Source organism: Polypterus senegalus, chromosome 16, assembly GCF_016835505.1.
Source record: "Polypterus senegalus isolate Bchr_013 chromosome 16, ASM1683550v1, whole genome shotgun sequence".
Classification (NCBI taxonomy): domain Eukaryota; kingdom Metazoa; phylum Chordata; class Cladistia; order Polypteriformes; family Polypteridae; genus Polypterus; species Polypterus senegalus.
Window position 1 is genome coordinate 18454577 of NC_053169.1, and position 136661 is coordinate 18591237.

The window sequence follows — 136661 nt, forward strand, 5'->3', positions numbered from 1 at the left end:
TCATATATGTCATCTTGCAAGCTGAGGTTTTTTACTTTTTTAATAATCTAGGGGGCTCTGCCCCCTGCTCGCTTCGCTTGCCAACCCCTAGGTTTGGTTAACCAGATATACAATTTAAAGAGATTCTTATATTCATGGAAATTGTTACATATGCATTATTTTTATTTTTACTTTAAAACTTCAGTTAAAAGAATATTTGGAATGAACTTTTCTTCAAGATCGCATTGAATTTTGATTCCGTGTTTGGATTTATATTGTGACAACGCAAAGTACAAGTAACTGCCTGTGACTGAATATCGTTTCTTTCTCTCTAATAAATAAACTGACTTTTTCGAATGTTTGCCCTTGTTATTTGTTAATTGTCATAACAAAAGCTATTCTAACAGGAAACTGTAAACGTTTTAATACGAATGGCATATCAAGATCTCCTTTTGTGTCTCATGTTATTTGTGGAATATGTACTACATTACCTTTCTTGTCGCCTGTTAAAATTTTACATGTTAGAATTGTTCGACCAATTTTTAATACAACTAATCTTGTTCCATTACATAGTCCATCACTCATACATTAATTATGAAATAACATTACGATACATCCTTCTTTCAACAGTAAATTGGCTAGTAGAAGACCAGGCGGTGTTAACAGGTATAGATGTTCTTCGTGATATTGTAAGTTGATGTTTTCATCTTCCACACAAATCACCACCAACTGCTTCAGCGTAGTCTATTGATACACATTTAATCAATTTGCCATGTAACGATGGACAATTTTCACGTTAATTCGTTTGACTGCATCGTTTCTCGCTGCCATATTTAGATGAATGGGTGATTCTAAACTGGATCTTCGTAAGTGTGTGTGTGTTCATAAGTAAGCCCTTTAATGGACTGGTGTCTGTCCAGGTTAAATGCCAGAATGTACCTGATGACCGTGGTCTTGTTTGAAAATAGTTGTAAGTAGTGCGTGACTTGAAAGAATCTCATGGCAAAAGTCTCCAACTCGTGTGACTTGCTTCCAAAAGTTGTAAGTATGGTGTAACTTGAAAGAATCTCATAGTAAAAGTCCCCGTCTTGTGGGACTTCCTTCCAAAAAGTCTCTTCCAGAAGTCACGTCTTGTCCAAAGATTTTTTTATTATAGTGGAGAGATGTAGAAGACATCTGTCATGTGCCTCTAAGTCAATGATTTAAATTGATACCCTTCTGTTAATCTTCTAGAGCATTCCATTTGTAATTCTAATTCTGAAATCTTATCTCAAGAATTACTAATTAGTTACACTTCATGCAAAAAGGCATCATATACTGTAAATAAACACTGAGGATATACAGTATTGTGCACATACAACTGGAAAAACTGAAATATCTAACCTGTAAGTCTATAACCCCCCATACTGACTACAGCACAGCGAAATAATTTATTACTACATAAAAATTAAAATATAAAGAAAATAATGAAGAACTTTGGCAAAAACATAGATTATTACAATGTACATACTTCTTCTTCTTACTGCTGAAAAGTGACGCAATTAACAATGGATAGCATGACACCTGTTAACATACCGAATCCTCTGCTATCAGATTTGTAATATTACATGATGAGGCATGTAGTACATAATTGAAAGATTTTCAGTACAAGAACATCCAGCTTTAACATTTTTAAAACACTGGTTGGTTTGCTATGAATATTCAGCATTTCAGTGCCAACATCTAGCTCTCTTGAACTCCGTGGCTTGATCTTACCCTGTCTTACTGTGAACAAGTTTATAAAAAAAGGAAGTCTCTTCTTGGCATAGGGCTGCTGGAGAATCAAATTCCACCACTTTCCCCAAATGCATCACTAGAACTTTATCATAATCCATAATAGTGTTAAGCCTAGAAAGCAAAAACAAAGAAAACACAGAAATTAAGACTTGTGCTTTAACTCTGTGATATGCCACCTATTAATGCCTGAACTTAATCCAAAGCTTAATTGTTTTCAGCTTGCCATTCATGTCAACAGTACAAACTTTCAAAGAAGGCACATGTCTATAAAGTAATGACTTAATGTCAAATTTCTGTGTGTGTGTGGCATTTTGTGTTGGATTTAGGTCTAAGTAAATTAACACAATAAAGAATAAACAAATATAAAACTAGTATTAAATATTAAGGAATACTGCACATAATACTGGGTGATGCAATACTGCAGTGATTAGCACTGCTGCCTCATAGCTACCGAGACCTGCGTTAATTCTCTAACACCATTATCTTTTTGAGGAGTCTGCACTTTTTATCTTCACTGACGGAGGGCCGGGGCACCATTGGGAGGGAAAGACCAGGGGAGCAGATGTGCACAAGGCACTACCTCCTCCAGAGCATTAGATGGCAGCCCCCCTGAATTACTGCAGTTTCTCAGATTCCCACAGGGCTCCATGAGAGTTGGACTTTGGCACAGCTATGTTGGGTTCTGTGGGGGCTGCCAGGGAGAGCAGCAGAGCCCTACTTAAGGCTTCCACCACACTGGGGAGTATTTCAAGATAATGTGGATGGGACAGCTGAAGTGCTCCCGGGTGCAGCAAAAGGGACTACCTCACTTCATTTGAGGAGCCAGAGTTGGGAGGGAGAGGACAACGCTCGTCAGAGGAGTTTTAAAGGCAGAAGAAAGGAAGAGAAGAAAAGTGCTTATTATTGTACTTGTTGTGACTGTACTTATTGCTGTGGGAAACTCTTGCTTGAAGAGTGTCCCAAATAAAAAGCCTTTGTGTGTGCTGGAATTATGCCTTGTGCCTGTTTGTGTTGGGTTTGGGGAGCTGGTTGTCCTCCGCCCCCGGCAGGGATCGGCTTTAAAAAATTTCTTGTGGAACTTGTTACACTGGATTGCTCAGTCATTCTAAATATATGCATTTTAGGTTGACTTGTGACTGATTGATGCACAACCCAGTTTTATTTTTATAAATTCTACTAACCATTCTTTGCTAGAAATTAAGGCAATATCATAGTTGCAAAAAAAAAACAAAAAACAAGTGCAAGTCTTCACTGCACTTCTGTCTGACAAACATCATAGAAACGTTGTAATGAACATTTATGGAGTTCAAAGTAAACTTATCTATTGCATGTAGCCCTGAACAGATGTTCTGTGCAAGCTACTGGGAAGGGGCAGTAAGTACTCATGAATGACGTAAACTACGCTAACCATCCATCCATCCATCCATTATCCAACCCGCTATATCCTAACTATACTATACGGGGTACTCTAGCATTGCAATATCCATTTGAACTAAAGTCAGCTTGTCCTGCAAAGAATGGATACTAGGTAGGAGCCAACCCAACACTGCAAGGCAGGGCACATCCACGCTCAATATCACCTGAACAATTTAAGTTAACCTAAGCCACCTTCCTCTGGGAGAATATGCAAACAACATAGACAATAACAAGGCCCAGATTAATTTTACGTCCTCTCTCCTGAAGCTGTGAGGCAGCAGTTCAAACCATCGCAGCGCCATACTGCCCAATGCAGCAGCGAGATACAAAAAGGCAAACATTCATTGCCAGCTGTAAACATACAAATCTCTTCTTTACCTCTTAATGTAAAGCAAAGCTTTATTATCATCTGTTTCTAAGTAACTGTATACTGTTCCTCTCAACTAATATATACAGTATATGAAAATTAGCTTTAACACAAAAGGACCATTTTCTGCATTTGTGGCTCCCTCTTCACACTTGCAAACGATGTAAGGAACTGAAGACTGCTCTACAGATTAATACTCTAGATGTGTTTTCATTGCTAAGCCAGGTAAGACTCTTGTTTCACACCAAGTTTAAAAAGAAGGTGGGCTCCTGTTTCACATCAAAAGAAAGACACTGCAAAGGCTCAAAAATTAACCCATTTGCTGTGCCAAATACTTGCTTTAATTTTACACTGTCCTGTATAATACAAACTTAGTGTGCTAGACTTTAAAGAGATAGATAGATAGACAGACAGTAAAGGCACTATATTGTAGATGGACAGATAAAATCTGCCTTGTCGTTAGACATGTAAGAAAAGTGAGCATAAACAAAACTCAAGATATACATTAAAATAGTTATGGTATACAATTGCATAAATGCTGAGGAACTGTTTACAAAAGAATTAACTAAGTGAGTTGCTTAGTCTGCATAATGAATGGAGGGGACCTAACTAATATATTTGTGGTTTATAGTACAGCACCTCAGCCAGTAGGTGGCACTGCCTACCACACATTAACATCAAGAGTAGAATCTCTAATTTCATACAAAAAGAAATATTCATTGATGGTTTGTTGACAAGATTTTTCCTTTAAATCACGCATGGCAGTGGATAAAATGTAGGGTACAATCCAAAATCTGAGTTTGGTAATTTCTATGAATAAAACTCTTTGCTTACTTTAGATCCCTTGTTAATAAGAACACAAATAATTTATTTTGATCTTATTTCTAAAAAAAAACAAGGTATGTGATTAAAGACTAAATAAAGCACAATAAAAAGATGAATGCTATGTTTTAATATCCATTTTTTCCTTGTCTACATACAGAAATTGGAAATCACTACAAAAAGAACCATGCATTCAGGTTCATGTTTACTGTTGCAAAACAAGCTCTAGTTGCAGAATTGCTGGGTCTAAATAAAGATTTAAGTAAATAGAAATTAAGAATGACATTACTGAAGTGTTTAGAAATCTGAAAGAAAATAGTGGAGTGGCCCCAGACTGTTATTTAAAAAAATCTTTACCAAGAACTTGGAGACACAGTTGGAAAATTAAGGGCACACAAATATTATGTTTTTCTTCACACAAAGAACCGTAGACACATGGGATAAATGATAAAGTAGTGTGGTAAAGTGTCGGACTTCATAGATATATAAATCTGAACTTGATGGTATTTTCAAAGATGGACAAGCTTGTCGGGCTGAATGGCTTGTTGTCATCACAAGTTTTCTAATGTTCTATGTTATTTTATGGTGCAAATGTTTCATAATGTAGTTTTTTTTAACTCAATAAGACACTTCATTCAAAAATGTCTTTGTTAGCCCTGTGCAGAACTTCCAATAACGTATCACAAGGAAATGCTGCATGACATGACATACATCTGCCCTGCCTTGTACAGTACAGTAAAGCTTCTGTGAAAATGAGCTACATCAGCAGTCAGCTATTGCAGGTAATCTAAAGGAATTGAAGAAACAGATTGGTAATGCTGCTGTGGGCTGGCACCCTGCCCGGGGTTTGTTTCCTGCCTTGTGCCCTGTGTTGGCTGGGATTGGCTCCAGCAGACCCCTGTGACCCTGTAGTTAGGATATAGCGGGTTGGATAACGGATGGATGGATGGATTGGTAATGACTTTCAGTAATGTCGCACATAAGAATTTTCATGAGGCACACATGAAACAAATATTACTTCCTGTTCTGTTTTGAGGCAGTTTTTTTATAAATTGTTCACACTAATGTACAAAAATGATAATCAATGTATGTCTAGTAGCACTATACGCTATACATAAAATGTGAACATTAGAATAAGGCTTTATTTTCTAATGTGAAGCAAAACAGAGTAAACTAACAATTTCTATTACAAAATTATAAAACTTGTATAAACACATGTAATTTCAATTGTCAATCTTTTCCATGGCTTTTTCTGGAATTGTGTTATTTTTACATGTTTATGTATTATCCATCCATCCATTATCCAACCCGCTATATCCTAACTACAGGGTCACGGGGGTCTGCTGGAGCCAATCCCAGCTAACACAGGGCGCAAGGCAGGAAACAAACCCCGGGCATGTTCATGTATTATTTGAACATAAATACATTGCTCTGGTTTCAGATCAAAGCTGTAACATTAAAACAAATGTCAGATTCTGGCATTGTCCATTTTACCTGTGAGCAATTGTAAGAACTGTTTTCTCTTTGAATTTCTCCCGTATGGTATTCTGAAGAATTTTGTCTGTTTTCTGGTCCACACTGGCTGTGGCTTCATCAATGCATAAAATCTAAGATAAAAAAAAGGTTTATATAATTTCAGTTCTCCTACAATATCTATATGACATATAGCTTGGTTATCAAAACTTGTTATAGGTATGTCAAAAAAATAACTACATAGCGAGAAACGGAACACTTAGCCCACCTCACATTGAAAAACTGCTTTTTCCATTACTATCTATAATGTGACAAGTTAAGTAAGGTTTTCTAATGGCAGACCTGGTTGGATGGAAAGGCTAGCTGAAACTAAATTCATATCCATCAAAACGTACATGATCTTGTATTAAGAAGTAAAGTTCTGAAACTAATGCACAAGATAAACTGGATGCAATTCTTTCCCAAGTATATATAAGTAAAATACTTGGAAAGCAGCTTGTTATAACATGAATAGCTGTATCTGCACCATATTCTGTACCTCGGGGCATCCCTTTGCTGGGTGTAGCCATTGGCAGTGCTGCACACAAGGTAGAGGCTGATTGGAAATTCAGCTGACGTCACCAGGAGGTGCTGATAAATTCATCCTTATAACCCAAAAATTGTGGGTTCACAGGTGGTGACTGGTGATTTTCACAGACAAATATCAGACTGGAAAACCAGGCAATAAGTCAACAATTTACCAAACGGACTTTGGATTCAACAAACAAAATCTTCACAATTCTAGTTTTGCTCTAAAGTCAATTAATAATACACTTAAGTTCAAATGGCAGACTCTGAATTAAGTTGTAAATCAATATGAAAAAAATGTTTATTTTTCCTTCTCCTCTAATATCCAAAAATCTCATAAGAAGAGATGCATCCACGACTATTTTTTTAATGTACAAGTAGCATGGCAGTGCTTAATAAATTTATTTGCCTTTTTTTATTGCACTATCAAAGAAGGTAGCTTTTTTGGTATTTAAATTCTGATCTTAGACAGCATCAATATTTAGATTACTCTTAAATAATACAAGGATAATTTTATTTACGTATAAAATGTAATATTTTATAACATACATTATAACCACAAATCACAAAAATGTGATCATTTTGGAATAGTACAGAAACAAAAAAGTAAACTGAAGGGGAAAAAGATTTTCAGTAAATGTCAAACGTTTGATTTTTTTGCCAAATTTAGAATATATTGTTTTGGTGGATTAATTTTTAAAAGGCAGGGGAAGAACTAAACTAAATAACATAAAAGCATGACTAAAGCAAAACCACCATTCTAAAATGGAACAATTTTCTTTCTTTGGCTGGCATTCTCACCTTAGCTTGTGTCAGCAATGCTCGAGCCAAGCATACCAACTGGCGTTGCCCAACAGACAGAGTCTTTCCCCTCTCTCCCACTTCTGCACCAAGCCCACCTACAAGTATGAGAGTAGTTACAAACAAAAAGACGCTCGTGTAAGTAAACACTGTGCAGCATCACAAAGAATTGCACATTCTACATAAACAAGTCAAGCAGCATAATATTACTTTAATAATGTCAAATAAATGCTGAAGCAAAAAGCAATACAATAGTTAAAATCCCCATTATCAACAACCCTAACCGGGTGAGAAAAATCTAAGAAAAAAACAAATGAAAGGTCATAAAATATGAAAAACCATTATAACAAATGAAAGAGGGCAAAGATCTTAAATGAATTTTAGATTTTAGCTCAAGGAATCTAAGCTTTTTACTTTACTAACCCATTCTTGTAACAACATTTATTAGATGGCATTGTTCAAGTACGCTGAATAGCTCGGCATCAGAATGATGACCCCATGGGTCCAGATTTTCCCGAATGGTTCCACTAAACAGGAAAGGATCTTGTGGAATGATTGCAAGCTTTGACCTAAAAAACCAAGGGACTAAATTTCATCTATCAGTAATAAACGCTTACAGTACAAATATGGTGCACAAAAAGGAAATAACAAAATAAGTAAAAACAACACATGGAGAAAAGACAGAATGTGTTAAAATACTGCACTGTTATGGCAGCATATTGCAAGATGCAAAATGCTACATAGATATAAAATCAGAATATCCTGTTCAAGACATAGTGTTATGGTAATTGAAATATGCTCACAAATAAAAATATGCAGAAGAGAAATACACAAATGCAATTTTTTTCTGAAACATTCATTTATTACAGTCTTTTGTCATTGCTTAACTTTGTTGTGTATTTGTAATATTTAACATAGTGATAACTGAATGACATAATTGATAACTGTATTGATAATGTCATTTAAGGAATGACTTGGTGATTTAAAAAGCAGCTTTTTAAAAATAGGCCATTGCTACTCTCCAACATTTTAGCAATGTGACCGTTGATATTTTTCTGTTAAATGCTCTGGTCATCTCTGACGGAAGGGGGGAGAATTGACGAGAGTAGGTGTGAAACTCTGTGAACATGTCAGAGGCATTGTTTTAGTCTGTATGAGCTACAAATATCATTAAATTATATGAGCCCCTCCCTCCAGCAAGAAAACCTGGACTGGAAGGTAGTTTTATAAAGGTAGTTTACGACTTAATCACCTGTTTATCATTTCTTTCTTGTTTGTTTAAAATAGGAAGAAATACTTAGATGCAGGAATGAAGCATGGGCTGGAATGGGAGTTGATCAGAGCTAAACTGAGGGAAATTCGGTCGGTACAACCTTGAACTACTAAATCCCATTATTCAGGGATATACATCAAGGAAGACAGACTAGTTTAAATTTAGAGCAGCACACTTTTTGCCATTTTCTATCCTGAAGAGAGGCCATCACTCTCTGTCTCTATTTCTATCTCTACTCCTCAGCTGCTCCATTCATGGAGAAGGCCATTTCATTCAATGGTCATGCTGGAAAATATTGTACCTGAGACCATTCAACATATTAAGACACAAACCCACCTGATAGTAGGCAAATTTGATACAAGATGATTATTCAAGTTGTATTATTTTACCAACACTCAGTTTACCCTATTTTGAGCAAAACTGGAAACTTAAGTTAATCTAAGCATGAATAAAAAGTAACTTTCTCTCCTGCCTGTCCTGGTACTCTAATTGCCTGGCGCTACACATGTAAAAGAAAGGGGGGAGTGTTGAACTACAATAGCAGTCAACCCTGGTAGTGAGGTAAGAGTATGGGATTTGGGCCATTCTGTTATGGTGTACCTAATAAATTATGGGAGAAGCTTAACACCCTACCACAACAAAACACATAGCCTTAGTAAGTCAAAACCTGTGGGATGAAAATTCCTTACCGCAGAACTTCCAGGCTGATGAGGCCAATGTTAATGTCATCAATAAAAATTTCTCCTCCGCTCAGCTCTACCATGCGAAACAGTGCTAGGAACATTGAAGATTTTCCAGAACCAGTTCTACCCACAATTCCAACCTTTGTCCCAGAATGAATGACCAGATCCACTCCGTCTAAGGCATTAGGTAAGCCAGGTCGATATACTAAAACTGCTCCATGGAACTCAATTTGTCCCTGGCTAGGCCACATGGGAACTGCCTAAATAAGAAAACAAATTTAGAAACAAATCACACAACATTTATTATATGAGATGTAAAAAACCACATTATCACTTCTTCCATTTTTAAATGATTTCCAAATTTCCCCGTGGGGGGAAAAAAGAGTTAGTTAGTTAGCTAGTTAGTTGCAGAGAGCAAAATACTAATCCAGCAATAAAAACCTTAAGACATGAACCAGACCTGCATTGAACTCCATTCCTTTGTACATCACAAAAGTAACACAAACATATCTGGTACATTTAAGATACATTCAAACTGATGAAATGCTTTTACAAAGTGCAAAAAAACCAGAGTCCCAGTATAAAAGCCGTATGTACATACACAGTGAGAACCTGTATTAAAATCTTTGATTCAAACTTGATATGTCATTATCACAGACTCAAGAATGTAACCTCAAACAAACCATATAACCTGCTCATCTTCTAAAAGCAGAATTGTGTCTAACTTAAGACACAAGATCCATAAGACTTCAGCATTACCCTCTTTGCTGTTCTACTTTAAGTTAATCTTGATGACAAGTATATAAAACAATTTTATATTCCTATCTGTCATGCAATCTAATATAATCTTTTGAGCAACTATTATACATGATGATTCATTTGCATTCAAATTTGATTATTTTTTTACTAGCTAATTGTAACTTTTGAGTAGTAAAATAGTAAGAGGTCACTGACTGTCATTGTGTATAACTAATCGCTCATTCATTTTCCTAGCTTGAAATGTTCTGTTGTTTAGCAGTGTGGAGGGAGGCAGTTGTGTGGACAGTAACTAGCAACAAAGAGACAAAGAAACACATTCATATGTCCTCACCGGTCATACTAGAGCAGTTTAGTGTCCCAACAAGCTTGCATCATTAGACTAGACACCACACTTAGTTATCTACAAGTTTTCTTAATTTGTTATTCAATCAAAATTAGGACTCAAGCATTGCTTTATGAAAAACTGGTGAATAAATCATTGTGTTGTATGATGACAAACATTCACTGTATCACTTGATGGTGCTATGCCAACTTAACTTAACTGATAAAAATAAAGAAGGTCAATCCCACATCAAATGGAAAAGTGAAACAACGTAGTCACTTCCTCACGTTCCTGCCATTACTGCAATCTTGTATTTACCTTTAGGGTGGCTTCTTGTGGTTCAGTGGGAATATCAGTAGAATACTCTTCTGTCCGCTCCACACTCACCATCTGAGTCTCTGTCTGAGTGAAGCTGGATATAAGCCCAGAGAGAAGGTTTGTGACAGATAAGGCATATGACAGAGCCAGGCCTACCAAAGCTGTCAAAAATACAAGAGGGGACTGTCAAGACTGGCTGAGTAGAAGACAACCATTAAACAAAAAAGATCAATGCACTTTATTGTTAAGAGCAATACCAAAGAGAAATGTCCCCTAGTGCAAGTTTTCATATCTTGGTGTTTCTTTGTCAGTTTATAAGGAGTAGGGTTGCACAGTATACCGGTACTGGAAAAATACAAAAATCACAAATTTTAATACTGTACCGTACCAACATTTTGGAAATTTTGGTACCAAAAATAAACATCAGCTTTTCTCTTAGTCCCCTACAAATCCCCACCAACACTCCAGCTATACTCGCTATTCAAAGCCTTGATGAAACAAAACAAAACTACATGCTTCGACATGACTAGAACTTCATTGGGGTCCCCCGCCTTGCTTCGAATGAAATAGACTGGATAAAGATGGAGGGTTTTGGAGTTGTCTTTTATTTTGTGTTGATTCTAAGCTCCAAAAGCTGGTATTGATAGCAGTCAAAATTTTACTACTGATCCAACTCCTGCTATTGACTGAAATTATTGGATTTACGGGAAAATTTGTATTCTACATTTATGCTATAGCATACAAAATGAAATGCCTGTTACTGTTCTGAAAGTCCAAAAAAATTTTTAATAACATCAAACATTGTCACTTGACTAAATTAACTGGGCACGGAGCTACATAAATCTAGTTGTAGTTTCACTCACCAATTATTCAAACAATCTTTTAGGACTTACAGAAATCTAAAGCATTAGCAAATGTTTCTGATCCCAAGATATAGCTTAGAAAATAAGAAGCTAAGGATGAAAATGATAAAATAAGGATCTGTCTCAACTAACTTCTGATCATATACTAAGTCTCACACTTAAGATAACATTAAAACATGAAGAGATATTTCTAACTATTAGAACTTGTACTTTATGTACTTCATTGCATAGCAACGCACGTCAAGCACAAACTTAAAGACACCCTGATAGATAGATAGATAGATAGATAGATAGATAGATAGATAGATAGATAGATAGATAGATAGATAGATAGATAGATAGATAGATAGATAGATAGATAGATAGAACGAACTGTATTTGTCCAGAGGCGGGGTATTTAGCTTTTTACAGAAGCTCTTTAACTAAATAAATATATAAACAGATAGATAAGTAGATAAATATACGCAGCCAATTAGGACTGAAACACATACCAGAATGACTATAAAGCAACAAAATTAAAAACAGAGAAAAAAAATGTTCTGACATGGCTGTCACAGTCTCAGTGAAGCGTTATGTAGACTTATTGCTGTTGGTATTAAGGGGATGTTTATTCAGTACAGAATTGCTGGATGCATTTTTTCACAAAATATAGTGTAATAACACAATAAAAATTATGCCATATAGTCATTATGAATACTATCGCTACTTTTGAAAACCATCTGAATGAGACATTGGGACAACCTAGCTCATTAAGAAAAGGAGCTTTATGGGATGAAATGTTCACACACATTTTGCAGTATGTTTAATATGTTCATGTCAGTTTTAGTGTTTAATGGCATAGTAAGTACATGTTAATGGTACAAATAAATAAATGTGGTAAATGTAAGTGTTGTAGGAAAAAAAATTTAAGCATGTGATCGATTTGGGATATGAGCAATGTAATCGCAAGTTTTACCTAATAAATGAGACTTCTTAGTACAGGGTTTTGAAGAAACCAAAAGAAAAACTAAAATAGTCTGTAGTCTTTCTTTTAAAAATTAAATGTTTCACAAAAGTAGTTTTAATACTGAGGTTTTAAACAGTAACATGAGCATGCCAATATACCTTGGAAAATGTCAAAAAAATAAAAGTCACAAATTAGTGGGTGACAAAATATTAACATAAAATTTAAAACTACACCTGAAAGCAGTCTCAATTCTGATGAGTATATGATGTCAGTTATGTTTTAGTAAGTACTACAATAGAAATCCATTAATTTTCAGCCACAAATATGATATACGGTTGCTTCTGCTCACCTGGATCTACGGATTTCTTCTGATGTTGTATAACTGCAATCACAGAAATTGCAGTAACTACAGCAACACCCAACATCTGCAACCGAATATCCAACCACTGCATGGCTGCATTACTTGCAAACAGACAGCGCTGGTTGGCTTCCAAACGATTCTCATTTTCCTGCTCAAACCTGGAAGAACATGCAAATCACTATTATAGCATTTCATAAACAGATGTCAGATTCATTTTGGTAAGGATCAAGCTCTGGTTTTGATTGCATTGCCCCCAATTAAAATTGTACTTTTCAGTCCTCTAACAGGTCAGACAATATGTCTTTAAAACAAGACCAGTTGACATAAAAATACTAAACTTCCTTAAGAATACCAACAAAAGACAAAGCATAACACTTTATAGTATAACAGCTTTCATTAATAAATCTATAACAATTGCTGAATAGTTTCAACTTCATATTAGGTACTGCAAAATTAAAAATCTGCCACTAATGAATAAATGGTCTGTAAAGATGTTGCATAATGAAAATTGTAAATATCATTAAGATAATCCATATATTGGTAAAACTGTATAATTTCGATTGATGACTATTTAAATGTACATTAACTAATAACCTGTTAAGCATTAAATAATATTTGTTAATGACTTATAAAAGGGAAGACATTATACAGTGTAATCAGGCACAAATATATCAATATCCCATCCTCCTACTGCATACAGCACTTTTTAGGCCACATCCTGTTGGCAAACCTCTCTAACTCCAATGTTACCCTAAAAGGACTAAACATAATATTACCTCCTGACAGCTCCATATGTCATTTTTACATTCACACAACCCACTCCACTTGCTCTTCCTCTTCACCAGCTAAGCCTATAAATTCTATTTCCATTCAGCTCTCTAAAAGGGAAAATAAGCGAGAGCTTTTCAATCCACAGTGCAGGCACTTTCCATGTTCTCTCCAATCAGGCAAAAATGCCTTGGAAAAGCCTTGGAAAAAATACCAGTAGCACTGGCGGAAAGGCAGGAACTAACCCTGAACATGGTGCTAGTCCATGGCAAGGCACACTCACACACATGCCAGCCCTCAGTCATGTCAAGCCCAAATTTGAGCTGCCAATTAATCTAACATGCATGTCATTCAGGTCCATTCACATATCAGACTACCAGAGAACAATCAGAGGCTTCCTTGAGCAAAACTCTCCAAATAATTTTAGTCAACCAAGCCACAAGAAGAGTAATGTACTTGGAATCATATCAGAAGACCAGATGTCATTAAAATCCTGATATTCGAGAAAGTAAATGAGTCTCTGGCCATTAAGTTTTGGTAGCAACTGGGTGACAGTCAACTCAGCGAAAAGACAAGTCGGCGAAAGACATCTCCGTGAAAGACAACTCGGCGAAGAAACAACTTGGCGAAATACAACTCGGCGACATCCTTTACCAGTTAGGTAATAGTTAGATTCAAAGAGATTTTTTAATTATATTTAAATGACAACATGATTTAAAATGTTGAAAATAAATTTATATAACTGACGAACAAACTTTATTCTGCAGAAGGAACAAACTCTATCTTACATTATCTTCTGCAACCAAAATTGCTAATCCTTTATATAAATTGTATTGATTGTAATCATATGATAACATTACTTAGACTATAAAAGGTGACCTACGAGTACGGCTTAAGGAATATCTTTACTCTCAATGTATTGGGACTCTCATAAAACAGGCGATTCTGTGGATTTTCCTGGCGCCCAACGTTGTTATTTAAATATCATTAAAAAATCTCTTTGAACCTAACTATTACCTAACTGGTAAAGGATGTCGCCAAGTTGTCTTTTCGCCAAATTGTTTCGCCGAGTTGTCTGTCATTCAATTGTCTTTTCACTGAGTTGTCTGTCACCCAGTTGTCTTTTCGCCCAGTTGCCCCTGAACGGGCCATTAGCATTATTGTAATTACATAATTACATTTAATCTCCTCCATCGCGGATTCTGACCTGGGTGCTGCACGGCTTGCTCGAATTGTAGTAAGCCCAGTAAGAGTTTCAGAAAACTGTGTGTAAATTGGTGACAGGGTGAGGCTATACAACCGCTTCAGTTCCCTGGAGGTTTGCCGGTAGTATCTCTGGATGTAGTAGTAAAGGATGCCAAGAGGAAACAGCACTAGCAGAATCCAGGGCAGCCCATAGCTTATTACTATCAGCATTCCCAGTAGCCCAAAGACATTCGCCAGAAGGATGTTCAGTATGAATGGCAGGGAGTCATCTACACAATACAGGTCAGATGAAAAACGATTGACAATGCGGCCCAAGGGGGTGGTGTCAAAGAAAGTCATGGTGGCCTGGACAGGACAGAAAATAGAAAGAAGACAGTATATATGAAACGGTTTTCAATTTGCCATCTTTACAACAGTAAATTAGTCTGACAACGTGAAATGAATGTAAAACTCAAACTAAAGAACTTCAAATCAGACGTAAAACAAATTTGCCACATTTCATGTTTCTTTTGATTACATCCAATGTAAACCCATCAAGAAGGAATATATGCATTATGGCCAGATCACTAAATGTATTCAGGGTAGCCTACCGTGCCGCCCTCCATAATGTCTGGGACAAAGACAGATTTTTCCTTGATTTTTCCCTCTGCTCCACAGTTCAATATTACAAATCAAACAATTCAGTAGTGATTAGTGCACATTGCAGACTTCATTTAAGAGGACTTGCATACATTTTGGTCATACTGCATAGAAATTACAACACTTTTTATATTTTGGAAGGCACTGTATGTCCAAGAGGAAATATGTATCATCACAGCGTGCTATTGGGATTAATAAAGTATCTATCTATCTATCTATCTATCTATCTATCTAATGTATCTATCTATCTACTACACTGTTTTAAACAGAGCAGAAGACTGAATGTAAATTATGGTTTGATTCCACCAAAAACAAATACATATCGAACATTAGAAATTTCAGCATAAAAACCTAACATCTTCTGAACTTTTTAAACCACAAGCTTTCTAAGTCTAAGTGCTTAAAAATGATACTAAAATGCTATACATTAAATAAAGTAGTGCAGTGACGCCACAGAGCTTGGTGATATTCTTCCATTTGGAAAGATGGTATTGGAAGAGTACACATTAAGGAAGAAGTCGACTTTTCATTTTAAAGTAATGTAAATATAGAACAACTGATCAGAAAATAAAAGATCTTGTAAGGAATTCTGCTGACATACCTAAAATTCCTGTGTTATCACATTAAATTTTAAAAACATATTAGGCTGGAAAAAGTAAATTTTGTGGACTAAAAAAGATCACAAAGGTCTAAGTCTACTAATGTACTTTAGCAGAAGGAGGATTATTATTTGTCTATTATAAAAAAAAAAAATCTTGGGGAAGGAGGAGACGAGACATGATCTTCTCGGAAGACAATTTGAAGTCCCGCAAGAGACACTTTAACTTGCTCCCAGCTCTTAAAACAACGACAAGTGACAAGCAAAACACGCAGCTCGCCAGCAACAGAAAGCCAGCAGTTGATCCGCCTGATTCTCCTTAGCGTGTGATCAGCTCCCCCCGACCACACTTCATGATACGAGCGGCAGAGACACAAAGTGGCAAAAGGACAGCTGCTGTACAGGCTTTAAAATAATCGACAGGCAGAGCGACAGCAGAGATCCAATGGCATCTCTTTAGCATGGGTTCAGTCACCTCCTACCTCTCCTTCACAACGCGAGCAGCGTTATACGTCCTGCGAGAAAGTGATTTAACCACGCCCGGCACCAGAAATAAAGGACAAGTATTGTTTAAATAACGTGGATTGCTTTTGGCAGACACGCTTGAAGTGCTCCCAGCTCTTAAACCAATGACAAGCAACAAGCAAAACATGCAGCTCGCCAGCAGCAAAAAGCCAGCAGATGATCCGAATGCTTCTCCTTAGCGTGCGTTCAGCCACCCTAACCCCTGCCCCCCCAACCCCCTTTGCAACACAAGCGGCAGAGACACGAAGTGGCAAAAGGACAGCTGCTGTACAGGCTTTGAAATGATCGGGCAGCGAAACAAGCAGAACAGGCAACTTCCAAGCAGCAGAAAGACAGCAGATAATCCGATGGCATCTCCTTAGTGTGCGTTCAGCCGCACCCCCTTTTCAACGCGAGCAGCATTATACGTCCTGCGAGAAAGAGATGTAACCACACCCGGGGTCAGAAATAAAGGACAAGTATTCATCCAACCATCCACTATCCAACCCGCTATATCCTAACTACAGGGTCACGGGGGTCTGCTGGAGCCAATCCCAGCCAACATAGGGTGCAAGGCAGGAAATATACCCCAGGCAGGGCGCCAGCCCACCGCAGGGACAACTATTGTATTTTTCACAAAAGTGTTAAAGTAAAAGTGAAAATAATGCATATGTAACAATTCCCATGAAAATAACAATCTCTTTAAATTGTATATCCAGTAAACAAAACCCGGGGGTGAGCGAGCAAAGTGGGTTTTAGATATAAAAATCACATAAGAACTTCAATTACATTAAATCTTGTGTATATATTGTCTTCAGGTAAGAACAGACAACATACAGTACATGTAACAAAAATAAAGTTTTTAGCTGAAATCTATTTTAAAAAGTACCTTCAACACCCTGCTCAGTAGTCTGTCATGAATGATGGTTGCAGCACAAATGGCTCCATAGGCAAAGGAGAATGCTCGAATAACTGTGAAGACAGAATTGGCTGCAGCAATAGAACCATAGACAATTAGGTAGAATTTTACATCTGAAGTGTTAGTGTGCAATGTAGTGTTCTCCTCAGGAATTGTAACAGGGTACCTTTAAAAAAAATAAATAAATAACAATTATACACTTCAATTATAAAAACTGTTTAGAACCAATGCACAGACAGCTTTACAGGATAAAGGGTAAGATTTAAAACAAAAAAGATTCTACAAGAATTTCTAAAGAAGGAAGTATGAATAGAAAAAACATGTGTCAAGTTCTAGACTTAGCTTTTATCAAAAATAAAATTGATTTCTTTACAAAGAATGCTATTTTAATTTTACAAAATATCAACAAAATAAAATGCTTTCCATCCACAATTTAGTGAACTTGCAGAATCTAAATTCAGGATTGTATAGAGTTGGATCTTCCATAGTCTCAGGCACAAGAAAGGCATCTACATAGAACACTGACTGGGCCACCATTCAAACCAGTTTCCTGACGATGTGTGGTAGCAACACTCATTACTGCATTACTGATAACAAAATAAACTGTTTTAAAGAACTTAGACATTCAAAAAATGTCAGTATTTTGATAGGCCCTTATAATTATTGATTGTTAAATAATAGAATTTGATTTTGGCTTCTGGTTTTGAAATTATTAACTAATTCTATAAACTGGGTTCTACTGATCAATTGTCAAAGTCTGATATGCTCCCATTTTAAAATTCACATTCCATTTTCATTATCTGAACCTGTTTTTTTATTACAGGATCATAAGTATCCTGGCTGATTTAAGTGAAACATAGAAATTAAGCCAGTTACCAAATTTCAGTCCATTACTCAATGTGCTTTCATGTGCACTCAACATTTATTTACAAATTTGCAAATTATTCAAAAAGGCTTACGAAAAAACTACAATATCAAGAGTAGACATACTGGACATGAACACAGAGATAACATGAAAACTCCAGACAGACAGCACCTTCTAAATGATAATAATCTCTGTTTGCCATGAGCCTCCAGGTGCCTTCTGTGTGGAATTTGCACATTCTCCACACTGGATTTCTATTTCTTATCACAACCCCATGTTATGCACATTTGTTTAAATGGTGACTGTAAACTGATCCTGTGTTAGTGTATATATTATATTAAATACATTATGCAGGGATGCACTCATTTATCCATCCCTGAAATCCTAATTTGATTTATGGGTGACTGTATTAAAATATATGAAGTAAAGAATTATATGTACTCCTATAATTCTGCTTAAACTAGATTAAATAGGTATTTGTACTTTGTGGTGTTCTTGTTATACACTCACCTAAAGGATTATTAGGAACACCATACTAATACGGTGTTTGACCCCCTTTCGCCTTCAGAACTGCCTTAATTCTACGTGGCATTGATTCAACAAGGTGCTGAAAGCATTCTTTAGAAATGTTGGCCCATATTGATAGGATAGCATCTTGCAGTTGATGGAGATTTGTGGGATGCACATCCAGGGCACGAAGCTCCTGTTCCACCACATCCCAAAGATGCTCTATTGGGGTAAGATCTGGTGACTGTGGGGGCCATTTTAGTACAGTGAACTCATTGTCATGTTCAAGAAACCAATTTGAAATGATTCGAGCTTTGTGACATGGTGCATTATCCTGCTGGAAGTAGCCATCAGAGGATGGGTACATGGTGGTCATGAAGGGATGGACATGGTCAGAAACAATGCTCAGGTAGCCCGTGGCATTTAAACGATGCCCAATTGGCACTAAGGGGCCTAAAGTGTGCCAAGAAAACATCCCCACACCATTACACCACCACCACCACCAGCCTGCACAGTGGTAACAAGGCATGATGGATCCATGTTCTCATTCTGTTTACGCCAAATTCTGACTCTACCATTTGAATGTCTCTACAGAAATCGAGACTCATCAGACCAGGCAACATTTTTCCAGTCTTCAACTGTCCAATTTTGGTGAGCTTGTGCAAATTGTAGCCTCTTTTTCCTATTTGTAGTGGAGATGAGTGGTACCCGGTGGGGTCTTCTGCTGTTGTAGCCCATCCGCCTCATGGTTGTGCGTGTTGTGGCTTCACAAATGCTTTTCTGCATACTCGGTTGTAACGAGTGGTTATTTCAGTCAAAGTTGCTCTTCTATCAGCTTGAATCAGTCGGCCCATTCTCCTCTGACCTCTAGCATCAACAAGGCATTTTCGCCCACAGGACTGCCGCATACTGGATGTTTTTCCCTTTTCACACCATTCTTTGTAAACCCTAGAAATGGTTGTGCGTGAAAATCCCAGTAACTGAGCAGATTGTGAAATACTCAGCCCGTCTGGCACCAACTCGGCCCATCTGGCACCAACAACCATGCCACGCTCAAAATTGGTTAAATCACCTTTCTTTCCCATTCTGACATTCAGTTTGGAGTTCAGGAGATTGTCTTGACCAGGACCACACCCCTAAACGCATTGAGGCAACTGCCATGTGATTGGTTGATTAGATAATTGGATTAATGAGAAATTGAACAGGTAATCCTAATAATCCTTTAGGTGAGTGTATGTACATGTTTTAGTCTTAGATTTTTACAGGACACAGTGTTACAGATTACAATTGATTTGATTGTCAGCATCAAACCAACAAGTACACAAGTTGGATGGATTACAACAAAGCTTGCAAAAAATGTAGGAACCAAGCAGGCTTGAGAATTGCCATGTATCACAGAAATGTATTTTGCATTTTAAAGATGGTGCATTTCTGTTTAAAACTTGAGAAGATACATACACAATTTGAATTTTCTTATAACTTGCAGAATACTTAGAATTATGAATGCAGTTGATTGAAAATTTATAATCTGCTGGTCTTGTAAAATACTGGCACATCGTAACAACAGTAACACTTTGATTGTCTAGCAGCTTCAAAACTAAACTGCTAAAATAAAACAAAATCCCATATTTCAATACATATTATTACACTCAAGACAGATCACTGTGTTTACATATACATAATTTCTAACAGTTTACACACTGTACTGTTCAATGCAGTTTTCTGAATATGTGGTTTACATAAATTAATTTTTATCATTCCTGTATACTGAGGATCCTAGTGAAAGCTCCTCATGAGCCTTCAGGTAGGAAGTAAAAATGTAGATTTGAATACACAATGGGAGGTCTGAAACCTGAAAGTACCCCTTATGAGAAGGATTTTGGTTCATAGTGGACAAGTCACTATTAACTTCCAGCCAGTGTTCAGAAGCTATTAAGGCTAACAGAATGTTAGGTTATATAGCGCCTTGATGTGTAGAGTACATGTCCAAGGAGGTTACACTGAAGCTTTATAACGCACTGGTGAGGCCTCATCTGGAGTCCTGTGCACAGTTTTGGTCTCCAGGGTACAAAAAGGACATAACAGCAGTAGAAAAAGTCCAGAGAAGATCGACTATACTGATTTCAGGGCTACAGGGGATGAATTATGAAGACACAGTAAAAGAGCTGAGCCTTTTCAGTTTAAGTAAACAGAAATTAAGAGGTAACATGATTAAAGTGGGGGCTGCCTTGCAGTAAGGAGACCTGGGTTCGCTTCCCGGGTCCTCCCTGCGTGGAGTTAGCATATTCTTCCTGTGTCTGCGTGGGTTTCCTCCGGGTGCTCCGGTTTCCTCCCACAGTCCAAAGACATGCAGGTTAGGTGCACTAACAATGCTAAATTGTCCCTAGTGCGTGCTTGGTGTGTATGTGTGTGTATGTATGTGTGTGTGCCCTGCGGTGGGTTGGCATCCTGCCCGGTGTTTGTTCCTGCCTTGTGCCCTGTGTTGGGACACCTAACCTAACCTTGTGTTAGGATATAAATGGTTGGATAAAGGATGCATGGATGTGTTTAAAATTATGAAGGGAATTAGTGCAGTGAATCAAGACTGTTGCTTTAAAATGAGTTAAGCAAGAACATGGGGACACAGTTCGAAACTTTTTTCTTCACACAGAGAACTACAGACACATGGAATAAATGACCAAGTAGTGTGGTAGACAGTAGGATAGTAGTAAACTACACTTGATGTTATTTTGGAAAAACTAAGTGAAAAGGACTGGCAACCCTTATTAGGCTGAATGGCCTGTTCTTGTCTCGACTGTTCTAATGTTCTTTTCTAGTGTGTCCTACACCAGTGAAGCTTGTGTATAAACAGTGAGCATCTAAACAGCGATACTGAATGGCAAACACATGCCCAGATACAGTATACACAGTTGAGTGTGTTCTATAATCCTCCTCATGAAGCTGAAGCTGGTGACTGACTGCCTTCTACAGCCCTGAGCTGCAACATCCTCTGATAAATACTTGCAGATATATATGGTATATTTTGTAAATACAGTATATACAGTATATATGAATGTTGTGTGTGTGTGTGTGTGTGTTTGTCTTTTTTGTGTATTGTACTATTGAGTCAATATCTTTTTGTTTAATTTGATTTGATATACTTTATTAATCCCCAAGGAGAAATCTTTTTTCATGACCTCTGGAGGTCAGAGAGCAGGATATGCCACTGAATCGTGCCCCTGGAGCAATTTGCAAGTAAGAATGTTATTCTACTATCTACACATGGTAATAAATTGCATTTTATCAGCTGGATCCTCTGAAAAGTATATCCCCGGTGGAGCCCAGGTTTACAAAACTAAAACGTGATCAGCTGGAGTACATTGAATCCTGACCCCCAGTCAGTAGTCTTTACATTTAAATGTTAAATTGCATTAGGCATTTACATGCTTCCCATTTGGGAAAGTAAATTGAGTTATTGCTGAGTAAGGCAATATTAATAAGAATAATCCTGAAAACCCTGACCTATAAAAACTTTAAACTGAATCCTATCACAGCCCACTGAAGTGCACTATTTAAAAGTTTAGGTTTAGTATATAAGTTTTTAGTTAATAAGCTAGAACAGGTGTGGGCAATGTCGGTCCTGGACAGCTGCAGTGGCTGCAGGTTTTTATTCCAGCCCAGTTTCTTAATAAGAAGTCAGTTATTACTGATGAAGAAGCACTTACTGCTCAAGTAACATTTTGATGCTTCATTTTAGTGGTCTCGCTTGTTAAGGTCCTCCACCCTTAATAGCTTATTTAAATCTAAACTGCTGCATTCACTGTTTTAATGGCTCCTTATTAGCAATAAGATGTAAATGACAAAGCAGCCAGCAGTTCTCCATTCTTTTTTTTCCATTTACATCTGTGTGTGTTCATCATGCACTGTTTGATTTAATAAAACACTTAAGAGAAAAATGTCACAGACTGAAGATTATCCGTTTTAGGCTTCAAATCATTTGGAGGATATCCTTGGAAAGGAAACAATCTACAATATAAGAACCTAACATTGCAGACTAACAAGCCATAAAATTAAATAAGGTCTGAGATTGGCAAGGATTGGTTTCTAATTAAGCAACTGGGTTAGAATGAAAACCTGTAGCCACTGCGGCTCTCTAGGACCGACATTGCCCACCCCAAGCTAGAAAAGCCATAAATAATTTTTTATTAACAATGTAAACACTTGGAAATAAATCCTAAATTATCCAAAGTGATAATCACTACTAAACATTTATAAATGTAAAATAGAAAGATAACCATTTGAAATTTTTATTTTCCAATTTTTTAATCAACTTACAGTAGGCCACCAGGACAGAATAGGAGTAAACGGGGTGAAAGTTTGACTTGCAGGACTTCTGATGAGATGTTGCTTTTATGGTTTAAACTGGCAATCCAATTGGAGAGCCACCAGTCTGAGATATTTCTTGAGGCTGGGTGAAAGTAAAATAAATAAATATATGAAATTAAGAAAGAAGCACAAGGAAGAAATGCAAGTAAGACATAAATAATGAAAGGGGCCTAACAGACTGTATCAATTACATTATGTCATTTGTTTTTTTATTATTGGATATTTTCAGTATTAGAATTATTGTAATGTGTTGTCTTAACTCTGTGGGAACAAACTCAAGAGGATGTTGTTTTACTAAACCCTTTTCTATGAAGTTTGAAACCAACATGAGAAGTAGCCACAGCTAAACAACCAAGGGCACACGACAAACCAAATCTGACAGGTTACAAATTTCACACACCTTGCATAAGAAGAAGTGAAAGGAGGATGAACAATGCCAGACAACTGCCTACAGCCAGCCAGTAAGCCTTATAAACCCTCAGTGCCACAGCACCCATCTGCTTCTGTTCGTCCCCAATACAGGTAGACACAGTGACATCTTGGTCTAGGGAATTATCTTTCTCTTGGTCATTCTCAGTATTGTCTAGTAAATAAGAAAACAAAACAAATGGCAGTTTAATATCAAGAAAGGTCAATAGCATCCCCAGTCATAATGGAGTGCTATACTACATATCGACAAATTGTGTGCTTGTAGGCTACCTTTGCAGAATGAAACATTGTCAGGTTTGCTGTAACATTTACAGCCAGTCCATACCTTTCTCCTTCATGTTCTCATCATTTTTTCTTGTTTTTGGAAGGGCCTCTATTATTGGAAGAATCTCAGAAGGTGTCCCTGAAATAAATCACATGAAACACATACAATTAATACAAAATAAGCTTTTTGAATTACTAGCAAATACAATTTTGACAAACCTGCTTCACAAGCCTTGTGTTTACTTTTAGTTTAGCTTTTATGTTTGTTTTTACCCAAGTCCGGTAAAATGAAAGTTGCTCAGCTTCACCCAGGAATTTGGGAGAGGGGTTTTGTATGGGGATGGGGGTCCTGTAACACCCCCTACTGTTAACATTGCATAATAAATAATCTTTTTATGATTTTTGATAATACTCTCATCTTCTGAACACTGCCTAGATCAAAAATCTAATACAATTTTAAATAATAAACAACAAAATCGATCCCTCTCCCACCTGGACAGAGGCAGTGGTGCTGTAAGAATTATGTTTTTGGACTTCTCTAGCGCCTTCAACACCATCCAACCTCTGCTCCTTAGGGATAAGCTGACTGAGATGGGAGTAGATTCACACCTTGTGGCATGGATTGTGGACTATCTTACAGACAGACCTCAATATGTGCGTCTTGGGAACTGCAGGTCTGACATTGTGTGCAGCAATACAGGGGCACCGCAGGGGACTGTACTTTCTCCGGTCCTGTTCAATCTATACACATCAGACTTCCAATATGACTCGGAGCCCTGCCACGTGCAAAAGTTCGCTGATGACACTGTTATTGTGGGCTGCATCAGGAGTGGGCAGGAGGAGGAGTATAGGAAACTAATCAAGGACTTTGTTAAATGGTGCGACTCAAACCACTTACACCTTAACACCAGCAAGACCAAGGAGCTGGTGGTAGATTTTAGGAGGCCCAGGCCCCTCATGGACCCTGTGATCATCAGAGGTGACTGTGTGCAGAGGGTGCAGACCTATAAATATCTGGGAGTGCAGCTGGATGACAAATTGGACTGGACTGCCAATACTGATGCTCTATGTAAGAAAGCTCAGAGCAGACTATACTTTCTGAGAAGGTTGGCATCCTTCAACATCTGCAGTAAGATGCTGCAGATGTTCTACCAGACGGTTGTGGCGAGTGCCCTCTTCTACGCGGTGGTGTGCTGGGGTGGCAGCATAAAGATGAAAGACGCCTCACGCCTGGACAAACTTGTTAAGAAGGCAGGCTCTATTGTAGGATTAAAGTTGGACAGTTTAACATCTGTGGCAGAGCGACAGGCACTAAGCAAACTCCTGTCAATCATGAATAATCCACTGCATCCACTGAACAGTGTCATCTCCAGGCAGAGGAGTAGCTTCAGTGACAGACTTTTGTCACTGTCCTGCTCCACTGACAGACTGAGGAGATCGTTCCTCCCCCACACTATGCGACTCTTCAATTCCACCCGGGGGAGTAAATGCGAACATTAATTTTATTTTAATTCTTTTCATTTTTATTACTATTTAATTTAATATTGTTTCTTTGTATCAGTATACTGCTGCTGGATTATGTGAATTTCCCCTTGGGATTAATAAAGTATCTATCTATCTATCTATCTATCTATCTATCTATCAAAATTTGATTAATCTATACTATGTACTAAACAGATTTACAGTATTATGTGCAATTGTGGTCAACACAATACTAACAACACACTGAAGTACTAGAAAAAGTGCAGAAAAGAACATTCAGGTACAGCCCTGACCCTAAAGAGCACTTCCTACTTTGGCAGGGTAAGAGTTGTCAATCACTTAAGTCTTGAATAGAAAGGGCTACAATTTCAGCAAAGGTGTCATTAAGCGTTGATTAGAATTCATCCTGGTAAACTGTTAATCACATACTCACGTTTCTTTAACACAATTTAAAGATAATACCTATTTGAGCAATCTTTCCATCGTCCATCAGAACAATAACATCAGCCTTGTCTAAGAACTCTAGTCGATGTGTGCACAGAATTCGTGTCTTGTGTTTTAGGATTCCCAAAATGCACTTCTCCAGGAGGAAATTAGCTACATCACAGTCAACAGCAGCTAATGGATCATCTAGGAGGTAAATTTCCTTTTCCTTAAAAAGAGACAGTATATAAATACAATTTTACTAATATATTTTTACTAACAATAAATAAGTACATGTTCTGAAAAGACTCCAGAAAATTGCCAGTAACTCCGGGATGAGACTTGTGGTTTGCATGCTCTGCATGTATCTGTATGATTTTTCCTACAGACTCTTAACTTTTTCCCACAGCCAAAAGACAGGGGATCAGTAAAGCTGGTAGTAACTGTGTGTTTGTATGGTTTTCTTTGTGAGCACAATTTCAAGTTTAGTTCTTTCCTGTCTTCCTGTATTTATGGGAATGTGTTTTTCTGTTTATAATGTACATGGATTTTTCCACAAGTAGACATTTAGTAAAACTTTTGCTAAAAGTCTTGAGCAAGTAATGTGAAGTTTTCTTCTGTCCCCCGCATGTACAAAACAATGTCATATTGTTTGCCATTGGACAGCATTGGACACCACTGGGGTTCTATTATATCATAACCTTTTTTTCTCTCTGTTCTGCATGAAAAGATGAGACTAACGTTTTGTTCTCAGCCTTCGCTGCAAACTACTTGGGGTAAGTAATATAACAAAAATATCATTTCTGAGTGGAGTATTCCTTTAATGTGGAAGAAGTGGATATTTCATGACTACACCAGGAAAGGCTGGTTAAATTTGTTGAGTTATTGGTAGCGCTGCTGCCTCGCAGTTAGGAGACCCGGGTTCGCTTCCCGTGTCCTCCCTGCGTGGAGTTTGCATGTTCTCCCCGTGTCTGCGTGGGTTTCCTCCCACAGTCCAAAGACATGCCGGTTAGGTGGATTGCCGATTCTAAATTGGTCCTAGTGTGTGCTTGGTGTGTGGGTGTGTTTGTGTGTGTCCTGCGGTGAGTTGGCACCCTGCCCAGGATTGGTTCCTGCCTTGTGCCCTGTGTTGGCTGGGATTGGCTCCAGCGGACCCCCGTGACCCTGTGTTCGGATTCAGCGGGTTGGAAAATGGATGGATGGATACTCAGTTAGGTAAGCAGATCAGTACCAATGCAAAAACTTCTCCCAAGTACATCCTGATCAGGAAGTATAGTCAGTCATTTTCCAACCCGCTATATCCTAACACAGGGTCATGGGGGTTTGCTGGAGCCAATCCCAGCTAGCACTGGGCGCAAGGAACAAGTCCCGGGCAGGGCGCCAGCCCACCGCAGGGCACACATACACACACCACGCACACACTAGGGCCAATTTAGGACCTAACCTGCATGTCTTTGGACTTTGGGCTGTGGGAGAAAACCAGAGCACCCGGAGAAAACCCACGCAGACACAGGGAGAACATGCAAACTCCACGCAATGAGGACCCGGGAAGCAAACCCAGGTCTCCTTACTGAGAGGCAGCAGCTATAACACTGCGCCACTCCTCAGGAAGTATAGCTAAATTGTAATAGTAAACACTAGTTACTTAAAAGAATGATACATAAACAAGTGAAGGTATTCTTTGAATAATCAATTTAGTTGAGGTGTAAGGAAAAAATCACAAGAAAAACATCTGAAACCTATGATAAGGCCAGAGAAACCCAGAGAATAGAAACAGCAGAAATCTTACAAGTGGTCTCCTAATAGCTTCTTGGTATTTAATTTTTGAATTGCTTAGTGCAATTAAAAATGTTATTTATGTGGTTATACATTGCATCACCTAATTCTATATTTGCACATGAAACATCTTTTTCTATAAAGAAACACAAACTAATTTGGAATAAAAACTTACCATGTACACTGCTCTGGCAAGGGCCAGTCGAGCTTTCTGCCCTCCACTGAGGGTGACTCCATTTTCTCCCACTTCTGTTTGGTCCCTGTGAGGCAGTATCTACAGACAACACAACAGCAGATCTTAGCTTATAATATTAGCCTGTAATGTATCACATTTGCACAAGTGGCCTTTAAAGTGAATTCATTCAAAATGCATACATCCTTGAAAAATACGTTAACATACAACACATTAAATATGTGTGCCCCAGACTGCAGCATATGAGGTCTGAGATACAATCAGATAAAACTTTGTGGATGTTTGACATATAAGATACACTATTATATTATTAAATAATTAGATATACCTGACCTTCATACATAATTGACCACTCAGTCATTACAGCATCTTAATTACAATCAAATGGATTTAAAGAAGAAGTTGGATACCAGATGTTTTGTGTTTACATCTGCTTGTAATTCAGACAGAGAAAGAGCAAGACTAAAAATTTAAGTGGCCCTGTGCCCCAAAGTGTCAGCATCACATACCTCAATGTACTAAGGCAGTTCTGACGGCCAATAAACGACCAACTTAACAAATAGCTGATTCACCCAAAAAATGGCCACTCCATGTATATTGTGCTTAAATTATTTAAAACCCTGAACTTGTTTAAAATATACTGTTAATTTTTTATCACAAAAACACTATAAACAGTTTTCTGATCTGTATCTAAATGAAATATATTCACCTATTTCAAATAACAGAAAATAGTCTTTATGACTTTGAATTCTTTTAAAAAAAAAATCCCAGAATTACAGTAAATTACACAGAGTAAACAAAGTATTAGCCATATAAAATAAAAGTCAGGATGGAAATTCACATTATTCATATTGAGAAAATATCACCAGCTATTTTTCTCATTTTGCCGAATTTTTTTTTCTCTGTTCATTATTTTTGAGTGCAACTTATTCCTCTCATAAAGTTTGGTGTCAAAGTGGGGCTTGGCTGCAATATCCCAACTCTATAGGCCTGGAAATCAATTACTAGCCTGACTTGACTGTCTGTGTGGAGTTTGCTCCCTATCACCATGTCCATGTCGGCTTCTTTGATTACTGAAGTTTCCTTCTCTGTTCCATAGATGTGTATTGCAGGTGATTTCTAAATAAAATTTCTAAATAGGTCTTTTGTGCAAGTCATTGTATGTAACATAACCCGTTTAGGGCTGGTTTTCTTTCATGGTTCTGTCTGGCTCCCTAAAAAGCTGAAATAGGAAAAGAGGTATAATAAAATGAATAGACGGACAATTTCCCTTTCAAAATTTTGACATTGCTGCTATTTAATAGCTATCAGAAATATATGTTTCATGCATATTTAAGTAATAAGCAAAGCATTAAAATTCATATCTGCATTATAGAGATACAAGTGCTTTTATTTAAAAAGTCTAAAAAGCATGCATCTGATGTAAATGATTCATTCAGTCATTCAGTTTCCTCAGCCCCTCAGGGCTGCATGCTCAGTCTATTGCTCTTTAACTCTTCTAACACATGACTGTACTGCCAAATCTAGCACAAATCAACTCATTAAAGTTTGCTGATGATACAACAATATTAGGTAATGAAAATGAAACATCTTATAGAGCAGAGGTGGAACAGTTAGTGAGCTGATGTGGGGACAACAATCTGTCCCTTAATGTCAACAAGACAAAAGAGTTGAATGTGGACTTGAGAGCAAAGGCTCAACATCCCCCACTGTATATCACTAGCTCTCCTGTGGAGAGGATCAGTAGCAAAAAATTCTTGGGTGTCTACATCACTGAGGATCTCTCCTGGACTCTCAATACCACACACCAGGTCAAGAAAGCTCAGCAGAGGTTGCACTTCCTTAGGAGGCTAAAGTGAGTGAGAATCCCTCCTCCCATCCTTACTACTTTCTACCGGGGCACTATTGAAAGTGTCCTGACAAACTACATCACATCTTGGTACGGAAACTGCAGTGTGTCTGACAGAAGACTCTGTAAGGTGTGATGAGGATGACTGAGAGGGTTATCAGGGTCTCTCTCCCTTCCATTGAGGACATGTTTAAGGACAGATGCATGAAGAAAGCCCCCTGCATTATGAGAGGCTTCTCACATCCAGCTCATGAACTGTTCGATCGCTTGCCATGTGGTAGAAGATAGCGTTCCATAAAATAAAGAACAAACAGAATGTGCACTAGCTTCTTTCCATAAGGCAATAAGACTGCTAAACTCTCTGTAACATGCACATAACAAGCCAGTTTTTATACACATAATTATTTATTTTTAGCCATAGTATTTAATTAACTATTTTACACAAGTATTGGTTGGACTTTGTGAATTTAAATCTGTCTTAGTTTACTTTTTTTGTGTTTTTTCCCTTTCTGCACATTTTCTGGTCTTGAGTAATGTAATTTCATCCCACTGTATTTTAGATATGGCAGGAATGACAAATAAACTTGAACTTTTCCAAACCTGCTATATTCTAAATAGAGTCATAGGGAAGTTGAAGCCCGACCCAGCAAGCATAAGGCTCAAGGGCAGGAACAATCCCTGGACAGGGTGCCAGTCCATCGCAGGGCATGTTATTAATTATTTATAAGTAAAAGGATACTAGAAAATTACATGTTAAATTGAACAAAATTACAGAAAAATATAAAAATGTATATTTACAAATAATGTAAAAAACACAAAATCAGAATCAATTAAATTAATAAAATGCACTGCTTAAAAAATGTGACTTTTTATGCCATTTCTAAATCCTATCAGTGGGCTTTTCACAAATTAATTTCAACAATTGGCCGTACACATTTATATATCATTATTGACTTTTTTAAAAGATGTCACACTCTAATTTCATCGATCCAGTTTTTTCAGAAAATTATTTTAAATTAGAGGAAAAAAGGAGAACACTTACATTGAGGTCATCTGTCAGTGCACAGGCCTCAATGACTGCTTGATAAAATCGGCTGTTGTATTCTTTACCAAATAGGATGTTTTCACGGACAGTAGCATGTTGAATCCACGGCTCCTGAACAGCAAGTCCAAAACCCTGATCTCTGCCCTGTACATATACCACACCCTCACACCTGCAGTAAAGAAACATTTTGATACGTTACATAAGACAAAATCTCCTCCTCCTCAATGACTAGGACATTGATGAACTAAGGTTAATTATTTTTTTGTGAAGTTTGCCACCAATAATTATGTTTAAATTTATTTAGCTAAGACCTTTACTCAACGCATCTTACATATTACTGTAGAATTGTTTAAGGTTAGGTAACTTGCCCAGACATACTGAGCCAACAGTATAACGTACAGTATACTGGCAACTTTGTACTTTTTATTCCAACACTTCACCTATTAGGCTGTGCTGCATAACAATAATGATGGCAAGCGTTAGTATAATTCGACTTAAATGCTAAGAATAAATGCTTTATTTCTGACCAATCACCGTGATTAACATCACCTGTGAAAGGTTTCGGAACACCAGTTGTTTTTCAAATAAAATCAGTTAAAGTTTCTGAGGATCACCAGCTTTTGGGAAAAGTGTCTAACAGCACAACAGCTTCAAGCACAACTTGGCAGTTGGCAAAAAAAGTGTCAGTTTCTACTGTGAGAGTAGATTTTGCACTGCAGATTTGACAGGGCGGGTGGCGTAAGAAAGCCATTCCTTAAGCCATTCCTGAATCAAAACTTTGAATAAAACTTTGTACACTTTTTTTTATTAAAATCAAATAACATTCCATACAAATAACTCAAGTTTTACAAAAAAGGTTTGAAACAAATCAACCCCCACCCCTGAGAAAGAGAGCTAGGCCAGCAGAGTAAAACTTTAAGCTAGTAAAAATAAGTAAATAGATAAATTAATAAATGAATAAAGATAAACGGAGCAAAAGAGTGGAGAGAACCTGCTTCCTCGGTTTAAATGGTAATTCTAAAATGTTATTGATTAGATCCTGCCAGGTTTTGAAAAAGTTTTGAAAAAAAAAAAAAGTCAAGGAATTATGTTCATTTTGTAAACTTAATAATTCCTTTTTTTATTTGCCGTTTAGTTGTTCTATATCTTGATTTCATGAAAAATTAAGTCATTAAACTTCATGCATTTCCATAAAAACTGAAAAAAGTGATGTGTTCGAAAACTTTTGACTGGTAGTGTATTTAAGTTAAAATATTATGAGTTAGTTGATGGAATGTATTCCTCCCATGCCTGCCTCTGAGATAAGCGTACCTGTTTAGTTCTCCAGTGATAGCAGAAAGCAACGAGCTCTTTCCACAGCCTACCTTGCCAATAATAGCAACAAATGTTCCCTAGCAGGCAAAAAATGAAAACACATACAATAAGGGTACATAATATAAACACAACTTAAAAGAAAGAAAAATCTCCCACTGTGCTACTACTGTGCTTTCTTCCAAGTTTACTGGCTAATAACAGACAGATATAAAATACTTACTATGATTTTATAATGAAGCAATCAAGCCAGTAATGCTCTTTGAAAAAGGTTTTCTTTAAAGCCATATTGAGAGTACTGGGTCAAACAAACCTTTTTTACAGTGAGGTTCAAATTGCACAGCTGAAGACTGCCCTGGTGGTTTTCATCCTCTGCAATGGTCTCCTGTAGGTCTCTATTTCTTGGTACAAACCATGTAAAAGTTGACTGTTTTAACTCAATCACTGCATGAGGGTCATCGGGAATTGCTGTTGGAACATTTTGCCAAAAAAAAGGTAAAACATAGTAACAAGCACATAAATACAAACTGTCTCAAAGAGAAGACGAGTACGTACTGAGGCTGTAGTAAGCATTTAAGTTTTGATCTGAAAGTTGGAGGAAACGTTGGATTCGGTCAAGGGATACTTTAGCCTCTAAGGTTCCATTCAAAACCCATGGGAAGTTATTCAGAGGCAATATCAACATGCCAACTAGCGCCAATGCAGTAAAAACCTGAAAAATTAAATAGGTTACTTCTGTCTTAAAACTGGGTTATGTATGTTGTACTTGCATTGCCCATCCATCCATTCAGAGCTCACTTAAAATTTTTAGATACCATACTTTTAAAACTGAAAATAAAAATACTTGCAATGAACTTGAAACTAAAGGTTTTACTAAAAGCAACACCAAACTAAAGCTAACCTCTCACCTTACAAGTAATGTTTCTTAAGTGAGACTGTTCTATTAAGAAAAAAGCACAAAAAATTAATGATATAATAATATGTGGGTATGTTCTGTACCTGCTTATCAAATTCAGGTTAGAAGGGGTCCAAAACATATCTCAGACTCTGAAGGGCTTAGCCATACACACACACACCCCTACCAAGGCAGTTTGAACCCACAAGTTAACATAAAAGATAAGTTTGGTATTTTTCAAGTCAAAGTTATTTCTTCACAATCATGGCATATATTAATTTTCCAAATAAAAATGTGTTCTAAAGTGAACTGTTTATTATAAATTTAAAACATTCCTTGTCTGTTCAGGCAGTCTACAATGGTGCTAATCAATTCACAGGTCCATAGGTCAATGAAAAAGCCTTAAAACGTAACAAAAATGTTTTCATGCCAAAAATATTATTGAGTAATGATCCATGTCTTGAGATTTTATACATACTACATAAGAGCATATCCATGTTAAAAAGTACAAACTAAAACACAATTGTGGAATTCAGCCATGTTAAAACTAGTCTGTGCCCTTTATTCCACCGTTCATTTTCTTCAGTGGCGTTTTTCAGGGCTCTTGTGGCTCCCAGGTTGTCATAACTCCATCCATGATAAAGGTTGTGCACTGATAAGCAGAATCTTACCTCCAGAAAAACAGTTCCACGAATCTATGATAAAATACTTATTTCAAGTTTCCAGTTCTTATTACAAGGATGCCTCATAAACGTGAAAGAAGTATTTTCTTAAATTGAAACCTTTACTGCTTCAAAGTGGACATACTTGGTAGGTTTATAGATGTGTTCATTCATCTATGGACCCTTGTACCCTTCACCCCCATTGTTAGGTACAACAACAGATAAAATGTTAATTTTTTTAAATTAATAAAAAATAATTCACTTCAGAACAGAATTTTAATATATACCATGATTGTGAAGAAATAAAATTTACTTAAAAAATACCAAACTTATATTGTTTAACCTACACAGATTTGTCATTTTTAAGGAATGCTATAATACTCAGAGTGAGAAGTATAGAGAAACAGGAAAAATGTGTTACCTCCACACACTGTCCAGGACAGTATACAAATCTACAATTCTGAAGCTATGAGGCAGCAACAGTGTCCCTAACAATAATGTCACCATATTATCTGTAAATGTAACTTGATCTATAAACCCTGTCATTGTGTACACATTCACTATTTTTTTTTATTAGAGGGTGTAAGAAACCACTGCAGCAATGGGAGAAAGACAGGAACTAATTGAAAAATTCATACTTAACTGTTACAGTTGCAATGCTTAGGTTATAGTCAACATGGAAAGCAAGATTTTAGGATACATAAAGAAAATGAAATACCCATAGAAAACCCACGAAGACTTGGGAATGAAACAGTAAGCTGCTCTGAACAGATCATGACTGTCAGATCATGAGGGATTGAACCGAAGTTCCTGTGCCTTTAACAAATGTGTTGCTCTCAGAAAGTGCCCTGCTGATCATTCACATGCAATGATATTGCTTGGAAACATTTATCATATGGAAGCCATATGATAGAAGGGGTGGGATGATAAAAAAAAACCCATCCTTCAATGAACACTATAGTATTGTGCCTTATGTAAAAGTTTGCTTCTCTTTTACTTGAGTGTTTTGTGATTCTGTCTCCGCCTAATGTTTTTTATTTACTGAACTGTGCCTGTCATTTTTCACTCTCTACCTGCACCTGGCATCTGTAATATCTTGCTGGCAATGAAGTGTTTTACTCTTTCATTCAATTAGTGCTTTTTCATTTCAGTTAATTTCATAGCTAAAGTTGCTGTTTTTGTCTTGAATTTGTATTTGAATCTACCAACACCACATGTTAGGAGTAGCCAGTACTGTGTTTTGCTCTCCCAATAAGCTCTAGTGAGCCACTCTGAGCAGTTACAAAACAATCTGAGGATTCAGCTGGCACCACCTCAGAAACAACAACTACCATCAATCTTCTTCTTTCTTCGGCTGCTCCCGTTAGGGGTCGCCACAAAAGATCATCTTCTTCCATATCTTCCTGTCCTCTGCATCTTGTTCTGTCACCCCCATCACCTGCATGTCCTCTGTCACTACATCCATAAACCTTCTCTTACCTCAGAAACAACAACTACCATCAATCTTCTCCTTCCTTTGGCTGCTCCCGTTAGGGGTCGCCACAGAAGATCATCTTCTTCCATATCTTCCTGTCCTTTGCATCTTGTTCTGTCACCCCCATCACCTGCATGTCCTCTCTCACCACATCCATAACCCTTCTCTTAGGCCTTCCTCTTTTTCTCTTGCCTGGCAGCTCTATCCTTAGTATCCTTCTCCCAATATACCCAGCATCTCTCCTCTGCACATGTCCAAACCAACGCAATCTCGCCTCTCTGACTTTATCTCCCAACCGTCCAACTTGAGCTGTCCCTCTAATGTACTCATTTCTAATCCTATCCATCTTCGTCACACCCAATGCAAATCTTAGCATCTTTAACTGTGCCAAACAACTACCATCAATCAATGTATTAAAATCTACAGAGGCTCAGTCAACCTTGCTAAAACTTCTCATTCCCTGGCACAGCTCATTTAACAATGTTCTCTACAGAAAGCAGATGGCAATGACATGCTTGACCTCAGTTGTTTAGTACCTCAGAAAACTCTGTAAAGAAACCTACTTTGCACATTATACAGATTCTCTCTCTGTCAGGTAAAAAGAACAACAAGGAACTCAAAGGCTTTAATGGCTTACCTTGGCAGCTGTCAGTTCATGGCCCAGTAGGACGTAGGTAATGAAAGTGAGGATTGAAACGACTACAGGAAGAGCAGCCCAGGTGTACACACAAACAGCATCCAGGTATTTGATGGTTTTCAGACGGGCCAATTCTAGTTTTCTGCAGGCAGAGATTTTCTCAGAAAACAGCTTTTCCCAGGTATAAAATTTCACCACACGTATGCCAAATAAGACCTCTGTTACCAGCTGCAATGAACATTAGGATTAAAGACATAGAGATATAAAAATGGAAAAGAACACTGGAAATTTCTGGAGGACACGCATACTTTACTTATCATAAGCACTGCTAAGGTCTCAGCCTGTCATGATTTTTTCAAAAAACGAGCAGGTACCAATCGATTACTGTATACATAAGACAGATACAGAATAAAAAACAAACTTCACATAGCCAGAATACGATTCAGGATTCAAATCGAAAACTGAAAATGTAATGTGGCAGTGATAAACAAAGTTACATTGTGCCACCCAGAAGAAAACAAATCTAATGAATATTATATAATGTGTGCCACCTAGAGAGAAGCATTTACTTTGATTGCAGCAGAATATGTGTAGTTTGTAATCTATTAGTTCTTCCTTGAGGAAGGCCCATTTGTAATATTCTGACATTTCCTTTTTTCAGTTTTTGCTAACCTAAACTTTAAATGAAACCTCTGGCAGTTTATTGCTTCCCTTTTCACCATTTTAGCTTGTTCATTGCATTTCAACTGATTATATTTAAAGAAAAACTGAGCTTTTCTAAAATTTTTCACTGGTCATGTATAAGTATAATATGAGAGGAAATCGCATAAATAGGCAATTGCAAATAAGTGGTGTGTGACAGGAAAATATAAAGGCCAAAATTCGTAAGATACACCCAACACCAAACAATATTTTCTTTGTCTAGTGCTATCAATTATATTTACTGCATAGTACAGATTTAGCATGGATTTTTGATTTGTTAGTTCATTTGAATAAAAGCATTAACCTAATAAATACATTGTGTTGTTCCATATTCTTGTTGTGGTTCACATATTGTACTCCTAGAAGAGGTTCAGAATTATTTATGAGCACAAAATGTAACCCTCTTATGACATAACTTAGCACTTATATCTCCAGAGTTAGGCTGGTATGTATGACTTGCAAGTTGAAGCAAACAATTTGCAACGGTGCCCCAACTTCTGTTGATTACTTAAAACCCTCAGTGTGTCTTAAAGCAGACTTGGACAGACTGTTACTACACACTCTGAAGTCCTACTTGGGCAATATTCTAGTGATAATGGCAAGAAATTGGCAATTAACAAATTAAATGAGACAGAGAATTATTTCCCTTTGATGTGTTAGCCTTTCATTTAAAGTGCAAAAAAAATGAAAGTGTCAGTGAGTCCAGTGGTCCCCTACTCAATCCAAAAGCAATTGGAAACTGGAAGAAGCTCTGATAGGACGAGATTTGGTAGACCCAAAGTCACAACCCAATCAAAAGACAAGTTTCTGAGGGTCACCACCTTGTGTGGTCATAGGCACCTCACAGCACAATAGCTTCACGCACAGCTTAACAGTACAGGTCAAAAAAGCCAAGTGTCAGTCTGTACTGTGGAGAGGAGACTTTGTGCTGCAGGTTTGACAGGGTGAGTGTCAGCAAGAAGGCCATTCCATAAAGGACAAAATAGAGCCTTGAAATATCCACTGTGGAGTCCTGCAAGAATGGTTTCTCAGTGTGTGACACCAACTGCCAAACACGGAGGAGTAAGTGTGATGGTTTGGGCTTCTTTTGCTGGAGGCAGAGGTGTGGCCATGTAAACCCTTAACCAGGTTACTGTTAAGGATTCTGCAGTCTATGTATGTATGTTGCACCCTGTATGCCTGTGTATATGTTTGTTTTGCACATACTTTCAGTAACCATGGGAGGAAGTGCCCACAAAATAAATTTCTAGACATAAATGTTCAGGCAATTGCATTATTTCCCATTCATGGTTGAAATAATCTGTCTCAATATTTCAGAAAATCACTAAATGTATGCTGATGAGTTACATGTACAGTGCTAAACTCAGCAACACCATCTCGACAGCAGTAGAGTAACATGTTAAAGTAGCACGCGTTACATAGTCCAATCACCTTTTAAAGTAACGAGTAACCCAGCATAACACTTTATCTTACTAAAGTACAAATACCTGTGTTATTATTATTCAAGCAGCACTGGCTATAAGGCAAGAAGTACACTTACTAGGTCTTTTGCAGGGCTTAATTGCACATCCAAGCAGGAAAGAGTGTGCTTGTGTGAAATCTGGTAACAGAAACCTATAAATAATGTGCCAATTTGACTAAACATATTTATAAAACACAAGAAATTATCACAGGCATCATGCTTACTTTCAGATTCATGGTGGCCAATGATGAGGTTAATGATGTTGAAGCGATTTGACAAGGGAAAACTCCAGAAGATTACTTGCCCATGAAAACGCGGATTTTTAAGAAAACAGGTTTCTGCCTTTACTGGGTTATTCACCTCAGTCCGATTTTGTGTGTGGATAAGGAATGTTAATATAGTGGAAAGTGGCAGCATATTCAAAGAAAAAAGAACCAGTTCAAGAATAGTTCCTTGGGGTATCCCACAGATAACAGGGTCTGTAGAATATGATGAGCTACCAAAGTTGACACCAAATGTCCTGCCTCTAGGGTAGTCTCCAAACCACTCAAGAGCAGTGTTCCAAATGCCAGGCCAATGTTTAAGTCCATTAATAAGCATATCACGATTGACTGTTCTGAAGGTGGCATTCAGATCCAGCAGAACTAACAGAGCACAGCTCCCAGAATGAATTGCTAGCAGAAGATCACTTGTCACTCTCAGCAGGGCAGATTCAATGCTATGAAATCATGTGGATCCAGACTTTAGAGCTAGAAAGTTCTGGAACTGAGACAAAACAATTAAATTACCTATTGATGTAAGTTTTCTTTACAATTGAGGGACCAAAGTTTGTGGGCTGGTTTATTGCATGGATTAGATTAGAAACAAAAAGTTATTTTAGACCTAAAGATGTTTTAAGTTATGATGAAAGTAAGAGGAGGTAAGAATTCACAATGTGGTTGGAAGTAGCTGATTTGGAAACAGTGTGGCTTAATCAGCTAACAGTAGCAGATATTTGTAATAGGAACAATAAATTAATAAATAATACAGAACATCAAGAGTCTTCAGCATTTTGCATACCATAGTAAGCAGAGAGGAATAGCTAAAAGCAGCATGAGTAGCTAGTCCAATGGATTTGTACTTCCTCCAATGACCCACCTAATGCAATTAACTTTTGTTTGGACCCAAAACAACATTCATATACGGACTTCCTACATTTTAACAAAATGAAAATGATGTACATCTTAAAAAAAAAAAAAAAACTCATCAATGAATATGAAAAGATGATCCTACCTTCACACGTGTGTCCTTGTGCCTTAACATGTGTTTGTTGTTCTCCATGATTTTGTTGGCAATCACCTTGTTCATTGGGACTAACAGTAGTGCCAAGGCAAGCCCACCAAGGAAGGCAACGCCCACCTGGAGGTACAGCAGATAGAGTGTGATTCCAAACTGGAACGGCAGACTCCACACCTCATGAAAACTTTGGAAAAAGTTCACTAAGCGGTCCGTATCCGTACTCATAAAGTTAACAACTTCACCCAAAGTGAAACGTGCCAGAGTAGTACTACTGACACGCAATGCCTTGCGATATATGGCAGAAATTACAGCAGATCGGGCACAAAGAGCCACCTTGGACACCTCAAATACAAAATAGTTTCGAAGTAAGGCACCAAAGAAAGAACTGGCAAAGAGACCAATGGCACACCACACTCCATGACTAACAGGAGCAGTTCCTGATTCCATGAAAGTGACCAAGTCATTTAACAACAGTGGGCCTGCAAATCCAAGCATGCTTCCAAGCAATTTGATGACCCCCAGCATATAGTACTTCAAGCCAAATGCTTTGTGCAAAACAGATAGCAGTTTGATTTCTGGTTCATCAATCACTTTGTGACCCTGTTTTTCGTCTTGATATTCATCAGTGTACTCTCGAGCCCTGTCCCTTGGGCCATTCTGAAGTCTACCGCCTAGGACATCTGTCCTGTTGTTCACAAGGGATTCCTCCAGAGCTGCTTTTTCCTGTCTGCATTTCTCCCAACAATTGTCAAAGTGACTTCTGACAGTTTTGACACGAAGTCTTCTTGGGAGCAGGTAAACATCAGAAGATCTGTTCAGTTCCTGGAGCTCACCTTGTTTCATCAGAGGATTCAGCCACAAGTAGAAAAGCTTTGAAACCCAGCTACTGCCATCCTCTGCAACAATTTGCCCATCTGGTCCTCTTAAACAAGCATCCAGTAATAACGGGGCATAATCTGAATCATTAACCGAATGGGAGTGATGTTGTCTGGCAGATGGTACCAGAAATGCAACTAAATAGATCAGAAGTAAAAGCAGCTGTACTGAGACGAGTACCAGGCGAAGCAAAAGAAGTGGATGAGCAATGTCTGTATAGTTGCTGTCTAAGCAAAAAGATATTAAAGTGATGACCAAAGTGATGACAGGTAGGAGAGCCAGAACCAGCAATGTTGCTGGGCCTTTTGTCATTCCATAAGCAGATTTCCGAAGAGACAGCAAGGCTATGCTGTGAATTAACCAAGCAAGTGTACCGATACCATTGACCAGAATGTCCAAATAGAGCGTAGAGTTGTGAAGGAAGGCAACTACACCAATATCAGTGATGAACAGGAGTGCCAGAAGGAAAGACACACAAATTCTACAGCTCCATCCACAAGATGGGGTGACTCGAAAACCATCTCTCCTTTAAAGAAAAAATTAACATAGGTTAAATAAAGAAAATCTGCCATTGCAGTTTTAAATTACTTCTAAAAATTAAGCTACAGAGGAAACTGCTGTGATTGTTAACAGCTTTAATAATTTTCATTAAGGAAAACTCACATGCATCCCTCATAAAAGACAGCCAATCACACGCAAGCAGTCACGTACATATTTACATTGAACCTTATAAGCAAATCCTGGTGAACATGGTAAGAAAGCAAACACCACACAAATTCACTAAACCCCAGAATGGAGCCAGAGTGCAACAGGGTGGCAACACTTCAGGCTGATCTAGTCCAACAATCAGTTGGCAGTCCTTATTGGTACAGATCACTTCATAGAATTTATTTCAAACTGTTTGATAAAGCAAATTCTGTTTTAATGCAATGCAAAACAAAAAGATATGGACCTTTCAGAATTTCTCCATTAATTTGACCAAAAATGGATGTGATCTTAGCACAAGTCTTAAAAATATAGACAACCTGATGAAATAAATAACATACAGTATAGAAATGATAATGAACCTTACCGCTATTGATAGGTGAACCTCTGGGAAAATCTGCTCTTTCATATAGATGACTTGTGTCTAATTTTCTGATCAATTAAATTAGAATAAGGTATCCTTTGAGTCTTGTTTCTTTAAAAACAAATTCCAAAACTTTAACTACCACCATCAGAATATCTTATCTGTTACAAGGGTGGAGATTCACACCCTATTTGCGATTTCTGAGGATAATCATTAAACAAGTTGTTGATGCTCATGAAAGTGAATTATAAAACATTTTTTCAACACTTTGGATGGCATCAGTTGAGACTTGAGCAGATTGTGTACAGATACAGGAAATTTCACACCATTCCTATTCCTCTGGAGTGGCCATCCAATAAAATCCGTACAAAGAAGCAAGGGTTATAGTACTCCAGCAGGTCCCACAGAACCGAAAAGACTAAGGATCTACAGACCAAAGTGTTAATGAAAAAATAAAGCAGTGTACGTGGAAGGATACAAAGGAGGAAACCCTCCATCCATTCTGAAACCCATTTAATCAACGCCACAGATACAGAGAGGAGCAGAGCCAATTCTAGCAACACTGGGGACAAGGCAGGAGGTAACCCCAGATAGCACGTTAGCCCACTTTAGGGAACAATCATGCTCAAATTCACAAGGGGGCGTTTTATAGTCACCACTCAACCTAAATGTTCTTCAAAAAGAATACAGCTGGCCATGTTATGTATGCCATACAATAAATATGTGCTCTAGAAAGATATGTGTGGGCAAAGTAAGCAAAAGTTTAACGTTTTGGTATAAATGAGAAACATTGTACTGTATTTGGCAAAATGGAACATTGCTTTCCAGTAAATTACAATATCTTAACTATGAAACAAAAGTGTGGCTGGAACATAATGGTTTGGAACATCTTATCAGTTGTAGCAACCAGTTTGGGGTCATGGAAGAAATAACAAATCTGGGACTGTATTAGAAAATTCAGATGAAAATTATTAAAGTGACCTTCTACAGACTGAAGTGTCACAGAATCTGGGTCATGCAGCATGACAAAGATCATATAAATACAAGCTGAACTACAATGAATGGATGAAGCACATGACATTTCTCACTTAAATAATAATACATTTTATTTATATAGCGCCTTTCCCATGTTCAAGGTGCATGTGAAATGTAAAATGGAAACTTTGAAATGGCCCAGTTAATGGGCAGAACTTATACTGTTTGTAATGCTGTGGCATGGCTTGAACTAAGAAGGACTGATCAATAAGTAAGCACAGAGATAGTGCTGTTACTCGCAGTAAGGAGACCAGGGTTTGAGTCCTGCTTCCTCCCTACATGGAGTTTGCATGTTCTCCCCATGTCAGTGTGGGTTTCCTCCGGGTGCTCTGGTTTCCTTCCACTGCTCAAAGACATGCAGGTTAGGTAAACTGTCAATGCAAAATTGTCTCTAGTATGTGGACTGGCAGGGATTTGTTTCTGCCTTGTGCCCTATGCTAGCTGGGGTGGGCTCCAGTCCCCAGACCCTGGTCTGGATTAACTGGGTGGCATGACAAGATCAATAAATACAGGAAGAGGTTCTTGAAAGTCATGTTTGCAATATGAAGTGTACTGGGGATATTTTCAACTTTTCACATAAAAGGCCTTTTTGCTTCTTAATCTAAAGTTTTCTTAATGAACAGAGGTGCAATGCATATTAGGGAAGATGGAACACTAAGCAAGACTTTACAGGTTTTTTTTCTAAAATTCCTAGATAAGTTATACATTCACTTACTTAGCTAGGAATTTTATAAAGCGGACAGTGAGCCTCCTGATAATATGAATGTAAGGGGCATTTTCATGCAAAATTTAATGTCATTATGCTCTGCTACCAGGGTGTTTGTGGGTGGGTGTATAATGTTTGGGTACTAGAGTGGCCCTCAACCCCAAAATTTGCTATTTTAAAGCTACAAAATCCTTGAAAACACATAACCTGAAAGAAAAGAAGACACCAGGAAGTGAAATAATAATCAACACCTTACAACTTCTGCTTAGACTGAATGGCGATGTAAAGTACCCATGATGTTGTGTATCACCTTATATACACAGTTTTTGGCTTTAGTGCAAATAAATATAATTTATAAGTAAAAGCTTAAAAGTCAATACCTTTGTATAATTACTATAACCAGAGAGACGAGGGGCTGGATTATCCATTCTTTGATTAGCTGTGGTTCCTAAATATGGGCTCAAGGTGAGGCCATTGAGAATTCACAAAGAGTGAAACTGGCAAGAGGTTAAAGTTATCAGGTATATAACTGATGTTGACATGTCTTCCTAACCCCATTAAGAAAAGGACCTAAGAGGATTGTGTTAGGTGATGTATACTTTCAGGGTGCAAATATTTTTCAAAATAAAAGCAATGAATGCTGGATCAATGTGTACAATAAAAACATGTATATGTACAGTTGCATAGTGTATGTTATTACCTTATAACTAGTTTCCCATTACCTCTTACTGAGACATAGATAAAGATCATTTTATATTTAAACTTAAAGTAATTCAGGAATATAGATAATCCTAAAAGGTTTGAGAACCTTCAGTGCTTTATTCAGAATGACAGATCATAGAAATGAGAGAACACAACAATTTAGACCTAAATACCTAAATTGAGACAGTTTACTTATTAGATAAATAAATGGGCTTGATGGACTGAATGGTCTCCTCTTGTTTGCCAAATTTCTTATGTAAATGCAAAACTTAAAGAAAACTCACACAAAGGTATAGTGGGAGAATTCTGGGGAAAAGGCATCAAGGAGACACAGAAGAAATAAACACTAGGTAATTTGGGTTTACTTGGGCCGCCATCTCTACGTCAAAAGCCATACCGCATGCACTTGCCAGTATGTGGATGGGACACCATCTAAGAAAACCTTGGGTTGCTGCTGGAAGAGGTGTTAGTGGGCCCAACTGTAGGCACTTACCCTGTGGTCTGTGTGTAGATCTCAATGGCCCAGTGCAGTCACGGGGACACAGTGATGTAAAAATGGTGCCATCCTGCAGATGAAATGTAAAACCGAGGTCTTGACTCTCAGTGGTCGTTAAAGATATTTTCAAAAAGAGCAGGGTGTATCCTGATATCCAGGCTAAATTACCCACCATGGCCTAGTCATTGTGGCCCCCTAATCTTCAACTGTCTCTAATTGTCTCTCTCTCTCTCTATCTCTCTGGGCCCTTAACCATTTAATAGTTAATGTATGGAGAACATACTGGTGCAAAATGGCTGTTGTCGCATCATCCAAGTGGGTGCTGCACATTAGTGGTGGTTGAAGTGTCTTCCCACTCACTATATAAAGTGCTCTGAGTAATGACAAAAGTTCTATATAAATGTAAATGTAAAAGAATTATTATAGGTTGCAGTGTGTTACTGCTGATGTCTGACAATAGTTAGAAAGAAATACATTTATATTTCTTTATCAGGAAAGGTACAAATATGATCCTGCAGCACAATATAATGCAGGTCAGGATCATGTCAACTGCCTTCCTCAACAAAATAGGGAAAACAAGATAACAAAGAAATAGATATTATTAAAAATTTTAAGTTCTGGGCTCAGATATCCACAAGTATAGAGAGTATAGTCACAACATAAAAATGTATCAAAGAAAAAAACAATAAATAAACCTGGAAACACCAGTGAAACCGACAATAACGGTTTGTAAAGTTAGGAGACATTTTCCAGGCAGCGATATAGCCAGTGCCTGTGATGGAAGTGCCATCAAGAAAACACAGTGAAGGAAAATCAATGTTTCAGAATGGTGAACAAGTGAAAATGAAATTATGTAATATGGGTTCAATTCCCAGGTCTTCCCTGCGTGGAATTTGCATGTTCTCCCCGTGTCTGTGTGGGTTTCCTCTGGGAACTCTGGTTTCCTCCCACAGTCCAAAGACATGCAGGTTAGGTGCACTGGCGATTCTAAATTGTCCCTAGTGTGTGCTTGGTGTGTGGGTGTGTGTGTGTGCACGTGTGCCCTGTGGTGGCCCGGCGCCCTGGCCGGGGTTTGAATCCTGCCTTGTGCCCTGTGTTGGCTGGGATTGGCTCCAGCAGACCCCCGTGACCCTATAGTTAGGATATAGCGGGTTGGATAATGGATGGATGGATGGATTACAATATAGGGTTGTAATTATAATAGTTAAAACATATATTTTATTTGATAAACCATTCATTTGTCTAGCCTAATACCTAACAGTATTTCACTGCTTTTCAGTTTCCAGTTGTACAATTGATACTGTGGTATTAAAGATCCAGCAAAAGTGAGCTGGAAAGTTATAAAACTGCACAGCTGGCAAATGTGACTGCACTTGTAATATAATGAAATAGTTTTAGATAGATAGATAGATAGATAGATAGATAGATAGCCATAGGGAAATTTGGCTTTTTATATAAATAAATAAACATACACACATACACTATAGTCTGAACCCACACCAGAATGACTAAAAAGGAAGACAATTAAAAAAACAAAGAAAACTTCTGACTTGACAGTCCCAGTGAGGCACGATGCGTGTGAATTGCTGTTGGTATAAAGGAACTCCAGTCACATTTCTTGACACACCTTTGCAGAATAATTCATTGGCTGTAATTCCTCAAAGTTAGTGTGTCAGAGAGATGATGTGCAGAATTGTTTTTAATGGCAGTCAGGTTTGTTTTCATTCTCTCCTTTGCCAAAACCTCCAGGGGGTCCAAAGTGCATCCCTGCCTATTTAATCAGCTTGTTCTTTCGGTGGGCTTCTATTAAAGTGATGTTTCCTCCCAGCCCACAACCACGTAGAAAATCACTGGCTGTCACAGAATTGTAGAAGATGTGAAGGATGTCATTACTCTAACATTAAAGGACTGCAGTCTCCTAAGGAAGAAGAGTCTGCCCTGCCCTTTCTTATCTAGCTTCTCTTTGTTATGAGACCAGTCCAACCTGTCACTGATGTGGACTGCCAAGTACTTGTAGGTATACAATGCATACAACAGTGTATAAATTATAATATACATTATATTATATGTATAATACAATATTATAATAAACAATTAAAATATACATTGTATATAATAGTGTACATTATTCAGTCCTCGTGAATTCTATCCATAATTTCCATATTTTGCATTATGGAGAGAAGAACCTAATCACCAATCAAAAAAAATCATATTTGTAAGTATAAGAAATGATACAATGTAAAAAAGCTACAATCACTCTTTTCCCAAACCCAATAATTATAATTAATGGTAGTAAAGTGATAGTACCTACAACATCTCATACCTGGGCAAGGCAGTAGTCCATCATAGGCCACACTCACACACACCTAACCTATATTCATTCATAGTTACCAATCAAACTAAGTAACATTTGAAATGTGGAGGAAAAATTAAATATACATATAAAACCTAGAGGGGCGGCATGGTGGCGCAGTGGTAGCGCTGCTGCCTCGCAGTTAGGAGACCCGGGTTCGCTTGTTTCCGAGTTTGCATGTTCTCCCCGTGTCTGCGTGGGTTTCCTCCGGGCGCTCCGGTTTCCTCCCACAATCCAAAGACATGCAGGTTAGGTGGACTGGCGATTCTAAATTGGCCCTAGTGTGTGCTTGGTGTGTGGGTGTGTTTGTGTGTGTCCTGCGGTGGGTTGGCACCCTGCCCAGGATTGGTTCCTGCCTTGTGCCCTGTGTTGGCTGGGATTGGCTCCAGCAGACCCCCATGACCCTGTATTCGGATTCAGTGGGTTAGAAAATGGATGGATGGATGGATGGATAAAACCTAGATAAACAGCTGAGAAAGTGCAGACTTCATATAGGGTAGGAGATTTGAATCCAGAATGCTTGAGATATGACGTAGCGTCGTCCATACCAAAACTTGTTTCACTACAGCATAAAGTGGAGATAAAATTATAAAAGGTTTAAAATGACATGAAAACAGCTTTACATTTGTTTATAATGATCGGTCCAACCAATTACTGCAACCAGTTAAGTAACGTTCTAAGAAGTAACACAGATCAAAACATGGACTCTATCTAAACAGAACACCAGTTTATTTTTGCAAAACAATGAAAAGCCATTTGACTTCAAGTGGAAGCCAGCATTCCAGGTGCAAATTCACACAGTCAAGAAGAGATGATCCAGACATCACACAAAAAAAGCATACTAGTCCTGGCTGAAAGCTAGCAGAGATGCCAGAGTGCAGAATTACTGGTTCAGTAAACTGTAATCTAGATCAGTTTACTTCAGATAGAATTCTGAGGGTGTGTAAAATTGAATCACTATAAAAATGGATTTTGTTTTGAAAGCCATGAACTTTGATTTACTACCACTCGTCTAGCATGTCCTGGCCAATTTCCATTTACTTACCTTGAGGTGCCTAAATAGCAAGCACTTGAGACTGCGAGAAGAGTGTGAGGTAAAGCATTCAACACTAGCTGATTGAAGCATTGTCCAATGGTACCATTCTGCCACACAGGTAAGGGATCCAGCGGGTTACTATGGCACAGCTCTGTGAGGTAGTCAGCCATATTCTTTGGAATTAATAGATACTGCCTGTATTACAAGAGAATGAGAAGTCATCACTGTTAGTAGCACACTTAAACTGACACTGAACAATAATCCCAACAGTGAGACAACATACTTAAGCCACTATTGTGTATAATCTCTATATTGAGTCATTGTTAGGCAGTGTAATACAATACAATCAAATACAGAACTATAACAGTGTTTATAAAAGAGTACTTCTTTCAAGTATTTCTCTAAGCTTAATTTCATCTGACTCCAAAAAAATAATAAGGTAGAGAACAGAATACGGTAAGGGCAGAACAGAAAGACCAACAATAACTTCATGTATTAAGACTATCTGGCCCTTAGTATACTTATTTAATTATTGTTTTTCTTGGTTTGCACTTACTACCATGTGTAAAGCACAATGAATTATACTTTGTATTGGAAGGTGCTATATAAATAAATGTTGTTACTAAGAAAGTTGTATTTAAGAAAAGCGTGCTGTACTTTGTAGAACACCTGAATTGACTCTAATCAAGTTTTTGGGGTTTTTTTTGCAAATTACAGATTAATCAAGGATTTTTCCAGATAAACAAATTTAACCATTAAGATAATACCTCAGCAAAGGCAATAGAATTACACTCATTAGTGAGCAAGAAGGTTCAACCTGCCATTACGCCAGTCGTGAGGCAGCGTGTGACAAAAAAACAAAAACAGACGTCCAGTGAAGTCAGAGTCGAGGACAACGTCAATACATCTGGTCGAAGGAGATTGGCAGGTCAGCTCTGATTCTAAGAAAGCTTCACATCTTATTTTATGATTTTAAATGGTATTAATAATCACTGACTTGCACAGATGGAGTAAGAGCGTATTGATATTCCCCGTGAATATAAATGTATGATCTTTCTACTGCTGCCAATTCTGTTTTAGAAAATTCTAAGATTTGATCAAGTTTTAGTGGCTTAATGGCAATGTCCCGATGTTGGTGTTGGAGACTGAGGTATATTAATGGAAAGCAAAAGCTTATTAGTGACTGGCTGGCTATCTCAGTATGCTGTTATTGAATGCTTTGTTTTAAATGTTATGTGGCTGAAAAGGGCCAATTTTGGCTAGAACACAAAACATAAAAGATTTCAAAGTGGAAACTGAAAAAAAAACATTCATTATTTTCAGTCTTAAGAAGAAAACCTGCCATGGAGACTATTATAAGAAATAACACAGACAACCTGACTACAGATCTGCATTGTTTTGAAAAACTTCACAAACTTCAAAGGACTTTATTGGACAGTTATCTTATCTAAAGATCTTGACCATACATTGTTCTTCTATCTCCTGTTAAATTAATCTTAGCCTGAATGAACCTATTAATATTTTACATTTAAGAGTTTTCATTCAAACATTTACCATTGTTGTTTCTTGTCCTAGTGTGTGGATATAAACACAGGAAACTTCAGTTTCTGTATTACATCTTACCTGAAGAAGGGGCCTGAGTTGCCTCGAAAGCTTGCATACTGTAATCTTTTTAGTTAGCCAATAAAAGGTGTCATTTTGCTTGGCTTTTCTCTACAGAAATAAATTAGAAATGTATCTAAATTAAAATAATTTACTAAATAACAGGCATCACAGGTTTAACCCTGCCAAATCAACCCTTTACATTTTTTTTGAAGAAGCAACTGGAACAATTGACAAAAACAAAGTATATGACATAATTTAGTGTGACTTTCAAGAAGCCTTTGACTCGGTTGTTCCACACCAAAGGTTAATTCTAAAACTAGAAGCTGTAGGCATCAGAGGTAACCATCCAAAACTGGACCTCAAGTTGGTTAATCATCAGGAGACAAAGAGTACAGATGAGATTAGAATGCTCCCCATGCAATGTGGTCATCGGTGCAGTGCCTCAGGGTTCTGTCTTCAAACCCATGTTACTTTTTCTTATTTACATTCGTGACATTGATTCTGGTATAGTTTAGTAAACTTCCAAATTTGCAGATGACACTAAAACTGGAGGGATGGCAACAGCAAGAAGAATTCAAAAAGATTTGGACAATCTTCAAAACTCAGTAAGCACTTGGAAAATGCAGTTTAATGTTGAAAACTGCTAAGTGTGACATGTGGACAACAGGAACATCAATTATAAATACAAGATGGGAGAGACTGACCTACAGGAAGTGACCTCTGAAAATGATTTAGAGGTTTATATTGACACAATGTTTTCATCGACTAAGCAATGTACAGAAGCAATTAAAAAGAAAAACAAAATGTTAGGTTTTGCCATAAAAACTGTTGAATTTAAGCCAAGGAATGGTATGATAAAACTATACAACTCACTAGTAAGACCATATCTGGAGTATCGTGTGAAGTTTTGGTCACCATGCTACAAGAAAGACAAAGCAGCACTTGACAGATGTTCAGAGAACACCAGCCAGGTGCATCGCATGGCTTAAGAACATGTCCTACTGTGACAGACTCAGAGAATTAAATCTGTTTAGTCTCGACCAGAGGAGACTGCCTTGGGATCTCATACAGTTCTTCAAAATCCTCAAAGGCATTGCTAAAGCAGATCCAGCAAAATTCTTTCACCTTAAGGGTGAATCACGTCCTCGAGGACATCAGTGGAAATTTAGAGATGTGTATTTAAGACTGAAGCCAGCAAAGAGTTGTGGGAATTGGGAACAAACTACCAAAACATGGAGTTGAAGCCAAAACCTTTGAGCCCTCACGAATAATATGTATGAGATATGAGGACAATTTAGCTAAACAAATGGGTTTGATGGACTGAATAGTCTCCTCTCGTTTCTCAAATTTCTTATGTTTCTTAATTATTGCAGGCAGCGTGCTTCTTACTGCCTCTACCTTGAGGCTCTAAAGTTCTAACCTTTTTTGTGTGGAGTGTGCATATTCACCTTGGGTCAAACTGCGTTATCTCTACTTTCCTCTGACATCACAAATATCTGAAGTTTATATGTATGAAAATGAGCAAGTCCACCACCAACAAAACAAAAGTCAAAAGAAAGCATTCCTTTATGAAGATGCTTCAAATTTTTCACAGAAAATAGAGTGGGGTCATTAAATCAGATAAGCACTTTAAATAAGAAATGTGTGTACATTTATTTATTTAAAATCAGCGCAGTGCCACTGACTACACATCACAGTGTGTACAATGTCAGAATTACTGAAATTCATCTGCAAATGAATACAGGACTAATATTCAAATCTAATAAGACAGTGTTCAGAAGCCATTGAGACGGATAACAGAATGTTAGGTTATATAGCGCTCAGATGTGTGGAGTACAAGTCCAAGGAGGTTCTGCTCAATCTTTATGACACACTAGTGAGGCCTCATCTGGAGTCCTGTGGGCAGTTTTGTTCTCCAGCCTACAAAAAGGACATAGCAGTGCTAGAAAAAGTCCAGAGATGAGCAACTAGGCTGATTCCGGGGCTACAGGGGATGAATTATGAAGAAAGACTAAAAGAGCTGAGCTTTTTCAGTTTAAGCAAAAGGAGATTAAGAGGAGACATGATTGAATTAGTCCAGTTGATTGACACGTAATTTAAAACAAGAACATGGGGACACAGTTGGAAATGTCTTAGGAGTAAATTTCACACAAACATTGGACATTTTGGTACTTGTATACTAAAAGGACGGCTAGTATCCTTGTCTATTATAGTGACACAAATCGGATTTTCGTTTTTAACATTAGGCACCCAGAGGGGACATTAACATTACGGACCTATAGGCAACTATGCTCCACCCCCACTAACTTTAAGGTTAGTATTTGTGGTTGGGGTATATCAGTTTTATAATTTAAACACCAAAAATTAAGCAACTGGGGAGCGTCCCTCACGGAGCCCAACACTAGAATGGGTAGGACCTGCCATCCGTTTAGTACACAAGTACTGATGTTTTTCTTCACATGGACAACCACAGACACATGGAATAAGTGATCAAGCATTGTGTCAGACAGGAGAACTTTGGAGACCTTCAGAGCTAGACTTTATTTTGGAAGATTTAAGTGGATAAGACTAGTAATTTTGTTGCGCTGAATGGCCTGTTCTCATCTTGAGTGTTCTAATTTTTTTCTAGCAGAAATACGCTTACAAAAATGTAACAAACTAATCTATGAAGACAATGTTATCTAAAAAATAACATCCCCATTTTGGATACATCCCATCCATTTTTAATCTGCTATTCCATTTCTGGGACAGGGTGAGATGGAGCCTGTTCCTGTAGTACTCGATCCATGGCAGGAACCAAACCCGGACGGGCGCCATGCCATCACTTAGCATACACGTGTAATTTAAAGTTGCCCATTGTTGATGACGTGTACGCTTACGGTAACGTATTATTCAGATATCCTTTAATTTGTCATTTCTGTACAACCACCGATGTTTTTGTACTTCTGTAGCCGCAATTAATTTATTTTCCATCGAGCCATAGACCTCATCGAGTAGCTGGTCCACCAAATAGATTTTGTGTTCAATTCAAATAGGAAAACGAAAGCAAGCCCTAAAATCAATGCAAACACAGTTCTATAAAGCAAAAGGTTTGCTATTATTTGAACTCTTGTCTAACTGCTACAGTTTATTATATTAAATAAATAAATGTGGCCATGCCAAATGACAAGTTCTCTTCTGCGATTCACGCTCAGCTGTGAGACTGCGATACAAAAAACGAAACTGCCGGCTGGTGGACGGCAGCGCTCGCCTTGTCTTGTCTTGTGCACGGGGCAGCAGATGACAGACAAGTGACCAGGAGTAAAGTACACAGGCTTTGATAACCGCTTTAAAAACTAATCTAAAATAATAGCATATCTTACACTCACCTGAGTTATTATATCGTGGTTTCGTCGCCGTCTATTGCTGAGATACAGAGCGTCGTGCTCATTCTGTTAAATTGTCAGTAGTGTATGACAGATTCTTTCTGCACTATTCCTGCAATTGCGTTTTTCTTCTTTCATTGTTCCTCGGAACCCAACGGCTGCGTTCTCATTTTAGTGGGACGACATTTGTTTGAGAGCAAGTCAAGAGTGCAAAACTTCACTTCTTCTCTTTGGTCGCTGCTCGGCGCTAATGTGCACTTCCGTAATGGCATATCCTCAAGTGATGAACCTGCAAAGATTGGCGCCTGTCATTTCGCGATCCGCAACGTCTGGACAGTCAGAACTGAACTCTGTGGTGTGCGATCTGGGCCACAAGCTACACGGTATACCACCGCATTCAACCAGCTATCGAAGACCAAAGTGTGATGTTTATTTAAACCTGTCATATTAATCGGAATTTTTACGTGTGGCGCTTTTGAAGTATTAAGTGTTGAGACTAAAGTTATGCCAGTCATTTTACAAAATATGGACAACAAGATAAGACTAAGATTGACATCAATTAACCCAATAATAATAATAATAATAATAAAGATTCGTGATCGATGTGATATGAATGGTTATGCCAAGACTACAAGCCGAACGTCACAGAAACACGTGATGCTAGGAGGAGTTCTGATTGGATGATGTGCCCAACCTAAAACAACTAAAAAGTTTTACCCAAACAGCTTTCCGTAGATTTTCGACCCGAAAGGAAGAGCTCTGATAGGATGATGTACTCCACCTCCTGCGTCCAGAGCGCATCACCTGTTTTCTTTTCTTGTTCTGTTGCAGTGTTTGAAGTTACTGTAAAATGCACGTTGGTGACTATATACTATATTACTTTATATACTGTCCTTACTCCGGCGCAGCACGTGTGTTTTGCGGTTTGGATATTTCCTTACTTTTTAATGAATATCAAAACAATAAGTTATGTCGACAGACAAGATCGGTTATATCAGTTTTACTTTTGTCCAATTTTATTTGACAAGAATACATACAAATAGGCTAACTTTATTTTCGTAGTTCCAAAACGGTGCACAACACCAGTGTGTCAGGGTGGAGTTGCACGTTGTTTAAATTATATCAAATAACATTTTACCGTTGACATTTATTAAATGACCCGCTATTTAAAAACAGGGGTATTTTCTAAACGGGACACGATGAATAAAAACAAAACAATCTGGACAGCATTTATAAAAGTCAAATGAATTAGAAACATGCACAAAATTCTAGAGTTGTGGTTTATGTTGTACAGATATTTTAAAACTAGCTGTGCCACCCATCTTAAGAGAGATTGTAATCTAAGTAATCAACGTAGACCTCAGCGTTAACGTTTGTAGTGCACCATACAATGCATGTGTCTCTGTTATATGCCATTTGGTATGGGATTCATAAAAGTAGTGTTAATGTTTGTGATGAGCCATCTGTTGAAATGGCAAATGCAATGCATTTTATTACTAATAATGTTTGTGACATGCATACTTATCTGTCATATGCCATTTGGTCACCCATCTCCAACAGAGTGTAATTGCTGCCTGTAATATCAATAAGGTTAGTCATGTACAGTAACTCCTCAACATAAAATAATGGCCACAACGTCAGTCATGAAAAGCCCATCAAATGCCCAGTTACACTGTGGTTAAGATTAGGGTTGTGGGACCATTTCCCATATCGCCTGCTTCTCAGACTGTCCGTACTGTAGAGGCGCCTTTCTCACTTACTGTTCAATTACATACTTGCCAACTTTGAAGGTGACTCTCTCAGTGTGCCTTATACGCCGTTACTCTTCATTGTGCGTCTCACACTCGCACGTCCTTTTTCTTCCTTTTTCATTGCATTATCAAAAGTAAACTGATCAATCGGACCAAAGGCAGACTGACCAATTAGATTGTTCAGAGGGACTGGACACACAGACCTTGGTGTTTTACTTTATAGTACTATAGTAACAAAGAAAATATGTGTAAATCATTTTTAAATGATACTTCTCTTTGTTTAGGGGTGGTGCACTTGAGAGTGCTGAAGCCTTAAGAACCCACTTGGGTCTCCGAGATGTGGGACTTAAAACCAAGACGGACACCAGGAGAATGAATCGACACCATAGAAACACCACATGGGCTGAGAGATGAATCCAAGACTCTGGAGATGTGAGTCCGCAAAGGTAAATGTTCCACCAAGCAGTGGATGTGGCCACTTTAATGTTCCCTCGTTGAGCACATTCAATCAGCTGCTCAGCTCCCTTCATACAGTACTGTTTCCATACTGCACATCTACCATAAAAACATTTAAAAGGCTAACATACTTTCTCCACTGCTTATCCCATTTAAGTCTCTGTGGGCCGTACGTGCCAGTGACAGGTGTATACGTAAAGAGTGGCTGATGACGTGCCAGCCTCCCAGAATAACACAGGACAGCCCCTTTAAGGTTTGTGCTTAGGGTCTCAGCGATTTGTAAAAGGGCTGTCTGCACTTACACCCACAGTTTTACTTCTTTTAGGTCTGGCACATTCTTCCAGCACCTAATTTTGTGTCCCCAGAACACCCTTTTTGACTCTGACACCCCTCAGAAGATCAGTTACTTTATCCCAAAGTTGTACCAAACAGTACATCCTGTCTCAGGCCATGCAAACTTATTAAAGCCTCTCATCCCAAAATGTTGTACTTTACCTTTTTACATCTATATTTTAACATGACTTGAGTGACATACTTAAGCAGAGAGTACATATTTCTCTATGCTAAAGGAAGACATACTGTATCTTTCATAAACTGTATATAATAGTGCACTATGAAAGTTTACATACTCACCAATAAAGAACGTGCGAGAGCAACTCAATGGACAACACATGATGCACAAATACAAAAAGCGCAATATGAAGTTGTACTCCAATTTCACTAAAAAACTTATAGTAATGTGCCCCTCTTATAAATGGAAGTGACTTTGGATTATACTTTTGTTTTTATCCACCTGGCATTACCGGTTATTGTACTTTGACCCCCAATCATTGGTTGATCTATTTACAACTCTGTCAGCACTGATATTATCTGCATTTTAAAACTAAAGCAATAGCCTTAGTTACTCATCTTTCTCGTGTCTCAGACTCCTCAGGTGGGTGTGGGGGTCCTTGCTATTCTGGTTCAGTTTTTATTAGCCATGAATTTCTTGAGACAATATCAGCTTGAGACTTAAAATGTGTGAGTGATATATTACTTTAAATTGTTAAGAAATTGACTCATATATTGAATTTGTGTGTATTGTTCTGAGGCTGTGTTCCATTTACCTCAGATATCAGAGCTGGAAATTATGTCACACCCGAGTTGATCGCATTCTGGTAAAACATTAGAAGAAAACAATATGGAACCGTCCAGGAAAACCTTTGTTGTACTTTCTCATTCGGAATAAATAGAAATTGTTAACAACGCTGTATGGGGTATTTGCATATCCAAACACTTGTGCAACATGTCCACAGATAGACTTTGGATACTCCTGTGTGTGCGATTGATTTAATGGGACACAAATAGACAGAAGTATTAGAAAACATTGTAATACTACAGCTCTCAGTAAAGTTTGCAGTGTTTGTCGCCATTTTGGATTGACTTCATGAGGTGAAGTCAGACCAACTTGGGCTTGACAGACCAGCCCCAAGTTTCTGAGTTGGAAATCCCGATTTAAGGTGGCTTTCCACTTGAAAATTCCAACTTCCCATTTCAGATGGAATGCAGCATAATTTTAGGGATGGCTCTAGAGTGCCCCCTATCTTCCATACAGTGCAGAGTTAACCTTTTCATAGGCTGGTACCCCTCCATGGTTACTGCCTTCTTTAAACCCAGTGTTGCTGCATTAGGCTCAGGCTCCTGCAATCCTGAACCATTTAAAGTGTACAATCTGTCCTAATCCTTCAATGCATGGCACTTTAATTTTCTGTTCACATATTTTAAAATACTCACTTATTCCAATACAGACTGGTGGAGGGCCAATCAGTGCCAGTGTCAATGGCTATAGCCAATTCTGGACAAGGTGTCAGTCCATCACAGTGTTATGTTACAACCAGGGTTTGTGTTCTGAATTGTGTTTAATTTCCTTTTCTGCTTCTTCTTTGTTCGTTTTTGGAAAATATTATTATATATTATAATATTATATATTATTTTTCACACCTTCAATGTATTTGTATACTAGGGGGCTTTGCCTCCTGCTCGCTTTGCTCACCCACCCCTCCTCCCCCGGGGCGAGCTACACGCCACCCACTTCACGTCTCTGCCGCTCGTGTTATGAAGAGGGGGGCTGAACACACACTAAGGAGATGAGGTCACACCTCCGAAACTCCCTCTTAAACGGTGATAGAATGGGAAACAAATACGTTTTTTTTTTACCTCCTCTATGCTTGATCAGCTTGCTTGCTGCTGCTTGTGCCGTGCTGCGTGATCTGCATGTCGCGCTGGGCTTCAAACATTTAAAAGCCTGTACAGCAGCTGTCCTCCTTATCTCACAGGACGTTAAAGTGTCTCCAAGAAAATCACATCTCGACCTAAGATTTTTTTTATATAATACATAGATATATTTATTATTTACTATTTATGTATCCAGTGTTCTCCTTTCTTCAAGTATTTTGAGGTTGGAGCTCCAAGAGGCGGTGCCTGTCATGATTTGGTTTTTCTGTTGGCTCATTTGGATATGCAGTAATGGTGCTATCTTATACTTGACTTGGGGGTTTTTGAAATCAGGGAATCCATTCCTATCGCTATTTACTCAATATTCTTAATGGTTTAGGGGCTGTTTTTTTTGGTAATGTTTTGGGTGCCATTTTGGGTCCTTGATCGTTGCTATTTTCAGTATCCGTCATTATGTCCTTTCCCCACATTTCAAAGGTGACCTGTTTGTAATCAACGCAATGGGAAAAAGGGTCAGCAAGGGCTTCTCTTCCATAACCAATCTGTGAATCCCAAAACTTTTTCAAACATCTTTCCTGGAAGATCTTCTTATGAGTCTCGTTCGGTTTTCGCCTCTTTGCTTATATCTTTTTGAATACAATTTTTGCCTTCCATTATGTCTTTGTTTGCCTTTTATGGTCCACCGGTTTCAACCCTTTTTGCTTTCTTTTTCACTCCTCCCGGTTCTGCTCTACAGTTTACCTGCCAGCTCACTTCCAGGACAGTGTCACCCTGATGTCACTACTTAAGGACTGTCCTAAGCCTATATTAGACTTTACAAAAACCAAAGGTGATGCAGAAAAGGAAAATAATCATACACCAGGGAACAAGTTCTGGTGAAAATATATCTGTGATGTGTTGTTTGTGCTGTTCTATTTACAGTCCTATGAAAAAGTCTGGGAACCCCTCTTAATTCTTTGGATTTTTGTTTATCATTGGCTGAGCTTTCAAAGTAGCAACTTCCTTTTAATATATGACATGCCTTATGGAAACAGTAGTATTTCAGCAGTGACATTATGTTTATTGGATTAACAGAAAATATGCAATATGCATCATAACAAAATTAGACGGGTGCATAAATTTGGGCACCCCAACAGAGATATGACATCAGTACTTAGTTGAGTCTCCTTTTGCACATATAACAGCCTCTAGACACCTCCTATAGCCTTTGATGAGTATCTGGATTCTGGATGGAGGTATTTCTGACTATTCTTCCATACAAAAATCTCTCCAGTTCAGTTAAATTTGGTGGCTGCCGAGCATGGACAGCCTGCTTCAAATTATCCCATAGATTTCCGATGATATTCAAGTCAGGGGAATGTGACAGCCATTCCAGAACATTGTACCTCTCCCTCTGCCTGAATGGCTTTGTAGATTTTGAACTGTGTTTTGGATCATTGTCTTGTTGAAACATCCAACCCCTGCATAACTTCAACTTTGTGACTGATGGTTGAACATTATCCTGAAGAATTTGTTGATATTGGATTGAATTCATCCGACCCTTGACTTTAACAAGGGCCCCAGTCCCCGAACGAGCCACACAGCCCCACAGCATGATGGAAACCTCCGCCAAATCTGCAGTAGGTAGCAGGTGTTTTTCTTGGAATGCGGTGTTCTTCTTCTGGCCATGCAAAGCGCTTTTTATTATGACCAAATAACTCCATTTTTGTCTCATCAGTCCAAAGCACTTTGTTCCAAAATGAATCTGGCTTGTCTAAATGAGCATTTGATACAACAAGCGACTCTGTTTGTGGAGTGAGTGCAGAAAGGGCTTCTTTCTCATCACCCTGCCATACAGATGTTCTTTGTGCAAACTGCACTGAATTGTAGAACGATGTACAGAAACACCATTTGCGGCGAGATGTTCTTGCAGGTCTTTGAAGGTGATCTGTGGGTTGTCTGTAACCATTCTCACAATCCTGCACATATGCCACTCCTGTATTTTTCTTGGCCTGCCAGACCTGGGTTTGACAGCAACTGTGCCTGTGGCCTTCCATTTCATGATTCCATTCCTTACAGTTGAAACTGACAGTTTAAACCTCTGAGATAGCTATTTGTAGCCTTCCCCTAAACCATGAGACTCAACAATCTTTGTTTTCTGATCTTTGGAGAGTTGCTTTGAGGATCCCATGTTGTCTGTCAATCTTCAGAGAAGAGTCAAAGGGAAGCACAACTTGCAATTCACCACCTTAAATACCTTTTCTCATGATTGGACACACCTCTCTATGAAGTTCAAGGCTTAACGAGCTCATCCATCCAATTTGGTGTTGCCAGTAATCGGTACTGAGCAGTGACAGGCATTCAAATCAGCACAATGACAAGGGGACCCACATTTGTGCACAGCCAGTTTTTCACATTTGATTTAATTTCATACAACTAAATACTGCTTCACTAAAATTTTTGTTTGGAAAACACCCTAGTACTCAGATGTTCCTAGGAAATGAAAGACATACCACTGTTGTGTTTTTTGTTGAAAGGAGAGTAAATTATTATGGCGGCTGAGAAGGGGTTCCCAAACTTTTTCATATGTCTGTATGTGAAATTTAAAATTTATGTATTGTATATTGGGGATTAAAGGATATATTCCTTGATTTTTATGGGTGGAACCTTAAGAGACGGGGCCATCGCCATACCACTGCTGAGGAACCGCCCTCAGCCTTTATAGTCTAGCTGGGAAACAAGTCCCTCAGAGGTTCATTGATATTGCCAGAAAAAGGTTTGTAATGGTGAGTATTATTGTATTTTCTGGGTTTTTTTGTGGCCTTTTTGCTTCCTTCTCCTGCTGCTATTAGATTTTGGGTTTGGACTTGTTTGCATTAGATTGACCCAGTAGGCAAACCCTTTTTTTCCCTTTATTTTGCTTTTTTAAACTTTTCCCTTCTCTTTTTATTGATTACTAGCTGTCCCCTGCGGCTCCATAGTAGTGAAATAGGACAAACTTTAAAAATAAATAAACATGTATCGCTAGCTAGGCAGAGGTAAGGTGGATTCCAACACATCATGAGAGGTAGACCAACTGGAATGGAAGCTGGCGCATGAGTGAGGAGAGCCCGTCCAGCTCCCCACTACTGACATCAAGCTTCCCTCTCCCCTCAGCCTGCAGCCTCTGTCTCAGATTAGCGAGAATAAATCACTGCTGCAAGCGAAATATGATACTAGAAGTCGCAAAATCAACCGGAATGTTCAAGCAAGTTATTAAAAAAACCCTGTTAAGTAGTTTTCTCCAGACATAGAGACAGACATTGGATTCCATATATACAGTATAGAGATACATAAATTGCCTATTTATAAAGGATTTTGTTGGCCTTTTGTTGGTTTTATGGTTTTTCCTCTCCCCTGAATGACATTTTTATATTTCTGGAGTATTTATTAGTATTTTTGAACTCTTTAATCCTATGCTCCATTTTGAACCTTTACAGGCGTAGTGTTATGAATTAAGCACACAAAATGACCAAAGGGGTGTGAGGCATCCAAAAATAAGCCAAAGATCAGGCCAGACTCCAAACATAGCCCGCCTAGAAAAGTTTCACTGCTCTGCGGGCTGAGTGGCTACTCAACTAGCTGGCTTCCGCCTACACCTGGCCAATTGGGCTTCAGCTGCAAAAAGATAAAAGTCCTAAAATATAATGTAAATGTCCCAGAAGAGAGAGGATTACTGTAAACCCCAAGCTTGAAAAGAGATGGGTGACAAACATCTTTATTTACAAAAACAGAAGAATATAACAAAATGCCCAAAAGAGCAAAAAAGATGTAAAAGAAGTTGCCAATAAACAAACAAACAAGTGGCCATACAAACTTCTAAATCTTAATCCTAAAAACAGAAACAAGAACAGCTAAAAATAACTAGAAGATCCAATGCAAACAGCAATACTCGTGAGCTGAAATCCTAACTCCACCAAAGTGCATTCAACGAAATGCAAGCCCCTTCTGTTTATGGGCCTGGGGCAGGTCTCTAGTAATGATGAAAGGGGTGGTCCCACCTTTGGGGGATCCCCAAACATGTGGAACATAAAGGCTTTTACAGAAAAGTACATAAACAACTCTAAAACTTATAAAAACAGTAATACATACTGTTACAATATTAACAGCAATAATCATAATAAATTATTCAAACTGTAAAATGAGCAAAAATGACGAGGGAAAGGAATATAGATATAAACTAGGGAAGTATCCTCGGCTAAAACATAGCACAAAGAAGCCTTCCATTTGGGGCTATGCTACTTTGGCTGAAGCCTGTTTTGGGGTTCTAGACTAGAGGAGAGCAAGGGTCTGGATATTGGATAGTTTGAGCCCTGTAATGCTTTTTGCCATTTTGTGCGCAGTAAATTGAAACACACATGGTGCTGTCATTCATTTAGTGCCATTTTAGAGTTTATCAGTCAAATGAACCTGCACATCTTAAGCATATAAAAGGAAACAAAATATGTGGAGAACACTACAAGAACATGAAAACTCCATACAAAAAGTGATCAGCTGACGAGTTGAACCCAGGACCCTAAAGCTCTGTAGCAGAAAAGCTGCCCAGTGCACCCTTGTGCCACCTGTCAGGTGTACACTCACACTTTTTAATCAGAGAGGCTAAAATGTCCTGTATATAACCCCTCAACGTCAGCTTCTCCAGAGGAAAAGCCAAACCCCAGGGTGTGTCACTGTGTAATGTGCAGCTGGCATCATGAACCTTGAGGAAAAAGTGGTTTGCTTAAGTTCATAATCAAAAAGTAAGACTGAAAAAGAGGCATACTGCAAATAACCTTGGAAAAGTTTCCAATGAGCACGAGACAAAAGCAGAACCCAAAAAAAGGTCAAAGCACAAGAATGAATGCAGCAGCCATCAGGGTTCAAGCCGAGATCAGAGTTAAAAAGGCTCAAAGTACACTGTGCTGGGCAGCTGCCACCATCTGAGCTCCCTGTTTTATTACCCTTGCCTCCATCATGTGACTGCCATGCAATATGGTTTGCATAGCAACAGACACAGATGGGAGGGGCAAACAGCAGACCATAGAAAGGGCGGGGGCAGACCCTCAGATACTTCCTTATAGGCACCCTGTTAAGTATTCTTATCTGGCAAATGAAAGCTTTTCATAGTCAAGCAGCATTATTTATTCCTTTCAACTGAATTCAGTTTATTTTTATATAAATTATTCAAAAATCAATCGTTGAATTATGGCCAGTTGACAATAGAAGAAAGGAAAACAAAAACTCAAAGCAGCATCCCTGGAGAAACTAAACCTGTTATAACAGACAAAGTCAGACACAAATACAGTCCTGGAGACCTCTTCCAACTGGCCACCCACCCTTTTTTGGCCATTCAACATTAAAGTCAATGCTGGTCTGTCTAATCTGACAACACAATCTTTTCATCCATTGATTCCAAGGTTGCCAATATCTCAAATGACTTTTCAAATGTCAAGAGAACAGCTTGGCAATCGAGCAGTGGCATCAAGTGCCACAGCAGGGCACCATGAAGAGTAACAGGAAAGAGGAAGATTACTAATGGTTTATACTGTAATTATTGTTGTGGCCTCTGGAGGATGTTGTGTTGCCCTAAACCTCAGACACAACTACACACACAGCAATCCACGTGCAAGCACAGAGGTGTAATGGCAACAATACTTTCTTAAACAGTCTCTGTTCCACTTCCTTCGCCACATTCGCCTCTGACTCTGACTGAGCCTTAATGCCCCTGAGTCAAGAGGAGGGCTCACTTTTAAACCACGACCCGGGAGGATTTCCAGTGCTTAATGCATAACCCAGTGAGAGAAGCACTTCTGAGTCAGGCAGGACCCCAACAATACATGTGCTGTCCCCCTGGTGGCCCCCACAGAACCTGGCAGGGCAGAACCATGGGACCACAATTCCCATGCTGCTCCACGAGTGCCCATACTGGAACCCTTCAGACAGAATGCTACCACCCTGTGTAGAGGGGGACGCTCTGCCCATAGTAGGCAGTTACCCACTGTCCCGGTGTCCCCGACCCACCAGCCCAGGCAGTATGTCCTTCTGGGGTTGCTGGGATGTCAACCTCGGTGTAGCTGCTGCTGCAGCATCTTCTTGTCCTGGCATGGCACAGGAATGCCTCCACTTCCCAGCTGTCCTTCTTTGCTCATGGTCTCCTGGCCAGGCAAGGTTCACCCATTGGTCCCTCACATTGTATTATTTAAATCTTTGTACAAATGACTAACAAGCAGAAGTGCAAATGCACTGCTATTCATTATCTGTATTCAGGATATGCCAGACTAAAGGTTTGAGTCTTCACCTTGGATATAAAGTGGCAACTCTTTTATAAGCAGACTGAGAGTCGCAAGAACACTTCCAAAAATTCCCACTAGAGGGGGAAATCCCATCAACCCTCTTGGCTAGAAACATATAGGGCTATGTAGAATCTCCCTGTTATATAAAAAAAATCCTGCAACACGAGGAAGTCACGCCCTCCTCTCAACCATTTTCATCCACGCACACAATAATCTCACCTCTCATTTGTGTGAATGCTTTTGACATTGAGTCAACCTTGATGAAACTTTGAATGTATAATAAACCTGAACCAGAATCCATCAGGAAGGCTGGTTGTAAAACAGATTGATTCAAAAAAATGCATCCCTCCAAAATTCCTGTGTCGAAGTTCATGAAATTAATTTTACATGCATGCTACTTTTGACACAGCTTCAAATTTTAAGTTGAAGGCCTTTCAAAAGTTCTGTTAAGAAATGGGGCTATTATTGAGGGGACAAAATCAAAAATGTGTTTCTTACATCAAAATGGTTCACCTGAGGCTAATGAATTTGGCATATACAGACACAGTTTCTGCTCTCTCAGCTCTTATAAATTTTAACGTTTTTCTCACTTTAGGTTCCCAATTAAAGAAGATGTATTATGTCCAAATCTTATTGAAGAATTTCATCACGAAGGGTTATCAACAGAAGAAATGAGTACACAGGCAATCCTAGCACCGAGAAATGATGAAGTCAAACGAATTAACGCCAAAAATGGCGATTGGTTACATGGCAAATTGGTTAAATGCGTATCAGTAGACTAGGCTAAAACAGTTGGTGGTGATGATGCAGAAGATGAAAACATCAACTTACAATATCCAGTAGAATATCTACAACCGTTAACACTGTCCGGTCTTCCACCGCACGAATTACTGTAAAAAGAAGGATGTATTCAAGAAAGGTAATGTAGTACATCTTCAGGGGATAACATTAGACACCAAAGGAGATCTTGATATGCCCTTCATATTAAAACATTAACATTTTCCCATTAGAATAGCTTTTGCAAAGACAATTTACAAATCACAGAGACAAACATTCGAAAAAGTTGTTTAATTTAATTGAGAGAAAGAAACAAAATTCAATCACAGGCAGTTATTTGTTGTGTTGTCACAATGAAAGTCCAAACACAGAATTAAAATTCAATGTGATATTGACAAAAATTCAAAAAATTGTTTTAACTGAAGTTCTACAGCAAAAGTGTAAGTTTAAGAAGTATTTGCGTATCAATTTCAAAGCCAAACAGAACAAAATCGTGTTACGTAAAGAATAACTTTACTTTTAGAAAAATTTACTTTCAAATTATTACATTTTTCTCTTTTTTAATATGGTTAATTACTCGCTGTAATGTAAAATAGTTCTATTATGCATATGTAACAATTTCCATGAAAATAAATATCTGTTTAAATTGTATAACCGCATACCCATACACAGGCGACAGAACTGCAAAGAGGTTAGCACGTAGCGCAGGCAGGGGGGTTGGCAAGAGAAGCGAGCAGGGGGGCAAAGCCCCTAGTCTTCATAAAATAAGAGTTTTTTTATCAAAAAAAAATGCTGTGTATGCACATGAAGTTCCACAGAGTACACAAGGCAAAAAGGGGTTGCCAGGAATGGAAATTCAAGGTGAAAAAGTCCCAATACACAATCCAAAGACAAAGTTGAAAAACAGAGCAAACAGTCAAAAATCCAATAAATCAAAATAGCAAAGCACAGCAAAAAAGACACATTTACCAAACAACTAGTGCAATCAAAATGAACTGCCTCCAGTTAATCCAAAATGCCGCTGCAAGAATTATTACAAGAACAAGAAAATATGAACACATAACCCCAGTTCTTAAATCTTTACACTGGCTCCCAGTTAAGTTTAGGGCAGATTTCAAAATCCTCCTTTTAACATATAAAGCATTAAATGGCCAAGGTCCGACTTACTTGTCTGAACTTATCATGACTTACAAACCTGAGCGCACATTAAGATCTCAAGATGCCGGTCTGCTTAGGATTCCAAGGATTAATAAAATAACAGTGGGAGGTCGAGCTTTTAGTTACAGGGCCCCTAAACTGTGGAATGGTCTTCCTGCTTCCATAAGAGATGCCCCTTCAGTCTCAGTCTTTAAATCTCGGCTGAAGACTCACTACTTCAGTTTAGCATATCCTGACTAGAGCTGCTGATTAACTGTACAGACTGCATCTCTGTTGTTAGTCATTAGCACTATAACATAAGTAACATGATAATTATATTTGAATACTAACCCTCACCTATTCTGTTTCTTTTCTCGGTACCCAAATGTGGCAATTGTTGCCACGGCCCACCTACCAAGTTGTTTTCCTTGCCTATGTTAAAGTCATCCCTGATGGAGGATCACAGGTAAATCATGGGAAAGAGGGGTCCTTTCATCGGAGCAACGTTTCAGCCGTGGCATGGCCAAATGGGGAGGCAGCTAGATGGATGAGGTCTCCAGGACTCTAAAAATATCCAAACCTAATTATGTCATACCATCTACTGTTAAAACGTACTTCTAAAATTTATTATGCTGTATTAAGGAATTGTTCTGTTCTGTGTATTGTATTGTATTGACCCCCTACTTTTGACACCCACTGCACGCCCAACCTACCTGGAAAGGGGTCTCTCTTTGAACTGCCTTTCCCGAGGTTTCTTCCATTTTACCCTACAAGGTTTTTTTTGGGAGTTTTTCCTTGTCTTCTCAGAGAGTCAAGGCTGGGGGGCTGTCAAAAGGTAGGGCCTGTTAAAGCCCATTGCGGCACTTCCTGTGTGATTTTGGGCTATACAAAAATAAACTGTATTGTATTGTATTGTAACTGCCAGGAACTGTAAAGGACCCTCCAGATTTTTAGGGTGGTGGGCAGTTTCTGGTTGATCGGCTGGTGGCCCTGGCACTTGTGGGTCCACTGACACAACACACGGAACATAGTGCAAGCATTGAAAACAAAATATACAAAATTAAACTGAAAAATTCATAAAGCATGGCCTTAAACACCAGCCAGAGGAGGATAAAAACCATACCAAATTCATCAGTTTTTTAAGCCAAGATAGTTGTCAAGTATTGCTTCGTGTTTTGAAAGTACACACCCATTGTAAAATATTTTATACATGTAATTTTTGAACAGATAAAAAAGAATTTTAAAGGATGACCAGTCATGTGCAATAACTCGGCACTTAGTCTTCCTGTGCAATATTCTTTCACCCCCTACCCCAGATCGTGGTTTCCTCTTGAAAGACCAAATCGTGGTAAACTTTTTGTGCCACATAGTTGGTTTGGTTTTGATTTCCTTGGTATTTATGTGTGAACTCACACAATTGAAAACATATCCCTACCTCAAGAAAAATAGTGCCAAGAATATGTGATAAAATGAGTATTTCCAGATACTTTTTGTTGTCACAAACATGGAAATACGGAAGGCATGTTGTCTTTTATCGAAACTCAAATACGATGTATTCGGTAAGTTTTCAGGCTTTTATTTTCCTACTACACCATAGGATTCATTGTAAAAATGCCAGGACTCACTATGTACTCTTTAAAATTTATAGAAAACACTTAACTTTAGAACACAGTTTTAGGCGGCAAATGCATATATGCCATGTTTGTGAAGAAATAACTTTGATTTGAAAGTGATTAAACTTATCCTTTAATTGGCCCTGGTGTGTGCGTATGTGTGTGTATTTCTGTTAATTCATTCTGTAATGTGCTGGCGTCCAGTCCAGGGGTTGGTTGTTTCTGCCTGTTCCTGCACCGGATGCTTGCTGGGGTAGGCTCCAGCTGCCCCCTGACTCTGCTCTGGATAAGCGGGTTTTGGAAATGGATGGATGAATGAATGGATATTCCTGATGACCCCTAGTGGAAATTAATAAGAATTTCTTTTTAAATAGGAACCAAGACTTCTTGAAACAAAAAGATCAAAGAAAATGGATGTAAAAAAAATAAATGAATGAAGAGACCCCTCCACACAAAGGGTTCACTACAAACTGACAAATCATGTTGCTTGAAGTTTGAAAAAGAAAAAATAAGAAGCTGCTGGATGACAACTTAACTCTGGACTGAAAGTACTCCTCTCATTTGCAGATATTTCAGGGTTTCTAAAATTGCTTTATTTGGTTCTGTTTTAATCAAGAGAGATAACACTAAGCCCTTTTTAGTCACCAAGCCACACTTCCTTTTAAACAAGGCTGGTGGTCTGAGTGGGCAGAGGACTGTGCAGGCTGTGTGCAGTCAGGCACTGAGGCCTGTATTTCCTTGTATAGTTTTTTTTTAACCCAACAGTAGCACGCATACGTTGGTAAGGAAACACCTGCCCTTTTTTACTCTTTAGGGTATCAACTTGTACTTTTACTTGTCTCTTTTTTATTTTCACTAGTTTCAACTTTCTCAGTATTTTTCTCCATGTATGTATATACTGTAAATGAAATTGTAATACCTTGTCTGTCTTATGAGTTTGATGTCATTTCTCTGTTTTACACACTAAGGACTTCGTTTCATCCCCCAAACCATATCTTGTCTGTTTGTCTGTTCACCAATTACACAAAAAAAAGCTGAATCGATTTTAACGAAATGTTGCACATAGGTTGGTTGCTCTTGGTCCAACTGAAAATTAAGGCTAGATGGCATTTTAAACATTTCACTGGGAAGGGTGGATTGTACCAGGGAGAAACTATGCATTAGTCCAAAATGGCTGAGTCAACGTTGATGAAATTTTCAATGTATAATAAACCTGAACGACATAGAATCCATCGGGAAGGCTGGTTGTAAAACAGAATGGTTCAAAAAAATACATCCCTCCAAAATTCCTGTGTCGAAGTTCATGAAATTAATTTTACATGCATGTTACTTTTGACACAGCTTCAAATTTTGAGTTGAAGGCCTTTCAAAAATTCCGTCGAGAAATGGTGTTACTTTTGAGGAGACAAAACCGAAAATATATTTCTCACATCAAAATGGTTCACCTGATGCTAATGAATCTGGAATATACTTTAGGTTTGGCCTTACCTACAGTGAAACCATACAAAGAAAACATGAGAAATAATTTGCAAAACTGACGCATTAAGTACAAGAACCTTCAATACATAACAGTGTTACAAAAAAAAATTCTTAAATGGACATAAGTAAAGACGAACTGAGTGTTTATTTGGACTAAATGAAAAGACTTGTTATTTTCTGAAGCTGATTGGATTGATTCCATCATTAAGACTCAAAGAGACATGGTGGTGGAGCAGAGAGATTCGGCATCTGATGAAAGTTAAGGAGGAGGCAAATAAGATACGGTAGCAATCAGGGAGGGAGAAGGATAGAGATATGTATAGGCGGACAAACAAGCAGGCAAAGAGGGCAATGGCAAGCGCCAAGTCACAAGCTCTGGAGAAGGTGTATAAAAACTGAACACAAAAGAGGGAAAAAGTAAAGGATGTTTAGAATAGTTAAGCTTAGGAACAAACCTGGAAAAGATTTTGGTCAGATAAAGCAGATAAATGACAAGGAATGTATGGAGCATCATAGGATCAAGAATAGATGGAAGAGGTACTGTGAAAAGCTGTTGAATGAAGGAAATCCAAAGTAGTATTTGGAGATGGAGTCTCAAATGAAGGGCTAGGGAGAGGAATGAAGAATGGAAAGGCAAGAGGACCAGATGAAATACTAGCAGAAGTGCTTAGGAGAAGAACAAGTAGATGTGTTGTGGGATTAAGTGCAGAAGATCTATAAACAAGGGAGAATACCAAAGAAGTGGAGGAACAGTGGGGTTTTACCCATTTATACGGAGAAGGGTGATATTCAGGATTGTGGAAACTATAGAGAGATAAAGCACATGTCACACACAATGAAAATTTGGGACAGGGTTATAAAGAGAAGGCTTAGGGAAGAGACCACCATATGGGAAGAGCAGTTTGGTTTTATGCCATGTAGAGGAACAAATTATGCAGTCTTTCCATTAAGACAGCTGATAGAGAAACATTGAGAAAAACAGAAAAGATTCCACATGGTGTTTATTGACTTGAAGAAGGCTTAAGACAGAGTGCCACGTCAAGAGGTCTGGAGGTACAGTACATGAGAGAGAAAGGAGGACGACAGATGTATGTGAAGATTGTCCAGGATAGGTATGAGGGAATGAGGACTTGAGTTAAAAGTATTCTTGGGTTAGCAGACAAGTTTGCAGTTAGAGGTGGTCTGCACCATGGATCTTCTTGAATTCCTTACCTCTTTGATCTGGTTATGGATGCATGGACTTGTGGGATAAATGACCAATCTCCCTGGTGCAGGCCATCTGCTGAAGAGATTGTGCTATGTACCACCAGAAAAGAGGAAATGTAGAGGAAGATAGCCAAATGGAGAACAGCTTTGAAAGGTTTTATGATGATCAGGATTCAGATGTTAGTCTGCATGGAGAGCTATTGAAAAGAGTGGAGAAGTTTAAATATCTAGAATCAGTGGTAGCCCAAAATGGAAAAATAGATGCAGAGACAACACATAGAGTTCAGTTTGGATGGAACAATTGGATGAAGGTATGAGGAGTATTGCATGATAGAAGAATTAAAGGAAAATTTAAAGTTCATGTTTTTAAAACAGTGGTAAGACCAGCAATGATGTATGGAGTTGAGACAGGCTCAGTAAAGGGAGCACAGGAGAAGTTAGATGTGGTGGAAATGAGAACATTAGGATGTGTGGAGTGGCAAAAAAAGGACAGAATAAGTAATTAGACAATCAGAGATAGAACAAGAGTGGGAGAGAAATCTAAGAAACTATAGGAAAGTAGGCTGAAGAGATATGGATGTGTGGTGAGGAGATACAATGAATATGTGGGGTGGGAGGAGAATGGGCATCCCAGCCACAAAAGAGAAGAGACCATTACCCAGAAGGGAGGCCAGCGTGACGATGCAGACAAAGTGGCCTTTGGAATAAATACAGTACATAACTTTATACCTGGCCAGTGTAAATTAATGGAACAACCAGTGATACCCAGGATTCAGGAGCAGTTTAAATTCCCCATACGATAGGTGGCAGTGGTCTTCACACAGGATCGCAGTTGGGACACCCGCAAAGATGCTTGGGAGATGGAGTCCGAAAATGCAGCACTATGGGAGTCCCTACGGGAGGACCTCTCTAGTTTCTTTATGGCCTGGAAGTCCTTCCTGGAGCATGACACTGGAAGCATTCAGAGTCAGAAGGCAGCTGGCAACACTCAGCAGGAGGAAGAATACTTGGTTATTATTGTGTATTTTGTATTATTGTGGCTGATTACTGGAGAAAATAAGTACCTTGAGGAATAAGATCATTTATTTTATTCATAAAGTGAGTGGTATATTGCTGAGTCTGTGGTTTGGGGCTTTCTGTCATCTCCTTGTTGTCACAGTGAGCAAAGGAGCGATGGGAAAAGAAGTAAGGGGCAAAAAAAAGGCCAAAGTGGGGGTGGATGGATAAAGTGAAAGAAGATCTGAAAGAAAAGGGTCTGACTGGGCAGGATCTGCAGGACTGAGATGTGTGGAGAAGGTTGATCAAACACATCGACCCCACTCAGAAGTGGGAAAAGATGAAGAAGAATCAAATTATAACTTACAGTTTCAGTTAAAGACAACTAAGAAAGAAAAAGAGACTGAAAAAGCAAATGTTTAAGTGGGATCTGAATGGCGCTTCACAAATAGAACAAGAAAATAAAGCTGATGTCACATTACAAGACTTCTAGTCATTGGGTATGTCGCATTTTCTGACTGTGTGCTGACCTTCCAGCACATTCTGGCTTCCTCCATTTTCCAACAGCCAATAGCGTGCTGTCTGGCTGAGCCAGCACTGCACAAAGGTTCAATAGGTACAGCAGGTTCAGCCTCAGTCTCTGCCATTTTTTTCCCCCATTGTGTTGTAGAACGTTAAACATGAACCATCAGACAGACGAGCTCTGTTTATGAGTTCCAAAACACCTATGTTCCTTATTCCGTGGTGCTGAATTACATATTGTACCTCCTGACAGGCATCCTTTGGTGGTCAGCTCTTAAACCCACCGAGCCTACCCATACATCGAAAACAACATCAATCCTGCTCGATTTTGTTGGAGCGAACCTCGGATTCTTTGTGTTAGCTGTGGGGTACGTCAGACTAGATGACCGGCTTCACAGGCTCATACTGCCAACTGCCCTAGACTCTCAGATCATTTAAATGAAGGTCACGACTAAAAATCTTTGGAAAAGTCATCTGATGTAACATGACATTTAGTAAATGGATGGATGTTGTCAGTAGGCAAACATACTGGGCAAAATGTATAGAACTAATTCTCATTTCATGCCACTCAAGCTAAATGCAGTGCACAGTCATATTACAAAGGGAGATCAAACAAGTGGGTGGGCAGAGAAGGTAGGTCCTTTATATTCTGTGGGAGTGTAAAAGGGTGATATGAGATAAAGGACTGGCAAGGTTTATCTACTGATTTGTGAAAGAAGACAGCAGGATCTGCTGGGCTCCTGGACCTGAGCATTGAAACCACTAATATTAGCAGATGAATCAGATTGGAAATGTCAGTCATTATCCAACCCGCTATATCCTAACACAGGGCCACAGTAAGGTCCACTGGAGCCAATCCCAGCCAGTACAGGGCACAAGGCAGGAAACAAACCCCGGGTAGAGTGCCAGTCCACCGCAGGGCACGCACACACGGGACAATTTAGAATCGCCAGTGCACCTAACCTGCATGTCTTTGGACTGTGGGAGGAAACCCACGCAGACACGGGGAGAACATGTAAACTCCACGCAGGGAGGACCCGGGAAGCAAACTCGGGTCTCCTAACTGCGAGGCAGCAGCGCTACCCACTGCGCCACCTCATCCCAAAAACATTTGAATATACCAATTCATGACACTACGTCAGGCAGACTTGAGTGTGTCTAGCGTGCTTTTTCCCAACCTTTGTGGTGTAACAACCTGTTTTTTCACACGCCTGTATTTTTGTGACCCCACTTGGGCGGGGGTATTTACCTGTCTGTGATTGTTGTGCGATCCACCATGGTAAATCGAGCATGACCATGTGTGTGGGGGAGGCGGTTGGGGTTGGCGGTCCTAGCGATCACCAGAGTGTCAGGACATTAGTTAAATCAAGTGCAGTCGACAAATCGTTTCCTCCTTGGTAAATCGAGCAATATCGTCAGAGCGAGTTTTGGGGAGATCATCCAGGATCAGTCGCGATCCACTTGCGGATGCTGCCGCTATGAATCGAGTGCGATTGTCTGAGCAGTGAGGGAGATAGGATGTTTTTTGTCCGGGGTCGGCCATGGCCCACAGGTTGAGAAACGGTGTTCTAGTGATTTAACACTTTATGGCCAAATGTTTGCAGACACCTGAACATTAACTCTATATGTGCTTATCGGGTCCCGCTTCGTCATTTCAACACTTAGAAGCCTACATCTTTGTGATGGACTTGTGAAATGGCTCGTTGTATGGGTCTCTGAGTGTGCATCCAGTACACCCTGATGAAACTTCATCCCCAGTTAGGAGGTACCCAATGCTGACTGCCACTCTCGAAGAATTTGTGTTAAATTTTTGTTTTCTTTGAAGTTTAGTTTATTGGGAGGGAGAGGGGCCGTGAAGATCTTTGTGAAGTTTTAATTTCCCTTTGGGGACATAGAGAGAGAGAGAGAGAGAGAGAGACGATGAGAGAGAGAGAGAGAGAGAGAGATAGATAGATAGATAGATAGATAGATAGATAGATAGATAGATAGATAGATAGATAGATAGATAGATAGATAGATAGATAGATAGATAGATAGATAGATAGATAGATAGATAGATAGATAGATAGATAGATAGATAGATAGATAGATATGCGAGCACATTACAATTAAAGCCTTTAAGTGTGATCCAGACTTTGAAAAACTGACTGAATTTGTCCAGGTTACTACACAAGAGGGTTGCAGCATCCTGTTGATTTTTATTTTTAAACTCGGCAACAGAATGATGCGAAATTCTGAACCTAACTTCTAACGGCATGTTCCTTTTCCAGATACAACAAACTGGACCCGTTTTATTCAAATGTTAACGCCTTCAAATGGACATCTGGACAGGTATGGCCATTTTACTGTCACCTATAGCCCTGTTTTTGATTGCAACAGTTCTCCACAATACAAGCCGGAAGGTCTTATATATATGCTTTGGGGTCGGTTTGTTTATTATTTATATATTTATTTATTTATGTCTCTTTCTCCCTCGCGATCTTCTGTAAAGTTCTAATTTCGCCTTGCGGACAAATGAAGTATATTTATCTATTATATAGTGCTTTTCACATCAATCTATCTATCAATCTACGGTTGTGGCGAGCGCCCTCTTCTACGCGGTGGTGTACTAGGGAGGCAACATAAAGAAGAGGGACGCCTCACGTCTGGACAAACTGGTGAGGAAAGCAGGCTCTATTGTAGGCATGGAGATGGACAGGTTGACATCCGTGGCAGAGCGACGGGCGCTCAGCAGGCTCCTATCAATTATGGAGAATCCGCTACATCCACTAAACAGTATTACCTCCAGACAGAGGAGCAGCTTCACCGACAGACTGCTCCTGCTCTACTGACAGACTGAGGAGATCGTTCCTCCCCCACACTATCCGACTCTTCAATTCCACCGGGGGTGGTAAATGTTAACATTATTCAAAGTTATTGTCTGTTTTTACCTTCATTTTTATTACTCTTTAATTGTATGTTGTATTTGTATCAGTATGCTGCTGCTGGAGTATGTGAATTTCCTCTTGGGATGAATAAAGTTTCTATCTATCTATCTAATTATATTGTGCCTTACACATCAATCTATCTGTCTATCTTTGGTTTAGGGGTCCCTGGAAGAAAATAGTTGTAAATGTGAAGGTGAATGTAAAGGGTCAGTAATGGATGCCCCGCCTAAAGTTAGACTCCACCCCCGCAAATCGGTATTGACGTACAAAAAATAAAAGCAAAACAAAACAGTGTCCGCAGGTGAATTGGACTGCAGACATGAAACTAAATTGTCTTCCTTCACAGTGATCTGCCCCGCATATCAGACGCACTGAACGAGCGGCGACTCTCGCTCTTTCAACTCCTGGTAAGTTTCAGTCGGCCAGCACCGCAGTCACGAGGTTAGTAATCCTGAGAACGATTCTCGAACGAAGAGTTGCTGCTTTGCTGCAGCCGCATGATTCAAATACACCTTTTACACTCGTAAAGTAAGCAGCGGAACATTTTCTTTGCGAGGCTGGACTTGTTCTGAGATAAGCGATTTCCATAAAATGTAATAACAACAATTGCTTCGGTTGTTTTTGCACGCAGGCCGTGATGTTTCAGACGAGGCCTCCCAGAGACAAGGAGAGAAGGCGAGACAGGTATCGGGAATCGGAAGGACACCAGAGACAATTATCTCCACGAGATGCTGTACACCGACAGCCAGCCTCGCCAGGAGTATACCGGGATGAAAGAGACCGACATCACTATATTTCCTCGGGATACCAGAGCAGCAAGCCTTACCGTCGCCCTTCTCCGGGAAGGCGACACTCTTCTCCCGGAAGAAACCTACTCGACTACCGAGGCGGCGGGCCTGCGGGCAGGGTAAAACTAGATCTTGTGAACTAATGTAACATACGGAGTGTCATTGACACGTTTTTAACAGTGTAAACGTTTTGAATGGCCACATGCAAGACACCAAAGCAAGTTTATTTATATAGCACTTTTCGTACCATTGGGCAATTCATAGTGATTTACTTAATAAAGATAAAATACAATAAAAAATACAGCCATAAAATGGTCCGGTGTAGCACTGATTATATTATAATATTTACTAGTGTAGGGTCAGCGTTGCTACCTCATGGTGCCAGTGTCTGTGGAGTTTGCATGCTCTCCCTGTGTTTGTTTAGGATGTCCACCTTTTCTGCCACATCAGTTTGCCATTCTTAGTTGGAGATTTTAAAATTACCCAGTTATAAGTGAGGATATCCAGATATTGGTTTGCACCATTGTTTAGTTCAGTCTTTTAAACATTCAATTCAACTTTATTATCTCAGAAGAAAATTTGTTGTGTCAGCAGGTTTTACAGAGAGATTATGATGTAACATTAAAAAAGGTATAAAAAAATACACAGCAATCTAACATAATCTTCATCTAGCAGTGAGCACTTTTGGTAAAACTTGTGTTTTTTTTTTTTAAAGCCTATAGATGTCTATTAAAATTGGAACTTATTTAGAAGATAAATGGCAGTTGGTATAGAGGAGTATTTGAACCGGTTGCTTTTTATCCTTGGAACCTTGACCCCGTGGCTTGATGGCTGAAATTGTGAATGTAGCGGATAAATCCTATGCGACAGAATACTCACTTTGCTTTCTGCAATACATACTTGCTTATTAAACTGTCAGATTGGACTGTTGAGACCTTATTTTATTGGTCCGTTTCGCAGTATGACTTGTATTGTTTTTGTTTCTCTCTTTAAGATTATTAAACCAGGCCGGTGACACAAAAGTAAAGACAGACTTGATTTCTAAGAGACTGATGTAAATGTAAATTAGTAACTGTCAGTTCTTACCCCCAGTGGATTTTTTAATAAGGTTAAGTGAATAGCCATTGACAGGCTATGTTGTGTTATGTGGCCTGTTCTTGTAAGACGTTTTTATGTTCTTCATTTGTTCCAAGAACTTTCCTTTGTTTGAAAGCAAAGCTGCTGTTGCAGTCATTGAATTTTGTTGCAGCCAGTTGTTTCCAACAGATACCAATGAGTTTCTTACATCTGCTTTGAGGATTTGTTTTCTCACTATTTCATACACAGCTTTTAAATTCCTTGGACTTGTTAACCGTCTTTCCTGAGTAGTTCATTTCAGGTTGTCTGTACTTCTTTGGTAGGAACTAGATGTTGAGTTGAGTTGACATTCCAAAAATAAAAAAAAACTTCTGTCTAATCAAGTAAGTAAGTTTAAATATATACTAAGCAGTTATATATACATTGTACTTTTTAACAATATGCTTATCCAGATTTTCACTGTTTTCCAGGTTTTCTGGTTATTTAGTCCATTATTTACTAATTAGTGAGTCTAACACTAAAGTAGTTGCAGCCTTTCCTCATTCAGTGTTGTTTTCCAAGGTGTCTGCTTGCTTATTTTTAATTGTCATTATTAGTATACAACGAAAGAAGCAAATTACACAAAAAATGGTCAAAATAGTAGAAGACAAATGAGTTAAGCATTTAAATATAATTGAAAAAATAGAAATCTACAAATTTTTTAAATGTAAAAATCATACTATTGTGCATTTACGAATGTAGAATAACAGAAGAGGAAAAAAGACCAGCTAATTAAATTAGATCAATTATTATCACTGATTGTGAATCAGTTTGGAGCCACAGAGGCTCCCCAGGATTGAGTTTGAGAACCCATCATCTAGCTCAGGGTGTCCTCAATCCCAGTCCTGGAGAGCCGCAGTGGCTGCAGGTTTTTGTTCTGACCTGGTTGCTTAATTAGAAAGCAATTCTTGCCAATAAAGCACTAACAAGCTATGAAATTAAATTAACTCTGCTATGTCTGGTCATTCTCATATCCTAGATTTTCTTTCCCTTTCTATCATGCAAATGATTTGAAGGCTAAAATGGACGAGTAATTCTCAGTCCTTCACTTTTTTCTCTTCATTTTATTTCCAAGTATTTAATTAAACCCAATAGTGCACATAAATACACACAGGTGTAAATGTAAATAAGCTAAATGGAGAAATGCTGCTCTCTCTTGTCATGTGCATGTTATTGATAATAAGGAGCAATTAAAATAGCTGTTTAAGACAAAGTTAAGCAATAAGGACTCAAAATCACTAAAGTGAAGCAGAAGTGTTACTTTAGCAATAAGTGCTTTTTATTAAGCAACTGGGTTGGAGCAAAAACCTGCAGCCACTGCGTCTCTCCAGGACCGTGATTGAGGACCCCTGATCTAGCTCAGTGTTTCCCAAACTCTGTCCCGGGGTCACACTGTGGCTGCAGGTATTTGTTCCAACCAGATTCCTAATCAGTGACAACACCTGATAGCACTGATCTCATTTAATTAGCTGGTATTATTTTTCTTTTATTCTACGTTCAGGAAAGCACAGAAGTGTGATGTTTTTTTTTTGTTTTTTTTTTTTACATTTATAAGACATTATGAAATGTTTCTGCTTTTCCTATAGATTTAAATGCTTAACTCTCTTTTGTTGATTTCATTATATTTTGCCCTTTCTCTGTGAAGTTTTTCCCCTTCGTTATTTCTTATTAATGACAATTAAAAATGAGCAGAGCAGATATTCAGGCAAACAACACGAAATAATAAAAGGCTGCAAGTACTTTAGCATCAGACCCACTAATTAGTAAATAATGGATTAATTAAACAATTAGAACACTTAGAAACGTAGAATGAAAATCAAGAAAAAAATACATTATTCCCATATTACTGCATGGTACATTTTAATAAATATATATAATTTTTTTTTTTTTTACCAAATTTAGTTTTCTAATTTCTATATTGCTCTCAAAACACAGAAATTGGGAAATAACACACAACTTAATTAGCCCAGGAGTCCACATAAAAGCATAAGCTGGGTTGAACAAAAACCTGCATCCACAGTGTGCCCCCCAGAACTGAGGTTGGGAAACGCGGATAGCTGATCATTACATTTCTGGGTATACAATTTCTGATGTCCTTTTCTGATTGTTTTGCTATACCTGAATTCGTAGTGCCACAAAAATTGGGTTGCCCAGGTCCTTGGACAGTAAAGGCAGCACCACACCATAACTGACCCTTGCTTAACGTTAGGTTGATTTATTTTGGACATTTACAGTATTAGAGTTTTGCAAATTGTGGATTTTTACTTTGTCCCCTCCCCCACCATAACAACAACAACATTTATTTATACAACACATTTTCATACAAATAATGTAGCTCAAAGTGCTGTACATGATGAAGAAAAGAAAAATAAAAGACAAAGAATTAAAATAAGACAACACTAATTAACATAGAATAAGAGTAAGGTCCGATGGCCAGGGAGGACAGAAAAAACAAAAAAAAACTCCACACGGCTGGAGAGAAAAAATAAAATCTGCAGGGGTTCCAGACCACGAGGCTGCCCAGGGTATTCTGCCCAACATAACTGAGAAACAGTCCTCTTTGTATTTAATCTGTTATCTATGGGAGGAGGAACGAAATCTTAAGATTCGTCAAAAATTGCGATCTCTGGTTTTCAACTGATCTCAACATTTTACAGTCCCCTGATACCCAAAACATTGATATCTCGATGATGGGTGTGTGTCCTATTTGTCACAGTTTCTTGAGGACAGTCTAGAGCTAAAGTACCAAGCATGAAGCTTAAGCATGTCATGAGATGACGATGTGCTGATTAGTTCTTGAGCCAAATCTTGCAAGAGAAAGGAGGACTGTGCTGGAAGGTTGGCACTAAGTCAGAAAATGTGATATAGGCTGTGATTTTTCTCATTTAAATGATGTTTGTTGGCAAGATCAGCAACTGTGATCAGCAAATCTGACTTTCCCAGTGACTAGAAGTCACCTAATGTGAATCGGCGTTAGGCATATGAGAGTTTTTTTTTTTCCCTTGGAATTATTGTACATTTTCTGTGTAGGCTCTTCCCAGAGAGGGATTAAGTGAGTTTGAGAATGTTATAGTACTGTCTTGATTTTACAAAATGGTTGCAATGTTTCAGAATTTTTTCTACAACGTAATTTGCTTTTAGTATGTAACTAGTAGAATAACAGGTCTGTAGAATTACATGTCTGTGTCCACCTTAAAAATAGGTAAGCCATGCATTTAGCAGGGTGGAATGGTTCAACAGTGGTCAGCACTGTTGACTCACAGCACGAGGAAACTTGTATTGAATCCTAGTCGGAGCACATCCTGCAAGGATTTTTGGTGTTCTCCTGCCCACTGTGCACGTTTTTCTATAGGTAACCTGGTTTCCTTTGCATAAGACAAAGAAAGACCTGTGGGTTTGGCATCTCTGAGTTTGAGTGCATTTATAAACCTGCTCTGTGATGGGCTGGTGCTATTTCACCAAGGGTTAATTCCTGCCTTCCATTCATGTTAGTAATTCATGTTATCGTTAAATTGCCCAGTGTTTGCTTAAATTTAAGTGTAAGACATTCATTTTAAGACTGTGGTAGAGTAAGTTCTTAATGTTGGTCTTTTTAAATACCGTTCTGGTGCGTATTGCTAATGTTATATAATATCAAGAGTGACTGATGCATTGTTTTTTTTCTTCTTGTAGGATTTTACTTCCTCACCAACTCATTCGTGCATTCCTGTTGATCACAACCTAATAATCACTGTAGGAAATAATAGCAGCCATAGTGGTTCTCCAGAGCACAGAAGAGTGGATCCCCATGAGCTAACACATGGCAGTAATGTATATTCCAGGTATGCTGGTCTAGAAAAAAGTTATTTTGTTGATCTACTGGAAGTACATTCACTAAAACAAATATTGGTTTGAATTTAAAAAAAAAAAAAAAAAGTATTGTGTAATTACAGTTCCTGATTTAATTTGTCTTTTAACATTAAGCATAGCTCATTTTAAGTAGAAGAGAAACAAAAATGAAATCCCCAAACCAGTATGTGGCTTTGTGTTGACTGGTGAATTTTGCATCCTTTTTAACTTTTTTTTTTTTCTTTTTTCTCTCAATATGGTGTCACTTATACTAGAGACAGATCACAAGCTGTATATAAAGTCATATACCTTTGTAATTAAATTTAATGTGTTATTTCATCTTGCAAATATTTTTTATTTAAAAAAAAAATGTTGCTCTATGCAAATTTAGTCAGTAGTTTATGAGAATGTATTAAAGAAATACTCCACCCAAAAATAGGTTTTACATGTTACTTACCCCATGTGGTTTGTAGTGATGGATAAGAACATTTTTAGTCTGTTTTTATGCGGAATGAGAGAGTACAGTTGATGAAGTAATGGAACACAATGGTAACCCATTCTGTAAAGTGACAAACGATGTGAATAATGTCCATGTGAAAAAAAGAAAAATATATTTGTTACTTGTGTCTCTTGATCCTTCTGTCCGTTATCCATTCAAATGTGCAAAATGCATGCATATCTTTGCTAAAGTACTGTGCTTTTCAATTAAAGAACAGTTCATTGGTCAAGAGTCCTGTCTTCAGTTCAAAAACCCAGAATTATGGGAATTTCTTTCTTGTTTACACTGTGCCAAATTTTCCTGGAGGTAAGTACTAATACTATTTTACCTAAAAATGTATGATTTTTACATGTTTTGAATGCTCGACTAGACAATGGATATTGTTTGCTGTTGGACAGAATTGGTCACTTTTCGTTTTTATCAGAAACTGTTTTCTGTCAATGAACTTTTAAAACATGAGATTAAAAGTTTTTTCTTGGCAATCACTGTAAACTACATGGGTAACACATTAAAAAAATATATTTTTGGGTGGAGTATTCTTTTAATGCAAATGTGAATTTTTACAGTACTGTAATTAACAGTTTTAGGAACTGAAATCTGTTCAGATGTTTGTGTGTATTCAGGTGTGAAAAATCTGAAAGTGGCATGGTAATTTCTTTAAATGGTAATCATAGAATATAAGCGGAAATGTACCATGAAAATGTTAAAGCACACACACCCACAAGAGCCGTTCCCTAAAAACCGTAAATGAGATTGTTCCTCCCCCACACTATGCGACTCTTCAATTACACCCGGGGGAGTAAATGCGAACATTAATTTATTTTAATTCTTTTCATTTTTATTACTATTTAATTTAATATTGTTTCTTTGTATCAGTATACTGCTGCTGGATTATGTGAATTTCCCCTTGGGATTAATAAAGTATCTATCTATCTATCTATCTATCTAAAAAAAAAAAAAATTTGTAGCTTTCACAGAAGAGGGATGCAATTTGAGAAACTAAAAATAATTTAACAGTATAAAACAATAAGATGTAAAGTGAACTCAAATTAATTTAAAAATGAACCTATCAAGCTGTTGTCAAATCACAGCAAGGGCAATTCAGACCCAAAGAAAAAATGGCTTGTTTGCCTGGGGGTGGGGGTGTGGTGGGATTGGGAATGAGAGATGTGAAGCATCCCTGGATGGTCCTGCCTCTATGGTTAGTTAACATGGAACTTTGAGAATAGAGTAGTGCTCAACATGTCTTGGTTTGTGTGACATTTAACTAAATAATTGATAAGGCTTTAAGAGTCTGCATAGTTGTCTGATACAGTAGCATACAGAAGGACGTGAAATAAAGCAAACAAAGCTGAAGTACATGAACTGTGCACTGATAACCTGGGCTTATTGTGGAATGGCATGAAAATGATAGCTGGCATTCATACAAAAGCAATAATTGAGTTGAACTGACGTTGGTCAAAATTGACTATCAGCTAGTTCAAAACTTGAATGAGTTATATTCAAGATCTGAAACACAGGATTTTTCTTCAGACGCAAGTCAGCAAAAGGACAGACTGAGGTCTGGAGTCAGGAGTCCGCCCTTCTTTGACCAGAATAATGTTAGAAAGGTCCTTAAACAAGCAATAATCAAAAAAAGCTTGGGTGTATACAGAATTAGCGGCCATCTACTTCATTACTGTGCAGAGGAGCTCTCTCCAATATTCCACTCCATATTTGAAATGTCCTTGGATTTAAAGCAAGTACCCAGCCTATGGAAACAGGCAACTGTTACACCATTGGCAGTAACTGCAAACCCCAAAGCATTTAGTGACTTTAGACCAATGGCATTAACTTCTCATTTGAGAAATTTAATTAAGAAGCAACTGCTTAACAAAAACTGAGGCTCTTCTGGACCCTCCCCAATTTGCATATAGAGCAAAGAGGGATGTGGTGGATGCCATAGCAACACTTTTGAATCTATACTAATAAAAGGCAAAGCCCTCACTCACTCGCTCACTCATCACTAATTCTTCAACTTCCCGTGTAGGTAGAAGGCTGAAATATGGCAGGCTCATTCCTTACAGCTTACTTACAAAAGTCGGGCAGGTTTCATTTCGAAATTCTATGCATAATGGTAATAACTGGAACGTATTTTTGTCCATATACTGTAATAGAATGCAGCTCGATAGCCGTGGGAGGCGGAGTTTCGTATTAAAGCATTTAACCAATCACATTTCAGCCATTATTTGTTGCCAGGCAGAGAGGCTTTCACAATCTGTTGTGGAAGCACTCTAACACAGAATAAATGTCGATTAACCTGTTGCTTCAACCGATCAGATTTTGAGTTGGTGTCAGTAGGGCCCTCTTGCAGGCATACGGCAACGTCACCATATTCAGACCCATTGATTGGATAGAAGCCACTCTCCGAGGCCACTGAACGCACCGCAAACGCTCTGAGCGAAAGATCGTCGCGTGCACTGCGGCCAACTCCATGGCAGGATTCTGGACAATATTCTTTGCCAGACACAGACCAGATTTCAAGACCACGAAAACCTGATGTTTGTCACGCTCCTTAAGCCCTGGGAATACAAGAAAAATTTCATGCATGCAGCCTTCTCGAGACAGTCGAGACCACTTGAGAGAAGGCGTTATAAACCGTCGGTGCCTTCTGTGATCCTGGGAAATGTGAACTCACTACCAAATAAGATTGATGAACTGGCTGTGCTGGTGAAAAATGTCAGAACCTACAGAGAATGCAGCTTGCTGTGTTTTAGTGAAACGTGGCTAATGACTACCATCCCAGATGCTAACGTGGAGCTACCCGGGTTTAGCACAGTTAGAGCGGACAGAGACGCAAGTACCTGCGGAAAGAAGAAAGGAGGAGGACTCGCTCTCTATGTCAATACAAAGTGGTGCAACTCAGGACATGTAAACGTTAAAATCTCCAATTGCTGCAGGGACATCGAACTGTTGGCCGTAAGTCTGCCCCTATTACTTGCCCAGAGAGTTTGGACACGTGATTGTTGTTATTGTTTACATCCCCTCAAGCGAGCGGAGATGGCGAGTGACATCATCCATTCCGCAGTTGCTAAGTTACAAACGCAGCACCCTGAGGCACTTGTGCTAATCGCTGGAGACTTTAACCATGTAATGCTGGACAAAACATTACCTGCCTTCTCCCAGTATGTGGATTGTAACACTCGGGGAAACAGGACTATCGACCTACTGTATGCAAACGTTAAAGGCGCATACAGCGCCACCCGCTGCCTGCGCTTGGGAAAGCAGATCATAACCTGGTTCTGCTTCAGCCTCACTACAAACCAAGAGTGAGGGCGCTACCTACAACTACACGCTCATTCAGGAAGTGGTCCCCTGAGGCAGAGCAGGCTCTGAGAGACTGCTTTGGAACTACAGACTGGGATATATTGCTTGGGTCACATAGTGAGAACATTGAAGAGGCTGTTGAATGCACAACTGATTACATCAACTTCTGTATGGACATTGTAGTTCCAGTAAGAACAGTATGCTGCTATGCTAACAACAAGCCATGGGTTACAAGTGACATCAAGGGCCTTTTGAACCAGAAGAAAAGGGCTTTTAAAGGTGGTGATCAGCATGAGCTCAAGCGTGCAGAAGGAACTCGAGTCCAGCTCAGGGGGCGAAAAGAGCAGTACAGGAGAAAGCTGGAGCAGAAGTTGCAGAACAACAGCATGAAGGAAGTGTGGGATGGGATGAAGATTATCACTGGCTGCAGCTCAAGCGGGTGCCGCCATCGAGACAGACGTGGAGAGAGCAAACCAAATGAACAACTTCTTTAATAGGTTTGATCACAGTAACCCACTCTCACCTCGGAGTACTGCATCCTCCAACCATCCTTCTGCTGATACCAGCATAGGTGAGACATCCCCACCCACAATTACAGCAGCCCATGTGAGCAGAGAGCTGAAAGACTTGTGCCAGCAAAGCAGAGGGTCCAGATGGTGTATCGCCACAACTGCTGAAGGCATGTGCGTTGGAACTGGGGAGTCCTCTACAGCGCATCTTCAACATGAGCCTGGAACAGGGGAGAGTCCCAAGGCTTTGGAAAACATCTTGTATCACCCTGTCCCAAAGGTATCACGTCCTAGTGAGCTGAATGACTTCCGCCTGTTGCTCTGACGTCACATCTGATGAAGACCATGGAGCAGCTGCTGCTTCACCACCTGAGGCCACAGGTCCGCCATGCCCTCGACCCTCTGCAGTTCACATACCAGGAGAAGGTGGGAGCGGAGGATGCCATCATCTATATGCTACACGATCCCTCTCCCACCTGGACAGAGGCAGTGGTGCTGTAAGAATTATGTTTTTGGACTTCTCTAGTGCCTTCAACACCATCCAACCTCTGCTCCTTAGAGACAAGCTGACTGAGATGGGAGTAGACTCACACCTGGTGGCATGGATTGTGGACTATCTTACAGACAGACCTCAATATGTGCTCTTGGGAACTGCAGGTCTGACATTGTGTTCAGCAATACAGGGGCGCCGCAGGGGACTGTACTTTCTCCGGTCCTGTTCAATCTATATACATCAGACTTCCATTATGACTCGGAGTCCTGCTACGTGCAAAAGTTCGCTGATGACACTGCTATTGTGGGCTGCATCAGGTGTGGGCAGGAGGAGGAGTACAGAAAGTTAATCAAAGACTTTGTTAAATGGTGCGACTCACACCTTAACACCAGCAAGACCAAGGAGCTGGTGGTGGATTTTAGGAGGCCTAGGCCCCTCATGGACCCTGTGATCATCAGAGGTGACTGTGTGCAGAGGGTGCAGACCTATAAATATCTGGGAGTGCAGCTGGATGACAAATTGGACTGGACTGCCAATACTGATGCTCTATGTAAGAAAGGTCAGAGCAGACTATACTTTCTGAGAAGGTTGGCATCCTTCAACATCTGCAGCATCCAGACGGTTGTGGCGAGTGCCCTCTTCTACGCAGTGGTATGCTGGGGTGGCAGCGTAAAGATGAAAGACGCCTCACGCCTGGACAAACTTGTTAAGAAGGCAGGCTGTATTGTAGGAGTAAAGTTGGACAGTTTAACATCTGTGGCAGAGCGACGGGCATTAAGCAAACTCCTGTCAATCATGAGAATCCACTGCATCCACTGAACAGTGTCATCTCCAGGCAGAGGAGTAGCTTCAGTGACAGACTTTTGTCACTGTCCTGCTCCACTGACAGACTGAGGAGATCGTTCCTCCCCCACACTATGCGACTCTTCAATTCCACCCGGGGGAGTAAATGCGAACATTAATTTTATTTTTATTTTATTTTTTTCATTTTTATTACTATTTAATTTAATATTGTTTCTTTGTATCAGTATACTGCTGCTGGATTTTGTGAATTTCCCCTTGGGATTAATAAAGTATCTATCTTCTCCACTATAACACAAGAGCCACGGAGCGCTTTTTGATCTGTCTCAGCTAAAAACAGAACTGACTGTAATGTATGCCATGGATGATTTTGCATGAAAATATCCAAATGATGTCCTTGACTTCCTTCATCAGAAAAATCTGAATGAGAGCATGGGGCAGCTGTTAACATTGGTATATTTGGCGGTGAGCATTCCTGTGTACACTGCTTCTGTCGAGCGGACATTTTCAGCCCTAAAGCGAATTGAAACTTATGCCAGAAATACCATAGGGCGGGTTCGCCTTTCAGCATTAGCTTCGATGGCGATAGAAAGTGAGGTTTTGATGGAACTGAAGCGCACGGATAACCCGTACGACAGAGTAATTGAACTGTTTTTGAGGAAAGAGAGGACGATGGATTTTGTTTACAAATAATACAAAGTTTTGGTGAGTAAAATGTTGAGCTATTCCTAAATAATATTGCAAGTTTGAGTTATTGATGTTTTTTATGTGTGTCGCGGCTGTGGCTGCAGTAGAAAGGAACTTGTTCATCCCTGGTTTGTCTATTCAATAAAGGCATTTATTGTGGCTACAGGAGTTATCTTTTATATACAGTGGGTACGGAAAGTATTCAGACCCCCTTCAATTTTTCATTCTTTCCTCATTAATATACACACAGCACCCCATATTGACATACAAAAAAAAGAATTTTTGAAATTGTTGCAGATTTATTAAAAAGAGAAAAACTGAAATATCACATGGTCCTAAGTATTCAGACCCTTTGCTCAGTATTTAGTAGAAGTACCCTTTTGAGCTAATACAGCCATGAGTCTTCTTGGGAAAGAGGCAACGAGTTTTTCGCACCTGGATTTTGGGATCCTCTGACATTCCTCCTTGCAAATCCTCTCCAGTTCTGTCAGGTTGGATGGTAAACGTTGGTGGACAGCCATTTTTAGGCCTCTCCAGAGATGCTCAATTGGGTTTAAGTCAGGGCTCTGGCTGGGCCATTCAAGAACAGTCACAGAGTTGTTGTGAAGCCACTCCTTTGTAATTTTAGCTCTGTGCTTAGGGTCATTGTCTTGTTGGAAGGTAAACTTTCTGGAGAAGGTTTTTGTCCAGGATATCCCTGTACTTGGCCAAATTCATCTTTCCCTCGATTGCAACCAGTCGTCCTGTCCCTGCAGCTGAAAAACACCCCCACAGCATGATGCTGCCGCGCCATGCTTCTCTGTGGGGACTGTGTTGGACAAGTGATGAACAGTGCCTGGTTGTCGCCACACATACTGCTTAGAATTAAGGCCAAAAAGTTCTATCTTGGTCTCCTCAGACCAGAGAATCTTATTTGTCACCATTTCAGAGTCCTTCAGTTGTCTTTTAGCAAACTCCATGCGGGCTGTCATGTGTCTTGCCTCTCCTCAGTGTGTGGAGACAACCAGGCACTGCTCATCACTTGTCCAATACAGTCTAGTCATTAAATTTCTTTGGTGAAGAAAAATTTATGCAATGATGACTACATTTAACTTACATTCCTACTAAACGTATTTCTGTTGACTAAATAAAAATTACTTATATTTAAAATTTAAAGAGAACTTGAACAGATACAATAGTTCATTAAACCCACGCAGCACTAAGTGCACGTAAGAGCAGGAGTCATCCGTTTTAACAAGCCGCATATTGCACTGATCCGAAATAGCCTGCCCATTTATTTAGGAATGGATAGATAAATTAAGATTTTGTACAAATAATGTTTTTAATTTTTCTTCCTCGATGGATTCTGGCACCCCCAGCAACAGCTGCGCTATATATATATATATATATATATATATATATATATATATATATATATATATATATATATATATATATATATATAGATTACATCGATCATGTTACGGTATTTTTCAAAATGTTTCCTTTTCTTTTTCATTACTTCTTTAACGCACTACTCCGCTGCGAAGCGCGGGTATTTTGCTGGTTTTCATCAGCTTTTAACATAATCGAGCCTCACATTTTAGTTGAGAAACTGATCAGTTCTGTTTGAACGTAACTTGGGTGAGGTGGATTCTTGACTTTTTAACAAACAGAACACAGAGTGAGTGTCAATGGCTGTTTATCTGATCGCCTAAGTACATCTGTAGGCACTCTGCATGGTGGTTGTTTATCTCCTCTTTTGTTTATCCTGTATACAAATGACTGCAGGAGTTCACTCAACGGTACATATCCTGAAGTCATGGACCTATTGTGAATGAGATTGTGCAAATCTGTATTAAAGGGTAATCACAACTTTCTTAGGAAACTCAACTGGTTTAAAGTGGGGGAAAAAAACACAATGACACTTTTTTTTATAAGTCCTTTATTGAATCGATTGTTACATTTACTTTTATCTGTTGGTTTAGCAACCTCCGCAAATAATATAAATCATCTGAACAACATTATAAAATATGCAGTAAAACTATTGGTTCACAGCAGACCTCTATCACTGAAATATATTGCAAACAGGTTAGAAAGAAAGCCACATCAATTCTGTCAGACAAATGCCATCCTCTTTGCTCTAAATGCTGGCTGTTGCCATCGGGCTGCAGATTTAGGTTTCCAAAGGTAAAGAGCAACAGATTAAAGAACCTTTTTATTCCTGGAGCTATAAGCATTTTAAATTCTGTTACTTGTAGGGATGCTGCTAAATGTTAAATTCTGCATTATTATTTTGTGTACTGTTGAAAGTGATTATTCTTCTTTGTTTTGATTTTGAGTGTGTGTTTATGCAGTAATGTTGTTTGTCAAATGTTGGGTCCTTATCTATTGGATCTCTGTGAGAATGTGTTCTGTTTTTGTACTTTCCTGCTAAAAAACAAATTTCCATCTGGGATAAAAAAAGTCTACTTACATATCCGGAGCCCCCAAAAATGTAAATTATGTATTTTTACATGGACAAACAATGTATTAAATATTGGTTGACAGCCCATTTACAAATATAACTAATCATCTCGTAAGGAGTTTGATTTATTTCGGACATAGGTGGTATTAGGGTTTTTCAAAATGTGATCTTTTTTCCTTTTTCTTTAAGTAGGTGGTATGTTTTAGAGGCATACATACAGAGAACTCTGATTCAGAAATGTTCATGATCGTCCACGTGTTTTGAAATGTATGAAATTGTCGGCAAAAATGTCCAGATCAGAGATTTTTAATTGGGTAAATTCCATGTCAAATCATCACACTTTTGGACCTCACAGATTTCCATGGAACTTGTCAAGCTGATTTGATCATAGGAGTAACCCATGGAACTAAAATTTCATGGGCCTTGGATTAATATTAAGGGAGATTTAAGCTAACAAACTTTTAACTTCTCTCCTTAAATATAAGTTTGGCTGCCCATTCATTTTAATTCTTATTCAGCTTGTGCTGTTTTAAGTATGAAAATGAACATTAGTTTCAGCAAGGGACCTCTAGTGATCATTGGATCTGGTTGTGGGGTTCCTTGGGACATCATTGTGTGAGGTTTTCTCTGGGAATATCAACATGTCAATATATATAAATATTATTAATTATATATATTATATAAATATATAAGACATAATGAATAGTGAGCAACTTTTGTTATCAAAAACATCAGCTTTAACAAATTCTGTAGTTTTTGATAATTGCTGGTCATTATCCCAAAAACAAAATGCCAATGCAAAACATTTTATGATTAAGAATTTCAGGCACTCATATATATATATATATATATATATATACCCGTGACCCTGTATTCGGATTCATCGGGATAGAAAAATGGATGGAGATATATATAATATAAAAAATTGAATAAAAACAGAGTGATGTTGAAATGGCTTCTTATATTTATTTTATGCCTTAAAAATAAATAATGGCTGTAACAGCAAATATGCCTTTGTTAATGTGTAGGTTCAAAAGCAAACACCTTTGTCAAGACTGCAGCAAAAGCACAAGAGGTTAAATATTATGGCTTGTGTAATGGGGGTTCACAACATATTCTTGTGGTTTTATGGGAGACCTTGGAGGAATACATGTTGAGAATCACTGCTGTAAAGACTGATTTGGCACTTTTGTAGTTGAAGTTATACTTTCACAATTGTTACATTTATTTGCCTTGGTAAGTTTTTAAGTGAAGCTACATTGATACATGGAAAAAAGCTGCATACACTGGAGGTTTAAATGTGAACAGAGCATTTAACTTGCTTTAATATTATTTTGATGGTGACAAAATAGGGTTTTTTTTTTGTTTGTTTTTTTTTTGAATATGTTGTTTGGGACTGAAATGATTATCAGCATACTGCATATCATAATACAGCTCTTTTCACATTTTCATATTTCCAATGAAAACATTTCAGGGTTATTTCTTACCCTCTTCATTAGATGCCATGCATTTAACTTTTACTTTTTGCTGCACATGAATGAAAAATAATTTTAATATTCTAGCTTTAAAATTTTTTTAACCTTTCATGAGAAAGATTAGAAGAGACCAGTGTAAGTTTGTTTAGCTGCTTACTAACTAAATTGTCCCAGCATGTCATCCAGATACTTTTCAGAAGCCATCAAGGTTTCTACTTTTAATGGAATGATTTTGTAGTTTTTTGCAGATTTCCATCACTGCTTTTGTAAAGATTTGAGGCAGCTGTTTTCAGTGCACATACCCTTATTTTCCAATTGTGTATTTGATCAGACATGCATAAAATGTTTCATAGATACACTTTCAGTAGTGTGCTAGCTTTGATTTAGAATATTTGCATTAAAGTATTTATTCTATTTTGCATGGCTGACCTAAGGCTTACGTTGAAAATCTGCACAGGGTATTTTTTAAAAGAATAAAGAGCAAAAAAATGATGTTCAATAAAATTAGATCTAATGGGGAAGTATTTTCTGTTTAAATTATTGTAAAGCAATTGATTTTAGATGTTTTATGAATTTTTGGAAGAAAATGCTGTGATGGGGATAATCAGTTTGGAAGCTGAAAGAAGTATTCTATAGTGCTAATTTTGCAAGTGCCACAAAAATAGTTTTTGTACCATTTGAACTACAATTTTTGGGTACAGTGTGTATGTGTGTGTTTTTGTCTCCTCCTTTGTCTGAGAACCATGCTATTTTTGAATTTCAAAAGCTAAAGATAATGCATCTCTTGGCATTCACTTTTACCTAGTCAGCATGTACCAGGATCTGTCCCCTTCATCTACTATAGTTCAGAGACAGGCTGCAGAATTTCATCATAACGGAACATCTTTTGATGTTGACATTAATGATGGAGGCATAACGGAAGAAACACTTGCCACCGTGGAACAGATTGTGATAGAGAACAAGAGAGACACTAGAACGATAAATTATGGGTCAGTTGAATCCATTCTTCATGAATAATTAAACATAGCCATTGTCTATGCCTGTTGGTTGTCCAAAGTGTATACTCCTGACATGATACACCACCCCATTCAGTATTCCACAAAGAATCTCAAGCAAATGACTCAGTACTGGGAGAAATATTAGATGCATTGTGTAAGTGGGTTAACTTTGGATATATCTAACAATGGAAACACAGTTGAGGCTTTTACGTTTCATTTAATATCCTGGTTATTCATGCCAAATCAGTTTAAGTGCCATGTAAGCTCTGAACCTGGTCTCTTTAACCAGAATAACACACCAGGTAATTTAGCCATATAAACCGGTTATAGTTAAGGGTTTCATAATCTGCACATGTCTGATACACTCTGTTAGGCTGGGTTTATACCTCATGTGATGTGACGCGTGCACCTGGGGTTGCTACTGCTACGCAAACAGTGTACTGTTTATACTTGCGCACATACTTTATCTAAATCTGGAGGATTCCACTTGGTAGCAGTGCAAGATATCATCATAGTGAGAAAACAACGTTAAGCTTCGCTCTGTTGTGAATTGCCCGAAACATCCATTAAATTCCCAGGACACCTTGCCACAATATCTCTGAAAAGGATGGATGCTTAATGATTACATCCATTAATCCAAGGACGTGCCCATTCCAGTAAGCATTGGGCGCAAGTCAGAAACAATCCCTGGACGGGGCATCAGCTCATCGCAAGGTAAACACAAGCACATACATACACTAGTGTCATTTAGGCATCGCAAAATCCCCAAACCTGCATGTCCTTGGAAAGAAAGGGGAGCACACTATGGAAACCCACTGGGGGGAGTAATGTTGAAAGTGTATTTCATATTGGTCACATGCCTCAATAGACCCTTATACCTTATGAGTATTTCACAGTTATTCATTGGGGTTTGAGTCAGTCATGGCAAGGAAGGCCGTCAACAATGTCCTGCTTACACTGCGTGTCTGGTGAAACTTTTGGATTTCAGGAGATGCTTTACCCATCCTATTGTTACTCTACCTGAAGCAGTGCCTCTGTTGGAAACATTGTACCAATGATGAACCAGTAGTAAGCATTTTGGGTGGCATGGAAATGCTTAGTCAAAGTTATAACAAGTACAGTATTTAATTTCATGAGAAGGGTTTTTTTTTTTTTTTTTTTTTTGGTTTTATGTTGAGCTGGAACTACTGTTTGTGGTAATTGTATTTATACTTAAAAGTATGAAGCATTGTTTAAATTAGTGTGATGCAGGTTTTTACTTTAACCAAATTTTTAATTAGGACCCATTATTGTTTGCTTGCTTGTTGCGATCAGAACTCTTTTAATTGCCTATTTTAGTTTTAAACCACTGCATTAAGCGTTTGTTGCCTGTCTCCTTAATCAGCCATCAGTTTGCAATGAGGTGCAAATGACAAAGGAACCAGCAGCTCCCTAGCTAATGTGCTTCCTGTGTATATGCATCATGAAGTATCTGTGTTAATGCAGTGTTTTGAAATAAATGAGAGAGAGAGAAGGACCAAGTGGTACAAATCTGTTCTAGACCACAAAACATATGGATAATGTCCTCCTAAAATGAAAAACGCTACAACATGATAAAGATTTGTTGGGGAAGAATAATAAAGCTAGCAAGATATTAATTACCAAGTATCATTATCTGCTAGGCCTGGCTTTTAATTGTGAAATTGGTTGAAATAAAAATGTGAACCCACTGTGGATCTCCAGGAGTGGAGTTGATTACCCCGGCTTAAATTAAAAAAAGGTTTTTGTAATTGGTAAAGCCACCACAGTAGCTTTACCAGTAGCTGTGCAGTCTGCATGGTACACATACAATGTTTGTAAAATAACTACCTTTGTTACACATACTTTTTACAAAATGAGATGAATGTTCTGTTGTTTGTATTCTAGAGATGGGCTTGAAGAAGACTATGGAAGAAGATATTCGTCACATGATCGCTCAGGTATAGATTACAGAAGAGGAAGTCCACATTATCCCCCAAGACTGAATGAAGAATCACGAGGAAGAAGCCGTGAGAGGGAAAAATATAAAAATGATCGTTACTCATCAAAAGAATCGAGGCAGGACCCATATGACATGGACCATGATGATAGAAGCTATAGTTCTGAGAGGTCCCGACATTCAGAGCGCACAGCAGAGAGGAGCCAGCGAAGCCGAAGCAGAGGCCGCTGCAGAGGACGCAGTCGGAGCCGAAGTCGCAGTCCATATGGCAAGAATGCTAGTGATGGCTTCCGTGAGCTGGAGATGGCTCGCAAGAGGAAAGAGCAGGAGGAAATGGAGAAGCTAGAAAAGGAAATTGCTCAGAGGGATAGTGGTGGTCCAGCAGGTTATGATGCCCAAGGGAGATCTGTGGAGATTTCAGATTATGGCCAGGCTAGACTTGATGGAACACTTCATATGCCAAAGAAATCAATTCTGAAAAAGCGTGTTGAGACAGAAGGGGATTTTTCTTTCACTGATGAGGTATTTTGGCTAAATGGCCAGTCTACCATTTTTATGGTGTTTTTCATTTTTACTTTTTACAAAAATATTTGTTTAGATTTATTCTTTAAGCAAGCAGGTACAAGCATTGTTAAACCTTTACTGCTGCTTTGAGTGTTTGACTTTTTTTTTTTAGATCACTAGTTATATTTCCTTTTGGCATGCGCCTAATATTTAGTGCTAGTAATTTCTAGCATGGTCTGTCTTGCCACACCACTGGTACAAATAGATCAATCATTTCTATGTTATTTGAATGTACTTACAACCCTTTCATCAGCAGAGGGCACCTGGGAGCTTCAGTAACATTAATGCGGTCAAGCAAAATTCATCAAGTTGGCAAATGTGTGTGCAAAGGTGTAACATGCATTCTAAATGCAAATTCTGTAGAATTTAACTCCGTCTGTTTTAAGTACAACTTTTCACCAACAGAAGTTGCATGCAGTGATGTACCTGTATGGAGGACTTTTGGTGAGCAGTAGAGCTGAAAAGTAGAGAACAATCACTTTGTGGGGGAGAGTTTTTTGTTTTTATTTTTATTAGAGCATTTTGTACTACGTTGCCTGCTTCTAAATGATTTACTTTTTAAAAAAAAAAAATTTGGATACAACCTAGCACCCTTTAAAATATTAACAACCAGAAATTGTTAGCTTTTTATTTATCCAATTGATAACTAAGGTTTCTAAAATGGATACAATAACTCGACTACGATTTGTTTCCTGTTTACAAAAAAGGAATCATTGGCCTGTGTCTTTGTGAGGAGAGGGCAGCAGGGTAGCAAAGTTTGGTGTTTCCATATCTCCAAGCACACAAAGTTTGATTGACTGAGTACACTTGCATAGGTGAAGCCCCTGGGTTCCTCCGAACACAAATATCCATCCATCAGACCTCCTCAAAATCAACCACAAACATTTTTTAATTTTTGGAAACTAATATTGCAGTCATTTTTACGGTTAAACAAAACAACGAGAAACTAGTGTATCGTGTTGCCTAACGTTATAAATTATTCCTTGCCTATTATGGAATTGGTGACAAAATCTTGTAATGTTTGTGCCAAAATCTCTATACATGCAGGACTGAAAACTAGCATTATGCGAGTGCTTTAGCGTGCAAGACGTTCGAGTGGCAGCAAGAACTAAATAGGAATTCCATGTGGGCATTTGTGCCCACCTGTATTCTGCATCATCTCTGTGATTCTGAAGAGTATAAAGCAATTGCTGATATAGTAATTCTAACTGCATATTTGTGTGTAATGCAGGTTGTATGCCTGCTGGAATGTGCTGGTGCTTCATAGAGTTATATGACTTTATTTGCAAGAAATGGACCGGTGGGAGATTTTTAGTAATCAGGACCAACCCTCGACAGAGCATTAGTCCATTCTGTAGCACACATGCACACTCAGACTGAATTATATTCAGCAGCAAAAAGTCTACAAATACAGTCCAATTGCTCAGGTTTTATCTATAATGTTAGCCTCAGGTGCATGTTTTTGTGAGAGAGTCTTGCAGAAACATTGCCACAGAGTCGTCTTATTTGTTATCTGCTGTGATTTCAAATTGTATTCTAATATCCTTGGGTGACAAGATCAGCAATGACAGTCGTCATATTTGACATGCCCATGTATGTGACCCAGTTACATCACACAGTGGAGTTAACCGAATAAAAAAAATATATCCGCGCTATCAAAGGTATTAGTGCACAAACCTATAATAAGTTAAGACAGTGACTAACAAACATGAATAGAATATCTACGGCATACTGATGGAACATAGGTTCATTTTAAATCACCACATGTATGTTGAGATTGTGACGTGTCTTGCTACTGCATGGGCTTTGGGGAATGGACTCTTGGGTTGGGGGAGAGCTCTTTGTGTGGGCTCAGCGCACCTCCCTAGGGAGAGCTGTGTGACAGGATCAGGGTGACAAGGGAGTGAATGGTAAAAGAGCAGGAAGAGATTCCCCCAGAAAAGCAACTCCTTCGATAGGTCGTCACAGACTCCTAGACTACTACTACTACCACCACCACCACCACTTGTAGACACACTAAAACATTCTTCATTGTGGGTTGAATGTTGCTAGGCTGTGCGGAGTATTGCATTCGTAGTCTGTACTATTGCAGGAGTTTCTCTAAAAGCTCGCGAAATGTGGTGTTCTTGGTTTTTCTCTGCATCTCTGATGGGACCACGATCTAGGCCATTCAGAGGTTGCTTCTGGGCCACATGTGGCCTGCGGGCCGCCATTTGAATTGGCTGGCTAGAAGGTATTCGGCATGTGATTTTTCTCTGTGAGGTTTTAGCTTTACATTTTTATGAGATGTGCTTTAATAATAATCTGTGAATTCTTTCTTTTAATGTTTACAGAACAATGACTTTACAAGTGGAACTACAAAAGCTCAGACTAGCAATGTAGCCATGGAGACTGACCGGTTTCTCCATGTCCTCAACAAGGGAATAGATACTAGTCTTTTTTCTGCTTTGATTAAAGAAGCAAGACGACAGTCCTATTCACAGAGCTTGCCAAAACAGCCACCTGAAACCAGTGAAGACCATTGTGAAAATTTTTCAAAGGATGAAGATCCCAAAAAGAATGTAGACAATATTAATGAATTTCTCCTTCCACACGAGAGAGCCAGTCAGGATGGCAGTGGCTTTTCTAGAATTTTAAGCATGATGGGGGATTTCCCTACTCCACAAGAAAAAAGCCAAACGTTTCCAGATATTGAAGATGAGGAAAAATTCCTCTATGGAGATGAGGACGAAGAGCGAACAGAATCTCCTGTATTATCTCACTCACTTCCTACAGTAAATGTAAAACCATCTCTGCCTGAGGTCAGCCTTTTTCAGGAGCTTCATTCTCAAGTCTCTACCCAGCAGTTAAGTCAATTGCAGCCAGAAAAAGTAGGCAAACTAAAAAACAAACATTTAGAGAGCCAAACGCTGGGTACATGGCATCCAAATAAAGAGAGTCCATCAAGTACAATCCACCTGAAGGAGACTTCCCCTTTGAGAAGTCACCAGCCACTGAACCAGTCAGTACTTGGTCACTACCAGGAAAGCACATCAAATGTTAGTCACCACCAAGAAAATAAAAGAAACAGTCATTCACAAGAGACAATTAAGTGTAGCCGGACAGTGACTAGTCCTTATACATCTGTACTTCCAGAGGAAAGTAAGGATTTGTCTATGGTTAAATCTGAGAATGTTGAAGATCACAGTCAAGAGACCCAAGAATATGAAAAAATTCAAAATCTTCTGAAAACAATTGGATTAGACTTCGGAGTATCTGAAATTAGCAATTTGGCAACACGGATTCGTGAGCGACTACATGGGAAGAAACCACAGCCAACAGCTTTGAGAGTCTCTGAAAAAATGAGAGAAAAAAAGGTTGAAGCTCCTACAAATTGGGAGAGGCCTCGTAGACCAAGTGAAACAAGATCTCCTGAAATAGAATATAACAATTCTGTCTCAGCCTCCAGTGCAAGGCGCAGCTCTCATAATGAAAATATCTCATCTTCTAGTTTGGACTATTCTGCTGAAAAAGGTTGTAATATCCCAGTCTTGGGGGAGAGTGCAATGCAACCGCCCCCTATACCTGTTGCTTCTGTTGCCATCACTTCTTCCTCTGCCCAACCAGTATCATCAGTCTCTGTTACCCCTTCTTTTCCAGTGGAGTCTTATTCCCAATATGTACCTATGATGCCTCCTTCAACTTTCCCAATGCCTAGTTATGAACACTATAACAGTTACTTGCCTTATCCTCCCCAGAGTTGGTCAATTTATAGTACTCCTCCCCCTCTTCCTCCTCCCCCTCCTCCAATACAGGGATCAATACCAAGTATCCCTCAACCAACTTTCCCGGTTCTTTCAAAGAAGGAAGAGCAATCACTAAAATCTAGTCGCCCATTCTTGCGAGTCATTGAAACAGTGCCTATTGAAAATAAAACAGAACTTAAAAAGGAGGAGTCTTCCCTTGTGCAAGTACCGATAGTTGAGAACTTTCAGCGCAGTTCTTCCAGCAGTATTGTGGTTCAGCAGCAAAAAGTGGCTGAAGAGAAAAATAAGGCAACTGAAAAGCAAAAAGTAATTGTCTTTTTCCCTATACTGTACCCTGCCCAACATTCAATTTTTTTCTTAGAAATGCTCCATAGGTTGTCACAGTGGTTATTGCTACTGCCTCATGGATGCAGTGTCCAGGGTTTGAATTCCCCCACCTGTCTATGTATCTGTGGTTTTTTTTTTTTTTCTTTCTTTCTTTCTTTCTTGAAAGACCTGCAGATTAGGATAGCTAAACTCTGAGTGTGGATGTGAATAGTCCGAGATGACTGCATTTTTACTGTGCTGTAACTGATTATAAATTGGTCGTGAGTACAGGAATAGTTTAGAACAGAAGGATAGCAGCATCAGTCCTGGAGGGCCACAGTGGCTGCTGATTTTTGTTCCAATCCAGTTGCTTAATTGTTTAATTTCATGGCTTGTTGATGTTTTAACTCTGCAGTGTCAGGTCATTCTTATCACAGATACAGTGATATTCCCCGCCTATCACTGAAGTTATGTTCCAGACCCATCAGAGATAGGTGAAAATCCACGATATAGAAAGACCATATAAATAAACATTTTTTTTTTTTATAGTTTAAGCCTTAAAATAACCCCTCCCACACACTCTAAACACATGTCAACTTATTAAAACACACTTTGTAAACACATATGATATGTAGATGTCGGGCTAAGGATATGAGTAACAGTTCTCTATTATAAAAAAAGATATTGGCAGGTAGACCAGATTTGATCTTCTTGGAAGACGATTTGATGTCTCGCGAGACAAGGCAGTCAGACAGAAGGACAGCTGCTGTACAGACTTTTAAATGATTGACACACAGAGCGACAAGCAAAACGTGCACCTTGGCAGAAGCAGCACAAAGCCAGTAGCTGATCTGTCCACTTCTCCTTGGCGTGCATTCAGTTCCTCCCCTTTGCAATGCGAGGGGGAGAGATGCGAAGTGGCAGGAGCGTAGTGCACCTCCGGGGGGTTGAGCAAAGTGATCGAGAACAGATCATCTCAGAGAGACACTTTGACGACACGCGAATCTAGACATTACAACCTTAAGAAGCAAAACCCGTGAGACGGTGAGTTTTGCAAGTCATGCCCTACTTACAAACAATTTAGAACAAGTTCACGGACATCTAACCCAGCAGCTGTTGGATTGCTTTTGGCAGACACACTTCAGGTGTTCCCAGCGCTTAAAATGACGGCAAGCAGAACACGCAGCTCGCCAGCACATCTCCTTAGCGTGCGTTAAGCCCTCACCCCCCCCCTTTCAGAACGCTAGCGGCAGATAGAGACACAAAGTGGCAAAAAACTGCTGTACAGGCTTTTAAATGATTCACGCAAAGCGAGACAAGCAGAACGCACAGCTGAACTGATCGCATCTCTTTAGCGTGCGCTCAGACCCCACTTCCCCACAACACGAGCAATGTTAAGTCCTGCGAGAAACAGATTTAACCACGTCCGGGGCAGGAAATAAAGGACACATATTGTTTTTACAAAAGTTTTAAAGTAAAAATGAAAATAATGCATTTGTAAGAATTCCGATGAAAATAACAATCTCTTTAAATTGTTTATCTGATAAACCAAACCTGGGGGTGGGCAAGCAGGGGGCAGAGACCCCTAGTAGTAGTAATAATAATAAATCTGCGATATAGCAGGGGAGCGATAGCTGAACCGTGATATAGCGGGGGATCACTGTATATATATTTCTTTTCTAAGGATATCCTCAAATGGTTTATATCCTGAAGTGGATTAATTTTTAGACTTGTCACTTTGTTGTCTTCAGTTTTCTTCTAAATATTTTATTAAGCTAAATAGAGCATTGTGAATACACACAGATGTGAACCAAAACAAGTAGATGGAGAACTGCTGGTCCTTTTGTCATTTGTATCTTATTACAAATAAGGAACCATTAAAAACAGTGAATGCAGTTGTTTAAGACTAAAATAAGCAATTAAGGGTTTGAAATCTTAAAAAACGAGGCAGTAAGTGCTTTATCTGCAATAACTGATTTTTCATTCGGCAGTTGGGTTATAACACAAACCTGCAGCCCTCACCAGGACGGATGTTGCTCACCACTGCTGTAGGAAGTGGTAATATCTCCACAAAGCTTCTTTTGAATTGACATCATTAAGCAATGAAGATCTAAGAGAAGTTATAAATATTGATAACTGACAATTTGGGTGTTACATTAGTGACGTGATGTGACCTTTCCAGGTGAAGGTGTTTTGAAGTTTGAGGTCTTAATACGATTACACAGTGCCACCCACCACCACTGATTGTCATAGTTTATTTTAAGGTAGAGGTTTGCTGATGTGGTGTATATTTGAACTCATGACTTAACTCATGAGAATAAACTGTTATTATTACCTTATTTATGCCATGTTGTTCTGTTGTTTACATTATCCCTTTTCTTTATGCGACTTTCTTGCAGCCAGATGTAACATTTATGCAGGAGCCCTATTTAAATAATAACAACTAATATAGTCTAAAGAGAAACTTGGTGGGGTATGTTATTCAATGTAAATGTTGTAAGACCACCAAAAGAGTGAGATTTGAGATTCATAGCTCAGTCCCATTTACAGCTACAGCATGAGATTTTTTTCTTAAAATTACAAAAAGTAAAATTTGCAAAACATTTTTTTTTAGAATTTGGCAAGAACTTATGTGAAAGGGATGAATGTGTAATTGTTGCTGAAGTAACTCTCCAAAGCAGGCAGAGGAATGATGCCAACATTTGATTTGAAACAAAGTGTATGGTGCTAGAATTGATTGAGTTTTCGGTGGGGTATGTTTTTATTTTTTATTGAATTGGAAGGTGTAATTTCTAAAAATGGTTCTATAGCAATATGTGGTAGCATTTCCAACTGTGCTTTTCCTACTGCTATATTACTTTTTTGAGGATAACCTACGGTTCAACTAAATCAGCACTGAATTCTGCCTTACAAGTTAGTTAATGGGTGGTTTTGCTCATATTTAAAGCTCGGCTGTTGAGTCAGTGTAGTTTTAGATTTTGTCAATGAACAGGTGCTCATTTTTTCCACTGTTTTTCTTTAAGACCTTCTTTCAGTCATAATCAGTAGGTGCATTTCATAAATGTTTTTGTTACTTTTGCATTTGCTAAAATAATTTTCTATGCAGGTCTGTTTCATTCTTTTTATTGCCCTTGCATGCTTCTGATAATTACACGATTGTACTTGTATTATGTGAAATTCATACTATCTAACCATGAAAGGAATGTGCTTAACTTTTCTGTTGCATTGGCTGGCAATCTGACATGCATAGGTTATTGAAGAAAGAGAAAAACTGAGAAAAGAAAAAGAAAGTCGTTTGAAAAGGAAGGAATATCTAATGAAAGAACTTGAGAGATTAAGGAAACAGCAAGGTAAAATTTTTTTAAAATTGTCATTTGATCCTTTTTATTCCTTAAAATGGTGTTGAGGTAAACTAATCGTTTCCCTTTATGATGTGATGCTATGGTACATGGGTGGGAAAAATCAAGAGTGAAAGATGTGGTTCCAGAGTTAAACCAGTGTGTTCAAAAGTGACTTGGGCAGTGTTAGATGACAATGTGAAAACAGTTTTGTTTGTGTGTATGTTGTATTCATCCACCCCTGGGTAAGCCTTGTACTTTCAAAGACACTTAACTGTCAATGAATGCTGAAGGGTGGAGTGAGGAGTGCTTGTGTTTTTGTAGAAACATTTTACAAGAAATATTAAATGTTTTCTTCTTTTAAATATTTTAATGATTCTGACTTCTGTCTGGTATGTCAAAAATTTTATTAAACCAGTCTCTAGTACATTCTAATCTAAAGCCTCATATCAATGAAATCTATATTGTATATACAGTCAATTTTCATTATCCATTGGGCTTAGTGCTTCAGTATTTGCAGTTTTTCAGGAACCTATGAGAAAATGGGGCTAGGTTCTGGCGGGACCCCTGCTCAGGGGTAGGCAGGCCCCTCTGCTCTCACTCTTTTGAGACTCAATGATCCTTCCACAGGTTAATAATACGGATTTTTTTTTAAATTCCTCTTTAGTCACTGGGTTCCAATCTGGTATCCTGAGTTGGTTCGTCATTTGGTGGGTGCGGCAACGCGCTGTATCAGCGTGCTCCTAATCTCTCTCTCGTCAAGTTTCATCATTTTCTAGGCACTCCGACAGAGGCAGAGATCAACCTCCTCAGAGGGCTGATCTTAGGACCTCACTAAACTACCCAATCAGTAGTAGCAACAGGCAACATGTGTGAAGAGAAGGGATTAAATAAGTGAGAGCTTATTATCTGAACTTGCTGGGAATTACTTATTCATGAGCAGCAGTTGCAGACACTGGTTGTCTTCAAGAATGGGGTTCAGTGGTTTACATGTGATTCTCTGCACCAGATAGATACACATTGATCCATTCCATGTACAGTAGTAAGTGTGCAGCTCCAGACATCTGAGCAATAACTGGTCTGTGATGCCCAAAATCAAATGTTTTGCTGCTATGAGAAGTCTTTTGGAACCTATTTTTCTGGTAGACCTTACTGAAAAATAGTACAGTAGTACGCCATTGGTGTCATGATATGTGTTGCACATTTGTAATAGTGGATAAGCGAATATGTGGGAATAGTGATGATTTACTATGTGTGTTTATGTGTATGTTGTCTATTAATCTATCGATATATCGATCCATCGCATTTTTGAACTTCAAAAAGGGCACATATTCCTCCACATCCCATCATGCTAAAAATGGGTATGGTGTGTTGGAGTGCATAAAAAAGTGACAGTTATTTCAGCTTTGATCCCAAGAGCTGCAATGACAAAGTGCTCAAAGTAATGAGGTAGAGAGAGAGAAAGACAAATGATCCTTTCTGATGAAGAAAATTGCCACACAGATAACACAGAAAACAGTGCAATGAATACAGATGAAAACCTTATGAGAGAGATGAATGTTCTGCAAACGATGGTGTTGGTGGCCCATGACAATATACCAGTGCTGACTGTCCTAACTTGGCACTCTGGGCCAGGCTTAATATTCTAGAAAGCAAATCCACTGATCTCCTCAGGTTCTAACATTAGGTACTCTCTCCCCTGATGTCATAACAGCTCTAATTGATTAGATGCTAAATCTTATAATTTGTACACATCGTGCACTGAATATTGTTGGGGCTGATTTTGGGCTGGTGTTTGAGAGGAGCCATGAATGAGTGTGACCCCCCCAGGTCAAAAACCTTGCTCTGCCAGTGATGCATACTATAACATTATATTTTCTGGATCCATCCCTCTTCCTGGTGCTTGCATTTGACCTCTGTTAGATTTTATAGTGTTTAACATCATTCTGGACGAAAAATTTTAATTACCTTTCAGACAGCCTTGGTCTCACAATCCCTCCTAACCCATTAACAGCTGTGTTTGGGGTTCTTCCAGATGGGTTTAAGGTGGAGAAAGACAAACGAATTGTGATTGCATTCACTACACTTTTGGCACGCAGACTTATTCTGATAAACTGGAAGAACCCAAACTCTCCTCTTTTTAGTCATGGGAAACTGATGTGTTATACTATTTGAAACTGGAAAAAATCAAATACTCAGAGGATCCATACAGACCTTTTTCAAAACATGGCAGGATCTAATCAGTAATATTTTAAAATAAGCTCATAAAGCACAGAGAATTTAAGACCTATAAACATACCTGAATTAATAAATTTCACGTCGTTTGGCTTGCTCTCTCTCTCTGGGGTGGGGATCGATTTGTTCTTAACTCAAATTTTCTTTTTGTAAAAACTTGACTGATTTGTATGGATTGTAATAAAATTAATAAAAAAAAGATTTTATAGTGTAATAGCACATAAGATGTGAATGTAAACATGTTTTACTTTTGTATATTTTTTACAGTCTTGGTACATAAAAAATGTAATAAATTGTTGCCAGAATTGTGATTGAATCATTTTAATAGTTCCTGAAGAACAGCAAAAATGTGTAAATGTTCAACTGACAGTCTGCATTTATATTACTGTGTTCAAGGAGAGCTTCTTAGGAAGAAACGAAGGGAGAAGGATGGGCACAAGGACCCTTTGCTTACAGAGGTTAGTCGGCTTCAAGAAGAGGTGATGCAGCAGATCTCGGTCATCCGAAAAGAGCATGAGGAAGCAGAAAAGAAACGTGCTCAGTTGGACAAGGTGGCTCAGATTTTGGGCCTCCACATTTCTGAGAAATCAAAGAAAGTTGTCAAAGAGAGAGAGAACATTCCAGAAAAAAGTAGAGAAAAAAGTCAAAGTCCAGACAAATCATCATACACCTGTAGCAGCATCACCGCAGTTACTACTACCACCATCACTGCAAGTTCAGCTGGCCCTGCTTCGTCTAACAAGGTAGAATTCTTAGTGTGGGGTATGCCAGTTATTTAACTGGATGGCTGGATTCCGGTAACCGTTTCATTATGTCTTGATTTCTTTGTGTTGGTAAAAGATTATTTTATTGGATCTCTAGGGTGTAGTGCAGCTATTCTTTTTCCCTCTTATTTTGTAAATGTTGTTCTGTGTGAAAAGCAAGAGACTGTTTGAAGTTATTTAAAAAAAAAAAAAAAAAAAAAAGAAAATGAAGTTTTCTTAAGTGTGTTATGTTTTTTATGAAATACATTTTCATTTATTTGTATTTAACTTTTTTTGCTTCATAGTTTTGTGCATCCACAAAATTTTTAAAAGAATGGAGGCTTAGGCTTTTTTATTATGTGTAGGTATATAAAATATATATTACAATCGTTAATTTTACAGTTCTAGTTCTGATATGCAGGTAACACTTCTCCTAAAATTACACTACAACATTTGTTTTTTAACACAGTGAAAAGAATAAAATGTCATAGTTGCATTAGTAAGAAAATGTATGTCACACAAAAAGGTTGTTTTTAACTATTTCCTTCAGTTTTTCCATACTTGATTCACATAAGAAAAAGAATGCCCTCTAGACTGGCCACATAGTAAAAAATATTTATTGTTCAATAATCATCCCATAAATAAGCAGCAGGCAGTAGTTATGCAGTCTGGAGCACTTAAGTCAGAGTTACAGAATGTTGCATTGAATTTACTGTGGTAACAAATCTGATCATGAAAGTTTTGATAAAAATTGGACAATAAGACTGACATACGTAATCAGTTTATATTAATTTAATGGTTCTAAAATATTGCAGCCTCTTAAATGTTTCCAGGGTGCTGCTTTTAACTGTATTTATTCATTCTGTTCATCCTGAAGTACTGTTTTTAAAGTAGCAGCTGGCATCCACCCTAATTGCATCCTTCTTATTATTATACCCTTCTATAGTATAGTACTTTAACCTTTTTTGTTAAATTGAAAAATTTCAAGTCCATCAGTATTTTCTTATACCTCATATGCTGCAGTCCATTACTGTTCTCCCTGTAACTGATGTGTAATATGGGAGCTAAAAATTCCAGATGTGTCCTGTGTAGTTTGTTTGTTACGCGGACTAAACATGGCTTCTCTTGACATACTTCACATAGCCTGGCTATTTAGGTTAGCCTGTATTAGGCTACAGTGGGGGAAGCATTTTTGTTTCTGCCAGTTCCTGTTTTTATGTATACTTGCGTTAATGAAGTATTCAGCGCTTGTCCACTTTGTTTCTTAGGGCTGGTTTATACTTCACGATTAAAACACGTATGCACATGCATCATGGCTGCCACACATTCCTAGCATTATTTTAACACATCCTCTGTGCACGACGTCATAATGTGCGGTGTGCGCGAGTTGTAGTGCCAGCAAAAATATAGGTGACGTGTGTGTACAAGTTTTTGTACGTGATGTCAGCATTGTGGTTTACTATCAACATGTGATGGAAGGCTTGCAGCTCCAACAGAATCAATAAGCGTGTTTCAATGTTTGATAAATGGTTCCATGCAGTGAAGCAAATCATCAAAATGAAATGCTGACATGTCTTCATCCATTTCTTGCATAGGCAATGCAAGCATTGCATATTTCCCATTATAATGATGCGATACATTTAAAACTATGACATACTGTCTTGACATTCTGTGTTGCTGTTGTCGTCCTTTTTTTTTTTTTGCACCTTTTGTAACAGCTTCAGGATTCAAATAATTATTTTTAACATCTTTCTTCTCTCATCTCGCAACACAAAGAATTTGGACGTTGTTTTCTCCCCATGATGTTTTCTCTGACACCTGGTGGAATCCTCCAGATTTACTTTAAAGTGCGTATGCAAGTATATACACTGCAATGCTTGCGTAGCAGCAGTGTCCTCAAGCTCATGCATCATGTAGTGTTAAGTATATCTCTGGCCTTATGATGCAGAGTATTACGAGAGGGATGACTTACTTTTTTAAAGCAGTTTTCTTAGTTGACTTGGTTTTCCTGCTTTGCTTTTTTCTGTTTTTTCAATGGCTTAGGTAAAGAGTGTTCAATATGGCCAGAAATCTGTGTCATTATGTAAATGAACATTCTGAAGGTTTCCGTTAGATACCATTTTTGTATGTGCTTTTCTGAGACAAAATTTTTTGTTTATTTAAAAAATAAAAGTACTATTGATTAATTGTGCAGAATGATGAGACTCTTAACCATTGAAATGCTTGTTACTGCTCTGCTCCAATAGATTCAGTAGCAGTTTTTCACCTCTGTAAAAAAAGCAAAACTATAGGCTCGCCCTCTTAGTTTATTGAACCCATGCACACAGAATACAAGACACAGCTTCTTTCTGTTTGTATCAACTTTCCAGTAAATGGTTAGTTAGAAACATTGGAAGAATCAAGACATAAACAGACCATTTAGCCCAACAAGCGCGTCCATCCTATTCACCTAGATTGTCCAAAGTAAAGACAAGTTGGGATTGAAAGGGCTTTAAAGTCCTGTTTTCCACCACACTATAAGGTAATTTTATTCCATGAGGTTCTTTGCGTGAAGAAAAACTTTCTAACATTTGTCTGAAATGTTGCCTTAAGTCTCCAACCATGTCCTTGAGTTCTTGTTGTACAATTTATTTTAAGCTAACCACACAGGACCTACTGTACTACTTCCTTTCTTAATTTTTTTACTTGTAAATCTTTGTTTTCTTTAACTGAAAAGGTTAAATCGGCATAGTCACTCTCATCTGGACTTTCTCTAGCACGACTATATTGCTTTTGTAATGTGTTCTCCAAATGTGTTTGCAGTACTCCATGTAAATTCTCATTAGTGTTTTACATAATTTGAGCATAGCCTCTTCCTAACTTGTACTCCTAATGCTTGTATCTTGTTATATAACTTAACATCCTATTAACGTTCTTGATGTATACAGTGATGAGTCTACTCTGACTCTTCGACCCTTCTCATAATGTGTACTTTCAAGTTTGAAACTTCCTAGCGTGTGTTCAAATCTAACCTTTTTACTTCCTATGGGTAATACAGTACCTTACATTTACTTACATTACTTCATCTGCAACAAATCTGCCTATGCCTACTGTCCAGGTTCCTTTGCAATAATTTAGCTAATTATTGATTATTTTCTTGTCCAAATTGTTTATTTCTGTTGAACAGTGCCGTGTCTCTAGCACTGACCCCTGAAACAACAACAACATTAGCATTTATTTATATAGCACATTTTCATACAAACAGTAGCTCAAAGTGCTTTACATAATAAAGAATAGAAAAATAAAAGACACAATAAGAAAACAAAATAAATTAACATCGAATAAGAGTAAGGTTCAATGGCCAGGGGGGACAGAAAAAACAAAAAAACTCCAGACGGCTGGAGAAAAAATAAAATCTGTAGGGATTCCAGACCATGAGACCGCCCAGTCCCCTCTGGGCATTCTACCTAACCTAAATGAAACAGTCCTCTTTGGATTTAGGGTTCTCACGGAAGGGCTTGATGATGATGGTCACGTAGAGTTCTGCCTTTTAATCCATCCATCATTGTTGGAGCATCATGAAGCTTTGAGTAGGTGGAGGTGGCGCAGGCCACCACCACAAAGAAATTGGAAAAAGAAACGGAAAATAGAGTAGGGGTCAGTACAGATTTTAGAGCCACCATGAATAGTTATTATGATGAACTGAACATATAGAGTATCAGGATTAAGTTAAATTAAGTTAAATTGAAGTTATAGAAAGGCCATGTTAAAGTAATGTGTTTTCAGCAGTGTTTTAAATTGCTCTACTGTATCAGCCTGGCGAATTCCTATTGGCAGGCTATTCCAGATTTTAGGTGCATAGCAGCAGAAGGCCGCCTCGCCACTTCTTTTAAGTTTTGTTCTTTGAATTCTAAGGAGACACTCATTTGAGGATCTGAGGTTACGATTTGGAATATAAGGTGTCAGACATTCCGATATATACGATGGGGCAAGATTATTTAAGGCTTTATAAACCATAAGCAGAATTTTAAAGTCAATCCTGAATGACACAGGTAACCAGTGTAGTGACATTAAAACTGGAGAAATGTGTTCGGATTTTCTTTTCCTAGTTAGGATTCTAGCTGCTGCATTCTGCACTAGTTGCAAACGATTTATGTCTTTTTTGGGTAGTCCTGAGAGGAGTGCGTTACAGTAATCTAGTCGACTGAAAACAAACGCGTGAACTAATTTCTCAGCATCTTTCAGTGATACGAGGTCTAACTTTACTTATGTTTCTTAAGTGAAAAAATGCTGTCCTAATGATCTGATTAATATGCGATTTAAAATTCAGATTACAGTCAACAATTGCCCCTAAGCTTTTTACCTCCGTCTTGACTTTTAATCCTAATGTATCCAGTTTATTTCTAATAGCCTCATTGTATCCATTATTGCTAATCACTAAGATTTCAGTTTTCTCTTTATTTAACTTTAGAAAGTTACTATTCATCCATTCAGAGATACAAGTCAGACATTGTGTTAGTGAATCAAGAGAATCGGGGTCATCAGGTGCTATTGATAAGTACAGCTGTGTGTCATCAGCATAGCTGTGGTAGCTACGTTGTGCCCCGCGATAATCTGACCTAACGGAAGCATGTAGATTGAAAGCTACCACTTTTAACACAACCTAATTCTGAAAAAGTTCTCCTCATCATAAACCCTTTGCTTTCCTATATTTGAGCCAGTTTTGTACCCACTTATGGACTGTACCCTGATTTCCCACTTCTTTTAGGTAGGTACCTAACCTTTCATGTGATATATTATCAAAAGCCTTCTGAAAATCAAGATCGTAAAATATCTTTGGAACCAATTTTATCATATGCCTTTGTTTCTTCCTCATAAAATTCCAGCATATCTGAAACACAATATTTCTCCTCTGATCCCTTGTTGAATATTTGCTAATACAGATAGTCCCCAAGTTACAGATATCCGACCTATGACTTACGAATGGGGCCGCAGCTGCAACGCATGTGCCTCAGTAACTGCCGCTCCATCATCTTCGGCCTGGGGAAGCTGCAAGCGGTGGCTGGACGGATGCTGGAGGGGGGCGATTTCGCTGCTCGCGCAGTGTAGTGTCCCTCAGGTTGCTCCTTGCTGCAAGCGGTGACCTGTGGTCCATAGTCACCGGGGCCACACACATCGCTCGTGTGCAGGACAGAGGGTTGATGGGGCGGTTCACTTCCCACCCACCACGCCGCCGCAGCAGCAACTGCTCCTGACTGGACACAAGCTGAATGGAGCAGAGAGTGGAGTGTTCCACTGCCCACTCACCACACACAGCTGCCCCGTTTGTTCTCAGTGAGTGGCTCGTGATGCTTCAAGTGGTGACTCGGTTGTGGCTTAACGGAGGCCATTAAGGGTGAACGGGGAGTCAGGGGGTAGCACTGTAGTGTGCCTCGGGTGGCTGCCTGTTGAGTGGGGGTGGTGGTGGGTGATTCACTATCTGCCTTTGGCCGCACCATGTTCATTTTCAGTGGGCGGACGCTGCAGGCAGCATACTGTAGTGGAGGTGACTGTGTGGTGGGCGGGTGGTGTACTGCCCCTCACCGCCCCTATTCATTCTCAATAGCAAGCCTGCTTGTACTGTTACGCACATAGCAGGAAGTTTCTCTTGTCAGTACATCACACGTGTTGACAACGGGTGCCTTCCTGCTCTGATCGCGTGTACAGTGCTGTGCAGAAGAGTTAATCTTAACCTTTTGTCTTCACCCTTCAAGAATGTCTCTGAAACACAAACCTGATGCAAGTGCTGGTGATACAATAAAGAATAGAAAAACCATCACCATGGAAAATAAAGTAGAAATAATAAAAAGGTCAGAGATTGGTGACACTCCGTCATTCATTTGCAGAGCACTTGGTTACAGTCGGTCAACAAAAGCATTTATTAAAATAACGTACCTGTTCTGACTTACATACAAATTCATCTTAAGTACAAACCTACAGTCCCTATCTCATACGTAACCCAGGGACTGCCTGTACTTCTGTTCTGGACATGTGTTGCTGCTCAATACAGTAGCTTCTATTAATTTGCCCGTGCTACACATTAAACTTAACTGGATGATAACTACTTGGATCGGCCCAAATCGCCCACTTTATACCATGACGTAATATTTACTAGCCTGTATTGTTTACACATTTGCCTAGTGTGCAGAGATTTTCTAAAAACATGCCAAAGTTTTGTGTATGTAATCACTAATTTCCTTGCACACTTAAGGATAAATGTTTTATGGTCCTGGTGAGTTGCTAGATTTCAGCCTATTTAATCCAAGCAGTACTTCTTCCTGTACAATTTCAAAGTCACAGAGTACCTTCTTAGTAGTTCATGTAACTTTATTAACCTTTTTGCAGTTTCTTTTCGCAAATTTCATTGCAATACAAGTTGAAAGCATTTGCTATTTCATTGTCTATATATTCTAGCTCACCTTTACCATTCTTAATGCTCTTCACATCCTCGTTTATTGTTCATTTTACTGCTAGAAATACTGAAAGAACCACTTTGGTATCAAGGCAAAATGTGTGTATCATAAAATGGTAAATTGTTTAATTTCAGCTTTACTTAGACTATCATTTTACATTTAAATAATTGCTAAATAACTTAGTGTGATATGCATTTTAAGACATCTAAATGTTCTCCCATATATTCCCTTTATTTTGGTCCCTTTAATAAATGTCAAATGTAAACACTCAATAATCTAAAGCAGTAGTTCCCAACATCAGTCCTGGAGACCCCCAACCTGGGCTGCAGGTTTTTGTTTCAACCAGTAATTGAGAGTAATTGATTATATTTAGTTAGCTGGTCTTTTTTCTTTGTTTTCTTATTCTGCATTCAGAAAAGCACAGCATTCTAAGACATTTAGAAATGTTTAACTCTTTTTTTTTTTTTTTTTTTTTCCTATTTTTCCCTTATTCTATGCAGTTTCCTTCCTTCATCGTATCCTAATAGTGATAATTACAAGCAAACACACACCCAGGCAAACAACACTAAATAATGAACTGCTTCACCGTCAAACCCATTAATTAGTCAATAATGGAAAGGCAGAATAGAAATCAGGGTGAACATAAATAGAAAGTAATTTAATTTTTATTTTATATGTATTAACACACTTACTTTTATAATTGCTTCATTTACCCCAAAACACAGAAACTGGGAAATAACAGCTCACTTAATTTGGCTTGGAGTCCAAATAAAAACACAAGTTGGTTGGAACGAAAAACCTGCAGGACCGAGTTTGGGAACCACTCATTCAAGGACATATGTTATATGCAGTTTAAATTTCCTGTTGAATTTCAGTTAGTGTTTGATTGTGTTGTGAATCTGTGTGCAGTTTATCAGTAACATTGTATTTATATTGATTTTTTGACACTGTTGTTTTACAGAGGTCTGATGTTTATGAACACCATATATATTTCAGTTGATCTTGGTATTGTCACCCAAGTATCTAATTCATACAAATGTTACCTAACTAAAATGCACATTTGACTGCTTGACAACTTTTTTTCCCCGCTTCTTTTTTTAAGACGGTCAAGCTTCATCTTAAACATTCTTCTGACAAATGGTAGTATTAGTCGTCTTTGAAATGCATTACTGAAAATAATGCTAGTGAGTATTGTATAGGTATTGTTCTCTCTCCCCCATTTCCTGGAATAAGAAAAGAACAAAGTTCATTGCATACACAAAAATCAGTGTCATATCATAAATGTATGCAACTTCGAAGAACGTTTAAAGGTAAGACCATTTTGCCACATGTACCTTCAAAATGGGCTTTTTTAAAGAATATATCTTTTATTACTTAGCCCAATGAACTTCTGCTTTTCCTACTTATGTGTTTAGCCATACAATATTCATCCAGCCTTTTTCCTTTTAATGTAGGAGTCTTCTCATTCAAAACTACCTTCTGCCAAGATAAAAAGTGCCAAGACAGTGCCACCTCAGTCTTCTCCCAAGACATTAGAGCAGTATGAATATTATGATGCTGGTAATCACTGGTGCAAAAACTGCAACACACTATACGGATCTATGTTTGATTTTTTTACGCATCTGCACAGCAAAGCACATAGAAAGGTAGGTGATCTGAGAACTTTTACTGTGGTTGAAGTATAACAGGTCCCGTTTTAATTTCCAAATGTACACTCTGCTCTTTTTTTCCTTATATTACTGTCTAAATGTCACTTAATTATGTTGTCTTTACATAATCACTGCAATAATAAAGAAAAATGACCATTTACATCATCTTTTATGTGTTTTGTAATTTTTTTGTAGAGGGAGGATTGGGATACCACCTTTCTGAAATTTTTGATATTTATATTTTAAAAATCAGTTTAACTGCACATTACACTAATCTGCTTATATTACAGTCGTGAAAGATGAATTTGTGAACTTACTTAAACTCAATAAAACAGAAAAGTGATTTGTATTGCATCCTACTTTTATGACAACAAACATGCCAAAATGAAGCATTGTACCATAAAGTAATTTATGTTGATTAAATATATTTTTTACTGTCAAAAGAGCTACTGCAAGAATGACCTATCTTATGGTGCTGTTTATCCTTGTTGTTTTACCTTGGAATTCTGAGTTAGCAGTGAACAAAACCTGAAAATTCGTATAGAACACCTTCATACCTCATACCTGTTAGCCAGTACATCTGTTTGTCAATGGACAGATCACTCTTCAATCTTGCTTTTTATTTTAAAACATAAATAAATAAAAAAAATAAGCTATATGGTAGGCTTTTAAAGTTCTTGCCATTTCACGACAGAGAAAGGAGTATCTTGTGCTATTGCTTATTTTAGACTGCTCCAAGAATAACTAAGAATAGTATTTGAATAACATTCTTTTCATTGCATTGCAAGTTTGTTTTTTGTTAATGTATTAAAGATCAGCATAAGTTACAGTATTGTTTTTTCTTCATTTTTAAAATTTTTTTGTAAAGGATCGTAACTGCTGTAATGGAAAACTGCACGTGCTATAGTCATTTCACAGTAAGTCTCTGAGAGCATTGCTATGTTTAGGAGGTTTATTGTGATGCATAACATGAGATATTTTAAAACTAAAGTCAGTTACCTTTTAACACTAGAATTACCAGAAATAACGAAAAAACTCGTAAATCCGTCCCACCTTAAATCGCTTCTTAAAATCGTTCACAGCTCTCCGCCAGCATCTTTTGTCATCTAAATGTGCTGATTAAAATCAGGCTGCAAGCAGCCGGCTATTCCATCCCTCCACCTACTTAGAACGTGCACAAACTTCTCCCAGCTCATGCCTTGATTGATTTTCTGGGAGTGAAGTGGAGTTTTAGACTGGAAATAATAGATCATTGTTTGGAACACACGCATTTCATGTCTGTTCCGTTTCTACAGTAATCTGTGTAAACACCTTGTTAAAACAGAAACGTTTTTTATATTCTACTAGTAGATGACAAAATGTAGGCATAAACTATATAATGTATGAAGCCTGAAGTATCAAAGAAATACTTTCACAAAAGATACAAATCTAACACAACAATTGCGCTTTTATTCAAAAATATAACTGCAGAAACAAAAAGCCGCGTTAACATGCGACATTGACACCCGTTTATTATGACTGCGTCTGTGGCGCAATAGAATCAGCTGCTGCCTGGGAATCAAAAGGTCACGAGTTTGATCCTGCACCACTCCGTTTTGAGAAGTAAACTGCTCTTAGTCTTACTATTTTAGAATAAAAACATACATTTGATTTCAGTCTGTAACAGCCGGTGTAATTTATGATACTTGTAAAGGTTAGCTTTGGGTTTGGTTTTTTTTTTTTTAGTCCGTTTTATTATCTCAGCCGCGTTCACGAGCCCAAACACACCCCACCCCCGCATCTGATACTGCTGTTTTCACATAGACGCGCTGTAACAGAGGTAAACTCGGCTCCCTTCTACATCGGAGCAAGAATGCACATACCATTGCTTGCATACTAAAGTGTCAGCAGGCACTTTTTGTGGCATTACACACATTTTTGATCATGCCCTCTGCACACTACTTGTGACTTTAGGCTTTAGGAAGTAAGTAAATAAAGTTAAATCGTGTCATAAAAGGATTTCTTCAAAATGTCGAATGTTCTTTATTTGGCATGGACATGCTCAAAAAATACATGTGTAATGCCACAAAGTGCATGCAGACATCCAAATAAATAACATTCCACATTTTGAAGAAATCCTTTTATGACATTTAGATGACAAATGACGCTGGTGGAGAGAGGTGAACGATTTTAAGAAGCGATTTAAGGGATGGATTTACGAGTTTTTTCGTAGGCTCTGGTAATTCTAGTGTTAATGTGTTTTGGCTCCAGCTGATTTTTGATACATTTATACTTCCATCCCATTTTTTTTGAGCGATCTTCAGTGAGAATTGACAGGTGTGAGTACTAATTGGAGAGATGGATTTAGCTGTGTGTTTTGATGTGGGCATTGTAGAATTACTGCTGAGCAAGAAGCTTAGAATTTTTGCTGTTTGTGTTAAGTAGATGACAGGAATAGGAAGAATTTAAGGTAGCTGCTTAAATTATAAAGAGAAAGATGGTCTTTTTGGTTGAAATACCCAGGTTTTCTTTTGGTGAAAGGTGCATTAATCGGTGTGGCTCCTTGTAAACAGGATTACCACAATCATCACTGCCCCCTTCAATGGAAATCTCTCCCAACTAACCCTTCTGAATGTTTATATATACTTTATTTTATTTTTTTATTTTTTAAGCTTTGTTTTACACAAAATTTGATTAAGATATTAACACCTCTTTCACATAATTTTTTCCATTCAAAAATGGTTGGAAAGCTAGCACTGTAACAAATACTTTTATCACTGTGCACATAGACACAAGATCCTTATGATAGACCTTGGGCTGCTAAAACCTCCAACACTGATGGTAAACTTCAAACAGGAAAAAACATGGAGAAAATTGTTGTTCCAGCAAAAGGTATGTTTGTTTTTGTTTTTAACTTTAATAAAGATATATTAGGGAAAAATCTATAGTATACATTTCTGTGAAAGTTTAGATTTAATTTTGGGATCATCAGAAAAAGATTTCTAAGATTTCACAATATTATCTCTTTAACTGTTTTTCTTTGAAAGAAGGTGCTGAAGATACCTAGATTTCATGTCATTCTAATAGATTTTGATGTGATTAGTAGATTTACAAGCAGTTTCAATCCCAGACTGCATGTATCAAGCATGTATTCTAGTTTTTTTTCTCCCACCCTAACTTGTTTTGACCTCAGATCATTTGTGTGCAGCCTTTTCCTTCTTGAAGATTTGTAGTTTAAGGCCCTGTCACATTACATGATTTTTCCAGCGATTTTCAGTCACAGACCCATTAATATTACAATTGGGGTGCATTTCTGTGACTACCAGTCATGAGGTTTCTCCGTCCAACCAGCTGGCTATCTGGCTCAATACATTTGCCCCAACCTTCAACAAAACCACACTCCTTTAATCAACATTAAGTGAAAAAAAGTCATTCTAGAACTTCCATTTCTTATAAAGCTAAACCAATTAAAGATATGACATTTAATGTGAAGTACTTTTTGGGAAAAATTTGAATTTTGCTTTTATTTTTTCTTTAAAAAGATAAAAGCCTTTTATATCCTAGAAAACTTTTTCTGTGATCCCAGTTTAAAAAGTTCTATTTGACATCATTATTTTTATTTTGTGCAGTACAGTTGAACATCTTTACTTTGTCAAGAAGGGAAACTTTGATATACTGTACAGAAATTTCCAATATGAAGAAAAGAGAGCACATTAAAAAGCTCTGTTTCCTGTCCATAGACAGGTTTTATTAGTTGACAGCTACATAATTGGTGATTGGTCATGCTGTTTGTCATGCAGGGGAGAGCAGTAAAATTTACTTCTTTAGATTTACATTTACATAGACAAGAACAAATCTGGGCTTAACATACAAATTTAAACAAAACTGGGATTACATCTCCATACTCATAATTTACACACCTCGTACAACTGTACGGTTTAGCAGCATATGCGACATACATATTTGTGTGTTTTTTTTTTTTCAGATTGAATGTATTATAAAGATGAATCTGTACCAGTATACTAAAGCACCAGCTCTGTCATAGCTCTGAAAAGATATTCCACAAATACAAGTCACAAGTGGTGTTTCTGAATTAACAATTTTTAAAATGTGACTCAGAAATACAAAGGATGTTCAAATGTACCGCTTTAAGTTGTAAACTTGGATAAAAGTTAACACTGCTGTATACTGTAATTAGGCATGGACAAGTCAATTTTGATAATTTACTAATGTATTTTTAATTTTCATATTAATGTTTGCCAATTTCCTCTTAATCCTCTTTACTCATACATTATGGCAATTTTTTTTTTGCTTAGGGTCTGAGTTTTTGACACCTGTAATAGGATTTTATTGCCTGTTGTGTGAAAAATGTTATGGTGACCAGATTGCTGCAGAAGAACATGTTTCATGTCATGACCATAATGAAAAATACAAGGTAATCTGTGAATCTTAAAATTTAGAATGAATTGTTAAGAAAAAAATCAGAATGTATGAGAGAACCTTTCTTTGGGTATTGTTGCAGAGTGTAGCTCTTTAATTTATAACAGAATTTGAGGACAGTCAGCTTGGTAGCAAGCACTTTCTTACTAGAGTTTTACACTCACTTTTGTAAGACAACTTGCCCCATAACAACTAAATGATTTAATTTTCCTTGGAATATTACTGACAGTATGCATTTCACTCTAGACAGTGGCTTACATGCTCTTTATGCTCGTATTAATCCAGTAATACATTGTGCATTTCAGAAATTCTTTTAAATGGATGCTGAGCAAAGGAAAACAAAAAAGTTGCACACATAATGTAAAAAGAATATCTTTATTGATCAGTTAGGACATCATCTGTAATACTAGAACCCAAAACGCTACTTGTGACAAAATACAGCTTGGGAAGTCTGCTTTAGTAGTTTGTTTGCCCCCTTTTTTTTTTTTTGCTTAAATATTTGAATTGCCCTCAATCCTGGCTAAACAAATTTGAGTTCTGTTAACATACCACTTACTCTTTACAAAGAGCATAAATAAAAACAATGTTTCATGCTTACAGATGTGTAGGTCTAAGCATTTTCCTTTGTGGGAATAGTATGCTCATCATCCCACCCATTCTTTAAAGCCAGTGTCATACTACATGACTTTTACCATTATTTTCAGCTGTAGGCTTCATTTACATAATCCTTAAGGAAGTCACATCAGTTTGTAAACAGTCCGTGTGCACTCCCATTGCCATTAGTTGTCAAATTTACATCCCCAGTAACTATGCTAAAGTGGTCTCAATAGTACCTACATCACTTGTATGTAATAATGGTCGGTGCTTGAACCTATAAGCTTTAACGGCCAATAAATGCTCAGCTAGAAGTGCAATGCATGCAGTGCCCAGAAACAGTGATGAACAATGGGCAACTGCAGGGAAGGATTTCAAGCTTTAAAACCGTAGAGCCAGTTCCAATGACAATTTGATGATTATTATTCCAGTGTGCTCTATCTTGATTGGCTCCCAAAATAAAGAGATTTAGAAATTTGATGAATAGTCCTAAGGAAATAGTGTATTAAGTCACACAGTGCAATTCCCAGACATATAATTTAACACCCTTTGAGATGACAAGGTTTAGCAACTTCAGACTTTACATTTGCCATGCTCTCAGATTAGATGTTGAGTCCCGTAGTGTGACATTGTTCAAAACTGCTTATACAAACCAGCACTTGGCATACATTTGAAAGCAGCCATAAATGATAAACTGGGTCTTCACAAGGTGCACTCATTATAGACCATCACAGACATAATTTGAATGTACAAGGAACAACTAAGCAAACCCCGTGAGAGTCTGTGAACATCACACAGGCCTCAAGCAGCTCTCATGCAGGTCCCTAGAGTGGTGAGGCAACAGCAATAATTTCAGTGCCATCCAAAAATGAAGAGCAAATAAAACCTTAAAATGCTGTATTTAAAAACTGATAAAATGTAGATTTGCTTGAGATTAAAAAAATGCATTTACTTGCCTGAAAGTTCAAGTAAAATGCAAAATCCAGTAACAGCAGACTCTCTTAAATTTATTTTATTAGATACAGCACAAGCTTATTATGGTCTCTGTCTGTCTGGCCATGATTAAAGTATGCCTAAAATAAACATACAGTGGAATCTTGGTTCACGACCATAATTTGTTCCAAAACTCTGGTTGTAGCCCGATTTGGTCATGAACCGAAGTACTGTAATTTCCCCCATAGGATTGTATGTAAATACAATTGATCCGTTCCAGACCGTGTGAACTGTATGTAAAAAATATATATATATTTTTTTTTTTAAAGTTTTTAAACACAAATATAGTTAAGTACACCATAAAATGCACAGCGTAATAGTAAACTAAATATAAAAACATTGAATAACACTGAGAAAACCTTGAACAACAGAGAAAACTAACACTGCAAGAGTTCGCGTTATAGCACCACAAACCGCTCGCTAAAACACTTTTTTTAATGAGTTTTAAGCACAGGGAAAAAAATCAGATCTAATTAGTACATTTTGTAAGCAGGAAAGTTCAAAGATGGGTGTTTCCCCCTACACTCTTACAATATTTTGCACCTTGTATATTATTTTAAGAGACCCTTTAGTTTCCATGTTATTATTTTTCCATTGCTCCCCCATTTACAACTGTACTCTTCAGACTTTCCTGTAAAATAAAGCTGTGTTAGAATATTTTACCTAAACGTAATTACGTTTTCTAGCTCACTGTCTTTCTGTTCATTCAGTGACATTCAAGCTGCACATCTCACTAACAACAAACACTCTGCATTTTCATCATGCAATGCATAAAGTTGTATTTTTGCTTTTGGACATTGAGGCTTAATCTGTTGGTGATAAATGTAGACTTTTTTCTCTTATTTTTCTAATGCAATTAGAAGTAAATTATTTTTACCATCCTTTCAGAAATACATAGAAGAAAATCCTTTATATGAACAGAGAAGAAATCTGGACAGGCAAGCAGGACTTGCTGCCGTTATGGACAATAAAGAACGTCGACAAACTGAGATGAAAAGAAAAATGGTAGAAGAATCTGGGAGCCTAAAAGGTGAGGATGTAAAAGCCAAGATAGTGATTAAGGAGGATACAGAGGAACCAGACAGCCCCATGGAGTCAGAAGAGAAGGCAGTTTTACAAAAATTGGACAGTACTTTCAAACCTTTGGTTCAGATGAAACTGAAAAAGAAACCAGAGGAAACTGTGAAGCCAGTAGCAGGTGTAAAAATGTTTGGAAAGTTTAATTGGAAGAAAGAACAAAAAGAAGAGGAGAAGAAAGAAACACCTGTTGAAGATACTGGTGATGAAAGTAAAGAAAAAGAGGATGGGAAGACCCAGCTTGGTAAAGCAAAGCCCATTGCAATAAGGTTGTCTGGGAAGACTATAATCCCACAGACTACTGCCTGGACACGCAGTAATTCTACACCTGCACTATCTTCACAAGCTAAAATAAGGCCTAATTTGCCTTTACCAGCTATGGTACTTAGAAAATCTACAACAGCTTCAGTCGGCAAACCAGCCCCATTAAATGCCTTTCTCTCTATTAAATCTTCTGGTAACAATGCCAGCAAACCTTTGCCTGTTATCAAGAGTGAGTCTAAAAAGGACGTGGTACTGACCCCTGATCTTATTTCTAAAGCTTTCGGTGGTGAAGAGGTAGTATTGAAAGTTCCTCCATGTACTGAAGATAAAACCCAAACACCAACAGAGACCATACTGCCCCATCCCCCGCCTCCACCCCCTGTCCTGCAAGTCATGAGTTTTGAATCTGATGTTGCAGCCCCTGGTGTGCCAGAAAGCGAGCAAACAAGAACAATGCTTGTCCGCCCCCCTCCTTTTTGTGGGGCATCTACGATGAAAACTGAAAAACCAAAGTCCAGTTTGGCCACGGCTAATGCTAAAGACCTATATGATATTTTTTATAGCAGTGGTGCAAAGAGCTCATGTGATCTTAAATTTGTTAGTGCAGATCAGGATACGATAAAAGAAGATAAACCTGAAATAAAAGAAACAAAGACAGATGTACCTAGTAGAAATGAGAAAAATGCTGGTCTAGATCAGGTGTCGAAATCCGTAGGTTCTGAAAGTGATACAAACACAGAGGATAATTTGACATTGATAAAAGCCAGTAGTGTAAGTGTGAAGGAGTCGGAAAACCAAATGGAATCTAAGATCCTGAGGGTCGTGAATGTTGGTGAATCTTGCTGTGCTGACCCAGTGCCTTTTGTTTCAGACGTTAATGCAGTTGAGTGTGAGAGCAGTCTCCCACCTTTGGAGGATGAAAATTTGTTTGTTAAGCCACTCATAACTTCAGCTGACATTCCTGCAGATGAGAATAATGCAAGTGATTTTGGTAATTCAGAAATTAGCATTTCACCTGTACCTGAAATCAAAGTGGACGATATTCCATTCCAGAGTGAAGTGGAAGAAAACACACTTGTTCTCAGACATGATGTGTCATTGAATAGTGACATTCACATGGATGAACCTGACTCCCTTGACACTGCTCTTCAGAGTAATGTATTCTGTGATCAGGAAACATCTGATCATTTTGAAACAAATGATTTTATGCCTTCTGATGGTAAGGCGTACTCTTTCAACTTGGAAGACAATGATCAGGATCAGCCTGCATGCTTCAAAGAGATATCCACTGTTCATGAGTCTGTTGACTTGGAGGTTTCTAGTGATGAACCTGAAACTATTAGGTTGGAAATTGCAGAGAAAGAAGTTAGCCTTGTAGAGCAAAGTAGCTTTGAAGTGTTATCTTTAAATTTGTCTTCTGCTGACTTAAACCTTGATACTTATGATATAGGCTTTGAAACCACCGATTTAAGTGTTTCTGAAGCAACAAATGAGTCTGTACCAATGGAGACTGAAAAAAGTAATGATGAAACTTGCGGTATACCTTTGGATACAGCAGAATTAAATATTTCTGAAATTGCGAATGAGTTTGTACCGGTAGAAACGGAAAATACAAGGGGTAAAATGTGCAATGAAGATTTTGAAACGGCAGGTTTAAATGAAATAGCAAATGAACTTGTACCGATCGAATCCGAGGAACCATGTAAAACGTGCGTAACAGGCTTTGATAATACAGATTTAAATGTTCCCGACTCTGAAAATGAGCCTCCTACAAAAGAGGCTGATATAAAAAATGATTTCATTTGTGGTGGCCACATTTTTAAAACTGAAAATGTGAATGATTCTGAAATGGAAAAGCAACCTCTGCTAGAAGAGGTTTTAAAAGCAAATGACAGTACAGGGGGTCCTACTGACTGAGCAGGGTGATGAATGATATTGATCCTAAGAGCATAGAAAATAAAGAAAAACATTGAAAAAGATAACCCTGAAGCATAATTATACTTACAAATTTGTGAATTCCTTAATTGTATTTTACTTTTGACAAACATATGGCCAAAATTAGTTAAGATTAGTTACAGAAACTTTACGAGCAATACTTTCATCAGTGCTGCGTTGGGCTGGCGTCCCGCCTGGGGTTTGTTTCCTGCCTTGCGCCCTGTTTAGGCTGGGATTGACTCCAACAGACCCCTGTGACCCTGTAGCTGGGATATCCACTGACCCTGAAGCCGACGTGGGGCAAAATGTTCAAAGTTTTGAAAGGTAATCTCAAAAAAAGATTCAAACTTAAGTACAAACCTTGTCATGGATGTGAATTTTTCCTTGTAAAATTCTGTATATTAAGTACGTGCTTGAGTTTCTGATTGCTGCTATAGAAATAAAAAAACTTTACGGTGAAAGCATTTAGGATTTTCTTCCCCAGCACATTTGTTTATATATATATATATAATTTTTTTTTTTTTTTTTTTAAATCCACTTCACTATTGGACAACCATTCCTCTTGTCTCTGTTAATTTGTTAAATTGTTATTGGCTTTGTGTTAAAGTTTTTTGCATAAATTCTCTTGTAGAATGTGACCAGTGTACATAAAATTGTACCTTCAATTGTTTGCAGTGGCTACAGTTTTCTTGTTTCCTCATCAATAAATGTGGAAATATTCAAGCAGCCAACCTAGAAGAAACCATCGTTAAGATGCAGAACGATGGCATGATCCAGAAAAAGAAGGATTTAGAAATTATTTTTTATGTTTCTTGATGTAAGTATATAACAATCTTGTGAAGACAGGAAACAAAGCAGAAAAGAAGATGTTTGAGGAAGATTTGGATTTTCTCACATCTTGGCATCTTTCACTTTTAAGTTCTCATCTTTTGTTTGTTCTTGTTCTAAATAAAAATTCATTCATTCTGTATGTTTGCCAGTTTGGTTTTGAAATACATGTTTAGTGTTTCTAATAAAGTGTATATAGACACCTAATTTGTATTGTCTCTGAATTCATTCTTGGACTGAATGTATTTCCTCTGCTTTGTAGGACTATGTAATTTTAGTTGAACACTGACAGTTATAGTTTTTGGTTAAAAGGTTAATTCCAAATTTGTGTTTGAACAGTAGTGGACATTTATTCTATGCCTTTGTTTTAGCCTTTTTGAAGATGACAGTAGACAACAGTCACCAAGCTGATTCACCTTTACTTCTTAATAGGATATTAAGATGCAACTTGTTTGCCACTTATGTGTGCTTTTTGGTGCCATAAAATGTTGAACAGCTGCCTTCACTTCATTTTGCATGTAAGTATACTTTTATCAGTCCAGGAAAATACAGAAAAAATATTTTTTTTATAATCAAAAAGAGTTGTTCAGAGTATCAGACAAAGTGTCCTTCCTTGTGCTGCCCTATGCCCTTTATAAATACTGTCTATATTTATATATGCATTTTGATCACTCCAAAATGTTAAGTTTGCATTTTTCAATGAAATAGGAAATAACTGAATGAGAGCTTGAATTGTGTGTTTTTTTTTTGTTTTTTTTTAATGGTTCAACATGCAGAAACTGAAAATGCACATTTCCCTGCTTGAATGAAACACTTGTAATGGAGTTAATATTCTGCACCATGTTGTTGTTTGTATAATTTAAAGTATTTTTACTTTCAAGAACTCGCAGTTGTAGCTTACATAGTAAGTGCAATTCAAGGTAGAGCACTGCTGTGTTTAAACTTTTCATCGCATTCACATGCTGATGCTTGTTGTTAAAGTTAAATATTTATACAGTTGTTGGCTGCATGGCTGTAATGGTTTCTGCAGCAAATTCATGTTCACCTTGCCTTGATACACAATCTCATGAAAGAGGACCGAGGTGATTGTGTGATTGACTGCTCAACCAGTGCAATGGAAGCACCTTTCTAAGAATGACAATTAAAGTGAGGATAAAGATTAAGTTTCTAATTTACTTGCCAATCTTCATTCCCATTCTTGCCCGTGGAGGTGCAATCTCAAGTACAAATGAATAAAATGAGCCTCCTGTGCAGGGCTGCTTGACTTGGGGCAGAATAGTTTGGAATAGAACCACCTGTCCCCGGATCAAGAGAAGCCAACTGTGGTAGTTTGAGCATATAGTTAGGAGGCCTCCAAGATGCTTCCCTCAGGTGGTGTGCAGCAAAGCCAGGAGAAGACCCAGGACACAATGGAGGGATTCCTTCGATATAGATAGATAATTAATCCCAAGGGGGAATTCACATAATCCAGCAGCAGCAACAATATTAAATTAAAGAGTAATAAAAATGCAGGTAAAAACAGACAATAACTTGGAATAATGTTAACGTTTACCCCGGGTGGAATTGAAGAGTCTCATAGTGTAGGGGAGGAACGATCTTCTTCTCTCAACTAAGCTGGGAGCTGTATTCGAATAGAGTGTAATTGCAAACTGTAGTACCTATGAGGTTAGTCACGAAATGTCCATCATATGCCCTGTCACACTATGGTTAAATTTGGGATTGTGTGAGGGTCATCTGGCTCAGGGGGCACTTTGTGAGTGACGCTGTGGGCATTACCCGACCTATGTCATAAATGTTGCAGATTGCTGTTAGACCCATGTGGCAGTGTTATGCAAAAGGTACTGACACAGAGAGAGAGAGCGCGCTCAGCTGAAGTCTCAAAGAAGGGCTCTGCTTGTATTACTTCTAGGCAGTCCCTACACACTTGAGCATAGCAGAAATCCTGTTACTGCAATGAAAAAGGGAGGCTTCTTGAGGCCCTGGGTTTGCAGCTGGGCACTGACCGTGCCAATGTCCAAAGTGGGATGGATCATGATATGATTCCACAATAAAACACTTGGTGTAGCCATCAGGATTTGCACTGTGGAAAGAGTGTAATGACAGACACTCAGCTGAAGTCACCAGAAACCTCTCCACTTACAGTGCTTAGAACCAAACCCTGCGGCCATGAGCGTAGGAGAACCCCAGTTCACTGCTTCCAACGGCTTTGATAACCCAAGTATTGCGGGTTTGTGGCTGGTCACTGGCAATTATCTCCGTACAAATACCTGAACTGGGACAGGTTGTGGTGTGATTCTGTGATAAAACAAGCATCTAGGGATTTCCTAGTAGAGCTTGGAGACTGTTTCTAGATTGTACTTCGTGGCCTGGTCTGTGTGCTGTTTTTGTCATTGGAGCATCTTTGATACAATGTGAATTGAAGGCATATCTAAAATAAGTGGTTTAATCTTTTTTTGGGGAGGTGAGTTTATACATTGAGTTAATGTTTTTCTCTTTGGGTGCAGTGCCCCCACCTTACGTATTGGGAGTATGAAGTGAATCAGTTATGCGTTGCGGTTTATTTAGCTTCACATGAAAAGATGAGTATGAGGCAAAAACAACAGATTGCCACTATTTTTTTTTTTTTGTTAATTTCTATACTACCCTATGATTCTGCATGAAGTATCTGGATGAATATTTATGTGGATTTATTCTTTGTTTTAAAATAACACTTCTTTTTATATTCTGCGCCCCCCAAACACACTTCAGATAAATATTAAACAAGGCTGCCAGATACCGTACTCCCTGATGCACTAACTATACAGACAGCATGGCTGTGTTGTGCTGAAGTTAACATAGTTGTTTGTTGGAGGACGTTAATCTTGACCCTCATGAAAAGGAGAGAAATGGCTATAAAAGAATGCAAGCAATTTAAGTGTTTTTTGGGGTCATTCAAAACAAGTACAGATGATGATAAATGATCAAAGCTGTCAGGACAAATTGCAGATGTTGCTTGTATTGTCTTTGGCCACATCAGTGTGGGATGAAAAATATTGTAGTCCATTGGTCGCAAGAGACTACAGCATATAATACTACTTTACATTTATATAGCGCTTTTCTCACTACTCAAAGCGCTCAGCAATTGCAGGTTAAGGATCTTGCTCAAAGTCCCGTTGGCTTTTATGGGATTCGAACCGGCAACCTTCTGATTGCCAGTGCAGATCCCTAGCCTCGGAGCCACCATATGTAGAAAGGCCATATGCAGAGCTCTAAATGATGAGTAAAATTTGTGAAACACCCCAGTTGATCCCTGGTTTACAGTGTTCTCTCCTCTCATTTGTCAAATTTCTTGCATTCTTGTTGAAAATGCACTTCACACAAAGCAAACAATTGATTTAATTGTTTATTCATGTAAAGGACATTTCTGCTTACTGCGTGAAGCACACTGGGCTTACTTATTACAAGTATATCTGTGAACCACAGGCAGCGTGCGCACCATGATGCACCACATTAAGTGCTGGGAAATGCACTGCTTCCAGCGTAAGGATCTAGAAAATACTTTGTTGGAAGAGCCACAATATAATTTGAACTGAGATGCTGCCGGTGCTTCTGCTTGCAGGGCTGGATGGAGATTAACGTCATACCCAGGTTGCAGTGATGGCAGGTTAAGGGTCTTGCTCAGGGGCCCAACAGAGTAAACACTTCTCGCATTTATGGGATTCAAACTGGCAACCTTCCAATTGCTGGTACAGACCCCTAGCCTCACAGCCAACAACAACATTTATTTATATAGCACATTTTCATACAAACAGTAGCTCAAAGTGCTTTACATTATAAAAGAATAGAAAAATAAAAGACACAATAAGAAAAACAAAATAAGTCAACATTAATTAACATAGAATAAGAGTAAGGTCCAATGGCCAGGGGGGACAGAAAAACAAAAAAACTCCAGACAGCTGGAGAAAAAAATAAAATCTGTAGGGATTCCAGACCATGAGACCGCCCAGTCCCCTCCGGGCATAAAGCCACCACCACTCCACCTGAAGTATGGAAGACAGACGATAAAGGAAACTTCATTCACTTTAAAATCAGTGTCATTTAGTTCAGGATTGTACTGGAGCCTAACTAGACAGCATACGGTGTAACCCTGAAGAACACATCACATTTACACTTTTGCTTGTGTGAGGTCAATGTGGAGTTTTCCATTTTATAAACTAGCAGAGTACATAAAAAAACAGAGACAATGTGCAATTTCCACACTTGTAACCAAGATTCAAACTCAGAACTTGGGTTCTGTATGGCAGAATATGTAAACACTGCACAAATATTCTGGCCTTGGTACAAGCATACTAGCCAAAGTACCAGGCGGTCGCCCAGGTAAATTTGTTGAATGGGTTAAGGATTGAATGCAAAGGTTTAAACTTTTTTTTTTTTTTTTTTAAATGGCAGTGTGGTGTAGTGGTTATGGTTTTGGACTTTGAACTCTTTGGGTTGTGGGTTCAAATCCTGCTACTGACACTGTGTGACCATGTGCATGAGCTCCAATTGGGAAACCAATATAACCAATTATGTCGTAAATGTTGTGAGTTGCCTTGGATAAAGGTGTCAGCCAAATAAGTACAGTGGGTACGGAAAGTATTCAGACCCCCTTCAATTTTTCACTCTGTTATATTGTAGCCATTTGCTAAAATAATTTTAAATTAATTTTTTCCCTCATTAATGTACACACAGCACCCCATATTGACAGACAAAAAAAATAATTTTTGAAATTGTTGCAGATTTATTAAAAAAAGAAAAACTGAAATATAACATGGTCCTAAGTATTCAGACCCTTTGCTCAGTATTTAGTAGAAGCCCCCTTTTGAGCTAATACAGCCAGGAGTCTTCTTGGGAAAGATGCAACAAGTTTTTCACACCTGGATTTTGGGATCCTCTGCCATTCCTCCTTGCAGATCCTCTCCAGTTCTGTCAGGTTGGATGGTACGGAAATGTAAATAGTGACCCTGCTGTTATTGCTAACTGTCCCATCCACACTGCCTCTCTATCAATTTGGATTCCAGAATTACAGTAACTCCTTGCTGGGTTGTATCCATGAATGCTGTCATATCTGTCATATGGAAAATTGTATAGTGCTTAAATTATGAAGAAAAGCCTACAAAGTAGGAGTTAACCCTTTGATTCTCTTTTGTGCTGTGCTGCACTTCCACTCTTGATCAGGCCTCACCCAACACCTCCCTGCAAAAGCACAGATTGGCCTTTTTATATTACAGTGGACAGAAGCAGCATGCAGCATTGATGTGTAAGTAATGTGAAGGTCTGGTTATTTTGTCTGGCTCGAGTCCGTTTGGCTGTTTCACTTCCTTTGAGCCAGCAGGTGGCAGTGTTGTGTAAACTGTAGTACATTGAGAAAAAATAAAACACTGGGACACCCAGGGTCAAAATTTTGGGTCCCAAAGTATGTCCATCTTCTCTGTATGGTCCTATAGAACAAGTGTGCAAAATTCAAAGGGTGTAGGATTGTATAGGAAAACAAAGACATTCTTTTTTGTATATATACAGTACCAATCAAAGGTTTTAAAACATCTCCATGTTTGACAATTGGTGTCACACACCAGGGAACCATACTTTTACCAACTCTGTGGCATACTGACACCCTTCATAATGAACCAAAGATTTCAAATTCGGATTCATCACTCCATAAGACTTTCTTCCACTCTGCAGTAGGCCACAGCCAGTATTTCGAGGCTCTATTTTGTCCTTTAAAGAATGACTTTCTTAATGCCACTTGCCCTGTCAAACCTCCAGCACTCACATTTTTCAAACTGCACTGTTAATATGGTGCTATTATCACTGGAATATTTTCCATGTAGTATTCCAGAGGGTGTAGTAACACAGTCTGCTCAAATCTGCCTTAAGACAAAGGGTTTTTAAGTAATCAAATGGACTCGGGACACCTGTACAAATTGTTTACTTCAACTGTCATTTACTTTAACTGCTGCAGAATATCAGTAGTTTATAATGTATTTGTTATTCCCTGAAGGATGCCCATTTGTAATATTCTGAAATTTCCTTTTTTCAGTGTTTGCTAACCCTAAACTTTAAACCACTGGCAGTTTTCTGTTATCCTTTTCACCATTTTAGCTCATTCATCGTATTTCAGCTGTTTAAATCTGAAGAAAAACTGAGGTGTTCTAAAACTTTTCACCGGTAGTGTATGGAGAGCGAGAAGGAGCTATGACCTTGGACTGCTGAATAGGAGAACAAGGTTGTGTGAGTGAGACAGGAATGGAGTCTGCCTCCAGCAGAACTTCGAGACAAAGTGGTGGAACTGAAATTCAGCCTAGTGTGGAGACTTGGGTGTAACTAATGGTCTTTTGGCCTACTCTTGTCCACTGGCTGAGAACTGTTGCAATAGTCTGGAATTACACTGGTAGTGATCTACTCTCATGTTAAAGTGCAAAAACGTTTTCAGTTGTTGATTTAAAAACTACAGGAGACAATTTAAACGCAGTTTTCAAAACTGGAATGGAGTTTTTTTTTCTTCTTATTTTAATAACGTGAACTTTGCAAGAGGGGTTTGCGGACCCTACTTTGAAAACCGCTTGGCCTTACTGCCTCTCTGATCAATGCACAGGTGAATCTCTGTTTGTATGCTGGTGATGGTTGCCTGCACTTTTTATCGTATGGAAAGAAGTCGATGCGACAGATTATCACAAGGAAGGGGCTGGCTGAGGTCCATTTTTAGGACCATATGCCGCACAGCCTATAAAATGGACAGTAACATTCTTTATTAATAAAATGAACTTTTCAAGTATAATGTAATATTTTTATTACTAAAAAAAACTCTTTAAAAAACCTTAAACAAAGACCAGGCTGCTTTTTCATGCATTTTTCCAAATTTTTTTTTTTGTTTCCAAATGGAATGGAAAAAAGAAATAGCTTCTGATTTTTGGTCCAAGTCCATAGATCTGAATTAATAAAAAGCAGGTGATGGCAGCATTTCCAAGAAACTCGCCATAATGTGTTAACTTTGCAAAACTCCAGCAAGTTTTTTTTTTTTTCTTGAACTTACTTTTGCCTTCTTTTAAAAAAAATAAAAAAAGTTGTAGGTAGGAAGAATGCTGGAAACTGTGGCTGCAGCCATAACACCGATACACATATTATTTAATAAGCATTATTTCAAATTAGTGAGCTTTCTTTCAGTTTATTATTAATTTACCAAAATGTGTCTGTCTGTTAATCACACAAAGACAGCTAAACTGATTTTCACAAAATTTTGCGTGTGACTTGCCGTTGGTCCAATTTAAAATCAGGAAGAGAGGTTATAATAGAAAAGAGGCAATTCAAAAACCAGCACCACCGTGTGGGCTACAATTCTCATCAGGCAGCAGTTATGCGCTGGGGCTGAGACAAGAATGTCATCATCATCATCACGCACAAAGTTTTCTATCTTTCAAAGACCACAGGTATGTACGACATTGTCTTCTCAACTAATCTACATAGCACCTTCATTATCTCGCTAGATTACGAATTTTGTGTAAGAGTGCATCTTTTTAGGTCGTTGTGAGTTAAGTTTAGCCATGTTTTATTTCCAAAAGACACGCCACCCCTGCCAATTTATATATCCACCAACAATGACAGTTTTACAAGGCTAGTTCCTTACAAAACTTTGGACTACAGGGGGTCCACAGGTTACGACACAGTTCCGTTCTTACAGCAGTGATGTAACCCGAATTTTGGTTTAAGTTGAAATACACTCTGGCCTAAGTCACTTATCTATCCTAACACATTTGCAAAATCATAATCTAGAACATAAAAACACAACTAAGCCAAAGAAAAAGGACATAAATATACTGTACTGTACACTGTACTGTAGTAACAAAAAAAATGAGTGTAAAAAAAATCCTTACTTTTATTACTTCTCACGTCTCAATTTTTTTAAGTTTTTACGGGAGTGAGCATTGTAAACTTGAAATGTCGTATGTCGAGACATTGTAACCCGAGGACCCCCTGTATACAGTATATGTCATAAAAAGGATTTCTGGATAAGTTACCATTTCGAATATAAAAACGGAACTACTCATTTGTATCTAAAATTCCCATTTTATTTCCCTTTCCCCATTTCATGCGACTAACACAAAATAAAAATTGCTGTGCCGCAGACTAATGGGTGGGGCCAAAGGCTAAACTAGACATTGGGACGGACTGGGGGTGGAGCCATGTGTGACATCACTGGAGTGTCACTGATTCTGATTTAGATTTGGGATTTGTGTTACCATCAGGAGCAGCTACTGGATGCGTAAAAGAGGTAAACTTTTATATATTCATTCCTAAGGTAAATTGAAAGAGTAAATGAATCAGTAATTAACGAATGTTTCTCTGTTTTTAGACAGATGATTCTGAAAATCCTCCAGTGCCTTTTAAATGGGAGTCTTTGAAAATTCAAAAATCTGTGCGGTGTGCTGTATTTGAGATATTTTAATAAAAACTAAGTTGTTTGATGTGGACAGGCAGACAGACGTGACAATAACAGTTGGTGCTTTTACCATTTTATGTGGACAGACTTAAAAATGGATACATTAGTTTTAACAGGATCTCTGCCTCATCTGTACTGTAATGAATGTGTGTGTGCATAATTAAATGTACTACTGAATTTCAAAAGGTTGTATTTCTTTATTTAAAATTTATGGTAAAGTGCAGTATATGGTTTAAAGGCACTGTAATGCATTTTAATGGATCGTTTCTATTTTTTCATTGTGTTATATAACAATCTTTTGTCTTGTGAGTTTGAGCAAATTGAAATATCCATACACTATTTTACTTACCTAATTGGTTATTTTACCTTCTTCCTGTTAACATTTTATAATGTTGGGGTCTTGAGCCAATGATCAGATTTCATTTTTTCCTTTGCCAGCATCTTCATTTGTTCCCTGGTCACCCTTCTGTGTCTGGCTGCTTCTCTGATGTTTTCTTCCTATACCCTTCTAGGTCTCCCCTGAGGTCTTTTTCCTTCACATTTCATTTGGTATACGTTTGTTTGTTAATCTTCATCCATCCCTGCATGAACGCCCTCCAACCTGCAGGGAAAACCTTGGGGGTTGGTGGCAGGATTGGCACTCCAGCCACCATAAAAAGCCTCACTCTGTTCCACTCCATCTGAACTCGTGTGGTGCTGAGGTGTCACCCGTCGCATGGCTGCACTCGGGTCCTAATCTGAGATCCTGAGTTGGCTTGTCGTGTGGTGGGTACAGCAATGCCCTGTATCAGCGCCTGCTCCTAACCTCCTCCTCTCTCTCTCTCTGTCTATTCCTGACTCCTCAATTTATGGTACCTCTGACCTTTGACTCTTCTGTTTGTAATTAGACTTAACATATTTATTATGTTGATTGAAATCACACAACATACAAAGTACAAGGCATACATCACTGCCAGTGTGAATCCTCGGCCTACTTTTTAGCATCCTAAGCCGTTAAAGTTTGGATTAGCTAAATAAGTTACAAAAGCTGAGTAGCATTAAACATATGGCAAAACTTAAATCATTTTTAAAAATAGGCTATACTTTTTTATCAAAACGCTAGAAGAAAAAATGAGTGTAGGTGAAATTGGAAATTTGAACATTATATTACAATTACCTTTAGTCTGAGTCTGGATATTTTTCCTGACTCTGACTCCAGTAACCTAATAGTTGCTTCTGATTCTGTGGGTGAGGCAGCTTGGTATCTCTGTGGTTAGGACTTTTGTCTCACAGTCCCGGCCGTGCGCATGAGATGAATAAAAATGGTCACAATAAGGAAACAGGTAATAGTTAGGCATTTGGAAACTATGTGCTCTGTAAAGAGAAGTCATTCACTGATCAGTTAGATGACGGTTCTTCATTCACTGATGAATTTCGATATGCTCAAAAAGTGGATGACAGAACGCTGCTCCTCTTTGGTGTTTGTTTTCATCTATGACATCATGAAGCTCATGTGCACTGTTCTTCTACTGCTTGACCCTCCTAATGTCATTGCTAACGTTGTACCCAGCTTACAGTGCATCACTTTTTCCACATTTCGTTATGTTACAGCCTTATTCCAAAATGGATTAAATTCATTTTTTTCCTCAGAATTCTACACACAACACCCCATAATGACAACGTGAAAAAAGTTTACTTGAGGTTTTTGCAAATTTATTAAAAATAAAAAAAAAAAAGAGAAATCCCATGTACATAAGTATTCACAGCCTTTGCTCAATACTTTGTCGATGCGCCTTTGGCAGCAATTACAGCCTCAAGTCTTTTTGAATATGATGCCACCAGCTTGGCACACCTATCCTTGGCCAGTTTCACCCATTCCTCATTGCAGCACCTCTCAAGCTCCATCAGGTTGGATGGGAAGTGTCGGTGCACAGCCATTTTAAGATCTCTCCAGAGATTTTCAATCGGATTCAAGTCTGGGCTCTGGCTGGGCCACTCAAGGATATTCACAGAGTTGTCCTGAAGCCACTCCTTTGTTATCTTGGCTGTGTGCTTAGGGTCGTTGACCTGCTGCAAGATGAACCATCACCCCAGTATGAGGTCAAGAGCGCTCTGGAGCAGGTTTTCATCCAGGATGTCTCTGTACATTGCTGCAGTCATCATTCCCTTTATCCTGACTAGTCTCCCAGTTCATGCCACTGAAAAACATCCCCACAGCATGATGCTGCTGCCACCACCATGCTTCACTGTAGGGATGGTATTGGCCTGGTGATGAGCGGTGCCTGGTTTACTCCAAACGTGACGCCTGGCATTCACACCAAAGAGTTCAATTTTATTTCTCATGGTCTGAGAGCCCTTCAGGTGCCTTTTGTCAAACTCCAGGCAGGCTGCCATGTGCCTTTTACTAAGGAGTGGCTACTGTCTGGCCACTCTACCATACAGGTCTGATTGGTGGATTGCTGCAACGATGGTTGACCTTCTGGAAGGTTCTCCCTCCACAGAGGATCTCTGGAGCTCTGACAGAGAGACCATCGGGTTCTTGGTCACCTCCCTGACGAAGACCCTTCTCCCCCGATCGCTCATTTTAGATGGTCGGCCAGCTCTACGAAGAGTCCTGGTGGTTTTGAACTTCTTCCACTTACGGATGATGGAGGCCACTGTGCTCATTGGGACCTTCAAAGCAGCAGAAATGTTTCTGTAACCTTCCCCAGATTTGTACCTTGAGACAATCCTGTCTCGGAGGTCTACAGACAATTCCTTTGACTTCATGCTTGGTTTGTGCTCTGATATGAACTGTCAACTGTAGGACCTCATATAGACAGGTGTGTGCCTTTCCAAATCATGTCCAATCAACTGAATTTACCACAGGTGGACTCCAATGAAGCTGCAGAAACATCTCAAAGATGATCATGGGAAACAGGATGCACCTGAGCTCAATTTTGAGCTTCATGGCAAAGGCTGTGAATACTTATGTACATGTGATTTCTCAGTTTTTTTATTTTTAATAAATTTGCAAAACCTCAAGTAAACATTTTTCACATTGTCATTATGGGGTGTTGTGTGTAGAATTCTGAGGAAAAAAATGAATTTAATCCATTTTGGAATAAGGCTGTAACATAACAAAATGTGGAAAAAGTGATGCGCTGTGAATACTGTACGGATGCACTGTATGTGACAATGGCACAATGTTAAGAATTGCTGTCTCAATTTTGAGGTTTTCATTTGATTGACTCTTATTCTTTGTGCTTAATTTTAGTTAACTTGTTACACTTCAGGAACGTTAATTGTCCATTTTAATTTGAAACAGCGGCATTTATGTTTTTTTTGTTTTTTGTTTTCTTAACAAGCCACCATCAAGTCGCTAACTCTCATGCTAACTTAGTTCCATTACCAGTCAATCCAGGCGGCCACCTTGGGCCCTGTCAGCAAGGGAAGCACACTGTGGACACCTATGTGGATCACCCTCACAACCCAGACCTCCAAGTGTAATAATACTGAAAGTGTGCAGTGGACACTGAGGGGCGCTGTTTTGGTAGCTCGAGTTAATAAACTAATAAAATGTTTAGAAATAAATGAGAGAGAAGGGAAGGACAAAAAAAGTACAACCTGTTCTGGTCTATAAAACTTGTTAGAAAAGTTGTTACGAGAACAGGACGTTCAGCCCAACAAATTCGGCCATCCTGTTTGTCTAGATCAGGGGTCCTCAATCACGGCCCTGGAGGGCCGCAGTGACTGCAGGTTTTTGCTCCAATCTAATTCCTTAAGAAGCTCTTATTGCTCAAGTGACACTTTTGCTTCACTTTAGTGGTTTCGCTTGTTAAGATTTTGAACCCTTGTCGCTTATTTTAGTCTTAAACGCTGTATTCTTGGTTTTTAATGGCTCCTAATTAGCAATAACATGCAAATGACAAAAGAGACCAGCACTTCTCCATTTACTGTAACTTGTTTCCATTGACCCCTTCTGTGTGTATTTATCATGCACTATTGGGTTTAATTAAATAATTAGAAAAAAGTGAAGGACTGAGAATTACTCATCCATTTTAGCCTTCAGATCATTTGGATGATATCCTTAGAAAGGGGAAGAAAATCTAAGATATGAGAATGAGCTGACATAGCAGAGTTCAAGTACCAAGAAGTCGTGAAATTAAATTATAGGCAAGAATTGCTTTCTAATTAAGCAACCGGGTTACAACAAAAACCTGCTGCCACTGCGTCCCACCAGGACTGGGATTTAGGACCCCTGGTCTAGATTGACCAAAATAACAAGTCGAGGTGGACATATAATACTGTCAGAAAATGAAAATCTACAATAATTAAGATTTGCTTTGAATGAATGAAAGAAAGCACTAACAAGCCACGTTTCATTGTCAGCCAAGACTGTCTTCTAATTAGGTAAAACCTGCAGCCATTGCGGCCCTCCAAGATTATGAATGCGGACCCCTGCCTTCGTCCCTGCACCTTTAAGATAGCAGCACTAAAGTTTGACACTTAAAGCAAGAACCATCCTCTGACTAATCAAAAAGGTTCATTGTTTTGGTAGATCATATGATTTCCTTGGATCCAACGATCATATTTTATTGTTTTAATGGTATGAATCAGATTCTGGTCAGTGTCTGCTTGGATTCTTCTCCATGCTTTTCATGTTTCCACCCACCTCCCTAACACGTACATGTCGGGTTATTTGTTGCAAGTAGTCTCACTTAACTTTACAGAGGGCGCAGAAGAGGCTTCAGGATGGCTCTGGATCAGGAGAGAGGAGGTTTATGGGGAGAAGCAAATGCCACCTGACCAAACATGGATGGGTCACCTGATGTTGAAAGACCCAAATAAAAACACTCAATGACACTAGGTAACATGTTGCATAGGAGCATCAAGAGAAGAACCTACATTTCCCCAGTAAAACCATTAAGCAAATGCTAAACATTAGCAGCACCCTCATGCTTAATACATCCATCCATCCATCCATCCATTATGCAACCCGCTATATCCTAACTACAGGGTCACGGGGGTCTGCTGGAGCCAATCCCAGCCAGCACAGGGCACAAGGCAGGAAGCAAACCATGGGCAGGGTGCCAGCCCATCGCAGATGCTTAATACAGCACATCTGTATTTTTTGAAGTTGAAATCCATGGAACCTCTTCTCACAGTATACAGTCAAAGTAAAAAGGATGTGAACCCTTTGGAATGATCTGTTTTACGTCACGAATTGGTCATAAAAAGTGATCTGAACTTCATCTAAGTCACAGGTACTGATGGACACAATGAGCTTCAGCCAATGACACACAGAAAATTCTACTCTCTCATGTCTTTATTTTACAAACGCAATTCACGTTCACAGTGGTAGTGGAAACAGTAAGTGAGCCTCGGGATTTAATAACTGGCTTGACCCTCTTTTGGCAGCAATGACCTCAACCAGGCGCTTCCTGTAACTGAGATCAGACCTGCGCATTGCGTGGGGGAATTTGAGCCCATTCTTCCCTGCAGACCTGCCTTAACTCCTCCGTATTCTTTGGGTGTCTTCTATGTATGGCTTTCTCTCCTCAAGTTATAGGATTGAGGTCTGGGCTCTGACTGGGTCGCCCCAAAAGGTGCAGTTTGTTCTTCTGAAGCCATCATGCTGTGGATTTGCTGCAATGTTTGGGCTCATTGTCCTGTTGCATCTTCTGAGCTGAAGTTGACGGACAGACACCCTCACATTATCCTGGAGAATTTGCTAATAAACTTGTGAATTCATTTTCCCCTCAATGATGGCCCTGATGCAGCAAAGCAGGCCCAGATCCTGATGTTCCCTCCGCCATACTTTACTGTAGGGATGATGTTTTGATGTTGATATGCGGTGCCCTTTTTACACCAAATGAAGTTCTGCTTGTCCTCCCAAAAAGTTTGGTTTCATCACTCCACTAAACATTTTCCCAGTACCATTGTGGAGTGTCCAAGTGCTCTTTCAGCAAATGTTCTTTTTTGATAGCAGTGGCTTCCTTCTTGGTGTCCTGCCATGGACTCCTCTCTTGTTCACTGTTTTACGTATAGTTGACTCATGAACAGAGATGTTAGCCTCTTCTGATGACTTCTTCAAGTCCTTTGCTGTCACTCTAGGGTTCTTCTTTACCTCATTGCTGACATTGCGTTATGCTCTTGGGGGTCATCGTGGCAGGGCGCCCACTTCTAGGCCGAGTAGCCACAATACCAAATGGTCTTCATTTATAGACAACTTGCCTAACAGTGGACTGATGAATATCTCAAAATTATGAGGTGACTTTGTAACCCTTTCCGGCCTTCTGTAGATGAACAATTCTCCATCGTAGCTCTTCAGACAGCTCTTTTGTGCGAGGCGTGATTCCCATCTGGATATGCTTCTTGTCAAAAGCTCAAACTCCAACTTTATCGTGTTTTTGACCAATCAAAGTCATTCAGGGCCACCACCCCTCTGAACTCGTTTCATAAAATGGACTCCAGGTGTGCGAAATTCGGACTGCAATGAGCTTTTTAAAAAGTCATTAGCTTACGGTTCACTTACTTTTTCCACCCTTCAGTTTCACAGTTTGAATGATTTATTCAATATGGTCAAAAAATCTCTGAAAATCTGTGTGTCTTTAGTTATAGGAGACTGTG

The 136661-nt window shown here is 38.5% G+C and overlaps 2 protein-coding genes and 1 long non-coding RNA gene across 4 annotated transcripts; 2 read left to right on the forward strand and 1 right to left on the reverse strand.

Annotated features, from left to right (window-relative positions):
* Positions 1-915: 915 nt before the first annotated feature.
* Positions 916-52622, reverse strand: abcc10 (ATP-binding cassette, sub-family C (CFTR/MRP), member 10). Its single transcript, XM_039738078.1, has 22 exons — positions 52226-52622; positions 47262-47447; positions 38974-40381; positions 35538-35765; positions 32425-32581; positions 32183-32337; positions 31870-31949; positions 30556-30727; positions 27647-27745; positions 25735-25924; positions 23852-23929; positions 23498-23680; positions 23047-23179; positions 17331-17526; positions 14702-15045; positions 12715-12884; positions 10557-10717; positions 9164-9417; positions 7625-7770; positions 7202-7299; positions 5855-5967; positions 916-1866 (listed from the first exon to the last, which is right to left on the reverse strand). The coding sequence occupies exons 2-22, from the start codon at positions 47420-47422 to the stop codon at positions 1731-1733; spliced, it is 4662 nt and encodes a 1553-aa protein (XP_039594012.1). The 5' UTR covers positions 47423-47447; positions 52226-52622; the 3' UTR covers positions 916-1730.
* Positions 52499-67395, forward strand: LOC120516429. 2 transcript variants are annotated; one of them, XR_005630843.1, is made up of 3 exons: positions 52499-52605; positions 54258-54419; positions 66835-67395. It is a non-coding gene; the product is annotated as an uncharacterized LOC120516429 (long non-coding RNA). The 2 variants fall into 2 exon arrangements; XR_005630842.1 differs by lacking the exon at positions 52499-52605 and adding an exon at positions 52954-53082.
* A 6129-nt stretch (positions 67396-73524) lies between these two features.
* znf318 (zinc finger protein 318) lies at positions 73525-121822 on the forward strand. The gene is made up of 11 exons (XM_039737838.1): positions 73525-73553; positions 74222-74497; positions 79167-79315; positions 92442-93015; positions 95391-97109; positions 100360-100459; positions 103079-103425; positions 111311-111502; positions 114274-114376; positions 115801-115919; positions 118400-121822. Exons 2-11 carry the CDS (start codon positions 74228-74230, stop codon positions 120767-120769), a joined length of 5943 nt encoding a protein of 1980 aa, XP_039593772.1. The 5' UTR covers positions 73525-73553; positions 74222-74227; the 3' UTR covers positions 120770-121822.
* The last annotated feature ends 14839 nt before the right edge of the window (positions 121823-136661 follow it).

Excerpts from the sequence above, each read along its gene's own strand:
- abcc10 (XM_039738078.1), bottom strand. The coding sequence starts at position 47,422 with ATGGCTGACTACCTCACAGAGCTGTGCCATAGTAACCCGCTGGATCCC. Across the intron at positions 31,950-32,182 it reads TGAACCTCACTGTAAAAAAG|GGAACATTTGTTGCTATTAT; the intron begins GTTTGTTTGACC and ends TTTGCCTGCTAG. Across the intron at positions 23,681-23,851 it reads TGAGAACATGAAGGAGAAAG|ACAATACTGAGAATGACCAA; the intron begins GTATGGACTGGC and ends CTTATTTACTAG.
- znf318 (XM_039737838.1), top strand. The coding sequence starts at position 74,228 with ATGTTTCAGACGAGGCCTCCCAGAGACAAGGAGAGAAGGCGAGACAGG. Across the intron at positions 103,426-111,310 it reads GCCCTGCTTCGTCTAACAAG|GAGTCTTCTCATTCAAAACT; the intron begins GTAGAATTCTTA and ends CTTTTAATGTAG. Across the intron at positions 114,377-115,800 it reads AATTGTTGTTCCAGCAAAAG|GGTCTGAGTTTTTGACACCT; the intron begins GTATGTTTGTTT and ends TTTTTTGCTTAG.